The sequence below is a fragment of the Hevea brasiliensis genome, chromosome 7 (genome assembly GCF_030052815.1).
Source record: "Hevea brasiliensis isolate MT/VB/25A 57/8 chromosome 7, ASM3005281v1, whole genome shotgun sequence".
NCBI lineage: Eukaryota > Viridiplantae > Streptophyta > Magnoliopsida > Malpighiales > Euphorbiaceae > Hevea > Hevea brasiliensis.
In genome coordinates, this window is record NC_079499.1 from 10,515,369 (window position 1) to 10,659,547 (window position 144,179).

General features: G+C 29.6%; 3 protein-coding genes across 3 annotated transcripts; all 3 read left to right on the top strand.

Annotated features, from left to right (window-relative positions):
- The first annotated feature begins 42,853 nt into the window (after nt 1-42,853).
- On the top strand, nt 42,854-52,629 carry LOC131181328 (receptor-like protein 7). The gene is made up of 5 exons (XM_058149357.1): nt 42,854-45,470; nt 45,574-45,824; nt 48,504-49,912; nt 50,251-51,370; nt 52,549-52,629. Exons 1-5 carry the CDS (start codon nt 42,854-42,856, stop codon nt 52,627-52,629), a joined length of 5,478 nt encoding a protein of 1,825 aa, XP_058005340.1.
- Nucleotides 52,630-69,605: 16,976 nt separating this feature from the next.
- Nucleotides 69,606-72,596, top strand: LOC131181329 (receptor-like protein 7). Its single transcript, XM_058149358.1, has one exon. The coding sequence runs from the start codon at nt 69,606-69,608 to the stop codon at nt 72,594-72,596; it is 2,991 nt and encodes a 996-aa protein (XP_058005341.1).
- Nucleotides 72,597-110,052: 37,456 nt separating this feature from the next.
- On the top strand, nt 110,053-113,043 carry LOC110650787 (receptor-like protein 7). The gene has a single exon (XM_021805909.2). The coding sequence runs from the start codon at nt 110,053-110,055 to the stop codon at nt 113,041-113,043; it is 2,991 nt and encodes a 996-aa protein (XP_021661601.2).
- Nucleotides 113,044-144,179: the final 31,136 nt, after the last annotated feature.

The window sequence follows — 144,179 nt, forward strand, 5'->3', positions numbered from 1 at the left end:
TGAAACGGCAGGATGGAAGGAAATGTTGCTTTCAAAAGAGGGGAAAAAGAGACTCTATCAAGTCTATTGCTGCTGCAATTCTAGTGTTTGCTATGTCTTGCTTCAAATTCCCTACCACTTTTTGTAAGGAAATTAATTCTATCATTCCAAATTTTTAGTGGCTCATTCGAATGAGGATAGGAAAATTCACTGGATTGGTTGGAACAAGTTATGTGATCCCAAAGTTGAAGGGGGATTATGCTTTAGACACTTGTCATGTTTTAACAGAGGCCTTTTAACAAAGCAAGTTTAGAGGTTAATTGCTGAGCCTAATTCCTTATTATCCCAAGTGCTCAAAGGAAAATATTTTCCTTTTTCTTCCTTTCTCCAAGCTTCCCAAGGTAGTAATTCATTACGGGGTTGGAAAAGTATACTTTGGGGAGGTCAATTATTGAAAAAGGTGTTAGATGGCATATAGAGAATGCGGAGTCAGTTTTATGTAAAGAAGATGGATGAGCTGCTTATGCCTTCCCTCTGAAGGAACGGAAGCGTGAAAAACACAAGTTTATACCATTGAATTCAAAAATTTTCACCTAGGGTCACATGCATCATGCAAGATTTATTTTTATCTATTTGATTTCAATGATAAACAACATATTAAAACTCTTTTAATATGTTTTTGGATCTGTATTTGCCATTTAAGATTTTAAAATTAATCAGATTAATTTTAGAACCCTAGATTAAATCAAGAACGATTACACTAACCTCTTGATGCACTGCAGCGTGTCTGCGCCTTTGAGATTCGTCTTCAGGACACCAGATGTTGTCCCTCTAGCTTGTCCACACCAAGAACACCTATGGTAGCCCTTGAACAGCTTCTAAAGCCTTTTCTATTAATTAGAAATTCAAGTTCTGCCCTTTAAGAGATTAGAGATGTAAACAGGACACTAGAAACAATTTCTAGTGTTCTTAATTCAAGAGATTGATGGCTAATCTCTTTGAATTGATGAGAGATAAAGAAGAATAGAGGGAGGGCTGCAAAATGGCGTGACAAAGGAGTGTGGCTGCTGGTTGTATTTTATTTTCTCATAACAACTGTAACACCCTAGGCAAATCCCACATCGACAAAACACGGGAGAGATGCTGGGTTCATAAGATGGAGGTTCCTAACCCCTAGTGACGCGTTTTAAAACCGTGAGGGCTTCAGCCCAGAGCGGACAATATCACTAGTGGGCCGGGCCGTTACATTTGTGGTATCAGAGCCGCTCCGCGTGCAACCTTGAACGATGGTGGGGCAAACCTCAGCGAGGACGCTGAGTCCCATAAGGGGGGTGGATTGTAACACCCTAGGCAAATCCCACATCGACAAAACACGGGAGAGATGCTGGGTTCATAAGATGGAGGTTCCTAACCCCTAGTGACGCGTTTTAAAACCGTGAGGGCTTCAGCCTAGAGCGGACAATATCACTAGTGGGTCGGGCCATTACATTTGTGGTATCAGAGCTGCTCCGCGTGCAACCTTGAATGATGGTGGGGCAAACCTCAGCGAGGACGCTGAGTCCCATAAGGGGGTGGATTGTAACACCCTAGGCAAATCCCACATCGACAAAATACGGGAGAGATGCTGGGTTCATAAGTTGATAGTTCGTAACCCCTATTGACGCGTTTTAAAACCGTGCGGGCTTCGGCCCAGAGCGGACAATATCACTAGTGGGCCGGGCCATTACATTTGTGGTATCAGAGCTGCTCCGCGTGCAACCTTGAACGATGGTGGGGCAAACCTCGGAGGACGAGTCCCATAAGGGGGGTGGATTGTAACACCCTAGGCAAATCCCACATCGACAAAACACGGGAGAGATGCTGGGTTCATAAGTTGACAGTTCGTAACCCCTATTGACGCGTTTTAAAACCGTGAGGGCTTCAGCCTAGAGCGGACAATATCACTAGTGGGTCGGGCCATCACATTTAGTGGTATCAGAGCAGAGGTTTAGGCGATCCTAGACCTAGATAGATAGAAAGAAATAGTTGCATCACATGCATGGGCCTTTAGATAGAGTCGAGGTGACACTAATGCAGATCTGTTCTTTATGCATTTTTATAGGATCGATGACATCTGATCCTTCAGAGCACGGACCTCCAAGACCGATAGAGGAGGAAGTAGAGAGTCACGCACCTGCACCTGTGTTTAATCAGGGGCGCAGTAGCAATAGAGCAGAACCATCATTGGGTACTTTAGTAAGGACACAACAGGCCTTCCTAGAGCAAATGACTCAATTGCTCCGTCAGGTCACTGGAGCTATGCCACCACCTCCCCAGCTAGTATATAGGACCCCAGTAGAGAGAGTTAGAAATGATGAGCGCTTTAGGAGAGACAGCGGTGCAAGAGAGGGTCTGGACTGCCATCCAGTAGCAAATGCATAGAGAGCAAAAGACCCAGGGGGTCTCAGGGTTAGATTCAGAGTAGAGAAAAGAGGCAGAGGTTCCGATTTACCCGAGGAGAGGAGGTCAGATGAGTGTATCAATTGACAATTCTGTGGGTCCTATAGCAAGGAGATCAATCCCGATGCCAGTTTGTACACATTGTAGGAAGAACCACAGAGAAAAGTGTAGATTACTAATGGGTGGATGTTTCAGATGTGGGTCCATAGAGCATTTTTTTTTAGAGATTGCCCATGGAGGAGTGCTCCCACAGCTCCACCACAGACTCAGAAGTCTGCCCTGACAGTACAGAGGGGTAGAAGACCGATGAGACCAGAGGTAGCTGGTACATCACAAAGAGCTTTTAAGACTATAAAACACCCCGAGGCTGAAGTAGCATCCCGCGTGTACGCTATGGCTCGAGAAGAGCCAAATCCGGTAGATGTTATCAGAGGTACATTTCCTAATTATAATACCTTTAAGTATGTATTGATAGACCCTAACTATGTTCACCCCTATATATGCATTGTACCTCCTGTTAAAAGAGGATACCGATAGATGGGTCAGAAGATGACATACTTGTCACCAACCTTTTAGGTCACCAGGTGATTGCAGATTATCAACCGAAAAGGATCGTGTTAAAGATAATAGATGAAAATGAGAAGGAGGTCATATGAGATGAAAGAAGATGAGTAGTAACTAGTTGAAAAAAAAAAAGAGAGTTAGTTTATTGGGATATACCGTAGTAACTATGCAATGCTCTTGATGTTTGTCTTTAAGTCGCAGATTCTGATCGACATGGGACTATTGTGTAGAGCTACGTATTTTCAATAGTAAATCGAGATAAGGATAAGATTGTAGAATAAAGATTAATAAGACAGACTAAAAAAAAAAAAAGTAAAGTATTATAACACAAAATGGTGAAAAGACAAGGAAATAGCGGTCGCTCGATTAATTATACTGTGTAAATTTCGAGGACGAAATTTTATTTAGAGGGGAAGAATTGTAACGCCCTCACCGTAGGTAGTCCGTACATTTTACTGTTCCGACGACTAATGTCTGTTCGGACAGTCAGGATGTCTGGAACTACACTTAAACTATAGTGAGGAGGCATAAATTAATGAAATAAATATTAAAAAAATATAGGAAAAATTTTGAGAAATAAAATAAAATTTAGAGAATTTATTTATTTGGTACAAAAATAATAAAAATAACCCGATATGCACCATGAAAGGCATTTTGGTCATTTCACCCCTAGATGTGAATTTTGACTTAAATGTCAAATTAAAATTTGGAAATAGAATAATTAACATAAATTAATTTTATGAATTTGAAATTGAAAAATGAGAAGAGAAAGAAGAAGAAAAGAAAAGAAAAGAAAAGGAAAGAAAAGAAAAGAAAGGAAAGAAAAGAAAAGAAAGGAAATAGATTTATGAAATTTAAAAACAATAAAGTACACATAAATATATATATAAATACCCACAAGAGACAAAACCCACCAACCCTCTTCTTCTTCCTCTTCTCTCTCCCTCCTTGCCGTCTCCCTTAGTGTCTCCCTCCCTCCATTTTTGTTCTTCTTAAAGCTTGATTTTCCAAGCTTTCTCCTCCCCAAAACCCATAGACCCCTTCACAAAAAATTTAGCCCACACCATAAGGAAGCTTTAGATACCCATTAGAAGAAGAAAGATTAAAGTTTGAAGTGGGTCACAAGAGGTTAGTGCACTAATCCATCTTCTTCTCTTTATTAAACATGAAAAGCATGTTTAGCTAAGCATAAATACCATTAAAACAAAAAGAAAATCTAGAGGAAAGAACCCTTGAATTTTTGGCAGCCATGGAACTTGAAATTTATTGCTTTTAAGTGATGAAAAATGGTTCCATGAGAATGTGTAATTAGTTTAAATGTTTGGGTGTTTGATTGTGTAGTGTTTGTGTAAATTTGAAACTTTGAAAACTAGGGTTTGTGTAAATGTTGAGGACTTTGTGTAAAATGTTGAAATTGACCTATTGGGATGAGATTGTTGCTTATAGAAGTGTATTGCATGCAAATTGAAGTAAGGAAGTTGGAGGAGATTGAGTTTTGGAAGTGTTAATTTTCTGCAGGTTGTGTTTGTTGAGGGCAGTGTACATTTTAGGCCATAAAAAAAATTGTGTGACCCCAATTGGTATGAGGCCAATTGGAGGTGAAACTAGACCCAAAATAGCCCATTTTCCATGAAGAAACCATGCCCAAATTCTGTCCAAAACTTGAGCCAAATACTGCCCAAATTCGGATTTCCCTGCAACCCAACCCAGAAAATGACCAAATGAACAATACGTGTTCATTTGGTCATAACTCTCTCTATACTGGTCCAAATTACCTAAAATTTTACCCATGGAAAGTTTAGACATAGGGCTACACTTTTCATGGAGACCACTTAACCCAGTTTTGCCTTTAACCAATTCAAATTGTTAACACAAGTTGGGTCACTGAAACTGCCAACCCAGAAAATGTCCCAAAATACTGTTCCTTTGGTATGCTTGACCAGTTTTGGCAAAAATGCCATAACTTGGTCTCCAAATCTGCAAATTGAGTGAAACTAGTGCCAAAAGTTTTATAAGACATAGCAAAACAATTTTTATGTTTTAACCAAGCTCTAGAAACCACTGCATCCTAGGGAAAATATTAGCTAAAGTTAGGAATTGAAATCTAGAAAATGTTAAGTTGAACCCAGAATGCCATTTGATACCTGTGTGTTCATTTGGCCATAACTCCCACTAGGAAATTCCATTTGAGATTTGCCAATATGATCTAGAAACATGATCCTTAGGGATACAATATTGATTTAGACACCTTTGCCAAATTCTAAGTGTAAAGACCCTAAAAAGAGGGTCAAACATACTGCCCTGAAGTTGATTTTTGCCCTTATAGGACTGAGAGTCCAGGTTAATACATTGACCATAACTCACTATACCAAGCTTGAAAAATTATGAAATTGTACCTGGGAGTCCCTAAGACATAGAGGAACATATCTTGTGAAGGAACCTAAGTCTAAAAATGACAATAAAATGATCAAATGACTGGTCAAAGTTTATTGACTAGAAATTGTAAATTCTGGACAGCTTAGAGACAAAGGGACCAGTTATGGTATTTTGACCATAACTTGAGTTCTATAACTCCAAATTCAGTGATTCAAAAACTGAAATTCAAGTTTAAACATAGAGGAACAATTGTTATGAAGGAAGTGTGACTAAATAGACATCCTAACCTAGTCAAATTCCTAGATAAAGATAACACATCAACATGAACCTAAAGAAAGGTTCATGGGAAAAATGCTATATATAATAATTAAAATACTCATAAGGATAATTAAATATTAAAAATGATATGAATATGTAAATTGGGACTAATGTCCCATTAATATGAAATTAATGGTACCAATGAACAGTACTAGAAAATAGTAACAGTGAATAGTGCTAAAATAATTAAAAATGTTTAATTGCCCATAGTATATCTAGACTTATTTATTTAGTTTGGATAAATTGGTATACCAATTAGGGACCACAGATAGCAGTACTGCTTATAGAGCAAATCATGAACTGACAATATATGTCTGATATGATTGTTCTACAGGTTATATGCCTACTTACTGGCCATTGTGCCGACTTTATTTCTGGCTTTACAAGCCTGACAGCGGGTCCGTGCCCGACAGCTGGCCTCGTGCCTGACAGATGTATACAGGGTAGACATATGGCTGTCTAACCCGTATACTCCCGTGTATCCAGCTTTTATAATTTGTTATAGGTTTCTTGGGCATTGATAATAATTAATTAATACTGAATATACAATAAGTAAACAGGAAAGACCCCAATAATTTTAATTGATTCCAAAGTGTAAAAAAATGTAAAAGACCCAGAATTTATGATTTGTAAATATTATTTCAATTGTTTAATTATTATTATTATAAATTATGCACCACTAAGCGTTATGCTTAGCGCGTTGGTTTTCCATCGCGTAGGTACTGAAGATCAGCAGCCGCCACAGTAGTATTCGGACAGTGTTCCGACCAGATCTGCCACCGATAAGAGTCACCTCATCAGTCTTTTGTATTTTGATAGGGCCCATGTGTAGACTAGTATTTTGGTTCATTATGTCTAGTCATGATGTAATTACTAGTTTATGATGTATTTCATTTTGGACTTGTAATTAAACTTTGAGATTGAAATGAAAACTTGTAATTTATTATCTATGAATTTCTATATGAATGCAATAGATAATACTTCATTTTGAGATCTCATAAATAATTGTAAATGATATGATACATGAGAATATGATATGGAAATGTGTGAAATGAATATGGACATGTTAACAGGTGATTAGTGGAACTCGCCAAATGCTAATAAAATAAGGGAGGCTCTGTTTGGGTCTCCACAGAAATAAGATATAAAAAAAGAAAAAAAAAATTTCTACACATAGAATACATGTTTTAAATGACATCAAAAGTTATGTAATGGCCCGGCCCACTAGTGATATTGTCCGCTCTGGGCCGAAGCCCTCACGGTTTTATAACGCGTCAATAGGGGTTAGGAACCTCCATCTTATGAACCCAGCATCTCTCCCGTGTTTTGTCGATGTGGGATTTGCCTAGGGTGTTACAATCCACCCCCCTTATGGGACTCAGCGTCCTCGCTGAGGTTTGCCCCACCATCGTTCAAGGTTGCACGCGAGCGACTCCGATACCACAAATGTAATGGCCCGGCCCACTAGTGATATTGTCCGCTCTGGGCCGAAGCCCGCACGGTTTTAAAACGCGTCAATAGGGGTTACGAACTATCAACTTATGAACCCAGCATCTCTCCCGTGTTTTGTCGATGTGGGATTTGCCTAGGGTGTTACAATCCACCCCCCTTATGGGACTCAGCGTCCTCGCTGAGGTTTGCCCCACCATCGTTCAAGGTTGCACGCGGAGCAGCTCTGATACAACAAATGTAATGGCCCGGCCCACTAGTGATATTGTCCGCTCTAGGCTGAAGCCCTCACGGTTTTAAAACGCGTCAATAGGGGTTAGGAACCTCCATCTTATGAACCCAGCATCTCTCCCGTGTTTTGTCGATGTGGGATTTGCCTAGGGTGTTACAATCCAACCCCCTTCTGGGACTCAGCGTCCTCGCTGAGGTTTGCCCCACCATCGTTCAAGGTTGCACGCGGAGCGGCTCTGATACCACAAATGTAATGGCCTGGCCCACTAGTGATATTGTCCGCTCTGGGCCGAAGCCCTCACGGTTTTAAAACGCGTCAATAGGGGTTAGGAACCTCCATCTTATGAACCCAGCATCTCTCCCGTGTTTTGTCGATGTGGGATTTGCCTAGGGTGTTACAATCCATCCCCTTCTGGGACTCAGCGTCCTCGCTGAGGTTTGCCCCACCATCGTTCAAGGTTGCACGCGGAGCGGCTCTGATACCACAAATGTAATGGCCCGGCCCACTAGTGATATTGTCCGCTCTGGGCCGAAGCCCGCACGGTTTTAAAACGCGTCAATAGGGGTTACGAACTATCAACTTATGAACCCAGCATCTCTCCCGTGTTTTGTCGATGTGGGATTTGCCTAGGGTGTTACAACAACACTTAAATAGCTAGGTTAACACATTAAACCCTTGCCACATGTCACCCTTTGATTAGCTCTAGGTTTAAGTGACCCAATCACATTGTGCCAAGTGTCAAACCTATATTTAATCTTGATTTTAATCATCTTACATGATTAAAAAAAAACATTTGGCAAGCTTATGTGTAATCCCATGTGTCACCATCTCATGGTGCCACGTGTCACACTGCAAAATGACCAAAATGCCCCTGTGTCTTAATTTTGAGTTCTCAACCCAAAATAATTATTTTTCTTCTTCTAATTAATTTATATCAAATATAAATTAATTAATTAATCTCTATTAATTAATTTCTCATTAATTAAATTCATATTTAAACACTTTAAATATAAATTTAACTTATATTATACATCAAATAATCTAGATTTGGTTTCAAGTCATGCTAGGGACTTTGCAATTTAATTGCAAACCAAACCTATTTAATTAATCAATTAAACTCTTTAATTAATTAATTAAATCATATTTAATTAGGTGATAACTTGTGTATGTGTGTGACTTACTAGGCTCATCACTAATTGGCAATGAGACATGATATCAACTCTTAATATCATCAGAACTCTTTCTTACCATAATGATTTCTCTAAATCATTTTATGAACCTCATAGACCATGGTTAACACCTAGCATAGCATGCCATGGCCACCCAATTAGTAATAAGGTTTATCTTAAATGAACCTATAATCATAAGTTACCATGCACTAGAATCTCTCTGTTACAAAATCCCAACTCAAGCTGGAGTCATGGTTTATGTCAAACTCCATTTGCTATGAATATTATGTTCTCTTTTAATTCCAGTTCTTGATTAAAAAGATTTTCTCATCAGAAACTCTTTTCTGAATAAATCTATCTGTCTGGCAGAACTTGAAACATCAAGAACAATTAAATGAACATAGGATTTTATCTCTATTTACTTAGAGGAACAGATTCCATCTTGATCAACACCTACCTCCATATATAACTAGTAGGAGCCAACACATGCCCATATACCCATACACAGTACAAGTATGAACGCAGTATCAAACTCAAACTACCTATATACAAGATAACTGTGCTATCTCAGGTCTAAAGATTATATGCACTGATATGATTTATGACCAAACATTGACAAGAGTAAACTCCATGTGCTTGTCATAAGTGTCACTGGTTCGGCCTACTTATCATTTATAAGTGCCTATCATGTTTGTTATATGGCATGAGACTCACCATTCCATCTTATTTATATCTCATATAAATAACTTGGGAACAAACATGAATACAATCTTTCTGGATAAGTCATGTCCTTATTATGAAGTATCCTCAATTGTGAACCTATTTATGATACTTCGTGCTAGAAATATTGTCACTCATATTCTTAACAACTTAAGAATAATATTTCTAACAAAATATCAATGGACCTTTTCTATTACACATAAATATATTATGTAAATGGAAAAGTGGAAATGCCTTTTATTAATAAAAATATGTACAAGATACATACTAAATGATATGCTTTAGGGCATACTACTAACACCCTCATCCTCCTTCTTTAAAACCGAATCATGATCAAGTGATAGTTTGGGTTTCTCAACTAATTGACTCTCATTCTAGATCCTGGAATATCAAAAAGCTTAAGGAGAATTTTCAAGACATAGATGTAAAATGGATTCAAGCTATTCCCATTAGCTTGGTTTCAAGAGAAAAAAGACAATTATGGCATTATGATAAAAAGGGTGTTTACTAGCGCGAGCTTTACAACAAGCAGACATTAATGGGAATTTAGTGGGTCCAAGTCCTTCTACCCAGATGAGCTCTTCTTTGTTTTGGAAAACCTATGGAAGCTTCATCTTCCCCCTAAAATAGCTGTTTTATCTAGAAGTTTCTCAAAGAACGCCTTCTATTGAATGATCTTGTGCATAGGAGAGTTCCTAATATTTCACCAGACTGCTATCACTGTGGTGAAATAGAATCCTTCAAGCATATTTTCTTCGATTGTCCGAGTGGTGGAAATTTGGCTTCATTCTCCCTTGCGGATGTGTTCTTCTATGTTTGGAGGATTGTCCATGATTGACTGTTGGGAAGAAATCATTCAACCTCTCAAAAGTCAGCAAAAGGATAAATAATTCATTCCCATGGTTTTTTTTTCTTCTTTGGCACATCTGAAAAAGTAGGAATTCCATTAATTTTTAGAATCAATCCTTAAGCTACCAACAAGTTATTGATATTGCTTTAAATCATCAGGAAGATTTTAATACTGTCAACTCTATTTTGGATCATACAAGTGAAGAGATAGTTCATCCTTCCCCTGTAGGGTTGCCTCCTCCAGTAGGAGCAATCAACATAAATTTTGATGCAGCTATTTCTAGCCGTGATAACAGAGCTGCCATTGCTGGTATAGGTCGATATCATTTGGATAATGCAGTTGGTTGGTTTTGCAAATTTATGCCTTTGCATTCAAATCCTTTTTTAGTTGAATGTTTAGCTTGCCAAAAAGCGGTTCTTTGAGCCATAAGCATTTGCTTTTCAAAAGTCATTTTTGAGAGAGATTCTATCTCAGTCATCTAGTCAATTAATGGTCAGTTCCTAGCTATGAAAATCTCTAGTTTGATTGCTGATATTCAATGGTTTGCTGGTAGCTTTGTGAATGTTGATTTTTTTTCCTTTGTTAAAAGGAATTGTAATAGGATTGCTCACTATATTGCTCAAAAAACACTACATGATACTTCTTTTACTTTCAATCCCATGATGCAAATCAACTTTGCATCAGGTTCGTTGCCTTCTTTCTCCTCTTAATGAAATCATCCTTTAGAGAGAAAAAAAAAAAAAACTTCAAAATCATTCACATATTGGGAAAAATATTTTATTATTATAATGTATGTAATTTAATACAAATGCACATAGAATAAGTTTTAAAAATTTAAAATTAAAATTGTATTAAAATTAGAATTATAAAATAACACTAATACCATGGATATAAACCCCGATTAATCAATGGTACTACCAATCCTGACCTGGTTTTTTGGACCAAGAGATTTGTTGAAGGAACTGTGCTATAAACCAACTCAACTACATCAAGAAAAATGCCTTCTACTGGTAAATTCTGATTTAACCTGGAGTTCTGCTTTACCTATCTTCTAACCATTAATTTATTTAGTTTATGCTTATCTACTGTTATAAATAGGACCATTAATATTTAATTTATTATATTTAATTTATTGATATATTAAAATTAATTCTTTCTTGTCATTATAGTAAACTTCCATAAATATTTTTGAAAATTTCAATATCTCCTTCTTTCATATATTTATATATATTATAAAAAAATAATTAGATATGTTTGGAAACATTAGGATTTTAGATTAAAGTAGGAAGCAAGACCAGTCCTACAAGGAATTGGAAGAAATCGGGAAGCAAATTCAAGTGTTTTAAGTCAAGATCTTAATATTGGAGTCATTGTAGATTTTATATATATATATATATATATATTCTCAAAACGTGTAATCCGGTAAGAATATTAATCAAAATGTGACATGGTGGAAAGTTTGTGGTAAATGACACAAAATTAGTAGTTGAAAGCTCAAGCGAAAGTGAAAGATAAAGCTTGACTTGATAAGCAAAATGAATTTAGACAAATGACTTAATTAGTATCATAGATTTGAGGTCTTAGATATGCGATTAAGTCTAGGTCATTTAGTAACGTTTAAGTAAGACTTGGCAGAATGAGAAGTTTCTGGGGAGTAATCTAATACAAAAATGAATTTTATAATTATTAAATTAAATATTTATATCTAAATTTATATAAAATTAATTAAAATCTATAAAATTTATGCATAATTTTAAATATAAATATTTAATTTAATATTTGTTAAATTTATTCTCATATAAATGAGAATGACATCCTTTTAGAGATATTAAAATACCTATAGATTATAATTTTTTCTTTTTTTTTTTAAAAAAAAAAACAACAGATTATATTGCCTCTTGCAAATATAAAAAAACCGACGGAGATATTAGATATAAAATTTTTTTAAATGGTATATAAATTAGTTGTCTCTTGTAATAATAATAATAATAATAATAATAATAATAATAATAATAATAATAATAATAATAATAATAATAATAATAACAATAAAAATTTAAAACATTGATTATATATGCACACTCGTATAATACTTATGTTATGTGTAGATAATTTATAATTTATAATTTTTAATTTAATTTTAATTATATTTTAAATAAAGATCTACTATTAAATTGACTTTCAACTAAAATTTTTTTCTCATTTAATTTAATTTAGATAAATTTTTACCTATTATAATAATAAATTTTCATTAATTTACTGTGTAAGTAATTAAAATATTTATTTTATAAATATATTAATAATAATTTCCATAGTTATTTTGTTTAAAATGTTAAATTACTTTATTAAAAGAATAATTTAGATTTTATGAAATTTTTATATTTTATCTCATAATTTATGTAAATTAATATTTATCCTTTTTAAATTATAAAAAATATATTATAATATTATTTCAAAAATATGTAAATATAATTTTTTTATTATTAATATAATAAAAAAATATTAAATTACTAGTAATGAATTAAATTATTTAATTTTAATATTAATGAAAATGTATAACAGTATTATTAATTAAAAATAACATTTTATTATATTATTTTTAAAAATATATTTTTTTAAAATTTTTGTAAAATGTAAATTTTTTTTTATTAATCTTACATATATATTTTTTTATAAAATAACTATTTTACGAAAATGATTATCGCTTTACATAAGTTTATAATATAAAATAAATCCGTTTTAAAAAAATTAAAATTTAAAAATATCATCATTTTTTTATTAATGTAATATGTGTTAGAAATACATACTTTTTTCTAGTAACTTCATTTTTTTTAAATCATTTTACTTGTACCTAAAATTTCGATGTAAAAATAATAATATTTTTATTTTATGTTATATAAAATATACAATTTCTTTAATTTTATTAGATTTTCTTTATTTTTCATTTATTAGTTTTTCAATTGTTTTAAATTATGATTAAGTTATTAATTTTTCAATTATATATATATAATACAAATTATTTAATAGTTATTCTCTTAATATTATAATAAGTAGTCATTATTATAAAGTAAGTTACAATATATTTTAATTGACAAACGGTAGTAAAGCATTCAAATTCAATTTTTATAACAGTAAAATATTTCTTATTTACTCAACTGTCTCAATTAATAGCCATAAGTTAATAATAATAATAAATTAATCTTAAAGAAATGAAACAAAAAGAATATTAAATTATTAACATAAAAAAATACATACTGATTATAAATAAGTTAAATTTCTATTATTTATTTTTATAACTTTTTGTATAAATTACACTTTTAATAAAGATTTCATAATAAAAATAATAAAAAACATGACAATATAATAAAAATATTTATTAAAGATGTAAAATAATTTAAAATTGATTAAATTATGTAATAGTTAATTATGAGATTATAATTTAATGATAATTTTTCTATAAATTAATGGCTATCAGTGAAATTTATTATTATTATTGTTATTATTATTATTATTATTATAAAGGGTGACATGTGAAATTTATTTAAAAAATAATATAAATAATTATATATATGTGTATTGTATACACGTAAGTATGGGTTGAATTTTCTCAAAACGTGTAAATTTGATAAAAATATCTATCTTTTCTAAAGAAAACGTCTAAAGTTTGTTGTGTGGTTAAAACTAGTATTGTAATTAGTCTTGACACTAACAACTGTTGTCTTTACCCCAAAATTTTAATTTAATATGCACTTTTTTTATTTAAAAAATATGACATGATGGAAAGTTTGTTGTAAACGCCACAAAAATAGTAGTTGAAAGCTCAAGCGAAAGTGAAAACTAGAGCTTGACTTGGTAAGTCAAATGAATTTAGAAAGATGACTTAATTAGTATCGTATATTCGAGGTCTTAGATATGGGTGTGATTAAGTCTAGATCATTTAGTAATGTTTAAGTATATTTGACAGAATGAGATGTTTTGAAGAGTAATCTGATATAAAAAAATAATTTTATAAATATTAAATTAAATATTTATATAAAATTAATTAATATATATATATAATTAATAATTATTAAATTGATTCTCATATAAATGAGAATTACATCCTTTTAGAGATATTAAAACACCAAAATATTTTAATTTTTTTTTTTATATTGCCTCTTGTAAATATAAAAAGCCAACAGAGATATTAAATATAAAATTTTTTTTGAATGGTATTTAAATTATTTGTCTCTTGTAAATTAAATAATAATAATAATAATAATAATAATAATAATAATAATTTAAAACATTGATTATATATGTAGATGTGGATATTTTATAAGATATACTAAATATGATATTTTAAATGCTAAAAAATTTATTAATCAACAGTGCTTTAACATATCTGGAGATCGAAGGTGGCATTATAAATACAATGGAAACCAATTGAACATATTTGGAAACCAGCAGTGTGATCAGTCTTGACATTAACAACAGTTGTCTGCGTGATCAGTCTTGACATTAACGATAGTTGTCTTTATCTCAAAACTTCAATTTAGTATGCATATTTTTTTTATAAAAATAAAATGAAAATGTGACATGATTGAAAGTTTATGGTAAACGCTACAACATTAGTAGTTGAAAGCTTAAATGAGAGTGAAAGATAGAGCTTGACTTGGTAAGCGAAATGGATGGATTTAGAAAGACGACTTAATTAGCATCGCAGGTTCGAGGTCTTCGGTATGGGTGCAATTAAGTTAAGGTCATTTAGTAACATTTAAGTAGGGTTTTTCAGAATGAGATGTTTCTCGAAAGCAGATTTAATATAATTTCAATCTGATATGAAGGAGGAGGGTTGCGGTAGGTGACAACCAGCATAAAAATTTCGTCACACCCTATGATATGGATTCAAAAGATATAAACGTTGGGGCGTCCTCTACTAACGACGCGCTACATCGGAGCCCGGGTGTAGTGATAAGTATGCAAGAGTGTAGGGCGTTCACCGAAAGCGACGCTCCATGTCGGCGCCCGGGTGTGGTGTTAAGTGAGCAAGGGTTCCCACATCATGGACGGGTGTGGGTAAAGAAGTTAGTCCATAGGACAGATAGTAGAACAAATAGTGAAACACAACACAAGATAGACATAGAAAACAATAGAAGATATCATAGAAGGAGACCAATTAGGAAGAAGCAGGATAGGAGGAGGATCAGGGTTGGTACTTGGAATGTTGGATCACTTACAGGAAAATTAATGGAGCTTGTGGATACCTTGGAAAGGAGAAGGGTGAATATTGCTTGCATTCAGGAGACTAAATGGGTAGGAGAGAAAAGTAAGGAAGTGGGTAATTCAGGGTACAAACTGTGGTTTATCGGAAAGGAGAGAAATAAGAACGGAGTGGCTATAATCATAGACAGAACATTGAAAGACGCAGTAGTAACTGTGAAAAGAGTAGGAGATAGAATTATACTAGTAAAGCTAGTACTAGAAGGAGAAACAATAAATATAGTTAGTGCTTATGCCCCTCAAATAGGACTAGACAGTGAGAGTAAACAAAGGTTTTGGGAAGATATGGATGATTTAATGCAAAGCATACCGAATGAAGAGAATATTTTTATTGGTGGAGATTTGAATGGACATGTAGGAAGTGATAGGCAAGGTTATGAGAATGTTCATGGAGGTTTTGGTTTTGGCAGTCGAAATGAGGAGGGAAAAAGCATCCTGGATTTTGCTATGGCATACGACCTAATACTAGCAAATACCTACTTTATAAAAAGAGAGTCACATTTAGTGACTTTCAAAAGTGGGCAACATAGAAGCCAAATCGACTTCCTCTTAACCAGGAAGACAAATAGAGCTCTATGTAAGGATTGCAAGGTCATTCCAGGAGAGGCTTTAATAAGTCAACATAGGTTGGTGGTCTTGGATGTCAAGTTTAGGAACAATTCAAGTAAGGTCAGAAGAAATAGTGTAGCTTAAACAAAGTGGTGGGAGTTCAAAGGAATAAAGCAAGTGAAGTTCAAAAATGAGCTTCTCGAGTCCGAAGTATGGAAGCTAGATATGGAGGCCAATGATATATGGATACAGATGGCATCAAAGATTAGAGAAGTAGCTAGAAAAGTACTTGGAGAGTCTAAAGGACATGGACCACTCTCAAAAGAGAGATGGTGGTGGAATGAGGAAGTACAAAAGGCAGTGAAGAGAAAAAGGGAATGGTATAAGAAATTACCTAAATGTGATAATAATGAGGCATATGAACAGTACAAGATAGCAAAGAAAGAGGCAAAAAAGGCAGTTAGTCAAGCAAGAGCACAGGCCTTTGAAAAGTTATATGAGAAACTTGGAACTAAAGAAGGGGAGAAAGATATTTATAGATTAGCAAGGAGTAGAGAAAGGAAATGTCAAGATCTCAATCAAGTTAGGTGCATTAAGGATAAAGAAGGAAAAGTGTTGGTGAAAGATGAGGATATTAAAGAAAGATGGAGAAATTATTTTAATGATCTCTTTAATAATAGTCAAAATGGAAATAGCGTGAATATAGATTATAGAACAATAGAAAAGAATGTAAATTATACTAGAAGGATTAGATCTTTAGAAGTAAAGGAAGCACTTAAGAGAATGAAAGTGGGTAAAGCCTGTGGACCCGATGAAATACCAATTGAAGTGTGAAAGTATTTGGGAGATATGGGAGTGGCATGGTTAACTAAATTATTTAATAAGATTCTAAACTCAAAGAAAATGCCTGATGAATGGAGGAAGAGTATTTTAGTACCTATTTTTAAAAATAAGGGAGACATACAGAGTTGCTTAAACTATAGGGGAATTAAACTCATGAGCCATACTATGAAGTTGTGGGAGAGAGTTGTGGAGCATCGACTACGTCATGATACTTCTATCTCTCTCAATCAATTTGGTTTCATGCCCGGTCGTTCAACTATGGAAGCGATCTTTCTCATTAGAAGCTTGATGGAGAAATATAGAGATGTGAAGAAAGATCTACACATGGTTTTTATTGATTTGGAGAAGGCTTATGATAGTGTACCAAGAGAGGTCTTATGGAATGTGTTAGAACAAAAGAGGGTATCTATTAGGTACATACAAGTATTGAAAGACATGTATGAAGGAGCAACTACTATTGTGCGCACAGTGGGAGGGGACACAAGAGATTTTCCGATCTCAATTGGATTACACCAAGGATCAGCCATAAGCCCTTACCTTTTTACATTAGTTTTAGATGAACTGACGAAACATATACAAGAGAGTATTCCTTGGTGCATGATGTTTGCGGATGATATTGTTCTGATAGATGAGACAAGAGAAGGAGTCAATAGGAAGCTAGAACTTTGGAGAAGTACTCTAGAGTCAAAGGGTTTTAAGTTAAGTAGAACGAAGACAGAATACATGCATTGCAAGTTCAGTGAAGGCCAAACTGGTGATAGGGAAGGAGTTAGTTTGAATGGAGTGGTACTGTTCCAAAGTAATCACTTTAAATATCTAGGCTCAGTCCTTCAAGTAGATGGGGGATGTGAGGAGGATGTTAGTCATAGAATTAAAGCCGGATGGTTGAAGTGGAGAAGTGCCACAGGAGTTTTATGTGATCGTAAGATTCCCAATAAATTAAAAGGAAAATTTTACCGTACAGCCATACGACCGGCTATGTTATATGGTAGTGAGTGTTGGGCACTGAAAGAGTCGTATGCATCTAAGATAAGAGTTGCAGAGATGAGAATGTTAAGGTGGATGAGTGACCATACTAGACTAGATAAAGTCCGTAATGAAAGTATTAGAGAAAAGGTAGGAGTGGTGCCAATTGAAGATAAGTTGAGAGAAGGGAGATTAAGGTGGTTTGGTCATGTGAAGCGTAGACATACGGAGGCTCCAGTTAGACAAGTAGAGCACATTAGGTTAGAGGATAGAAAGAAAAAAAGGGGTAGACCTAAATTGACTTGGAGGAGAGTAGTACAACATGACTTAGAAACATTACACATTTCTGAGGATTTAACCCAAAATCGTTCAGAGTGGAAAAAGCGAATCCATATAGCCGACCCCAAATTTTTGGGATAAAGGCTTAGTTGAGTTGAGTTTATGAAAATGAATTTTATAATTATTAAATTAAATATTTTTATTAAAATTTATAAAAAAAATAATTAAAAAATATATAACTAATATATAAATTTAAATATAAATATTTGATTTAATGATGATGATTATAATTTTCTTTGTAATATAATTATGCTTTCCTTATAATATTCTTTTTATAATTTTTAAGAATCTTTATTGAGAACTTTTTTAGCTTTAAGTTTTTTATTATTATAAGTTTATTTTAATATTTTTCTAATTATATAAGAGTTAATTTAAAAAAATAAGAATTTTCTTTATATTTTAATGTCTTATTGCAACTTATTTTATATAATATAATATTATCATTATATATTATTTTCAATAATCAATTAAATTTAATTATTTATTAATATAATTATATTTTATTTTTAATTAAAATAATAATATTAATAAATTATATTATTTTAATCAATTAAAATATTATTAATATCTTTCGCTTTAATTTTACTATTTATATAATTTAGAATTTCTTTGATTTTAATATATATACATATATCAACTATTTTGATTTTAATAAGCTATTAAATGAAAAAAGAATGTGCTCTATTCACAATTACCACAAGTATAATCTATATATGGAAAAAGAAGAGCTATAATTACTAATGTTAATATTAAAAATTTATAATTTAATCTTACAAATAAAGTAAATCCCTTAAAATACTACTTAATGCTTCTTTCCTAATGCTCTTAATTATTTGGATGTTTCAATTTTTTTTTAATAGAGCTCTTTATTGTAATTATTTTAGTTTTTGAGATATAACATTTATTCAACAGATTAAATAATAATTTTAAACTGATAAACACCTTTCAATAGAAATTGTAAAAATAATATTTCTAAAAGGGAAAAACACTAATATATGGAGAATTTAATTCCATATAAATGAAGAAACAAGAATAATAAAATAATTTCATCGAATAAAAAAAACATTAAATTTATTATTAAAAATAAATTTAAATTTATTAAAAGTAAATAAGAAAAAGGAGACAACAATAGTTTCTTAAAATTAAGACACTAAAAAAAATTAAATTGATAACCAACTGAATTAGTTGCTAATCCATTAAAATTGGTTGCAAATTAATTTATCAACTGATTTAGTCGGTTACAATGAAGTTAGTTGTAAATCAAATAGATTACTAAATTAATTAAATTTTAAAAAATAAAATTTTTAATAAGAAACTGCTACAATTACAAAAATTAATGGTGTTGATGGCAAATGTTTAAATGTGGATGATGATAAGGAAAAGACAAAAGATCCATGATAAGATGAGTGGTTAACAGATTTTACTTGCCTATTTAATATATGCTCAAAGAATGAGTGGTTTGATGTGATTGAAGAAAAGAGATGAAAGAAAGTGAAGCTAGCTAATGGGAACAAGATAGAAGTTAAAGTTGTTGGAAGTGTGAAGATCAAGCTGCATGGTGATCGAGTAAAAGTGTTTGATGAAATCAGATATACTCTTAAATTTGAAAGAAACTTAATTTCCTTGGTAAATTGGATTCTTTGGGTTATGGTTGTTCAATTCATAGTGGAGTCATGAGAGTTAGTCGAGATACTCTTGTGATTATGAAGGGTGAGAAGATTGGTGTAAAAATCTTTATAAATTGGAAGGAAGCACATGGATTAGAAGAATTTAAGTTGAGGCAAGAGGCAGCATTAACAATCAAGAGTGTAAGAAAATATCTTAGAGAAAATTAATTTTACATAAGTTGTGAAGACTAATTCTATTTGCCTTGGAGTTAGAGGTTGATAGAGTTCAAGTTTAATTAGAATTAGGAATTTAAAATAAATTAGAAAGTTTTGGTAGACTTAATTTAGGAAGAATAATAAAAAAAAGAGGAAATTTAGATTTAAATTCAATGATGACCGAATCATGTTTGAAGAAGGATTTAAAATCCAACGTAGGACTTGTTTTCTTTGTCCATGAGCATATCATAGGTGGCCATGGTGAATAGTAGTGGTAGAAATGTGTGCCAAGAGAGAGCAACACATTAAGAGTTGTAGTGACAAAGGTACTGTGAGTATTTTTTTTTAGTGATTTATGTAATTTGTATGGGTAAGAAAAATAATTAATAATTGTATAATTTTTTTTTTTAATAGTAGATTTGTTTGTGAAGTAGACTTATACCGAATTATATTAAATTTTACGTTCTTTAATTTATGTAAGTGTGATTTTCACAACACGACCAAACATTGACAACGTGTGCAATATGTTTCATTAATGAACGAGGTCCAGGTATAAAAACACTCACATTCAAATTTTAGTAGGTGGAGATTGTAGAGTATATTACATAAACCATAACATAACACGATAAATATTCCAATTCTTCATACACCATAAAAAAAAAAAATCATAAATAACAGATTAGGTTAAAGGCTAGTACCCTCTAAGTGTCTGATTAGGCATGGAATTACCAAATTTGATTTTAAGAACATGAATAAAAAGAAAATCATGAATTAGTAATAATAAAGGTTTTGAACAGAAATTTTTTCTTGGAATAAAGACTTTATAAAATATTCATATTAATGCTAAGAAAGTAAAGATCCATAAAAAAAAAAAATACCTGGGGTTAGTTTGTCAACCACAACGAGGGATGTGAAAACAGGAGTAGTAGTAAATTTAGACTGCACAACATTGCTATCCAAATAGCCTACCATTTTATATTTGTAAATTATTCAATTCCATTAACTTCAAAATCATTCCAAGATCTAGTTAATCTAACTGATGATGATGAAAACCAAAAAGTTTCAAGGATATGCTGAAGATAACCCCACCCCACACATTTGTAAGCTTTACTGACATCAAGCTTTACAGCCATCCCATAATTACTTCCCCTCTTTCTCAACTCAGAGTGTGCATGAGTTCATTGTTAGTAAGAATGTTGTCTATAATTAAATTTTTAAATAATAAATAAATAATATTTTAAAAAATTATTAAAACAATAAATTATTAATAAAAAATTGAAATTAAAAAAAATAATATAAAAATATTATTAAAAAATTACTAATAATAAATATTATAAAAAATGTTAATAAAAAATAAAATATAAAAAAATTTATAAGAGAGGGAGTAAGAGCTTCTCCACCTTGTTTCTCTGAAACATGAAGGAGTGCATTGAAATCTCCTGTAAAAATCGCTACTGAATTGATAGAATTTCTATAATTTAGCAAAAAGGAGAATCATTCAAATCTCATCTCATCATTAGGACTCACATAAACAAAAATTGTATCCCATTGGCATTTTAATTTAGCATCAGAATAAAGTACATGGATATAGAAATTTTTAGAGGATACAATGGAAATGTCATATTAGTCTTTCCACGCTAAACATAGACCTCCAGTTAAACCTCCAGGGTCAATAAAAAAGAAGTCATAAAACCATATCTCTGCATTCTTTTCTTCACAAAAGATGCCTTCTTTTTAGTCTCCATAAGAAACACCAAGGCTGGCGAATGGGAGTTACAAATCCCTTTAAGAATGTGGAATGTCAAGGGGTTTCCCACTCCTTAACAATTCCAAGAGAGCATCTTCATTGATCAATTTAAGGCCATTTGAGGCTCGCTTCCTCTACCTTATCTGAAGATGACGATTCCAAGCAAAGCTTTTTTGCTTCTGTCTAAGTAAAAATAGTCTCTTTGGTCCTCTTTCCATATTTTCTAGTCTCTATCCTTTTTCCTTGGACAATTTGAGCTTGATTAGATTTTTCAATTTCATGTATAGTGACCCTTGAATTTGCAGTGGCATTTCCCCTATCAAGTCACTTCCAATTTCGCTTGGTTACATTCTTTCCCCCATTGTTATTTCCTTGATCGGTAGGGTCCTGCATTTAATTGTAAGCACGCTTTTGCATTGGAGGGAAAAGTTTTGCTGTAATTTTAATCAAATCCTGAAAAGGAATTGCTCTAGGCCAAGAGTGTTTGCTGGGATACTCAAATGAGGTTCTTTGGGCTTAACCTCCTCTTTCTGATTGCCAACCCAAAGTAACATTGGCTTCCATTGTTGGATGAGAGTAATTTGGGCCTTGATTCTGAGTGGGGAGAGATGGACTGGCCTTTTTTATATGGGTATTATTTTTGGGCTCATTTGTTTCAATCTCATTTCGACCTACCAATGAGAGATATTGTTCAATAGTTGTACCTTAAAAGGTGATCTTTCTTCTTGATAAGGGTTAGATTATTGGATATCCTCAACCACTGTATCAGACTTGAGATCTTTATCATTAAAACTTGCCAAAAGACTTGCAATAGCTGTTCAAAAATGGCTTACTATGTAAGGAAACATTAAAATAAACTTTCTGTATTGACATGAATATTCCCAATTATAGCCAGGTAGTCCTTTAGAAGCATCAAAATCTATCCCCTGGGGAAAAGTTCCATAACAGATACATTGGGAAAAACACTTGATGGCATAAGAAACGATGACACGTCTAGAGGGGAAGCTGGCTTCGTATGGTCATCTTTCATCAGCGATTGGCCTTTAACGGAACCATTCTTCTCAGACGATGGTTTACCCATATCCCAATTTGTAGAATCAATGGTGATTTTAAAAGTTATTATTTTCATATGTGAAAGAGCAAGAGTTTTTGTTCTGGCTATGGTGTCTATTTTAGGTAAGGATGTGTTCAGAGGTAAATGCAGTAATTAATGGTTTTCAGTTTGTCTGGGAGGGTTATCCTATATATTTTGGATGGACTGGGGAGGTGATGGCTATCTAAGGATGAAGCTTCTGGGATTCTGGGTTTTAAGGGGGTTTGCTTTTAACCAAGGTCCGAACATAGATTTTAATGCCCCCTCTGAATTTGGTTGTTGTTGCCAGGTAGTGCTTGCACAATTCCTTCCCATAAATCCTAGAATGCCATATCCATAACAAATGTCTGGCATCTTTTCAAACATAAAATGCATCTTTTGAATCTTACCATCATGTTTCACCAACTGGAATCCTGTAGGAAAAGGCTGGGTAATAGAAAGGCTTACCTTAATCCTAAGAAAATGGAAGTATCCTGGATGCCTATTTTGAGTAAGATCTGCCTAAATGAAGGTCCCAAGTTGGTTGCTGATAGCTTTAGCATTTTCCATAGTCATTTGATCTAGCGCGAGACTAAACACTTGTATCATGAAAGGTGATTGATCAAAAGAGAGTTCTGCCAAAGTCTTATCCGGTGGCCATTCAGTTAGGGATAAAAATTTATCATGGATTGACCATGAACAATTTTCCATCACCAAACGAGCATCACATTTGTATCAAAAGAGAAAACAAAAATGTTGTTTCTCCTTGATGTTACTTGAAAATTCTGCCCGGTATTCCATGATTTCTCTAATGTTGCTTTCACCATAGCCGCACTTACAGATCTCTCAGAAATTAGTTTACTAGCTATGATTTTGCCTTTCATCTACTGTTCTTGCTCTGTAGAATCTTTTCACTGAATTGTTACCTCTTGACAGTTGAGGTTTTGTGCTTTGTATATAAGTTTTGCCATATTTTCTATTAGATCTAACATGACTGGTGGTTGGGACAACAATAATTGAAACCAAAAAAGCTTGAGTGAAATAAGGATGGGGAATAGAAAGGAGGTATAAATTGAATGATGAAGGAAAAGGATGGTGCGGATGAAAAAATAGGCAAACTAGAGTAAAATCTGAATGGAGGACTAAAATCCCAGAGAGAGGGGCTAAACCCTTAAGGCCAAATTGTCATGATAATGGTGGAGTTAATAGTATCCTATTCAGTTAATATCAATGGGCATCACATGGGACCAATTACTCCATCTAGAGGTTTGTGACAAGGGGATCCCCTTTCCCCTTACCTATTCCTTTTTTGTGCTAAAGTTTTATTCCATATGTTCAAAACATCTGCTATTCAAGGTTTGAATATTTCAAGACATGGTCCTTACATTACATACTTATTTTTTTGTAGATGATTATGTTATTTATGCAAAAGCTAATGGTCATCAAGCTGGCATCATCAAACAATGTTTGGAAGACTATGCAGAAGCTAGTGGAGAATTTTGCTAAATGAGCAATTGTGTTTTAGTGCCAACATGCCTTCACATGTTCAGTTGAATATTGCCAATACTCTAAATATTTCTAATTTTGATGTATAAGATAGATTTTTGGGTTTCCCTTCTGTTATTCCTAAATCTAAGAAACAACCTTTTGTGTTTCCTAAGAGTATAATTCTATATAAAACGGCAGGATGGAAGGAAATGTTGCTTTCAAAAGGGGGCAAAAAGAGACTCTTATCAAGTCTATTGCTGCTGCAATTCTAGTGTTTGCTATGTCTTGCTTCAAATTCCCTACCACTTTTTGCAAGGAAATTAATTCTATCATTCCAAATTTTTAGTGGGTCATTCAAATGAGGATAGGAAAATTCACTGGATTGGTTGGAACAAGTTATGTGATCCCAAAGTTGAAGGGGGATTATGCTTTATTCACTTGTCATGTTTTAACAGAGGCCTTTTAACAAAGCAAGTTTAGAGGTTAATTGCTAAGCCTAATTCCTTATTATCTCAAGTGCTCAAAGGAAAATATTTTCCTTTTTCTTCTTTTCTCCAAGCTTCCCAAGGTAGTAATTCATTACAGGGGTTGGCAAAGTATACTTTGGGGGAGATCAATTATTGAAGAAGGTGTTAGATGGCATATAGGGAATCGAGAGTCAGTTTTACGTAAAGAAGATGGATGAGCTGCTTATGCCTTCCCTCATCCTCCTTCTTTAAAACCGAATCATGATCAAGTGATAGTTTGGGTTTCTCAACTAATTGACTCTCATTCTAGATCCTGGAATATCAAAAAGCTTAAGGAGAATTTCCAAGACATAGATGTAAAATGGATTCAAGCTATTCCCATTAGCTTGGTTTCAAGAGAAGAAAGACAATTCTAGCATTATGATAAAAAGGGTGTTTACTAGCGCGAGCTTTACAACAAGCAGACATTAATGGGAATTTAGCGGGTCCAAGTCCTTCTACCCAGAGGAGCTCTTCTTTGTTTTGGAAAAGCCTATGGAAGCTTCATCTTCCCCCTAAAATAGCTGTTTTATCTAGAAGCTTCTCAAAGAACGCCTTTCATTGAATGATCTTGTGCATAGGAGAGTTCCTAATATTCCACCAGACTGCTATCACTGTGGTGAAATAGAATCCTTCAAGCATATTTTCTTCGATTGTCCAAGAGTGGTGGAAATTTGGCTTCATTCTCCCTTGCGGATGCGTTCTTCTATGTTTGGAGGATTGTCCATGATTGACTGCTGGGAAGAAATCATTCAACCTCTCAAAAGTCAGCAAAAGGATAAATAATTCATTCCTATGGTTGTTTTCCTTCTTTGGCACATCTAGAAAAGTAGGAATTCCATTATTTTTTAGAATCAATCCTTAAGCTACCAACAAGTTATTGATATTGCTTTAAATCATCAGGAAGATTTTAATACTGTCAACTCTATTTTGGATCATACAAGTGAAGAGATAGTTCATCCTTCCCCTGTAGGGTTGCCTCCTCCAGTAGGAGCAATCAACATAAATTTTGATGCAGCTATTTCTAGCCGTGATAACAGAGCTGCCATTGATGTAGAGGTCGATATCATTTGGATAATGCTGTTGGTTGGTTTTGCAAATTTGTGCCTTTGCATTCAAATCCTTTTTTTGTTGAATGTTTAGCTTGCCAAAAAGCGGTTCTTTGAGCCATAAGCATTGGCTTTTCAAAAGTCATTTTTGAAAGAGATTCTATCTCAGTCATCTAGTCAATTAATGGTCAGTTCCTAGCTATGGAAATCTATAGCTTGATTGCTGATATTCAATGGTTTGCTGGTAGCTTTGTGAATGTTGATTTTTTCCTTTGTTAAAAGGAATTGTAATAGGATTGCTCACTATATTGCTCAAAAAACACTACATGATACTTCTTTTACTTTCAATCCCATGATGCAAATCAACTTTGCATCAGGTTCGTTGCCTTCTTTCTCCTCTTAATGAAATCATCCTTTAGAGAAAAAAAAAAAAAAAACTTCAAAATCATTCACATATTGGGAAAAATATTTTATTATTATAATGTATGTAATTTAATACAAATGCACATAGAATAAGTTTTAAAAATTTAAAATTAAAATTGTATTAAAATTAGAATTATAAAATAACACTAATACCATGGATATAAACCCCGATTAATCAATGGTACTACCAATCCTGACCTGGTTTTTTGGACCAAGAGATTTGTTGAAGGAACTGTGCTATAAACCAACTCAACTACATCAAGAAAAATGCCTTCTACTGGTAAATTCTGATTTAACCTGGAGTTCTGCTTTACCTATCTTCTAACCATTAATTTATTTAGTTTATGCTTATCTACTGTTATAAATAGGACCATTAATATTTAATTTATTATATTTAATTTATTGATATATTAAAATTAATTCTTTCTTGTCATTATAGTAAACTTCCATAAATATTTTTGAAAATTTCAATATCTCCTTCTTTCATATATTTATTTATATTATAAAAAAATAATTAGATATGTTTGGAAACATTAGGATTTTAGATTAAAGTAGGAAGCAAGACCAGTCCTACAAGGAATTGGAAGAAATCGGGAAGCAAATTCAAGTGTTTTAAGTCAAGAACTTAATACTGGAGTCATTGTAGAATATATATATATATATATATATATATATATATTCTCAAAACGTGTAATCCGGTAAGAATATTAATCAAAATGTGACATGGTGGAAAGTTTGTGGTAAATGACACAAAATTAATAGTTGAAAGCTCAAGCGAAAGTGAAAGATAAAACTTGACTTGGTAAGCAAAATGAATTTAGAAAAATGACTTAATTAGCATCATAGATTCGAGGTCTTAGATATGCGATTAAGTCTAGGTCATTTAGTAACGTTTAAGTAAGACTTGGCAGAATGAGAAGTTTCTGGGGAGTAATCTAATACAAAAATGAATTTTATAATTATTAAATTAAATATTTATATTAAAATTTATATAAAATTAATTAAAATCTATATAATTTATGCATAATTTTAAATATAAATATTTAATTTAATATTTGTTAAATTTATTCTCATATAAATGAGAATGACATCCTTTTAGAGATATTAAAATACCTATAGATTATAATTTTTTCTTTTTTTTAAAAAAAAAACAACAGATTATATTGCCTCTTGCAAATATAAAAAAACCGACGGAGATATTAAATATAAAATTTTTTAAAATGGTATATAAATTAGTTGTCTCTAGTAAATTAAATAATAATAATAATAATAATAATAATAATAATAATAATAATAATAATAATAAGGATAAAAATTTAAAACATTGATTATATATGTACACTCGTATAATACTTATGTTATGTGTAGATAATTTATAATTTATAATTTTTAATTTAATTTTAATTATATTTTAAATAAAGATAAATTACTACTATTAAATTGACTTTCAACTAAAAAATTTTTCTTATTTAATTTAATTTAGATAAATTTTTACCTATTATAATAATAAATTTTCATTAATTTACTGTGTAAGTAATTAAAATATTTATTTATTTATTTTATAAATAAATTAATAATAATTTCCATAGTTATTTTGTTTAAAATGTTAAATTACTTTATTAAAAGAATAATTTAGATTTTACGAAATTTTTATATTTTATCTCATAATTTATGTAAATTAATATTTATCCTTTTTAAATTATAAAAAATATATTATAATATTATTTCAAAAATATGTAAATATAATTTTTTTATTATTCATATAATAAAAAAATATTAAATTACTAGTAATGAATTAAATTATTTAATTTTAATATTAATGAAAATGTATAACAATATTATTAATTAAAAATAACATTTTATTATATTATTTTTAAAAATATATTTTTTAAAAATTTTTGTAAAATGTAAATTTTTTTTATTAATCTTACATATATATTTTTTTTATAAAATAACTATTTTACAAAAATGATTATCGCTTTACATAAGTTTATAATATAAAATAAATACGTTTTAAAAAAATTAAAATTTAAAAATATCATCATTTTTTTATTAATGCAATATATGTTAGAAATACATACTTTTTTCTAGTAACTTCATTTTTTTAAATCATTTTACTTGTACCTAAAATTTCGATGTAAAAATAATAATATTTTTATTTTATGTTATATAAAAAATACAATTTCTTTAATTTTATTAGATTTTCTTTATTTTTCATTTATTAGTCTTTCAATTGTTTTAAATTATGATTAAGTTATTAATTTTTCAATTATATATATAAAATACAAATTATTTAATAATTATTCTCTTAATATTATAATAAATAATCATTATTATAAAGTAAGTTACAATATATTTTAATTGACAAACGATAGTAAAACATTTAAATTCAATTTTTATAACAGTAAAATATTTATTATTTACTTAGCTGTCTCAATTAATGGCCATAAGTTAATAATAATAATAAATTAATATTAAAGAAGTAAAATAAAAAGAAGATTAAATTATTAACATACTGTTATATTAAATTTTATAACAGTAAAAATACATACCAATTATAAATAAGTTAAATTTCTATTATTTATTCTTATAACTTTTTGTATAAATTATACTTTTAACAAAGATTTTATGATAAAAATAATAGAAAATATGACAATATAATATAAATATTTATTAAAGATGTAAAATAATTTAAAGTTGATTAAATTATGTAATAGTTAATTATGAGATTACAAATTAATAATAATTTTTCTTTAAATTAATGGCTATCAGTGAAATTTATTATTATTATTATTATTATTATTATTATTATTATTATTATTATTATAAAGGGTGACATGTGAAATTTATTAAAAAAATAATATAAATAATTATATATATAAGTGTATTGTATACATGTAAGTATGGGTTGAATTTTCTCAAAACGTGTAAATTTGATAAAAATATCTTTCCTAAAGAAAATGTCTAAAGTTTGTTGTGTGGTTGAAACTAGCATTGTAATTTAATATGCACTTTTTTTATTTAAAAAATATGACATGATGGAAAGTTTGTTGTAAACGCCGCAAAAATACTAGTTGAAAGCTCAAGCGAGATTGAAAACTAGAGCTTGACTTGGTAAGCCAAATGGATTTAGAAAGATGACTTAATTAGCATCGTATATTTGAGGTCTTAAATATGGGTGTGATTAAGTCTAGGTCATTTAGTAACGTTTAAGTAGGATTTGACAGAATGAGATGTTTTTGAAGAGTAATCTGATATAAAAAAATAATTTTATAAATATTAAATTAAATATTTATATAAAATTAATTAATATATATATAATTAATAATTATTAAATTGATTCTCATATAAATGAGAATTACATCCTTTTAGGGATATTAAAACACCAAAAGATTATAATTTTTTTTTTTTATATTGCCTCTTGTAAATATAAAAAACCAACAGAGATATTAAATATAAAATTTTTTTAAATGGTATTTAAATTATTTATCTCTTGTAAATTAAATAATAATAATTTAAAACATTGATTATATATGTAGATGTGGATATTTTATAAGATATACAAAATATGATATTTTAAATGCTTAAAAATTTATTAATCAACAGTGCTTTAACATATCTGGAGATCGAAGGTAGCATTGTAAATACAATGGAAACTAATTGAACATATTTGGAAACCAGCAGTGTGATCAGTCTTGACATTAACAACAGTTGTCTTTATCTCAAAACTTCAATTTAGTATGCATATTTTTTTTATAGAAATAAAATGAAAATGTGACATGATGGAAAGTTTATGGTAAACGCTACAAAATTAGTAGTTGAAAGATTAAATGAGAGTGAAAGATAAAGCTTGACTGGTAAGCGAAATGGATGGATTTAGAAAGACGACTTAATTAGCATCGCAGGTTCGAGGTCTTCGGTATGGGTGCAATTAAGTCAATGTCATTTAGTAACGTTTAAGCAGGGTTTTTCAGAATGAGATATTTCTCGAAAGCATATTTAATATAATTTCAATCTGATATAAAAATGAATTTTATAATTATTAAATTAAATATTTATATTAAAATTTATAAAAAAAATAATTAAAAAATATATAACTAATATATAAATTTAAATATAAATATTTGATTTAATGATGATGATTATAATTTTCTTTGTACTATAATTATGCTTTCCTTATAATATTCTTTTTATAATTTTTAAGAATCTTTATTGAGAACTTTTTTAGCTTTAAGTTTTTTATTATTATAAGTTTATTTTAATATTTTTCTAATTATATAAGAGTTAATTTAAAAAAATAAGAATTTTCTTTTTATTTTAATGTCTTATTGCAACTTATTTTATATAATTTTCTTTTAATTATTTTATATAATATAATATTATCATTACATGTTATTTTCAATAATCAATTATATTTAATTATTTATTAATATAATTATATTTTATTTTTAATTAAAATAATAATATTAATAAATTATATTATTTTAATCAATTAAAATATTATTAATATCTTTCGCTTTAATTTTACTATTTATATAATTTAGAATTTCTTTGATTTTAATATATATACATATATCAACTATTTTGATTTTAATAAGCTATTAAATGAAAAAAGAATGTGCTCTATTCACAATTACCACTAAGTATAATCTATATATGGAAAAAGAAGAGCTATAATTACTAATGTTAATATTAAAAATTTATAATTTAATCTTACAAATAAAGTACATCCCTTAAAATACTACTTAATGCTTCTTTCCTAATGCTCTTAATTATTTGGATGTTTCAATTTTTTTTTTAATAGAGCTCTTTATTGTAATTATTTTAGTTTTTGAGATATAACATTTATTCAACAGATTAAATAATAATTTTAAACTGATAAACACCTTTCAATAGAAATTGTAAAAATAATATTTCTAAAAGGGAAAAACACTAATATATGGAGAATTTAATTCCATATAAATGAAGAAACAAGAATAATAAAATAATTTTATAGAATAAAAAAAAACATTAAATTTATTATTAAAAATAAATTTAAATTTATTAAAAGTAAATAAGAAAAAGGAGACAAAAATAGTTTCTTAAAATTAAGACACTAAAAAAAATTAAATTGAAAACCGACTGAATTAGTTGCTAATCCATTGAAATTGGTTACAAATCAATTTATCAACTGATTTAGTCGGTTACAATGAAGCTAACTGTAAATCAAATCGATTACTAAATTAATTAAATTTAAAAAAATAAAATTTTTAATAAGAAACTGCTACAATTATAATGGATGATGGTGTTGATGGCAAATGTTTAAATGTGGATGATGATAAGGAAAAGATAAAAGATCCATGATAAGATGAGTGGTTAATAGATTTTACTTGCTTATTTCATATATGCTCAAAGAATGAGTGGTTTGATGTGATTGAAGAAAAGAGATGGAAGAAAGTGAAGCTAGCTAATGGGATAAGATAGAAGTTAAAGTTATTGGAAGTGTGAAGATCAAGCTGCATGGTGATCGAGTAAAAATGTTTGATGAAATGAGATATACTCTTAAATGGGTGTGATTAAACTTAAAGTCCCTTCCGACTGCCCTGGCCTTGGCAACAACTTTCTTTATAGGCTAATCAATTCCAACCGCAACCTCGTCCGACCTTGTCTCTTGTTCAGCCGCAAAAGCTAATCTCTTTTTTTTTTTTTTTTTTTTAAGAGTAAATTTAGATTTTACAATTATTAAATTATGTATTTATATTAAAATTTATATAAAATTAATTAAAATATATATAATAAATAAATTGATTTAAATACAAATTTAACAATTATTAAATTCAGTCTTATATAAACTTAAGTGTACTAAAACACTAACAGTAACCTCTTCCGGTCTTGTCCATTGTTACTTAAAAAAGCTTAATCTCAAAATTTTAATTTAATACACATATTTGCATTCCAGTTATTTCAATGCTAATATATTTTAATCTATAGATAATTGTCCTAAATTCTAATCTTTCTGGAACGAATTTTGTTGGAGACTTGCCTTTCTCTTTTGGAAACCTTGCCAACTTGGAAGAACTCCACATCAATGGTTGCAATTTCACAGGGCAGATTCCATACTCATTCAGTAACCTTAGCAAGCTTGTTTATATTGACTTATCATATAATCACTTTAGCTTTCATAGCCCAAGTATTTCTTTCTCCTGGGTTGGCAATCTAACCAAGATCACTACTCTGGGACTAGCTGGTCTCAACATGAAAGGTGAGATCCCATCTTGACTCATGAACCTTACTCTAACTATCCATAGTATATGTAGAATTCAGCCAACTCACCGGTTTCTATCCCCATCTAGCCTTGCCAAACATTGCAGACTTAACTCTATATATTTCAGCAACAACCAATTGCCTGGTCCAATCTCATTCCAAATTTACAATTTACCCAATTTAATACTTTCACCAAATGAATTTCAAGGCCCAATTCCAAGCAATGTTTCTCAACTTAAAAATCTTGAAGTTCTTGTTCTTCATTCAAACAACTTGGTTGGCTCAGTTGAGATGAGCGCATTCTTGCAGCTTAAAAAGTAGAGAACATTGACTTCATCATTTAATAGCTTGACGTTGATCACTAAAACCAGCACAAACGCCAGTATTCCCAAATTCGAAGTGTTAGGATTAGCCTTCTGCAATCTGAGTTACCCAGGTTCTTGCACAATCATGATAAGTTGATATTTCTAGGCCTCTCTTCCAACAGCATACGAGGCAAAATTCCATCATGGATGTGTAGCATAAGTACGAATTCCTTGGACTATCTGAATCTTTCTCATAACCATTTAACTGGTTTTGAAAAAGATCCAGCTGTTCTCTAATGGGCTCAAATCCGCATTTTAGACCTTAGGCCTAATAGGCTCCATGGATCTCTTCCACTTCCTCCATCATCCACCTCTTCCTACCTAATTTCACACAATAAATTGGCAGGTGAAGTTTCAGCATTGCTATGCAATTGAATTGCTCTTGAAATTCGTGATTTGTCCTTCAACAATTTGAGTGGCAGGCTTCCCCACTGTTTGGGGCAATTTTAGTGATTCGCTATTATCGTTGGATCTAAGAAGAAACAACTTCAATGGAAATATTCCTTCAATGGAAATATTCCTTCAACATGGAGATCTGGATGCAAATTAAGAATGATTGGCATCGGTTATAATCAATTACAAGGGGAAGTACCAAGATCTTTAGCCTACTATTCATCCTTAGAGTTGATTGATTTTGGTAACAACCATATACTTGATAGCTTTCCTTCACTGCAAGATATTGCCGGAATAGCAACCGAAATTAGAATCAAATTGTGTCCATTTCTAATTTGAAACAGACTTAGAACGAAACAAAAATTAAATTTATTTATTATATATTGCAACAAATTAGAAATGAAATTTAGAAATAAAAAAAAAATTGTCCTATTTCTAGCGCCAAAAAAATGGCACGATATTTGAAAATAGATTAGAAACAAAATAGAAAGAAAGTTAGAAATCGAAAAGTTTCATTTCTAGTTTCAGCACCAAATAGTTTACTTTCAAATATAGAAACAGGCTAAAAATAGAATAAAAACAGATTAGCAACGGACCGAAATCCGATTTGAATCTGTTTCTAATTTAGAAACAGATTCAATTCCATTTTTAATCCATTCCTTTAGAAACAGATTCAATTTCATTTTTAATCCGTTTATAAATTTAGAAATGGATTTTGAAATTCATTTCTAAATTATAATCAATAAAAGGAAGATTAAAAATTTAGAAATATATTCCAAAATTCATTTCTAAATATTAAAATGAATTCCAAATTTCGTTTCTAAATTAGAAAGGGATCCAATTCTGTTTCTAATATGTTTTTAACTCGTATAGAATGAAAATAAAACTTAAAAATTTAGAAATATCTTCCAAATTCTGTTCTAAATTAGGAAGGGATTCAATTCATTTTCTAATTCGTTTATAAATTGTAGTGATTGAAAATTATGGAAGGAAATAACCAACTTAAAAAAAAATATATAGAAATGAGCTCTCTAATCTGTTTCCAAAGTTTGAAACGGATTTTGGAATCCATTTCTAAATTGTGAACTTTAAAATTAATGGTGAAAATTGTTTCGCCCTTTTTAAAATTTAAAAAATAATATAAAAATCTATTTGTATTCCATTTTAAATTTAGAAACGGATATAAGAATCCATTTCTAATTTTTAGAGGGAAAAATCCTACCATTTTTTCAATTAGAAACGGATTTTACAATCTATTTCTAATCCGTTTCTAAATCGCTTATGAAAATAATTTTATTCTTTCTCATTTTACTCATTCTTTTATTTTCTTTTCTCTCATTTTACTCTTTCTTCTACTTCTTTTAATTTCTTTTTCTTCCATTTCATTTCATTTCTTCCCCATTCTCTTCATTTTATCTTTCATATTATTTTTCTCTTTTTTTTTTCCCCTTTCCATTTCATTTTCTCTTATTTCATTCTTTCTTCCATTTTATTTCATTTTCTTCCTTTTATCTTTCATTTCGTTTTTCTTTTTTTTTTATTAATAATTTTTATTTCATTTTTCTCATTTTTTCATTTTCTTTTATTTTCTTTTATTTCATTTTTCTCTTATCTTTTTTTTTTTCATAACTCTTTCTCCCATTTTAATTTTTATTAGTAATTTAATTTTTAGTAATTTTTATTATAATATAGTTATGGTAATTTTCTCTTTAATTTATTTTTATTTGTAATTTTTAGTAGTATTTTTATATTTTGTTTAGTGTTTATGTATTTCTATTAGTAACATATTAATAATTTTTTTAGTAATTTATTTTTTAATATTTTTATTATAACATTCTAATGATAATTTTTTCCATTTGTATTTTTTATTAGTAATTTTCTTTTTAATTTTTTTATATTTATTTTATAATATTAGTAATAGTATTTATATTGTATTTTTTAGTAGTAATTCATTTTTTTTTAATTTTACTTTTAAAATGACTTCAAAATAAATAATTTAACAATAAATTACTTTTTTTATTTTTTGCCTTTATTAATTAGAAATGAAAAAAAAAATGTTTCTAATTTTTTTTTAATTTCTTATTAAAAACAGATTAGAAACGAAATTCCATTTCAAAATAGAAACAGATTAGAAATAAACAAGAATCTATTTCTAATTTGAAATGCTTTAATCTCTTTTTCTTATATAATCCATTGCTAATTAGAAACAAAAAAAAAATACAGACTACAAACAGAATTATTTTCATTTCTAATTAAATTGAAAATGGAATACTATCCGTTTCTAATTTAGAAACGAATAAAATTTTTTATTTTTATAATTATTAGTAATGAGCTAATTAGAAATGGATTTTTTCCATTTCTAATCCGTTTCTAAATCAAGTTAGAAACGGAAATCTTCAATTTAGAAACGGAAGTAGAAGTTGAAAGGTTATGTTGAATGTTCTTTTTGTTAATTTTCTTTCCTTTATTTTTAGTTGTCTTTATTTTTCATTTTTCTCATTTCAATGTTCAATATGCCTCAGACTCCGTTCTTCAATGTAGAAGAAATAAGCTAATGCAATGTGATTTTATATATAAATAACCTTTTTTTATAGTTAGTACTAATAACTTATATAAAAAAAATGTTTTATTTTTAATTCTTTTTTATTCAAAATAAAATATAATTTAATTTAGTAAAACATATAGTTTATTGTTAACTAATTTTTAATATTTTATATTTAAATAGTTAAAATTATAAAAAAAATATTTAATAATTTTATTAAAGATATCATTATTTAAATATAAAATAAAAAAATTAATATGAATTAATTGACTACTTGAGAGTGATAACTATAATTAATATGAATTAATTAAAAATGCATGATTAAATTTATATTTATATTTATATTTATATTTATATTTTAATCTATAATGTATTTATAACATGTATAATATAATATATAATTTAATAAAAATACTTATTAAATATATTAAATAATATGCTAAATAGGTTTTAAAATTATTTGTATTAACAATATTATAATCTAAAATTTCAAAATATCAATATAATGAAAATGAAAATTTTATAATGATAAAACACTAAATTATAAAATACATTTTTTAAATTATCTTATTTTCTAATTTTATAAATAATTTTCTTTTACATTAATTTAGTTACACAACCTTATTATGTAAACTAATATTATTTAAATTATGAAAAAATATAATATAGACAAACTAAATTTAAAAAAAAAATAAAATAACAAAATTTGAATAAATTTAATTCAATAAATAACTTGCAATTTTTATTAATTTATTTTAATTTTTAGACATCATCACCCATTTATATTTTTAAAACTTATTATTACATCATTTTTTATTATATTACATTTAAGTTTATAATTATGTTATTATTATATATAACACATAACTTTAATAAAAAAATAAAAAATAATAAATTTAAATTAATAAATATTAATTTAACTTGTCATTATCTTATTAGTTACATAGGATTACATCAATTATCTAACTTATCATTATCTGGTTGGATACATAGGATTAGGATAGAGTATCCCTTATCATGCCCCCTCAATCCGAACTTGGGGGTGAAATTTGGATTGTTAGTTTGTCCCCATGATAATTATGCCCAGTCCGAGAAACTGCTTTGGTTAAAAAATCAACAAGTTGGTCCCGAGATGAAATAAAGCGAACCTCAAGCTCCTTCTTGCTACTTTATCGCGGACAAAATGATATTCAACTTCTATATGCTTTGTGCATGCATGAAAAACTAGATTGGCGGACAAGTATGTGGCATCGATGTTGTCACACCATAGTGTTGGAGCATGCTTAGACGAGTAAGAGATATCATTAAGTAGAGAAATTATTAGGTGCAACCGGTGCACATGCACTATCTCTCACAATTATGTAGGACTGACTCTTTATATTATAGAGAGAGTCTATTTTTCTGTGAGAGAGGAAGCATTATTTAGTACTCCCAATGTATCTAATAATTAGCCCATTAATTAAGGATTGAAGCCTAGCCTGATATTCCGCTTGGGATTGAAGCCAAGTAACCTCTTTAGTGGCAGTACCAATAGCCTGATATTCCGCTTCAGTAGAGGAACGTGCTACTGTTTTCTGCTTCTTGGTTCCCCGTGAGACCAAATTCCGTCCCATAAAAATAGTGTAGCCTGTCGTGGATTTATGGTCATCGGATTGCTCGCCCAGTCAGCATCTGTGTAGATGTTTATGTGATTGTGCGGTGACTTAGCAAAAAAAAGACCATGATACTAAGTTTGTTTAAGGTATTGGAGTATCCTTTTTACTGCACCCCAATGATCTTCCGAGGGATTGTGCATAAACTGAGAAACCTTGTGAACTGAGTAGGATATATCATGCCGAGTAAATGATAAATACTGTAATCCTCCCATGATACTGTGGTAAAGCGTGGCATCTTTAGCTGGTTCACTACCATGTGTAATAAGCTTGTAAGTAGGAGTAGATGGCGTGGAAATACCTTTACAATCCACCATGTGAGATTTTTGTAACAAATCAGCAATATATTTACTCTGACTTAAAAGCAATCCATCAACCATGTTTGTAGCTTCAATCCATAGAAAATTATCCAAAGGACCAAGGTCCTTCAACATGAACTGTTGCTAAAGCTTTGTGACAACAGAGTTGAGAAATTGTGTATTATTCCTTGTCAACAGAATGTCATCAACATAGACAAGTGCAAAGGCTTAAACATCTCCTTGTTTATAAATAAACAAAGACAAATCAGTAATTGATGGCCAAAATAGTAAGGTAATAAGAGCATCCTTTAGTTTTTGGTACCATTGTCGTGGGGCTTGCCTTAACCCATAAAGAGAAGTTTAAGCCGACAGACATGAGTGGGTTTCTCAGCATCAATATAACCTGGTGGCTGCTCCATGAATACTGAATCAAGAAGATCACCATGCAAGAAAGCGTTGCTCACGTTAAGTTGCTTAATTGGCTAAGAGTAAGAAATGGCAATACATAAAATTACACGTAAAGTGACAGGTTTGAGAACCGGAGAAAAGGTTACTGTGAAGTCGATTCCAGGACGTTGGTGGAATCCCTTGGCCATGAGTCTGGCTTTATAGTGGTCAACATATAACATATCAAAATTTCTGAGCTTCTGAATAGTACTAATTTTGGTATGTGAATAGTATTATTCAAAGCTTGAAGACTAAAAATAAAATGAAAATTAATTGAAATAAGCAGAATAAAAATTGAAGTGACCATCGGGCTATGGATTTAATCGGTATTAATGAAAAAGATAAACTATAACCGGATGAATGGCATTTTGGTTAATTCACTTGAAAAGTTGACTTTTGATCAAAATGTCAATAAAGTAAGTGAGATAAATATATTAGAAAAGAATTTAATTAAGTGAAAGGTGTATGAAAATTTTAAGGGACATAGAAGGAATTATTAAAATTATAATAATAATTATTATAATTAAAAATATATATAAATTGGAATATTTATATATAAGACAAAGGATATTAAAAAAATCATTTTCATCATCTTCCTTCTTCTCCCTTGGCTGCCGTCCTCTCTGTCTTTTCCTTGTCCTATATTTTTGCTTTCTTCAAGCTCTAAAACTCTTGATTTCTCCCACAACTTCTATAGGAAATCAAGAGAAAATCCTAAATTAAGCCCTAAATAGAAGAAATGAAGCAAGAAATTCTAGAAATATGGGTGATTTGTGAAGATAGGAATTGAACCAAGTGAGGTAAGTGAAAATTCATGTTTACTTAATTAAGAACTTATGGATTTCAAGTTTAATTATGGAAATTGTTATGGAAATTGCTTGAAATTATGCATGATATGAAGAAGGGAATTTAGGTCTAGGGTTATGGAATTAGGGGTTTGGTGTTTTGATGCATTCAACTTGGTTTCTAGATTGGAATAAAGTTGTAAACATAGAATATGCACTTGAATTGATTGAAATTGAAAGATGGCAATTAGGATTTTTGGTGCAATTAGGGTTTTCATGGTAGGAAGCATATTTATTGTTAATATGGTTATATTATGAGTATTTGAGATGCATTTGCTAAGAAACATTAAAGATTTGGAGGGGAAATTAAGTGAATTGATGTTATGCCCTAAGGTGAATTCTGGACAGCTTGAGTCCAGTGAGGTTATTTGCTCATAACTTGAGCTATATAACTTCAATTGATGTGAAACCAATGAGAGATGAAACCTAAGGCAATATGATAAAACTTTCATGTAGAACACTTGATCAAAAAATGGCCGAAAGGTACCTTAATTAGGGTTAGAATTTGCCAATGCAAACCTGGAACCTGGAAAACTAATCAAATGAATAGTACGTACTCAATTGAGCATAACTCACTCTACAAGACTCCAAATTGAGTGAATCTTGAACCTGTGTAATTCTGAGACATAAGGAAACAATTCATATGAAGACTATGAAGCTAAATTATTACTAAAATCTATCCAAATTAGCTAGACAAAGTGAGTCCAGAAATCTGACTGAATTCTGGAACAACCCTGGAAACCTGAGAAATTTGCCACCTGAACAGTTTTGGCAAAATGACCATAACTTAAGCCATACAAATGCAAATTGTATGATTCCAAAGTCAAAATACACATAAGACATAGAACTACAATTTTCATATTTTGATCTAGAATTAGATATAAGGGCAAATTGGTTGAAATGCTAGAGTAAATTAGAACATTAAAACTAGAATTTTCTGCAACTTAGCAATTTTGCCTTGTGACCTCCAGGTAGTAAACATAGCATAACTTTTTTTGTACATCTCCAATTAAAGTGCTACAAAATGATTTAGAAACTTAAGACAAAGGCTAAAATTTTGTTATAGAGACCTGGTACAAATTCTGAGCATAAAGTGCTTGGATATGGAATATAAATTTAGGTAAAAATCTAAAAAACCTGAGAATCACAGGGTAAGACACCCAGGAGTAGTACCTAGTATTTTGATCATAACTGATGATCTAGACCTCCAAACTAAGTTGTTTAAAGTGGTAATTAAAGCTAAAACATAGAGGAATAACTTTCATGAAGATCACTTTTACAAATTATGATTGAAACTATGTTGAAATTGAGTTTTAAAGTCATGTTTAATTGCTGCCCTGAATCTGGAAAAGTTAGAATATGTAGTTATTTTAGAAATTTTACTAGGAATTTACTTGATTTGGTATTGGGGACATTATAATCAGTATTGAGAAATTTGAAATTGTATACTTCAGTGGAGAAAAATACTTTGAAGTGAAGGAAAGAATAGACCAAAGAAAAGAGACTAAGACAAGATTTGTGCACAACTTGAATTTCTATTGTGTTTTACATTTGCAAATGAAAGAAGTAACTTTCTATGAACCAAATGTGAATTTACTTTGGCTTTGAGAAATGTTTACATTGTTTTGAGAGTATTTTGAATGTTGAAAAGAATATATTATTGTGTTGAAAAGGTAGATATTGGCCATTAATTTTACTGTAGCATGGGGGTGGCTGGATTGAATGTATTTTAGAAGTGCTTTGAGAATTTGATGTGTTGCCAACCCTATTTGTTGAATTATGATGATTTGAAATATTGTTATTTGAATGGGAATTCTTTTATGTGATGATTTGAAATGTTATGATTTGAATAGAAATTATTTTAAATTGTTTTGAAATCACTGTTGGCATGGCAAACTTTGATTGTTCCCTCATTAATAACGGTTAATGAGATTGAGATTGATTTGTTACTTTCCCTCTCTGGCTTGCCAGTTGAGGTTGAAATTGGATAAATGCATTCATATTTGCTAGCTACGCTTACTTCCCCCAATAGTAACGGCTATAGGGTTGAGATAGCTTTAGCTTTAAGTTTTTTATTATTATAAGTTTATTTTAATATTTTTCTAATTATATAAGAGTTAATTTTAAAAAATAAGCATTTTCTTTTTATTTTAATGTCTTATTGCAACTTATTTTATATAATTTTCTTTTAATTATTTTATATAATATAATATTATCATTATATGTTATTTTTAATAATTAATTAAATTTAATTATTTATTAATATAATTATATTTTATTTTTAATTAAAATAATAATATTAATAAATTATATTATTTTAATTAATTAAAATATTATAAATAAAATCATGAAATAAAATTTTTAATATCATTCCTTTAGTTCTACTATTTATATAATTTAGAATTTCTTTAATTTTAATTTAAACGTAGGATTATCATTTAATTAATAAATAAAAAATTTATTAAATATGAAAATTTTTAAAATTATTGTATTTTAAAATATTAAATTTTATAAAATTCTTAAGGAAAAATTTAAAAATAATATTTAGCTAAAAAATATTAAGTTTATCCTTTGATAATAATAAAAATAATCATTATCTTTATATAATTTTTTTTAAAAAAATATCATAAGTTAATAAACGGTGATCACGATCGCGCAGCATACATTGAATATGCCACTTACAGTATGACACTGTCCTTTCTAGCTGCTAATAAATAAATAAATAAAAGTTCCTTCTTCTGGGTGCCTAGACGTTAGCAACCGTCGTCTCTAAAATTCTTACAGCAACCTCATCCGGACTTGTCCATTGACTTAAAAAAGCTTAATTTTTTTTTAGTTAAATTTTGAATAACTTTTCATGATTCAAATTATGATTTGGCTTAAAAATTTTGCATTGTAATTTAATTAGAATAAAGAGCAATATTTATGATGATAATAAAAGTTACAGATAATATTATACCATTTGCATTAGAATTATGAAATATTGAGAAGATATATTGAAATTAGAATTTAAAAAGTTTTAAGTAAGTGATTGTATTTTTTTTTTTATAGTGAAACTTTATAAATTTTACAGTAGAAGTATATAAATTCTGTTTTATTTTTTTTATATTGTGTGATTATATAATTATATATGTATATTAAATTTAAATATCTGTTGGAATAATTTTTTATATATATGTACACAAAGATTATAGTGAATTTAGTACATCACCCATTAAAAAATAGTTAATAAGATTTGATGCCTCAATCAAATGAGAATGTTTAAATTTTATTAACTGAACCGATTCTTATTAGCAAAATTAATGTATTTTGATCTTTATATAATTGTCCAAAATTATAAGTGCAAGATTTTTAATTTAGAGACCAAACTTTTATTTTTTTTATGGAAATTTAGAGACCAAAGTAAGTGTTTTATAATTTTAAAAATTTAAGGATGAAAAATAAAAAATTAAAATTTTAGGAATCAAAATGGAGTTTGGATTATTTTTTTTCTTGAAATAAAATCAAGATATATATCATGCTTGCTTGAAGAGAAAGTTTGTGGTAATCAGTAAAGTTATTAATTATTGGTTGAAATCTTAAGTAAGAGTTAAAGATTCATTTTGAGTGATGATAAATTTGAAAAGACGACTTAATTAGCATCGTAAATGTAGTTTGTGTATGTGTAGATATTTTATAAGATATACAAAATATTATATTTTTAATTTAAAAATTACTAACCAATAGTGCTTTGCCACATATGGAGATCGAAGGTGGCATCGTAAAAAAAATAGAAAGTAATTGAACAAATTTGGAATTTTATTATAATTTATTATTGATAAAAACAAAGAATTTCTGGCTATAAATTAAAGCCCTCTCTTGTACTGAGGAGTACTAAACTGAGTCGTTGAAAAAATATTTGATTATGGAATCTTCTATTTATGTTTGCTTACTTTCGATTCTCTTGTTCTGCCATATTATACCATTTACTCGCTCTTTTAATTCTTCATTCCAGTCACGCTGCCATGATGATGAGAGCTCTGCGTTGTTCCAATTCAAGGAAAGCTTTATCATCGATAATACCTTTGATGATTGTTATCCAAAGGTTGAATCTTGGAAACTTGTCAAAGGAGAAAGAGGTGATTGCTGCTCATGGGATGGGGTGCAGTGTGATGAGGAAACTAATCATGTTATCAGCCTTAACCTTGCTAATAGTTGTCTCTATGGCTCCATCAACTCCAATAACACCCTCTTCCGACTTGTTCACCTCCATAGCCTTAATCTAGCCTGGAATGACTTCAACTTATCTCAAATACCATCCCAAGTAGGCCGCCTCTCAAGGCTGACTCATCTCAACCTCTCCTTTTCAGGCCTTTCTGGCCAAATCCCACAACAAATTTTTAATCTATCCAGGTTGATTTCCCTTGATCTATCTCTTTGTGGCTATGGATTGAAGCTTCACAATCCTAGTTTCAAAGATCTAGTTCAACACTTCACCAATTTGAAAGTACTTCACCTCTCATCCATGAACATTTCTTCAAAAGTACCTGAACTCTTGGCAAATTTTTCATCTTTGGAATCTCTCCGTCTCAGTGGTTGTGCACTTCAAGGTGAATTCCCAGTTGGCATTTTTCAGCTTCCAAACCTAAAGATACTTGATCTAAGCTACAACCCTGATCTCAAAGGTTATTTGCCCCCTTTCCAATTGAAGAGTGCCCTTAAATCTTTGATCCTTTCTGAATCGAATTTTGTTGGAGAGTTGCCTTCCTCTTTTGGAAACCTTGCCTACTTAGAAGAACTCGACATCTACCGTTGCAATTTCACAGGGAAGATTCCATACTCACTTTGTAACCTTGACAAGCTTGTTTATCTTGACCTCTCATTTAATCACTTTAGCTTTCACAGCCCAAGTATTTCTTCATTCTCTTGGATTGGCAATCTAACAAAGATCACTACTTTGGGACTTGCCGATCTCAACTTGAAAGGTGAGATACCATCTTGGCTCGTGAACCTTACTCAACTTTCCGAAGTAAATTTGGGCTACAACCAACTCACCGGTCCTATCCCATCTAGCCTTGCCAAACTGAGCAAACTGAAATATGTATATTTTTGGAACAACCAATTGTCTGGTCAAATCCCATTCCAAATTTACAATTTCACCTCACTATCCGGGTTAATCCTTTCATCAAATGAATTGCAAGGCTCTATTCGAAGCAATATTTCTCAACTTAAAAATCTTGAAATTCTTGATCTTCGATCAAACAACTTGGTTGGCTCAGTTGAGCTGAGCTCATTCTTGCAGCTCAAAAAGTTGACAATTTTGACATTATCATTTAATAGCTTGACGTTGATCACCAAAACTAGTACAAATGCCAGCACTCCAGATTTCCTAGTGTTAGGATTAGCCTTTTGCAATCTAACTGAGTTCCCCAGGTTCTTGCACAACCAAGATATGTTGGAATCTCTAGACCTCTCTTCCAACAACATAAAGGGCGAAATTCCTTCATGGATGTGTAGCATAAGTACAAATTCCTTGGACTATTTGAACGTTTCTCACAACCTTTTAACTGGCTTTGAAAAAGATCCGGCTGTTCTTCAGTGGGCTAAAATACGCATATTAGACCTCAGGTATAATAGGCTCCATGGATCTTTCCCACTTCCACCACAATCCACCTCTTCCTACCGAATTTCGCACAACAAATTAGTAGGTAAAGTTTCAGCCTTGCTATGCAATTTAAGTGCTCTTGAAACTCTGGATTTGTCCTTCAACAATTTGAGTGGTAGGCTTCCCCATTGTTTGGGCAATTTGGGTGATTCCCTATCATTGTTGGACTTAAGAAGAAACAACTTCAATGGAAGCGTTCCTTCAACATGGAGAAACGGATGCAAATTGAAAATGATTAGCATCAGTTATAATCAATTCCAAGGGCAAGTACCAAGATCTTTAGCCAAGTGTTCATCATTAGAGTTGATTGATTTTGGTAACAACCATATAATTGATAGCTTTCCTTCTTGGTTCAGAAATCTTGAAAAGTTGAGAATTCTCATTCTTCGATCCAATGGTTTTTTTGGTCTGATAGACAGACCACAAACCAAAGGATTCTCAAACCTTCGAGTCATCGATTTATCTCACAACAATTTCACTGGAAAGTTGCCATCAACATACTTTGAAATATGGGATGCCATGAAAGTTATAAATGCAAGCCTCATGACATATATGGAAGATAGTATGTGGTCTGATGACTGGCATTACCCTTTTACAAATTATGGTCAATATGATTATTCAATGCTTATGTATAACAAAGGATTGGAATTGGAATATAGAAAGATCCCAAGTATTTTAACTGCCATTGATTTCTCCTACAACAAATTTGAAGGAGAGATACCAGATATCATTGGGAATCTTCAACAACTTTATTTGCTCAATCTTTCCAACAACTTGTTGAATGGTCATATACCATCATCTTTAGCAAATTTGACAGAATTAGAATGTTTGGACCTATCAAGAAACATGCTCTCAGGAAAGTTACCTCCAGAGCAAAGTAAGCTCACCTTCCTTTCTTCTTTTAATGTTTCTTATAATCAGCTTGAAGGACCCATTCCGCGAGGGAACCAATTTGATACATTTGAGCAATCAATATGAAGGAAATAAGGGATTATGTGGAGCTCCTTTGAAAAAGAAATGTGAAAATTTTGAGGCATCACCACAAGAGCGTTCAAATGTTGTAGAAGATGATGACACAGGTTCTGTATTAAAATTTAAGTGGATGATAGTTTTGATAGGTTATGGGAGTGGATTCATATTTGGTGTGGTTGTTGGGCACAAAATCACCAGAAAGAAACACGATTGGTTTATGAAGACTTTTGGAAGGAAACAACAACACAGAAGTCAAAGGGTGAACAGGAGGAGAAGTAGAAGTTGAAGTTTATTTTGGATGTTCTTTTTGTTATTTTTCTTTGCCTTGCTTTCAGTAGTCTTTATTTTCATTTCAATGTTCAATATGCCTGAGACTCTGTTCTTCAATGTACAAGAAATAAGCTAATGTACTGTGATTATTATCATCTGATCATTATATATATATATATATATTTATATTTGATTTTATTAAAAGAAATTCAAATGTTTATCATATACTCCTTATTTTAAATAGAAAGGGGAAGTTTAAGAAAAAAAACGTTGGAGATATTATCAAAAACATAATTATCAAACATTAAAACATTTATTTAAAAAAAAAAAAGGAATTCACGAAGAGGTGTATTAAATTTTTATATCTACACAATACAAACAAATATATACATACACACGCAAATGAGGAGACAAAAATATCCTATTTTTTCATATTATTTATAATTATATTATTTTTTATTATTTAAATTAACTTTAAAGTTTTAATAAATTTAAAATTCTAATCCTACTTATACTTCATATTATAATAAAAAATAAAATCTTATAAAAAAATTAAAATCATAAATTTTCGTTTCTAAACATAGAAAGTTTTAAAAAAATTAATTTACATCTGTATAATAATAATAATAATAATAATAATAATAAGAAAACTACCTATAATCTATGAATATAAAAGTATAAATGAAGGATAAACTTATGAATGGATAAAAATATCTTTAACTTTTAGATTATTTATAATATTACAAAGTTTAATAAAAAATAAAAATAATAAAATAATATTACAAAGTTTAATAAAAAATAAATTAAATAATTATGATAAAATAAAAAAAAATGAATCATGTTTTTACTTGAAAAACGATAAATTAATAAATTACATGAAAGAAAAAATATGTTATTTTTAATTTTTTATAATCTTATTATAATACTAATAGAATTCCAACATTATTTAATATATTTAAAAAAAATTATAAGATAGTAAATTATATATTTATTTTGATGCAATAAATTATGTATTGAGATCATATTGACATATAAGTGCATTATGAGTAGAAGTTTTATTTCATTTTACATACTCGTTAATCTCTTATAATTCATTAAATAAGAAACTCATATTATCAGTAATGCTACAATTAAATATTATAAAAAATTTTAAAAGTGATAAAACATAATTAAAAAATAAAATAAACTGAACCTTTTATACAACTCAACTCAACTCAACTCAAGCTTTTATTTCAAAAATTTATTAGGGTCGGCTATATGGATGCTTTTTCTCCACTCTAAACGATTTTGGGTTAAATCCTAAGAAATGTGTGATGTTTCTAGGTCATGTTATACTACTCTCCTCCAAGTCAGTTTAAATCTACCCCTTCTTTTCTTTTTATCCTCTAATCCAATGTGCTCTATTTGTCTAACTAGAGCTTCCGTATGTCTACGTTTCACATGACCAAACCATCTCAATCTCCCTTCTCTCAACTTATCCTCAATTGCCATCATTCCTCCCTTTCTCTAATACTTTCATTACGGACTTTATCTAGTCTAGTATGGCCACTCATTCAACTTAACATTTTCATCTCCGCAACTCTTATTTTAGACACATACGACTCCTTCATTGTCCAACACTCACTACCATATAACATGACCGGTCGTATGACTATACGGTAAAATTTTCCTTTCAACTTATTGGGAATCTTGCGATCACATAAAACTCTCGTGTCACGTCTCCACTTCAACCATTCGACTTTTACAGTAGAAGTACATAAATTCTGTTTCATTTTTTTTATATTGTGTGATTATATGATTATATATGTATATTAAATTTACATATCTATTATAATAATTTTTTATATATATGTACACAAAGATTATAGTGAATTTAGTACATCACCCATTAAAAAATAGTTAATAAGATTTGATGCATCAATCAAATGAGAATGTTTAAATTTTATTAACTGAACCGATTCTTATTAGCAAAATTAATGTATTTTGATCTTTATATAATTGTCCAAAATTATAAGTGCAAGATTTTTAATTTAGAGACCAAACTTTTATTTTTTTTATGGAAATTTAGAGACCAAAGTAAGTGTTTTATAATTTTAAAATTTTAAGGATGAAAAATAAAAACTTAAAATTTTAGGAATCAAAATGGAGTTTGGATTATTTTTTTTCTTGAAATAAAATCAAGATATATAACATGCTTGCTTGATGAGAAAGTTTGTGGTAATCAGTAAAGTTATTAATCACTGGTTGAAATCTTAAGCGAGAGTGAAAGATTCACTTTGAGTGATGATAAATTTGAAAAGATGACTTAATTAGCATCATAAATCTAGTTTGTGTATGTGTAGATATTTTATAAGATATATAAAATATTATATTTTTAATTTTAAAAATTACTAACCAATAGTGCTTTGCCACATATGGAGATCGAAGGTAGCATTGTAAAAAAATAAAAAGTAATTGAACAAATTTGAAATTTTATTATAATTTATTATTGATAAAAACAAAGAATTTCTGGCTATAAATTAAAGCCCTCTCTTGTACTTAGGAGTACTAAACTGAGTCGTTGAAAAAATATTTGATTATGGAATCTTCTATTTATGTTTGCTTACTTTCGATTCTCTTGTTCTGCCATATTATACCATTTACTCACTCTTTTAATTCTTCATTCCAGCCACGCTGCCATGATGATGAGAGCTCTGCTTTGTTGCAATTCAAGGAAAGCTTTATCGTCAACAATACCTTTGATGATTGTTATCCAAAGGTTGAATCTTGGAAACTTGTCAAAGGAGAAAGAGGTGATTGCTGCTCATGGGATGGGGTGCAGTGTGATGAGGAAACTAATCATGTTATCAGCCTTGACCTCGCTAATAGTTGTCTCTATGGGTCTATCAACTCCAACAACACCCTCTTCTACCTTGTTCACCTCCATAGCCTTAATCTAGCCTGTAATAACTTCAACTTATCTCAAATACCATCCCAAGTAGGCCGCCTCTCAAGGCTAACTCATCTCAACCTCTCCTTTTCAGGCCTTTCTGGCCAAATCCCCCAACAAATTTTTAATCTATCCAGGTTGATTTCCCTTGATCTATCTCATTATCACCATGGATTGAAGCTCCACAAGCCTAGTTTCAAAGATCTAGTTCAACACTTAACCAATTTGAAAGTACTTCACCTCTCATCCGTGAGCATTTCTTCGAGGGTACCTAAACTCTTGGCGAATTTTTCATCTTTGGAATCTATCCGTCTCATTGATTGTGGACTGCAAGGTGAATTCCCAGTTGGCATTTTTCAACTTCCAAACCTAAAAATACTTGATTTAAGCAAGAACACTGATCTCAAAGGTTATTTGCCCCCTTTCCAGTTAAAGAGTCCCCTTAAATCATTGATCCTTTATCGAACAAATTTTTTTGGAGAGTTACCTTCCTTGTTTGGAAACCTTGCCTGCTTGGAAGAACTCGACATCTCTGATTGCAGTTTCACAGGGCAGATTCCATACTCATTCAGTAACCTTTGCAAGCTTGTTTATCTTGACCTCTCAGATAATCACTTTAGCCCAAGTATTTCTTCATTCTCTTGGATTGGCAATCTAACCAAGATCACTACTTTGCAACTTGTCGGTCTCATCTTGACAGGTGAGATCCCATCTTGGCTCATGAACCTTACTCAACTTTCTTTTGTAAATTTGGGTCGCAACCAACTCACTGGTCCTATCCCATCTAGCCTTGACAAACTGAGCAAACTTGAAAATGTATTTTTCTGGAAAAACCAATTGTCTGGTCAAATCTCATTCCAAATTTACAATTTAACCTCGCTATCTAGTTTAGCACTTTCATCAAATGAATTGCAAGGCTCAATTCCAAGCAATGTTTCTCGACTCAAAAATCTTGAAGGCCTTGACCTTCATTCAAACAACTTGGTTGGCTCTGTTGACGTGAGCACATTCTTGCAGCTCAAAAAGTTGAGTATATTTATTTTATCATTTAATAGCTTAACATTGATCGCCAAAAATAGTACAACTGCCAGCACTCCAAATTTCCAAGTGTTAGGATTAGCCTCCTGCAGTCTAGCCGGGTTCCCCAGGTTCTTACATAACCAAGATCAGTTGAAATTTCTAGACCTCTCGTCCAACAACATACAGGGCAAAATTCCTTCATGGATGTGTAGCATAAGTACAAATTACTTGGACTATTTGAACCTTTCTCCTAACCTTTTAACTGGTTTTGAAAAAGAACCATTCAATGGGCTCAAATACGCATATTAGACCTCAGGTCTAATAGGCTCCATGGATCTCTCCCACTTCCTCCATCATCCACCTTTTCCTACCTAATTTCACACAACAAATTGGTAGGTGAAGTTTCAGCATTGCTATGCAAATTAAGTGCTCTTGAAACTCTGGATTTATCTTTCAACAATTTTAGTTGCAGTCTTCCCCATTGTTTGGGCAATTTAAGTGATTCCTTATCATTGTTGGATCTAAGAAGAAACAACTTCAATGGAAGTATTCCTTCAAAATGGAGAACTGGATGCAAATTGAGAATGATTAGCATCGGTTATAATCAATTACAAGGGAAAGTACCAAGAACTTTAGCCAAGTGTTCATCATTAGAGTTGATTGATTTTGGTAACAACCTTATAATTGATAGATTTCCTTCTTGGCTACGAAATCTTCAAGACTTGAGAATTCTTATTCTGCGATCCAATGGTTTTTATGGTGTGATAGATAAACCACAAGCCAAAGGATTCTCAAATCTTCGAGTCATCGATTTATCTCACAACAGTTTCACTGGAAAGTTGTCATCAATACACTTTGAAATATGGGATGCCATGAAAGTTATAAATGCAAGCCTGATGACATATATGGGAGATAGTATGGGGCCTAACGACTGGTTACCCGCTGGAGCATATTATGGTCGATATGATTACTCGATGATTTTGTATAGCAAAGGGTTAGAATTGGAATATACAAAGATCCCAGATATTTTAACTGCCATTGATTTCTCCTACAACAAATTTGAAGGAGAGATACCAGATATCATTGGAAATCTTCAAAAGCTTTATTTGCTTAACCTTTCCAACAACTTTTTGAATGGTCATATACCATCATCTTTAGCAAATTTGAAAGCATTAGAATGCTTGGACCTATCAAGGAACATGATCTCAGGAAAGTTACCTTCCGAGCTAAGTAAGCTCACCTTCCTTTCTTCTTTTAATGTTTCTTATAATCAGCTTGAAGGACCCATTCCACGAGGGAACCAATTTGATACATTTGAGAGCAATCGATATGAGGGAAATAAGGGATTATGTGGATTTCCTTTGAAAAAGAAATGTGAAAATTTTGAGGCATCACCACAAGAGCGTTCAAATGTTGTAGAAGATGATGATACAGGTTTTGTATTTAAATTTAAGTGGATGATAGTTTTGATAGGTTATGGGAGTGGATTCATATTTGGTGTGGTTGTTGGGCACAAGGTCACCAGAAAGAAACACAATTGGTTTTTGAAGACTTTTGGAAGGAAACAACAGCACAGAAGTCAAAGGGTGAACAGGAGGTGAAGTAGAAGTTGAGAGTTATGTTGGATGTTTTTTTTGTTGTTTTTCTTTGCTTTGCTTTTAGTTGTCTTTATTTTTTCATTTTTCTCATTTGAATGTTCAATATGCCCTATACTTTGTTCTTCAATATACAAGAACTAAGCTAATGTAATGTGATAATTATCATCTGATCATTATATATATGTATATATATATTTGTATATTTGATTTTATTAAAAAAAATTCAAATGTTTATCATATACTCCTTAATTTAACTAGAATGGGGAAAATTTAAAAAAAAAAAAAACGTTGGAGATATTATCAAAAACATAATTATAAAACATTAAAACTTAAAAAAAAAAAAAAATTCAGGAAGAGGTGTATTAAATTTTTATATCTACAACATAGACAAACAATTTTTTAGTTTGTTCCCGACTTTTTTTTTTTTAATGATCAAATCAATTTAATATTAAGGCTCATAAAGTTTCCCAAAACTTAGATCATGGATTTCTAAATTGTAAGTGCTTCACAAAGCATTTGATGCATGAAGAGCAGCTTTTTCTTTTGTCACAGCAAAATTGTTCGTGTGGATTGACAGTTGATACCAATAAGTTTTATAAAGCCAATATTTCTAGTGGTATTTCTAAAACTTTCCAATTCATTTGATGAGAAATCATAGCTGAGAAGAGAGATTTCAACAATCAATATTATTCATTAATTCTTCAGGATTCAATGTGTTAGATCTATTAATTTTTCAGGATTTGATGTTCAGCAGGAGAAGCGGTGACAAATTTCAAAATGCCCAATTCCATGCCTTCAATTTTCTTCATTAGCAGCGAAGGAAACTGACATGTTGGAGCCAATCTTGCCCATTATGTTCTTGTATTATATTCCCTTCATCACTAGCTGTGTTGATTTTGGGTCTTCTGTCGAGAATGGCAAATATTCAAGCTACAAAATCCTTGGCTTTTGCTATTGTTTGGAGCCAAAATAACTAAGAAATCCTGCTCATGCTTACGCTAATTAGAGTTGTTATATTAGTTATTTTGATCATCATACTAATATTAATTTTATAATATAACAATCTATCAAAAGTACAATTAAATTTTATAAAATTGTAATTAAATTTTAACCCAACTCCTATTCCCTGCTTGTGGAGACTGACAGTTCAAAACTGGAATGTCCAGGTGAAGCATGTGTACAGGGAGAGCTACAGCAGTGCTGACTGGATGGCTCATTTTACTCGCTTTCTCTCTGGGAGTTCATAGCTTTGAACATCCGCCGGGGGGATGAACGGCTGGCTGCTGCACTACATTTACAGGGTTTTATGAGTTTCTTTTTTTTTTTTTCAACATCAATGGATTATATTGCAAAAACAATGAATAGTTCAAACAATTTCCAAAAGTCGTCTCTAGATGGAAAACAATTTTGGAGTTACCTCAACATGAACTGAAAATAACCAATAAACTTGTGGCAAGACACTATTATTAATATTTTGCACAAAACTAAAAAAATTAACTAAAACTACAATTTTTAATATATTTAGTAAAATTTAAATTTCAAGATTTTTCTTTGTAATATAATTATTTTTCATACTATTCTTCTTATTATTTGAAAGAATCGTTATTGAGATTTTTTTATTTTTATGTTTATTATTGTAATTTTTATTTTAATTTTTTTAATCATATAAGAATTAATTAAAAGAATGAAGCATTTTCTTTTTAATTAAATTTTTATTTAAATAAAGTATTTTTAAATGATATTTAAATTAGTTTACACTTGTAAATTAAATATAATAATAATAAGGATAAAATTTGAAATTTTGATTATATATGTATGAGTGGATATTTTATAATTAAGATATACTAAATACAGTATTTTAAATTTTAAAAAATTACTAACCAATAGTGTTTTACCACATGAGATCGAAGGTAATATCGTAAAAAAATAGAAAATAATTAAACAAATTTAAAATTTTATTCATAACTATTTTATTTTTAATGTACATTGCACTCATTGTGCGCAATCGTAATTTAATTTTTATAATATAATTTTCTAATAATATTTATACATGGTATAATATTATAATAATATATTTAATTTTAATAACCAATCAAACTTAATTCTTCATTCTTAATATGCCAAATTACCATAACCATATTTTATTTTTAATTAAAATTGATTTGTATTTTTTTAAATATTTAGTTCTTTAGTTTTAAACAAAATTAGACTATATTTTTTTAAAACTTATATAATTTAGAATTTTTATTCTACTATTATGATCAGCAATGCACGTATATATATTACTTTTATAGATAATATTATTTTATATTTTTTTATTTTAAAATACCTCTATTTTACTTGTATCATGTTATATTGCTTTTATAAGTAGTATTAAAAATGCACTGGTTTCTTTATTTTTTTTTTATTTTGGAATATTTTTATTTTACTTAAAATATATTGATTTTTGATATTAAATTAAATTTGATCCTCCATTTATATTTCCAAATTACCATGTATATTTTTTGTCAATCCCATTATTCTCTCCCCTCCCTGTTTTTTAATATATTATAGATTTTTTTTGGAAGATATTCATATTAAAATAATACAAACAATAGTTTTATAATACAAACAATTGTTTTATAATTAATAAATAAAAAATCCATTAAATATGAAAATTTATAAAATTATAGTATTTTAAAATATTAAAAATTATAAAATTCTACATAAAAATTTTAAAATTATTTATAGTTAAAAATTCTAAGTGGATTGATAGTAAATACTTCCAGTGGGATTTCTATAACTTTTCCAATTCATTTGCTGAGAATCATAGCTGAGAAGAGAGATTTCAATAATCAATATGTTAGATTTATCAATTCTTCAGGATTCAATATGTTAGATCTATTAATTTTTCAGGACAAGATATACACCAGAAGAAGCAGAGACAAATTTCAAAATGCCTAATCCCATGCCTTCAATTTTCTTCATTAGCAGCAAAGGAAACTGACATGTTTGAGTCAATCTTGCCCATTAGGTGTTCTTGTATTCATCACTTGAGTTGATTTTGGTTCTTCTGTCGAGAAAAGCAAATATTGAAGCTACAAAATCCTTGACTTTTGCTCCAGTTTGGAGCCAAAATTACCAAGAAATCCTGCTCACGCTTACGCTAATTAGAGTTGTTTTCCCATCATAAATGATTAAAATCGAACTCTATAATTTAATTTTTTTACAAATTAAAATTTAAAATTGAACTGAAATTTATAGTAATTAAATTGAATAATATCAATTCATTTTAATAATTCCATTTTAATTAAATAATACTCTCACGCTGTTGAAGAAGAATTGTGCATTTTATATTGATGTATCCGAATCTGTGCAAGTTTGAGCTTTATGTGTATACTAGCATACAGAGTATAATTAATTCTACTCAGGACTATTTTATTTTATCTTATTTTATTATATTTTGAAATCATGACTATTTTCTTAATCCGATGCAAATTAGTAAAATACAAAGAATTACTTTAAAAAAAAAATCATAGAGAATTAAAAGTCATAGATAATTTCAGTATCATTAAATTAAATCTTATTAATTTTATATTAGTTATTTTAATCATTATTCTAATATTAATTTTATAATATAACAATCTATCAAATGTACAATTAAATTTTATGAAAATATAATTAAATTTTAACCCAACTCCTATTCCCTGCCTGCTTGTGAAGACTGACAGTTCAACATTGGAATGTCCAGGTTAAGCATGTGCATGGGAAGAGCAACCCAACTCCTTTTCCTCCTCTCTCCCTTGCGCGCCCTGACACCCTCCCTTATCCCTTTGATTTGTCTCTCCTCTCTCCTCCCCACGGCCGCCACTCCCTTCCCTAATTACCAGCGCACCTCTCCCAAGCCTCCCTGCTATTGGCCAACGTCCTAGGTAGCAGGAAAAGCAAGCTAAAATCCCTTTCATGCAATGCGACCTTTGAATTTTTTGGCCAAAATTCAATCGATCCGGCCACCAATTGGGCCGAGTCTTGTCCCAAATATCATATATACCTCGAAAGCTTTTCATAGTACCAAAATCACAAATTTTCATCGAGTAAATTATCCAATTTTAGCTCAGGGAATTTTAGCCCATTTTAAATTTTAGGCTAAATTTCTCCCAAACCGGAAACCCCACGAAAATTTCGAAAGAACCGGCGTGCTCCACTCGAGGAGAGCTTCGCGGCAATATAAATTTCAAAATTTTATGATACTGGAAATTCGATAGGTCCCATGAACTTCGCAATGATTTTTTGAGCTTTAAATGAGCTTAATTTATTTCGTAAATATTTTATTCTAACTCCTGATGTTGTGGGCTTCGCGTAGGTGCTTTTATTTTATGAAAATTTGACTGTCATCTGAATCTGCAATTTCGGGCCAAACAAACAGGCTGTTAGAACCGTTTTAGAACCGGATTGGAATTGTGGTCCTGCCCACCATTTGTAGATGTCCCGGACGCATTCCAAGCGTCAGAATTGACATAGGTAAATCCATACTTCAAGTTTCTTCAATTTCATAGTGTTGGGTTTAGAATAAAAATCTATAAAATATTCTTGGGTAGTTAAAAAATTATAATTCCTTTTGCATTAGCTTTATAATATTGTTAAAGGCCTCAGGGCGAAATTTTAGAATTTTTAGAGCTAGTTTGAATTACTTTTGCAAAATGTCCATTCCAAGCCTTATAATTGGATTATGTGAGATTTGCCTGAGTTGGAGGGCCCAGAAGGGGCCATGTGTTGTGTTGAGATGATGTGTGGCTTTAGAAGTGCTATTTGAACCCCTTTGCAGGTTGGGTAGGTCCTAGGTACCAAGAGAACTCTACCGAATTTCTGATATAAATTAGAACGTCTTTTATCTCTTTAAAGCTTTATTTTGAATTTAATATTGATTAGTTTGTAATATAATTGTTTAGGTGAGCCAGGTCAGTCTTCTTCCTCCGCCCAGCCGCTGTAGTGATTTGTGAAGTACTATGAGTAGATATTGATTTTACTTATAATTTCAATATTATTATGTATTTCAAGACATGTTCATGCATCACTTATAAATATATGTACATAGTTATTTGCTAGACACGCCTTGTATTGCATTTGTATTTGATGATGTTATTGTGATTATTGCTTTATGGCTATCTGGAGCTGTGTGTGTGAGTTGGTGTGTATGAGTTGTGTATATGAATATGGATAGGACAGATAGACATGGCTGGAGCTTGACTCACTGGGACCCGTTTCTTATTATGAAAAAGTCAAGGTAGGCATGAGTTTGAGTTAATCTTGCTGGCCTCCACATTTGGACTTTAAGAGAAAGTCTGGCTTTGAGTTGATCTCACTGGCAGAGGTTGGAACTAACAGAGTTGTATAAGGGATCAGCTCTCATATATATATGTGTGAGTATGGATTGACACACGGGTGTGTGAGTGCTCCAGATTGCCTTTGATGTGATTATGGCTTAACTTGTCTGAACTGTGTGAAGGTGTTGCATTCATTTTTAGGGATGCACTAGACTTAGCTAGTTATAGAAATTATTGGTAAAAATCAATATCTTACTCTATTAGTCGAACACTCACTCCTGTTCACCCTTTTTTTTTCCAGGCTATAAGAGGACTCTTACTTGTGTTTAACATGCTTCCTACCTCGCAGGTCTCTTAGTTGCTCTATCTATGTTTTGTGTTGTAAATTTTGAAAGTTCTATAACTCCGCATGTGTTAAAAGATATTTTATTTGACTTGAGACTGTAATAGATTATTATTTGAAATCTGTAACTTATTGATTCTTCATATATGGATTTTGTGGATTAAATGGGTTATGTGGATGAGGGAGCTTAGCTCCCAGTGATCATATTGAGTTGTTGATGATTGTAAGGGTGAGCTTAGCTTCCCAAATGATTTTATTTTGTGATCACAGGTCGGGTGAGCCAAAAACTCTCCGTTAGGTAGTCCAATTATGGCCGAATTCTATCCGGTTGATTTCTTGAAAATGAGCTTGAATATGGGCTTTAAAGTTAGGCTAGAGAATAGTTAGGCTTACTATGGGCTTTAGAAGCTTTATGCCGACTCAAGTTCTAGTGTCAGTCAGGCTCAGAATTTGGGTCATGACATTCGGCGTCCTTTCTTTGAAACAGAAAGTTCCCTTAGATCATGAATTTCTAAATTTTAAGTGCTTAACAAAGCATCTGGTGCATGAAGAGCAGCTTTTTCTTTTTTCACAACTAAATTGTGTGGATTGATACCAATGGGTCCTATAAAGCCAATATTTCCAGTGGGATTTCTAAAACTTTTCATATTCATTTGATGAGAAATCATAGCTGGGAAGAAAGATTTCAAGAATCAATATGGTAGATTCATTAATTCTTCACCATTCAATATGTTAGGTCCATCAATTTTTCAGGATTTGATAGACAAAATTCAAAGTGCCCAATCCCATGCCTTCAATTTTCTTCATTAGCAGCAAAGGAAACTGGCATGTTGGAGCCAATCTTGCCCATTATGTTCTTGTATTATATTCCCTTCATCACTAGTTGAGTTGATTTTGGGTCTTCTGTCGAGAATGGCAACTATTGAAGCTGCAAAATCCTGGGCTTTTGCTACTGTTTGAGCCAAAATTACCATGAAACCCTGCTCATGCTTGCCCTAATTAGAGTTGTTTTCCCATCATAAATGACTAAAATCGAACTCGATAATTTACTTTTTTACAAATTAAAATTTAAAATTCAACTGAAATTTATAGTAATTAAATTGAATAATATCAATTCATTTTAATAATTCCATTTTAATTAAATAATACTCTCACCTATTGAAGAAGAATTGTGCATTTTATATTGATGTATCCGAATCTGTACAATTTTGTGCTTTAGGGATATACAAGCATATAAATTATAATTAATTCTATTGAGGACTATTTTATTAATTTTATCTTGTTTTATTTTTTTTTAAAAGCATGACTATTTTCTTAATCCTATGAAATTAGTAAAATACAAAGAATTATTTTTTATAAAAAAAAATCACAGAGAATTACATATAGTTTTATTATCATTGAGTTAAATCTTACTAATTTTATATTAGTTATTTTAATCATCATACTAATATTAATTTTATAATATAAAAATCTATCAAAAGTACAATTAAATTTTATTAAAATGTAATAAAATTTTTACCCAACTCCTTCTATTCCCTGCTTATGGAGACTGACAATTCAACACCTGGAATGTCCAAGTTAAGCATGTGTATAGGGACAGCAACTGCAGTACTGACTGGATGGCTCATTTTACTTGCTTTCTACCTCTGGGAGTTCATAGTTTTGATTATCCGCCGGTGGGGATGAATGGCTGGCTGCTGCACGACATTTACAGGGTTTCCTACCCCAGGCTTTGCATCCAGTCGTTGTTTTGGTTTTTTTCCTCTTTTTCCCAAAAAAAAAAATAATAAATTTCAAAGATAATTATACAACTCAACTTAACTCAACTAAACTTTTATTCCAAAAATTATTAGGGTCACTATATGGATTCTCTTTGTCTACTCTAAATGAATTTGGGTTAAATCCTCGAAAATGTGTAATGCTTCTAGGTCATGTTGCACTACTCTTCTCCAAGTTAGTTTAGGTTTACTCATTCTTTTCTTTCTATCTTCTAAACCAATGTGCTCTACTTGTCTAACTGGAGCTTCCGTATGTTTACGCTTTACATTACCAAACTATCTCAATCTCCCTTCTTTCAACTTATCCTCAATTGGTATCACTCCTACTTTTTCTCTAATACTATGACTAGCATTAGTATGGCCACTCATCTACCTTAATATTCTCATCTTTGCAACTCTCATCTCAGACACATACGACTTCTTCATTGCCCAATACTCACTACCATATAACATGGCAGGTCGTATGGCTGTACGGTAAAATTTTTCTTTTAACTTATTGGGAATCTTGCGATCACATAAAACTCCCGTGTCATGTCTTCACTAAAACTCCCGTGTCATGTCTTCACTTCAACCATCCGGCTTTAATCCTATGATTAGCATCCTCCTCACATCCCTCGTCTATTTGAAGGATTGAGCCGAGTTATTTAAAGTGATTACTTTGGGGTAATACCACTCTATCCAAACTAACTCCTTCCTTATCACCAGTTCGGCCTTTACTGAACTTGCAGTGCATGTATTCTGTCTTCGTTCTACTTAACTTAAAGCCCTTTGACTATAGAGTACATCTCCAAAGCTCTAGCTTTCTATTTACTCCTTCTCGCGTCTCATCTATCAGAACTATATCATCCGCAAACATTATGTATCAAGGGATACTCTCTTGTATATATTTCGTCAATTCATCTAGAATTAATGTAAAAAGGTAAGGGTCAAACAACGAAAAATATTTTCATAGAAAATATTTTTTTGAAAAATATTTTTTAATATTTTCTATATACAAGTCATTTTCCGCGAAACAAAACGGAGCCTGAATAAATTTGAAATTTTTTTATAACTATTTTTCTAATATGCGTGACATATATTCAAAGTACGTAATTGTAATTTAATTTTTTAATGTAATTTTTAATAATTTTTTTATATAATATAATATTATGATTATATATTTCAATAATTAATTAAATTTAATTTTTCATTCTCATTATTTTACTCTTAATTAAAATTACTTGTATTTTTTTAATTTTTTAAACATTGAGTTTTTTAATTTCAAACAATGTTAGACGGTATGTTTTTAAATATTTCTCTTTGATTTACTGTTTAAAGTTCAGGATTTCTTTGGATTTATTATTTAGGCTCCATTTGTTTTGTGAAAATTATTTGTTTGAAAAATATTTTTGACATTTTTAATGTTTAGCATACTTAGGAATATTAGTCAACGGAAAATATAGTGAATAAAACCATTTTAGAAAATATCATAATAAACACCTTTGGTTTCTCCCATTATTAACAAAGTCATTTATAGCCTAAACCAACAAAAATTAAATCATTTTTAAGGAAAATATTTTCTTTTTATAAAAAACAGTTACTATACACAAGTTATTTTCTAAGAAACAAACGAAGCCTATATATTTATATAGTTTAGGATTTAACCATGTGCTCTTATGTTATTATTAGCGATGCAACTATTATATTGCTTTTATAAATAGTATTAGCATTGCATGTATTAGTTTATAATTTTTTTAATTTATTTTACAATATCCCTATTTTGCTTGTACGTATGATATATATTATTTTTATGAGTATGTATGTGAAATGAACTTATTAGTTTAGGGTTTGTTTATTTTTTTTAATTTTAAAATATTCTTATTTTACTTAAAATGTATTAATTTCGGTGTTTAATTAAATTTATCCTCCATTATCATATTTTTAAATCACCAAGTATATATTTTTCATCTCATTTTTTCTCCCCTCCTTATATATATATAAATATATTAAATTTTGTAAAATTTTAAATAAAATTTTAAAATTATTTTTAGTTAAAAAATTCTAAATTTATCTCTCAATAATAATTAGAATAATTATTATCTTTATACAATTTTTTCTTTAAAAAAAAATCTCAAATCAATAGATGGTGACCAATATATATATATATATATATATATATATATATATATATATATATATATAATAAATTTCAATATATCCTTTACACACTAAACTGTCTTGATGCCTTCGCTTTAATCAGATATTGCCAATCTGAAATCAAATATAAAGTCCGTTCTGGCTGCCTTGACCTTAGCAACTGTTTTCTTTATAGGCTAATCAATTCCGATAGCAACCTCTTCCCGTCTTGTTCCCTTGTTCAGCTAAAAAGGCTAAAAATGGGTTTGGGAAGACGACTTAACGAGCATAGTAGACTTGAGGTCTTAGATATGGGTGCGATTAAGCCTAGGTCTGATTAATACTTGAGTTGGACTTTTTGGAGAGAGTAGATTTAATATAATTTCATAAAAAAAGTGAATTTTATAATCATTGAAATTTTATTTCAATTGTATTGATTAAATAATTTTAATAATTATTAAAACATAATAAATTTATTTATAAGATGTAAATTATTAATTTATATTATTATAAAATAAAATTAATAGAATTGGCTTTTGCTACTGTTTGAAGCCAAAATTACCAAGAAATCCTGCTCATGCGTGCGCTAATTAGAGTTGTTTTCCCATCATAAATGATTAAAATGGAACTCGATAATTTGATTTTTTATGAATTAAAATTTAAAATTGAACTGAAATTTATAGTAATTAAATTGAATAATATCCATTCATTTTAATAATTTCATTTTAATTAATTAATACTCTCACCCCATTGAAGAAGAACTGTGCATTTTATATTGATGTATCCTAATCTGTACAATTTTGAGCTTTATGTATATACAAGCATACAAATTATAATTAATTTAAATGGTATTTAAATTAGTTTACACTTGTAAATTAAATATAATAATAAATGAGAATAAAATTTGAATTTTTTATTGTACATGTATGTACGGATATTTTATAATTAAAATATACTAAATATGATATTTTAATTTTGAAAAATATTATTGGCCAATTGTGCTTTACCACATATAGAGATCGAAGGTAGTATTGTAAAAAAAATAGGAAATAATTGAACAAATTTGGAATTTTTTTTATAGCTATTTTTTTTTTTTAAAATGAGCATTGCACATCTGGGCGTAATCGTAATTTATTTTTTTAATATAATTTTTATACATGATATAATATTATAATAATATATTAAATTTTAAAAGCCCATTAAACTTAATTCTTCATTCGAACTATACTAAATTACCATAACCATACTTCACTTCCAATTGAAATTGACTTATATTTTTTAATTTTTTTAAAAAATTTAGCTTTTTAGTTTTAAACAAAATTAAACTGTTTTTTTTTTTTTTTAAATCATTCCCTTTGATTTTAATATTTATATAATTTAAAATTTTTTTTCTACTATTATTATTAGCAATGCACGTATATATATTACTTTTATAAATAATATTAATTTATAATTTTTTTATTTTAAAATATATCTATTTTACATATATAATATTATATTGCTTTTATAAGTAGTATTAAAAATGCTCTGGTTTCTTCTTTTTTTTTTTTTAATTTAGGAATATTTTTATTTTGTTTAAAATATATTTATTTTCGATATTGAATTAAATTTGGTCCTTCATTTATATTTTCAAATTACCATGTATATTTTTGTCAATCCTATTATTCTCTCCCCTTCTCTTTTTTTTATATATTATAGATTTTTTTTCAAAAGAAATTCATATTTAAATAATACAAACAATTCTTATATATATATATATATATATATATATATATATATATATATATATATATATATATATATATATATATTTCATTTATCATGTCGAATTATCATTAATTAATAAATTAAAAATCCATTAACTATGAAAACTTATAAAATTATAGCATTTTTAAATATTAAAAATTATAAAATTCTAAATAAAAATTTTAAAATTATTTTTAGTTAAAAATTCTAAGTTTATCTCTTAATAATAATTAGAATAATTATCATCTTTATATAATTTTTTCTTACAAAAAAAAAATCTTAAATCATAGATGGTGACCACAATCGCTCATATATAGTATACTTAATTTCAATTACACATTGACCATGTGTTGATGAATCAGTTTCTCATTAAGAACGGATGATGACTTCACATTCACCTAATATTGCTGCTCTGAAATCAAACTTAAAGTCCCTTCTGGCTGCCTTGACCTTAGCAACGGTTTTCTTTATAGGCTAATGAATTCCGACAGCAGTCTCTTTCGGCCTTGTCCCTTCTTCAGCTAATTCTTTTCTTTGGAAAAATAGGCTTGGGAAGATGACTTAATGAGCATAGAAGACTCGAGGTCTTAGATATGGGTGCTGTTAAGTCCAGGTCTGATTAATATATGAGTTGGACTTTTTGGAGAAAGTAGATTTAATATAATTTCATAAAAAAATGAATTTTATAATCATTAAAAATTTATTTCAATTCTATTGATTAAATAATTTTAATAATTATTAAAAAATAATAAATTTATTTATAAGATGTAAATTTATTATTTTATATTATTATAAAATAAAATTAATAAAATTTTTTTAAAAAATAATATTAATATGTTTTAATATAATTTGTTTTTATTTATTCATCATACTAATATAATAATTATAAGAAAATAATTTCCGTAACATCACACTAGTCTTTAAAGCTCGTATGTTATTAAAAGAAAGTCGCCATTTAAAATTAAAATTTTAAATTTTAAAATTTAAGATGGAGTTTGGATTTTTTTTTTTTTTAAATAAAATCAAAATGTGACATGACGGAAAGTTTCTGGTGGTCAATGAAGGAACTAATTAATAGTTGAAACCTTAAGCCAATGTGAAAGGTAAATCTTGACATGGTAAACGCCATGTGTCTGAAACGAAGACTTTTTTAGGGTTTTTATTTTTTTTTTTTTAAAGAAAATTTTAGATTTCATTTTTCATGAAAAATAAAATAATATATATAGAAAATATGTTCAGTTGTCAATAATAAAAAATAATTTTTTAATTCATAAAATTAAAAAAAAATCATTCTTTTCATAATTAGAAAAATATTATAATAAAAGTATTTAAAAAATATTTTATTTTTAAAATTCTTAATGGAGTTATTTATTTATTTTATAATAATATGATTAATTTTTTTTATTATTGTAAATAAATATTTTTTTTTAAAATAATTTTTAAATTTTAATTATAAAAAAATTATAATATAATTTTGGTGATAAAAAATTCATTATTTTCTATTTGAAAATTTGTCAAAAAATAAAACTTTTATTATAAAGAAATATAATAGAAAATAACTTAAAACCGTTTTCTAAATCATAGTTAAATTTTCGAAATTAGAAAAATTAATTTTTCATTTAGAAAATTGATACAAGTAAATAAAAAATATACTTGTCAATTTTTTTAGAATTTTTTTTTTTGAATTACTTAAATTTTCCACAAGTGAGCACACCCTTACATCATAAATTTTTACACATCTTAGATATGGATGTGATTAAGTTTAGATATTTTTTTAGTAATATGTGAGTAGAACTTGATAGAGTGAGATGTTTTTAGAGATATTAAAACATCAACAGATTATATTGCAAAAACAATCAATAGTTGAAACAATTTCCAAAAGTCATCTCTAGGTGGGAAACAATTTTTGAGTTACCTCAACATGGATTGTAAATAAGTTTTTGGGAAAATTATATAAAGTTCCCCAACATATAAACATGCTTTCAATTCCAATCCCAACTAAATTTTCTTGCAATTTTACCTTTAGTCTTCATAAATCATTTGGCAAGACACTATTGTTACTATTTTGCATAAAACTAAAAACTAACTAAAACTACGATTTTTAATATATTTAGTAAAATTTAAATTTCAAGATTTTCTTTGTAATATAATTATTTTTTATAATATTCTTCTTATTATTTTAAAGAATCATTATTCAGATTTTTTTAGTTTTATGTTTATTATTATAATTTTTATTTTAATTTTTTTCTAATCATATAAAGTAGTGTTTAGTATAAATGAATTTCATAAAATTTTGTAAAATTTATTTGTAAATCTAAAATTTTAGTATTTAGTTTAAATGAAAATTCATTTGAAATTTTTAATAATTAATTCTATGGAATTTATTGTAACTAAATCAAATTCCATTAAAATTAATAGAATTTATAAATAAATTTCAAATTTAAAATCATATATATTTCAAGTGATAAAATTATCCTTGTATCATTTTATTTTATTTTATTTATTCCAAATACAAAATTCATTTCATTTGAAATAAATTTCATATTTAATATAAAATATACAAAACAAAAAAATTTATTTGCAAATGAATTTTATTTGCAAATGATATGAATTTTATCACTAATTCACAAATAAAATTAGTATGTTTTAATATAAATAATTTTTTTATTCTTCATATTAATATAATAATTATAAGAAAATAATTCCCGTAACATCACATGAGTCTTTAAAGCTTGTATATTAGGGCTGTGCACGGTTTTTAAGGAAATCGAACTAAATCGAAGAACCGTACCAAACTGATAGAAATTGTATCAAACCGAAATTATTTTATATTTTGGTTCGATTCTGGTTCTTTATTAATAACCGAACTGAAACCGTATCAAAATCGAACCGGAACCATACCAAAACATAACTGAATCAAGAACTGAATTTATATATATGTTTTTCTATGTTTTTTTTTAAATGTATTATATATTTTCAATATAATTATATATACTTATGTATGTATATATAATTATGAACTAAATATAACTTAATATTACATTTTATTTTTCTATATTTTCTTAATAATTTTAGTTATAAATACATTAAATTACTTTATCATTCTTAATTATAAATACACTATTATCTTTTATATATATATATATATATATATATATATATATATATATATATATATATTAATTCTTAATTATATTTGTATCTTATAGTTAAATATTATATGATTAATAAATAGTTAAAATGTATATTATATGTATACTTATATATTATATAATATATTTAATCCTAAGTTATATATGCACCTTATAATTAAAGATTATATAATTTAGGTATAGCTAAAAGATATATTATATGATATATTATGCATTAATAAATTGATTCAAAACTTAAATGCTAATTTAAGTATGACTTTTTAAGGAAATAATTACATAAAATTATTTTAATAACCGATAACCGAACTGGAATCGTATCGAACCGAAGAACCGAGAACTGTACTAAACTGAAACCGAAACAATGAAGAATCAAACCGGAACCGTATCGAAATTTCTAAATTCTAATTCGGTTCCGATTCCTAGGCAAATTCCGAACTGAACTGGAACCGAACACCCCTATTATATATTATTACAAGAAGTGGCCATTTTACTATTTTTAAGAAGAATAAAAGTGTCATTTTACTATTTCTTTTACTTTGATACTTATGTTTCGAGCAACTGATGGATTAGTAAAAGTAATATAAATTATACGTGTAAGTTTTTAATTTGGAGTTCAAAGTAGTTGTTTAATTTTGTAACTGTAAAATTAAGGATTAAAAATAAAAATTTTAAATTTAAAAAAATTAACATGGAGTTTGGTTTTTTTTTTTTTTTAAAAAAAAACAAAATAAAAATGCGACATGATGCAAAGTTTGTGGTCATTTGCAAAGGTGTTAATTAGTGGTTAAAATCTTAAGCCAAAGGGAAAGATAAAGCTTGACTTGGTAAACGCCATAAAATAGATTTGGAAAGAAGACTTATTTAGTGTCTGTTTATATTTTTAGAAAATAATTTTCTTTTTTCATTTTTATTTTTATAAAATTTTTAGATTTTATTTTTTATGAAAAATAAGAAAAAAAAATATAGAAAATGTGTTTACCTATCAACTCAACTTAACTCAACTAAGTTTTTATCTCAAAAATTTGGGATCGGCTATATGGATTCGCTTTCTCCACTCCAAATGATTTTAGGTTAAATCCTCAGAAATGTGTAATACTTCTAGGTCATATTTTACTATTTTACTCCAAGTCAATTTAGGTTGTGTTTACCTATCAATGATAGAAAATAATTTTCTAATTTATAAAATTAAAAAAAAATCATATTTTTCATAATTAGAAAAATATTATAACAAAATGTATTTAAAAATATTTTATTTTTAAAATTTTAGTAGGTGTTATTTATTTATTTATTTTATAATAATATGATTAATTTTTTTTATAATTGTAAATAAATATTTTTAAAATTTTGGTGATAAAAATTTATTATTTTTTGTTTAGAAAATAATAAAAAAATAAAACTTTTATTATAAAAGAAAATAGTAAAAAATAACTTAAAACTGTTTTCAAGTCCTAATTAAATTTTAGGAAATCGAAAAACTAGTTTTCTAGTTTTCCATTTGGAAAACTGACGTATGCAAACAAAAGAACTCTACTTTTCTATTCTTTTTAGAAAACTTTTTCAAAAACTACTCAAATTTTCTACAATCAAGCATATCTTTTAAAAAACATCTTTCCACGGTTTGTCGCGCTATCTACTGTAAAGGTATGTAAATATACGATTTTGAACATAAGGGAGAGTCCTTCCTTAGACTATATCATTTTTTGGGGGAAGAGTCCTCCTCGAATCTAATAATCTAAACTTGCACAATTCGACTCCGTCTCTAAGTTGCGGATTTATCTATCAATATGCATAAAGATTTTATGATTGATATTGTCGATAATGGGACTTTGATTCCTTAACTGAGGGTTCTCATTGATGAAGAAAACTCTTTAAACTTTAATTAACTTATTCCTTTTAAATTGGAGCCCTAACTAAAAGAAATGAAAATATATACATATATTGGTTTGATTAATAAAAATTCACTTCACATATTACACCATCAATTGTTTGAATACCAATGATGAGATTAATGAAGAGTGAGCCGAGAGTCCTCCTCACTCATTATGAATCTCTAAAAACCAAATGATACCTCTTTGGAATTAGAGTTCTAATTTTGCAAAAAGAGGAATTTAATAAAAATCATAATAAAAGTCAGAGTCATAATTCACTATAGGATCATTCCATCTACTTATGTTCTTGGGACGACCCCGAATGGTAATACATCAAACATTCCTATAGTAAATATGGGAACTTACATTATAATTTAAACCCCCCCAAATTATCGATTTTAAGTCACAAAGAGCACATCCTTAAATCCACTTACCCTTATTAAAGGACAATGCGGAGTGCCTAACACCTTCCCCACACATATACGGACCTCAAACCCAAAATCTCTATCTTAGAAGTAGTAAAATTATTTAAAAAAAAAAAAACAATAAATAATTTTTTTAATTTTCCTCAAAATTAAAGTGGCGACTCCTCATTTTCAACTTCAGTGAGAATCGTCCTGCAACCGCAAAACTCTTGCGACAAAAAAGTCATTTGAGTCAGAGTAGGAAAATTAAGTCATTTTTAAAGAAAATGAGTTTCTCTTTTTAAAAAAAGAAAGTTATTTTTTATTTTTTATAATTTAATAATTTTATTAAAATATAAAAACACTTATACGTACATGATATAAATATCTATAATTAGTTTAATATTGCAACCAAATAACAGAAAATATTTTCATAGAAAGTATATTTTTAGAAAACATTTTTCATGAAAAACTTTTACTATATACAAGTTATTTTTCATAAAATAAATGGAATCTTATATATATATATATATATATATATATATATATATATATATATATATATATAGTTTAGGATTTAACCATATCCTCTTATATTATTATTGGCAATGCACGAATTATATTACTTTTATAAAAAGTATTAGCATTGCATGTATTATTTTATGGTTTTTTTCTTTTTTAAATGTCTCTATTTGGCTTGTACATTTTGTATTACTTTTAATAAGGCAATTACTAGTTTAGGGTTTCTTTATTCTTTTTTAATTTCAGAATATATTTGTTTTACTTAAAATATATTGATTTAGATATCTAATTCAATTTAGTCCTTCATTATTATATTTTTAAATTATCATATAATTTTTGTCTATCCCATTGTTCTCTCCCCTCCCCTTTCTATATATATATATATATATATATATATAATTTATCATATCGGATTATCATTTAACTAATCATAAAGAATTCATTAAATATGAAATTTTAAATAAAAATTTTAAAAATATTTTTAGCTAAAAAATTCTAAATTTATCTCTTAATAATAATAGAATAATTATTATCTTTATATAATTTTTTCTTATTAAAAATTCTCTAGTCAATAGATGATGATCACAATCATATATAGTATACTTTTAATTTCAATATATCCCTTACACATGCACTGGCCCTGTTTTGATGAATCATTTTCTTATTAACGGATGATGTCTTCGCTTTCATCAGATATTGCCGATCTGAAATCAAACTTAAAGTCCCTGCTGGCTGCACTGACGTTGGCAATAATTTTCTTTATATATATGTGTGAGGATATTATATAAGATATACAAAATATTATATTTTTAATTTTTAAAAATTATTAACCATAACGCTTGATCGACGGTAGCATTGTAAAAAAATGGAAAAGTAACAGAATTTTTATTGGAATTTATTATTGATAAATACAAACAATTTCTGGCTATAAATTAAAGCCCTCTCTTGTCATTGGGAGTACAAAACCGAGTCGTTGACAAAAATATTTGGTTATGGAGTCTTGTATTTCTATATGCTTGCTTTCGATTTTCTTGTTCTGCCATATTGTACCATTTACTCACTCTTTTAATTCTTCATTCCTGCCACGCTGCCATGATTATGAGAGGTCTGCTTTGTTGCAATTCAAGGAAAGCTTTATCCTCGAGGATACCACTCTTGATGGTTGTTATCCAAGGGTTGAATCTTGGAAACTTGTCAAAGGAGGAAGAGGTGATTGCTGCTCATGGGAAGGTGTAGAGTGTGATGAGGAAACCAATCATGTTATTGGCCTTGATCTTACTGATAGTTGTCTCTATGGGTCTATCAACCCCAACAGCACCCTCTTCCACCTTGTTCACCTACATAGCCTTAATTTAGCCTACAATAACTTCAACTTATCTCAAATACCATCCCAAGTAGGCCTCCTCTCAAGGCTTACTCATCTCAACCTCTCCTTTTCATTCCTTTCTGGCCAAATCCCACATGAAATTTTTAATATGTCCAGGTTGATTTCCCTCGATCTATCTCGTAGTGCCCCTGGATTGAAGCTCCACAAGCCTAGTTTCAAAGATCTAGTTCAACACTTAACCAATTTGAAAGTACTTCACCTTTCATCCATGATCATTTCTTCAAAGGTACCTGAACTCTTGGCAAAATTTTCGTCTTTGGAATCTCTCCGTCTCAATGGTTGTGGATTGCAAGGTGAATTCCCAGTTGGCATTTTTCAGCTTCAAAACTTAAAGATAGTTGATCTAAGCGACAATCCTGATCTCAAAGGTTATTTGCCTCCTTTCCAATTGAAGAGTGCCCTTAAATCTTTGATCCTTCCTAGAACTAATTTTGTTGGAGAGTTGCCTTTCTCTATTGGAAGCCTTGCCTACTTGGAAGAACTCCACATCTCTGATTGCAATTTCACAGGGCAGATTCCATACTCATTCAGTAACCTTAGCAACCTTGTTTATCTTGACCTCTCAAATAATCACTTTAGCTTTCATAGCCCAATTATTTCTTCATTCTCCTGGGTTGGCAATCTAACCAAGATCACTACTTTGGGACTTGCCGGTCTCAACATGAAAGGTGAGATCCCATCTTGGCTGATGAACCTTACCCAACTATCCACCGTATATTTGGAATTCAACCAATTCACCGGTCCTATCCCATCTACCCTTGCCAAATTGAGCAGACTTAAATATTTATATTTGAGCAACAACCTATTGTCTGGTCCAATCCCATTCCAAATTTACAATATGCACGAATTAATACTTTCATCAAATGAATTGCAAGGCTCAATTCCAAGCAATGTTTCTCAACTCAAAAATCTTGAAGTTCTTGTTCTTCATTCAAATAACTTGGTTGGCTCAGTTGAGCTGAGCACATTCTTGCAGCTGAAAAAGTTGAGAACATTGATTTTATCATTTAATAGATTGACGTTGATCACCAAAACTAGCACAAACGCCAGCATTCCAAAATTCGAAGTGTTAGGATTAGCTTTCTGCAATCTAACCGAGTTCCCCAGGTTCTTGCACAACCAAGATCAGTTGATATTTCTAGACCTCTCTTCCAACAACATACAGGAAAAAATTCCTTCATGGATGTGCAGTATAAGTACAAATTCCTTGGACTATCTGAACCTTTCTCATAACCATTTGACTGGTTTTGAAAAAGATCCAGCTATTCTTCAATGGGCTAAAATACGCATTTTAGACCTTCGGTCTAATAGGCTCCATGGATCTTTCCCGCTTCCACCGCCATCCACCTCTTCCTACCTAATTTCACACAACAAATTGGTAGGAGTAGTTTCAGCATTGCTGTGCAATTTAAGTGCTCTTGAAACACTTGATTTGTCCTTCAACAATTTGAGTGGCAGGCTTCCCCACTGTTTGGGCAATTTTAGTGATTCCCTATCATCGTTGGATCTAAGAAGAAACAACTTCAATGGAAATATTCCTTCAACATGGAGAACTGGATGCAAAGTAAGAATGATTAGCATCGGTTATAATCAATTACAAGTCCAAGTACCAAGGTCTTTAGCCAATTGTTCATCCTTAGAGTTGATTGATTTTGGTAACAACCATATAATTGATAGCTTTCCTTCTTGGTTAGGAAATCTTGAAAACTTGAGAATTCTCATTCTGCGATCCAATGGTTTTCATGGTGTGATAGACAAACCACAAACCAAAGGATTCTCAAACCTTCGAATCATCGATTTATCTCACAATAGTTTCACTGGAAAGTTGCCCTCGTTGTATTTTGAAATATGGGATGCCATGAAGGTTACAAATGCAAGCCACATGACATATATGGGAGATAGTATGAAGCCAGAACAGTATCACCGCTTTACCTATTATGGTCAATACGATTACTCAATGATTATGTCTAACAAAGGATTGGAATTGGAATATAGAAAGATCCCAGATATTTTAACTGCCATTGATTTCTCCTACAACAAATTTGAAGGAGAGATACCAGATATCATTGGGCATCTTCAACGACTTTATTTGCTTAACCTTTCCAACAACTTGTTGAATGGTCATATACCATCATCTTTAGCAAATTTGAAAGAATTAGAATGTTTGGACCTATCAAGGAACATGCTCTCAGGAAAGTTACCTCCAGAGCTAAGTAAGCTCACCTTCCTTTCTTCTTTTAATGTTTCTTATAATCAGCTTGAAGGACCCATTCCTCGAGGGAAACAATTTGATACATTTGAGAGCAATCAATATGAGGGAAATAGGGGATTATGTGGAGTTCCTTTGGAAAAGGAATGTGAAAATTTTGAGGCATCACCACAAGAGCGTTCAAATGTTGTAGAAGATGATGACACAGGCTCTGTATTTAAATTTAAGTGGATGATAGTTTTGATAGGTTATGGGACGGGATTCATATTTGGTGTGGTTGTTGGGCACAAAATCACCAAAAAGAAACACGATTGGTTTGTGAAGAGTTTTGGAAGGAAACAGCAACACAGAAGTCAAAGGGTGAAAAGGAGGAGAAGTAGAAGTTGAAAGTTTATGTTGGATGTTCTTTTTGTTATTTTTCTTTGCTTTGCTTTTAGTTGTCTTTATTTTTCTTTTATCTCATTTCAATGTTCAATATGCCTGAGACTCTGTTCCACAATGTACAAGAAATAAGCTAATGCAATGTGATTATTATCAACTGATCATTATATATACATATATATATATATATATATATATATTTGATTTTATATATATATATATATATATATATATATATATATATATATATTTGATTTTATTAAAAAAAATTCAAATGTTTATCATATACTCCTTATTTTAAATAGAAAGAGGAAGTTTAAGAAAAAAACGTTGGAGATATTATCAAAAACATAATTATCAAACATTAAAACATTTTTTTTTGAAAAAAAGGAATTCAGGAAGAGGTGTATTAAATTTTTATATCTACACAATACAAACAAATACACACACACACGCGAATGAGGAGAAAAAACTATCCTATTTTTCATATTATTTATAATTATATTATTTTTTATTATTTAAATTAACTTTAAGATTTTAATAAATTTAAAATTTTAATCCTACTTATACTTCATATTATAATAAAAAATAAAATCTTATAAAAAAATTAAAATCATAAATTTTCATTTTTAAACATAAAAAATTAAACAAAATTAATAATAATAATAATAATAATAATAATAATAATAATAATAATAATAATTGTTATAACAAGCACGCAAATTTAAGGTACACACATAAATTGCACAATTACACAGTATTGAAAAGAGAAGAAGAATAACACAGGATTTAACGCGGTTCAACCGTAAGGTCTACGTTCACGAGCAAGACAAGAGAAAAAGTTCTGCTATGATGAAAAGAGCAAGATACAATTAATCAGAACTCTCAAACCTTAACTCCAGTGTGTTTCCCGAATATCTCACAATTCTACCGCAAATGGTAGAATATTACAAAGGCTTGTGCCCTCCGCTACCACCACAGATCTCACTTTTTATTTCAATCGGGTCGCAGCGCGAAACTTTCGGGCCGGGTCACAATTCAGGTCCATAAAAAATATATCCAAAATTCAAGCCACAAAAATAACAATTCTTCCCTTTGGCTTGAATTTCCTCTATCATCAACAAAAAAATAACCACAATACACTCTGTCTTGCCATATGCCCTCGCAAGGGCATTACTGAGCACTACAAACACCAACCAAGTCTAGGCAATGCCTAAACTTGCTGACTGGGACTCTCTTGGTCATCATATCTGCTGGATTATCATGTGTAGAGACTTTCTGCATAACTACAGTCCCCTGAGATACAATGTCCTTTAATGAAGTGATATCTGACATCAATGTGCTTAGTTCGCTCATGGTACATCTGATTCTTTGTGAGATGTATTGTACTCTGGCTATCACAAAAAAATGTTGCCTTGTTCTGTATCAACCCAAGATCACTCACTAAACCTTGTAACCATAAAACTTCCTTTACTGCCTCTGCTAAGGCCATATATTCAGCTTCTGTGGTAGACAAAGCAACTATAGCTTGTAATGTTGCCTTCCAACTGATAGCACTTCTAGAAAGAGTAAACAAATAACCTGTCAAAGATCTTCTTTTGTCTAAGTCCCCAGTAAAATCTGAATCCACATAGCCAACAATTGAATCACTCATCTTGGCCCTGTCAAATGTCAATCCAACATCTGTAGTACCCTTCAAGTACCTCAAAATGCATTTCACTGCCTGCTAATGCTCTTTCTTAAGACACGCCATGTATCTATTCACAATACTAACTACATGTGAAATGTCAAGTCGGGTGCATACCATAGCATACATGATGCTACCGACAACACTCAAATAGGGAACACTGGACATGTGCTCCATCTCCTCATCTTTTTTTGGTGACATGTCTGCAAATAACTTGAAATGGGCAGTAAATGGAATAGTCACAGGCTTAGCATTGTTCATATTGAAGCACTTAAGTACTTTCTCAACATAGGCCTATTGAGACAAGAAAAGCTTCCCAACACTTATATCCCTGGTAATTTCCATTCCCAATATCTTCTTTGCAGCACCCAAATCCTTCATCTCAAACTCATCACTCAACTGCTTTTTTAGAATGTTAATTTGTGACATGCTTTTAGCAGCAATAAGCATGTCATCCATATACAATAGCAAATAAATAAAGTAATCATCTGAAAGCTTCTTATGATACACACAACTATCATATAAACTACAATTAAAGCCATTACGAACCATGAATGTATCAAATCTTTTCTACCACTGCCTAGGAGACTGTTTCAAACCATATAAAGAGTTTTCCATACCTGGAATGATAAATCCCTTAGGTTGACTCATATAAATTTGCTCCTTCGACTCACCATGCAAAAATACTATCTTCACATCTAGTTGCTCAAGCTCTAGATAATGAAGAGTAACCATAGCAAGTAAGACTCTGATAGAACTGTGCTTCATAACTGGAGAAAACACTTCATTAAAGTCAATCCCCTCCCTCTGAGTAAAGTCATTTGCTACCAACTGTGCCTTATATCAAGGTGCTTCAACCCCTGGAGTGCCTTCCTTTTTCTTGAACACCCATTTGTAACTTATCACTTTTTGTCCCTTAGGCAATGTTACAAGCTCCCAAGTCTGATTCTTGTAAAGAGATTCAATTTCTTCACTCATAGCACCAATCCACTAATCTGCATCTGAATAAGAAATAACTTCTTTATAATTGCTAGGTTCATGCACATTAACTGTTTTAGCAACTGACAAGGTAAAAGCAACTAGATCTGCATATGCATATCTCTGCGGTGGTCTAATCTGTCTTTTCTCTCTACCAGTTGCAATGGTATATGGTTCCTGTTGTTGTTGCTTAGGTGCATCCTTTTGTTAATCAAGATCTTGCACCTCATCCTCTGAATCACTAGACTGAACTACTGAAGTATCAATATCAAGCTCCACCTATTCTCTGACACCGTGATCTGATTCTGCTATTGACTTGTCCCTCTGACTATCCAATGAAGCAGACTCATTAAATGTCACATCCCTGCTGATAATTAATCCTGTAGACTTTGGATTATTGCACCATAACCTGTAGCCTTTCACTCCAGATGCATACCTTAGAAATATGTATTTTCTTACCCTCGGCTCAAGCTTACCATCTCTTAAATTAGCATAAGCAGTGCAACTAAATACTCTCAGCCGAGAGTAAGCAGCAGGTGAACTAGACTAGATCTCAAAAGGAGTTTTGCACTCAATAGCTGTAGGTGGAGATCTATTAAGCAAGAAATAGGTTGTATTAATTACTTCAGCCCAGAAATCCTTTCCCAATCCTGAATGTGAGAGCATGCTTCTTGCTTTATCACAAAGCGTTCTGTTCATGCATTCTGCAATACCATTCTATTGTGGTGTCCTTGTACAAGTGCGATGTCTCACTATACCTTCATTGTTGCAGAATGCATCGAACTCACGATTGCAAAATTCCAACCCGTTATCAGTTCTAAGACGCTTAACCTTCTTTTTTATCTACTTCTCAATCATCGTCTTCCACTTTACAAAGGTTGAAAATGCCTCATCTTTTATTTGACATTTGAGGAGCGACCTGTAGCCATAGTGGACTACCAAGTGAGGCGCAGCTAAGATCAAAACAGATTCCTATGGTTAAGGTTTTGTGGAGGAGTCAGTTAGTGGAAGAATGTACCTAGGAGTCAGAGAGGAACATGCATAGCAAGTACCCTTACTTGTTCAATGTGTAATTCTGTACTTTATTCTACCTTGTGTAAAATTCGAGGACGAACTTTTCGTACGGGGGGAAGAATGTAACACCCCTAATTTTTAAATTTATTATTTTATGGGTAAATATTAATATTTTATTTTATTTGAATTTTAGGAAATTATTTTAAATTTTTGGATTTTAAAAATCGGGTTCGATTTTCCGAAAATATGAACTTTGATGATTTTTAAAAATTAATTTAAAGACCACGTGGTAAAACTAAAAATATATTTGGACTCTACAATTTTTTCTGAGTTTTCTAAAATTTTTTCAAAATTTTTGGGCCTCGTTTTTTGTCCAAAGGCAAAGTAAAAATTCAATTTCGATTATCCTGAATCAAACCGGCTGAATCGAACTAGACTAGATCGGACCGATCGAATCGGACCGGCCTCTTTCTTCCTTTTCTTTCTTCCCTGCGCGCGTCCCATCTCTCTTCCTCTCTCTCTTGTTTTCTCTCTCCTCCCTTCTCCCCACGTCGGCCAACCACCGCCCCAACCTCCCCAGCTCGCCGGCGCACTTCCAGCGACTGTCCCCCTAGCCGGCCATCGCCTGGAATGCTGGGAAAGCGCGCGCAAAAACACGCAACGCGCAGCGCACCGCTTCGTTTTCCCGGCCAAAATCTGACCGATCTGGCCATAGTTTGGGTCGGGTCTTATGTCAAACACCATCTACACCTTGAGAGCTTTCCATAGACACCAAAAACACTAAAATCTTTCGAGCGGTTTGCCCAATTTTTGTCCACAAAGTTTTAGCCCATTTCAATTTTTGGGCTAGATTTCTCGCAAACCGTGAACCCCACAAGAAAACCGAGAGTACCGAAGTGCTCCACCAGTCGAGAGCTTTGCGGCAATATAAATTTCGAAATTTTTCGACACCGTTTTTTGATGTGTCTCACGAAACTTTGTAGTATTTTTTGGAGCATTAAATGAGCTTAGAAAATTTCGTAAAAATTATGTACTAACCCCCGTGTTGTGGGCTTCGTGTAGGTACCTTCAATTCGCGAAAATTCAATGGTTGCCCAGGTCTGTAAATTTCGGGCTAGACAGACCGACTACCGAAAAAGTCTTAGAATTTGATTGAGATTTTGGCTACCCCACTGTTATGAAATGTCCCGAGCGCGTTCCCGGGGTTAGAATTGGTATAGGTAAACCCAAACCTTGCTTTTTCTTAATTATCTAATGCTTAAATTGGATTCAAAATCCATAAAATATTTGTGGTAGCTTAAAAAATTATAATTCCTTTTGCATTAGCTTAGTGATAATGCTAAGGACCGCGGGGCAAAGTTTTAGAATTTTTAGAGCTCATTTGGGTAGTTTTTGCAAAAGGATTAATTATAAGGACTTAACTATAATTTTTTATATTATGATTGTTGATTGTTTGGATGGGCCCAGGAGGGGCTATGTGACATGATTGAGTTGGGGATATATGACTTGTGGCCATAGAAGTGTGTTTTGAACCCTTTTTCAGATTGGGTAGGTCCTAGGTATAGAGGAGACTTTGCCGAATTTTCGGCACGATTTAGGACATCTTTGGTCTTTTCTTAGTTTGTATTGAGTCAAATGTATTAAATAATTATAATAAAAATTGTTAGGTGAGTAGGGACAGCCTTCCTCCTCCGCCCAGTTGCCACAGTGACTTCGGTTGAGTCTGTGAGTAAAATATTAATTTTAATTGTAATTTCGATATTATTATATGTTCAAGCATGCCCATGCATCACTTATAAATATGTATCTATGTAGTTAAACAATAGGCGCATTTTATGTTGCATTCATAATTGTTAAAGTGCCATAGATTTTGTTGTGGTAATTTAGAGCAGTGTGCGTGAGTTGGCGTGTATGTGGTATGGTGTTGGCTATGGACAGGACGGATAGACACGGCTTGAGATCTTCACTGGGACCCGGTCCTTCTGAGTAGACACGGCTTGAGTTCTTCGCTGGGACCCCGTATTTAGTTTATTAAGCGAAAGTCCGGCTTGAGTTCTTCGCTGGCAAAGATTGGATTAAGAGGGCTGTATAGGGGATCAGCTCCCATATATGTATTGCTTGACAGTGTTGGGTGTGTGAGTGCTCCAAATTGCCTTTTTGCTGTTATGATGTGAATTGTATGAAAATTATGATGATGTTGCATTTCATTCCATAGGGTGCATTAGTTTTAGATAACTATAGAGATTATGGTTAAAATTGATATTTTACTCTCCGAGTTGAACGCTCAATCCTGTTCATCTATTTTTTTTAGGATACTGGAGGTTTATTTTTGAGTTTTAACCTGTTTCCTCCCTCGCCGGTTGCCTATTTATGTTATGATGTATAATTTTTATTTACTCCTAGAATTCTGCATGTGTTAGAAATATTTATTTAATTTGGGTCTGTAAAGCAATTGTCATGTTGGACTTGTAAACTATTAATGCATGTATGGTTAGATTGGATGAGGGAGCTGAGCTCCCATTTATTTTTATGGCATCATGATTATGTGGAGGGTGAGCTGAGCTCCCCAGTTGATTTTATATTGTGTTTACAGGTCAGGCAAATCAAAAACTCCCCGTTAAATGGTCCATATTACGGCTGGACTTTGTCTGGTTGAATTCTTAAAATTAGGCCCAAATGGGCCTTAGGATTGGGTTAAGGAATAGTTAGGCTTACTACAGGCCTCGAAGGCTTTAGGCTGGCCCAGGTCCTAGTATCAGTCCGGCCCATAGATTGGGTCGTGACAAAGCCAATATTTCCAGTGGGATTTCTAAAAGTTTCTAATTCATTTGATGAGAAATCATAGCTGAGAAGAAGAGATTTCAATAATCAATATGTTAGATTCATTAATTCTTCAGGGTTCAATGTGCTAGATCTATTAATTTTTCAGGATTTGATATTCACCAGTGAGCAGAGACAATTTTCAAAATGCCCAATCCCATGCCTTCAATTTTCTTCATTAACAGTGAAGGAAACTGACATGTTGGAGCCAAACTTGCCCATTATGTTCTTGTATTACATTCCCTTCATCATTAGTTGAGTTGATTTTGGATCTTCTCTCGAGAAAGGCAAATATTGAAGCTACAAAATCCTTGGCTTTTGCTAATTACCGAGAAATCCTGCTCATGCTTGCGCTAATTAGAGTTGTTTTCCCATCATAAATGATTAAAATGGAACTCGATAATTTAATTTTTTATAAATTAAAATTTAAAATTGAACTGCAATTTATAGTAATTAAATTGAATAATATTTATTCATTTTAATAATTCCATTTTAATTAAATAATACTCTCACCCTATTGAGGAACTGTGCATTTTATATTGATGTATACTAATCTGTACAATTTTGAGCTTTATGTATATACAAGCATACAAATTATAATTAATTCTGCACAGGAATTTATTATTCTTTTTGAAAGGCATTATTATTTTCTTAATCCTATGCAAATTAGTAAAATATAAAGAATTACAGTGACAAATAGTAATTATTTAAAATTTATCATGGCCCAGTGTGTGGCCTGTTCATATCTGCAAGTGAGTGAGGCATGTCCAACAGCTGATCCTTCCGAATTTTATATCGGATGTGAATTGTGCTTATGTGTATATTATATAAAAATAAAAATTTTATTAAAATTATCATGATTTTAATGGCGGTATATTTTTATCATTAATGTGCTTATGTTTTATCTATAAAAAAAAATAAATAAAAATAAACAGCTACTCTGCCTGAATCATGGGCCAGTGCAAACAATCCTTTTATTTTTTTTTAGGATGAAACAATCCTTTTATATTAATATTTTTTTCTTTTAATAACTTTGGAACTCAAAATTTTACGATTCTGGAGATAATTTCAATACCATTAAGTTAAATCCAATTAATTTTATATGAATTAGTTTAATCATCATACAAATTTGAACTTAGTCAATAAATAAATGCAATTAAATTTTAACCCAACTCCTATACTGACAGTTCAGCACTGGAATGTCCAGGTTAAGCATGTGTATAGAGAGAGCAACTGCAGTGCTGACTGGATGGCTCATTTTACTTGCTTTCTGTCTCTAGGAGTTCACGGGTTTGAATTTAGGGGTGTGCAAATGGTTGGTTCGGTTTTGAATCGAACCAAACTGATAAAATCAAATTTTAAAAATTTTAAAAATGGAACCAAATCGATTATTAAGAAAAAATAAAACTAAATCAAATCGATAAATATTGATTCGGTTCGGTTTTAAACGGATCAAATCCAATTTTATAAAATTTCATTTTTTCAACATTAAGTCTCAATAACAAAAATATGAAAAAAAAATTTAGAAATAAAAATTAAAAAATCTTAAGGTTTCCTTGATATATATATATAATTTCGGCTCGGTTTAATTTTTTTATTTTTTTATGAAAATAACCGAATCGAACTGATTAATTGAAATTATTAAAATTATAAATCGAACCAAACTGATTGAATTTTAAAATCAAACTGATTGAATCAAATTGACTCAATTCAATTTGATTTTTCAATTTAAACCGAAATGTGCTCTCGCTTAGCTTTGATCATCCGCCAGTGGGGATGAATGGCTGGCTGCTGCACGACATTTACCGGGTTTCGTACCCCAGGCGTTGCATCCAGTGGGATTTAAATAAGTTTTTGGGGAAATTACATAAATTACCCAACCTATAAACATCTTTTTAATTCAAATCCGAGCCAAATGTTCTTGCAATGTTGCCTTTAATCTTCATAAATCAAGTGGCAAGATTCTATTGCTAACATTTCGCATAAAACTAAAAATTAACTAAAACTACAATTTTTAATATATTTAGTACAATTAAATTTCAAGATTTTTATTTGTAATATAATTATATTTTTTCACAAGATTCTCCTTATTATTTTAAAGAAACTTTATCGTGATTTGGGTCTGTAAAGCAATTGTCATGTTGGACCTATAAACTATTAATGCATGTATGGTTGGATTGGATGAGGGAGCTAAGCTCCCATTTATTTTTATGACATCATGATTATGTGGAGGGTGAGCTGAGCTTCCCAGTTGATTTTATATTGTGTTTACAGGTCGGCCAAGTCAAAAACTCCCCGTTAAATGGTTCATATTACGGCCGGACTCTGTCCGGTTGAATTCTTGAAATTGAGCCCAAATGGGCCTTAGGATTGGGTTAAGGAATAGTTAGGCTTATTACGGGCCTCGGGGCTTTAGGCTGGCCCAGGTCCTAGTGTCGGTCCGGCCCATAGGTTGAATCGTGATAAAGCCAATATTTCCAGTGGGATTTCTAAAAGTTTCTAATTCATTTGATGAGAAATCATAGCTGAGGAGAGAGATTTCAATAATCAATATGTTAGATTCATTAATTCTTCAGGGTTCAATGTGCTAGATCTATTAATTTTTCAGGATTTGATATTCACCAGCAGAAGCAGAGACAATTTTCAAAATGCCCAATCCCATGCCTTCAATTTTCTTCATTAACAGCGAAGGAAACTGACATGTTGGAGCCAAACTTGCCCATTATGTTCTTGTATTACATTCCCTTCATCATTAGTTGAGTTGATTTTGGATCTTCTCTCGAGAATGGCAAATATTGAAGCTACAAAATCCTTGGCTTTTGCTACAGTTTGGAGCCAAAATTACCAAGAAATCCTGCTCATGCTTGCGCTAATTAGAGTTGTTTTCCCATCATAAATGATTAAAATGGAACTCGATAATTTAAATTTTTATAAATTAAAATTTAAAATTTAACTGCAATTTATAGTAATTAAATTGAATAATATCTATTCATTTTAATAATTCCATTTTAATCAAAAATAATACTCTCACCCTATTGAGGAACTGTGCATTTTATAATGATGTATACTAATCTGTACAATTTTGAGCTTTATGTATATACAAGCATACAAATTATAATTAATTCTGCACAGGAATTTATTATTCTTTTTGAAAGGCATTATTATTTTCTTAATCCTATGCAAATTAGTAAAATATAAAGAATCACAGTTACAAATAGTAATTATTTAAAATTTATCATGGCCCAATGTGCAGCCTGTTCATATCTGCGAGTGAGTGAGGCGTATCCAACAGTGATCTTTTGAATTTTATGTCGGATGTGAATTGTGCTTATGTGTATATTATATAAAAATAAAAATTCTATTAAAATTATCATGATTTTAATGGCAGTATATTTTTATCATTAATGTGCTTATGTTTTATCTATAAAAAATAAATAAATAAATAAATAAAAATAAACAGCTACTCTGCCTGCATCATGGGCTAGTGCAAACAATCCTTTTATTTTTTTTTTAGGATGAAACAATCCTTTTATATTAATATTTCTTTTCTTTTAATAACTTTCAAACTCAAAATTTTACGACTCTGAAGATAATTTTAATATCATTAAGTTAAATCCCATTAATTTTATATGAATTAGTTTAATAATCATACAAATTTGAACTTAGTCAATAAATAAATGCAATTAAATTTTAACCCAACTCCTATACTGACAGTTCAGCACTGGAATGTCCAGGTTAAGCATGTGTATAGAGGGAGCAACTGCAGTGCTGACTGGATGGCTCATTTTACTCGCTTTCTGTCTCTAGGAGTTCACAGCTTTGAATTTAGGGGTGTTCAAATGGTTGGTTCAGTTCTGAATCGAATCAAACTGATAAAATTAAAAATTAAAAATTAAAAATTTTAAAAATGGAACCAAATCGATTATTAAGAAAAAATAAAACTAAATCAAATAAATAAATATCGATTCGGTTCGGTTTTAAACCGATCAAATCTAATTTTGTAAAATTTTATATTTTCAACATTAAATCTCAATAACAAAAACATGAAAAAAAAATTTAGAAATCAAAACTCAAAATCTTAGGGTTTCCTTGATATATATATATATATATATATATATATATATATTAGTAATTTCGGTTCGGTTTGATTTTTTTTATTTTTTATGAAAATAATCGAAGCGAACCGACTAATCGAAATTATTAAAATTATAAATCGAACCAAACCGATTGAATTTTAAAATCGAACTGATTGAATTGAATTGACTTAATTCAATTCGATTTTTCAATTCAAATCCGAGCCAAATGTTCTTGCAATGTTGCCTTTAATCTTCATAAATCAAGTGGCAAGATTCTATTGCTAACATTTCGCATAAAACTAAAAATTAACTAAAACTACAATTTTTAATATATTTAGTACAATTAAATTTCAAGATTTTTTATTTGTAATATAATTATATTTTTTCACAAGATTCTCCTTATTATTTTAAAGAAACTTTATCGTGATTTTTTTTAGTTTTAAGTTTATTATTGTAATTTTTATTTTATTTTTTTTTCTAATTATATAAAATTAATTAAAAGAATGGAACATTTTCTTTTAATGAAATATTTATTTAAATAAAATTTTGAAATGGTTTACACTTGTAAATTAAATATAATAATAAATGAGGATAAAATTTGAAATTTGGTTTATACATGTACGTGCGGATATTTTATAATTAAAATTATTTTAAATTTTAAAAAATTACTGACCAATAGTGCTTGACTACATATAGAAAATAATTGAACAAATTTAGAATTTTTTAATAGCTAGTTTTTTTTTTTTTAATGAGCATTGCACATCTGACTCGTAATCGTAATTTATTTTTTTAATATAATTTTATATATAATTTTTATACATGACATAATATTATAATAATATATTCAATTTTAAAAGCCAATTAAACTTAATTCTTCATTAGCAATATACTAAATTACCATAACCATACTTCACTTCTAATTGAAATTGATTTATATTTCTTAATTTTTTTAAATATTTATTTTTTTAGTCTTAAACAAAATTAGACTATATTTTTTAAATCATTCCCTTTGATTCTACTATTTATATAATTTTAAGATTTTTTTCTACCATTATTATTAGCAATGCACGAATATGCGTTACTTTTATAAATAATATTAGTTTACAATTTTTTTATTTTAAAATATATCTATTTTACTTATATAATATTATATTGCTTTAATAAGTAGTATTAAAAATGCACTGGTTTCTTTTTTTTTTTTTTAATTTGGAATATTTTTATTTTGTTTAAAATATATTTATTAAATTTGGTCCTTCATTTATATTTTCAAATTACCATGTATATTTTTGTCAATCCTGTTATTCTCTCCCCCTCTCTTCTTTTTATATATTATAGATTTTTTTTTTCAAAAGGAATTCATATTTAAATAACACAAACAATTCTTATATATATATATATATCATGCATTATAATTATTTCATTTATCATGTCGAATTATCATTAATTAATAAATAAAAAAAAATCCATTAAACATGAAAGCTTTTAAAATTATAGCATTTTAAACTATTACAAGTTATAAAATTCTAAATAAAAATTTTAAAATTATTTTTAGTTAAAAATTCAAAGTTTATCTCTTAATAATAATTAGAATAATTATCATCTTTATAAAATATTTTCTTATAAAAAAAAAAATCTCAAATCATAGATGGTGATCACAATCGCTCATATACAGTATACTTAATTTCAATACGTCCCTTACACATTGACCCTATCTTGATGAATCATTTTCTCATTAATGATGCCTTCACATTCACCTAATATTGCTCTGAAATCCCCTTCAGACTGCCTTGACCTTAGCAACAGTTTCTTTTATAGGCTTATAAATTTCGACAGCAGTCTCTTCCGGCCTTGTCCCTTGTTCAGCTAATTCTTTAGGTAGGAAAATGATTAAATGATTTTAATAATTATTAAAAGGTAATAATTTCATTTATAAGATGTAAATTTATTATTTTATATTATTATAAAATAAAATTTAAAAAATTAAAATTAATATGTTTTAATATAAATATTGTTTTTATTTATTTATTCATCATATTAATATAATAATTATAAGAAAATAATTCTCATAACATCACACGAGTCTTTAAAGCTCGTACATTATGAAAAGAAGTGGCCATTTAAAAATGAAAATTTTAAATTTTAAAAATTAAAATAATATCAAAATGTGGCATGGTGGAAAGTTTCTGGTGGTCAATAAAGATATTTATCAGTAGTTGAAACCTTATGCCAATGTGAAAGGTAAACCTTGAATTGGTAAACGCCATGCATTTGGAAAGAAGAATTTTTTTTAGGTGTTTTTATTCTTATTTTTTAAGAAAATTTTAGATTTCATTTTTCGTGGAAAACAAAAGAAAAATATAGAAAATATTTTCAGTTGTTAATAATAGAAAATAATTTTTTAATTCATAAAATTAAAAAAAAAATCATACTTTTCATAATTAGAAAAATATCACCATAAAATATATTTAAAAATATTTTATTTTTTAAAATTTTTAATGGGATTATTTATTTACTTTATAATAATATGATTAATTCTTTTATTATTATAACAAATATTTTTTAAACAATTATTTAATTTCAATTATGAAAAAATTATAATGTAATTTTGGGAATAAAAAATTCATTATTTTTTATTTAGAAAATAGTTGAAAAGCAAAACTTTTATTATAAAGGAAAATAATTAAAAAAAAACTTAAAACTGTTTTCCAAATCAATTGTTCAAACAATTTCCAAAAGTCATCTCTGGGTGGGAAACAATTTTGGAGTTGCCTCAGCATGGATTGCGAAAAAGTTTTTGGGAAAATTACATAAAATTCCCCAACCTATAAACATCTTTTCAATTCCAATTCCAACCAAATTTTCTTGCAATTTTACCTTTAATCTTCATAAATCAAGTGGCAAGATACTATTGTTAATATTTTGCATAAGCAAAAAAAAAAAATTAAATAAAACTACAATTTTTAATATATTTAGTAAAATTTAAATTGAGATTTTTTTTAATTTTAATTTTATTATTGAAATTTTTATTTTAATTTTTCTATAAAATTAAATTACTTATATATATATATATATATATATATATATATATATATATATATATATATATATATATATATATATATATATAACAAACAAAGAATCCATTAAATATGAAATTTTAATTTTTAAAATTGTATTAGTTAAAAATTTTAAATTTATCCCTTAGATTTCATTTGTTTTACAAAAATAAAAAAATGACTTCTTCTTCCAAATAATGAAAGTTATTTTTTTAAAAAAATTACTTAATTTTTTTTAATAAAAAAATATTTTTTATTAATTAATATTTTTAAAATAAAAAAAATATTTTTCATAAAATAAACAGAATCTTTAATAATAATCAGAATAATTATTATCTTTTTATAATTTTTTTCTTATAAAAAAATCTCAAGTGATCACAATCATATATAGTATACGTAATTTCAATATATTCTGAATCATTTTCTCACGGATGATGCCTTCACTGTCATCTGATATTGCTGGTCTGAAATCAAACTTAAAGTCCCTTCCGACTGCCCTGACCTTAGCAACAACTTTCTTTATAGGCTAATCAATTCCAACAGCAACCTCGTCCGGCCTTGTCTCTTGTTCAGCTACAAAGGCTAATCTCTTTTTTTTTTTTTTTTTGAGAGAGTAAATTTAGATTTTACAATTATTAAATTATATATTTATATTGAAGTTTATATAAAATTAATTAAAATATATATAATAAATACATTGATTTAAATACAAATTTAACAATTATTAAATTCAGTGTTATATAAACTTAAGCATACTAAAACACCAACAGCAACCTCTTTCGGTCTTGTCTATTGTTGCTTAAACAAGCTTAATCTCAAAATTTTAATTTAATACACATATTTGCATTCCAGTTATTTCAATGCTAATATATTTTAATCTATAGATAATTGTCCTAAATTCTAATCTTTCTGGAACGAATTTTGTTGGAGACTTGTCTTTCTCTTTTGGAAACCTTGCCAACTTGGAAGAACTCCACATCAATGGTTGCAATTTCGCAGGGCAGATTCCATACTCATTCAGTAACCTTAGCAAGCTTGTTTATATTGACTTCTCATATAATCACTTTAGCTTTCATAGCCCAAGTATTTCTTTCTCCTGGGTTGGCAATCTAACCAAGGTCACTACTCTGGGACTAGCTGGTCTCAACATGAAAGGTGAGATCCCATCTTGACTCATGAACCTTACTCTAACTATCCATAGTATATGTAGAATTCAGCCAACTCACCGGTTTCTATCCCATCTAGCCTTGCCAAACATTGCAGACTTAACTCTATATATTTCAGCAACAACCAATTGTCTGGTCCAATCTCATTCCAAATTTACAATTTACCCAATTTAATACTTTCACCAAATGAATTGCAAGGCTCAATTCCAAGCAATGTTTCTCAACTTAAAAATCTTGAAGTTCTTGTTCTTCATTCAAACAACTTGGTTGGCTCAGTTGAGATGAGCGCATTCTTGCAGCTTAAAAAGTAGAGAACATTGCCTTTATCATTTAATAGCTTGACGTTGATCACTAAAACCAGCACAAACGCCAGTGTTCCCAAATACGAAGTGTTAGGATTAGCCTTCTGCAATCTGAGTTCCCCAGGTTCTTGCACAATCAAGATAAGTTGATATTTCTAGACCTATCTTCCAACAGCATACGAGGCAAAATTCCATCATGGATGTGTAGCATAAGTACGAAGTCCTTGGACTATCTGAATCTTTCTTATAACCATTTAACTGGTTTTGAAAAAGATCCAGCTGTTCTCCAATGGGCTCAAATCCGCATTTTAGACCTTAGGCCTAATAGGCTCCATGGATCTCTTCCACTTCCTCCATCATCTACCTCTTCCTAACCTAATTTCACACAATAAATTGGCAGGTGAAGTTTCAGCATTGCTATGCAATTGAATTGCTCTTGAAATTCGTGATTTGTCCTTCAACAATTTGAGTGGCAGGCTTCCCCACTGTTTGGGGCAATTTTAGTGATTCGCTATTATCGTTGGATCTAAGAAGAAACAACTTCAATGGAAATATTCCTTCAACATGGAGATCTGGATGCAAATTAAGAATGATTGGCATCGGTTATAATCAATTACAAGGAAGTACCAAGTTCTTTAGCCTACTATCCATCCTTAGAGTTGATTGATTTTGGTAACAACCATATACTTGATAGCTTTCCTTCACTACAAGATATTGTCGGAATAGCAACCGAAATTAGAATCAAATTATGTCCATTTCTAATTTGACAGAAACTAAATTTATTTATTATATATTGCAACGAATTAGAAATGAAATTTAGAAATGAAAAAAATTTTGTTATATTTCTAGCGCCAAAAAAATGGCGCGATATTTGAAAATAGATTAGAAACAGAATAGAAAGAAAGTTAGAAATCGAAAACTTCCATTTCTTATTTCAGCGCTAAATAGTTTACTTTCAAATATAAAAACAGGCTAAAAATAGAATAAAAACAGATTAATAACGGACTGAAATCCGTTTTGAATCTGTTTCTAATTTAGAAATAGATTCAATTCCATTTTTAATCCATTTCTTTATAAACAGATTCAATTTCATTTTTAATCCGTTTATAAATTTAGAAACGGATTTTGAAATTCATTTCTAAATTATAATGAATAAAAGGAAGATTAAAAATTTAGAAATGGATTCCAAAATTCATTTCTAAATTTTAAAACGAATTCCAAATTTCGTTTCTAAATTAGAAAGGAATCCAATTCTGTTTTTAACTCATATAGAATGAAAATAAAACTTAAAAATTTAGAAATATATTCCAAATTCTATTTCTAAATTAGGAAGATATTTAATTCCGTTTCTAATTCGTTTATAAATTGTAGAGATTGAAAATTATGGAGGGAAATAACCCACTTTAAAAAAAATATATAGAAATGAGCTCTCTAATCTGTTTCCAAAGTTTGAAATGGATTTTGGAATCCATTTCTAAATTGTGAACTTTAAAATTAATGGTGGAAATTGTTTCGCCTTTTTTTAAATTTAAAAACGAATATAAAAATCTATTTGTATTCCATTTTAAATTTAGGTTTAGATGTAAAAATCCATTTCTAATTTTTGGAGGGAAAAATCCTACTATTTTTTCAATTAGAAATGAATTTTGCAATCTATTTCTAATCCGTTTCTAAATCGCTTATGAAAATAATTTTCTTCTTTCTCATTTTACTCATTCTTTTATTTTCTTTTCTCTCATTTTACTCTTTCTTCTACTTTTAATTTCTCTTTCTTCCATTTCATTTCCTTTCTTCCCCATTCTCTTCATTTTATCTTTCATATCATTTTTCTCTTTTTTTTCCCCTTTCCATTTCATTTTCTCTTATTTCATCCTTTCTTCCATTTTATTTCATTTTCTTCCTTTTATCTTTCATTTCGTTTTTCTTTTTTTTTAATTAATAATTTTTATTTCATTTTTCTCATTTTTTTCATTTTCTTTTATTTCATTTTTCTCTTATCTTTTTTTTTTCATAACTGTTTCCCCATTTTAATTTTTATTAGTAATTTAATTTTTAGTAATTTTTATTATAATATAGTTATGGTAATTTTCTGTTTAATTTATTTTTATTTGTAATTTTTAGTAGTATTTTTATATTTTGTTTAGTATTAATGTATTTCTATTAGTAATATATTAATAATTTTTTTAGTAATTTATTTTTTAATATTTTTATTATAACATACTAATGATAATTTTTTCCATTTGTATTTTTTATTAGTAATTTTGTTTTTAATTTTTTTATATTTATTTTATAATATTAGTAATAGTATTTATATTGTATTTTTTAGTAGTATTTCATTTTTTTAAAAATTTTACTTTTAAAATGGCTTCAAAATAAATAATTTAACAATAAATTACTTTTTTTATTTTTTGCCTTTATTAATTAGAAATGAAAAAAAAATGTTTCCAATTTTTTTTTAAATTTCTTATTAAAAACAAATTAGAAATGGAATTCCATTTCAAAATAGAAACGGATTAGAAATAAATAAGAATCTATTTCTAATTTGAAATGCTTTAATATCTTTTTCTGATATAATCCATTGCTAACTAGAAACGAACGAAAAAAAATAAATACGGACTACAAACATAATTATTTCCATTTCTAATTAAATTGAAAATGGAATAATATTCGTTTCTAATTTAGAAACGGATAAAATTTTTTATTTTTATAATTATTAGTAACGAACTAATTAGATATGAATTTTTTTCGATTTCTAATCCGTTTCTAAATCAAATTAGAAACGGAAATCTTCAACTGAGACATTTTTATAAGTATTATTGAAATGATTATAGTTAAGTTAGCAAATTGTGACAAAAATAGGATGAGGAAAAATTATTAAAGAAAGCTGAGTAACATGAATTATGCTAAACGAAATAAGCAGAGAGAATTTATTTAATACAGCTAGATGTCGTAAATACAATTTTATATAAGAAAAATTAATACATTTTAATTATAATAATTAGAATTTAATTTTTTGACATGCTTTGATACAACACGCTTCATTTTCTTTGAAGTTGATCCAAGTGCTGCAATGATGTGTTTATATAATTCATTCAACGATTTAAATCGAGCTTCTAACTGAGCAAAGTCTTTCTCTATTGCTTTCTCCCCTGCCTGCACATGCTCAAACATAAGCTTGTATTCATCTAAATTGAAATCTCAAAGTTGTAAATGTTTGCTAATGTTTAGACTACAGCTCGTTTTTTGGCTTCTTCTACAATTGAAGAGGTATCGCTAACTGTCATGGTAAATTTGATTTCGCCAACATCTTAATGATCAAAATCAACCATAACTGAAACTATTTGAGATTTTTGTAACTCTCTAACAAAATAGATATATAGACTTTGAAATATTAAACTTATTTGTTACATATTCTAATGTTGCAACGTGAAACCGTCTTACATGGATTATTTGCAAAATTAAAATAATATAGCAATTAATTTAAAAAATATATATATGAAATGCAAACCAATTGTCTAAATATATCAGTCAGCTGGCTACTGTTGAAACAAACATTTTTAAAATTGGGTTAAAATTGACAAAATTTGAAAAGGTTTGATTTTTTTTTTTATTATTCAGGTTTAGGCCACGTCAGCAAATATATTTAAAATATTTTTATCAAGTAAGACATCCACATCAGCAGCTCCAATTTCAATTTTGACCATGGGCCATAATTAATTGACTACTTGAGAGTAATAACTATAATTAATATGAATTAATTAAAAATGCATGATTAAATTTATATTTATATTTATATTTTAATCTATAATGTATTTATAACATGTATAATATAATTTATAATTTAATAAAAATACTTATTAAATAATATGCTAAATAGGTTTTAAAATTATTTGTATTAACAATATTATAATCTAAAATTTCAAAATATCAATATAATGAAAATGAAAATTTTATAATAATAAAACACTAAACTATAAAATACATTTTTTTAAATTATCTTATTTTCTAATTTTATAAATAATTTTCTTTTACATTAATTTAATTACACAACCTTATTATGTAAACTAATATTATTTAAATTATGAAAAAAATATAATATAGACAAACTAAATTTAAAAAAAAAAATAATAAAATAACAAAATTTGAATAAATTTAATTCAATAAATAACTTGCAATTTTTATTAATTTATTTTAATTTTTAGACATCATCACCCATTTATATTTTTAAAACTTATTATTACATCATTTTTTATTATATTACATTTAAGTTTATAATTATGTTATTATTATATATAACACATAACTTTAATAAAAAAAATAAAAAAAAAATAATTTTAAATTAATAAATATTAATTTAACTTGTCATTATCTGATTAGTTACATAGGATTACATCAATTATCTAACTTATCATTATCTGGTTGGATACATAGGATTAGGATAGAGTATCCCTTATCATGCCCCCTCAATCCGAACTTGGGGGTGAAATTTGGATTGTTTGTTTGTCCCCATGATAATTATGCCCAGTCCGAGAAACTGCTTTGGTTAAAAAATCAACAAGTTGGTCCCGAGATGAAATAAAGCGAACCTCAAGCTCCTTCTTGCTACTTTATCGCAGACAAAATGATATTCAACTTCTATATGTTGGTCCCGGCATCGATGTTGTCACACCATAGTGTTGGAGCATGCTTAGATGAATAAGAGATATCATTAAGTAGAGAAATTATTAGGTGCAACCGGTGCACATGCACTATCTCTCACAATTATGTAGGACTGACTTATATTATAGAGAGAGTCTATTTTTCTATGAGAGAGGAAGCATTATTTAGTGCTCCCAATGTATTTAATAATTAGCCCATTAATTAAGGATTGAAGCCTAGCCTGATATTCCGCTTGGGATTGAAGCCAAGTAACCTCTTTAGTTGCAGTACCAATAGCCTGATATTCCGCTTCAGTGGAGGAACGTGCTACTGTTTTTTGCTTCTTGGTTCCCCTTGAGACCAAATTCCGTCCCATAAAAATAGTGTAGCCTGTCGTGGATTTATGGTCATCGGATTGCTCGCCCAGTCAGCACCTGTGTAGATGTTTATGTGATTGTGCGGTGACTTAGCAAGAAAAAGACCATGATACTAAGTTTGTTTAAGGTATTGGAGTATCCTTTTTACTGCACCCCAATGATCTTCCGAGGGATTGTGCATAAACTGAGAAACCTTGTGAACTGAGTAGGATATATCATGCCGAGTAAATGATAAATACTGTAATCCTCCCATGATACTGCGGTAAAGCGTGGCATCTTTAGGTGGTTCACTACCATGTGTAATAAGCTTGTAAGTAGGAGTAGATGGCGTGGAAATACCTTTACAATCCACCATGTGAGATTTTTGTAACAAATCAGCAATATATTTACTCTGACTTAAAAGCAATCCATCAGCCATGTTTGTAGCTTCAATCCATAGAAAATAATCCAAAGGACCAAGGTCCTTCAACATGAACTGTTGCTAAAGCTTTGTGACAACAGAGTTGAGAAATTGTGTGTTATTCCTTGTCAATAGAATGTCATCAACATAGACAAGTGCAAAGGCTTGAACATCACCTTGTTTATAAATAAACAAAGACAAATCAGTAATTGATGGCCAAAATAGTAAGGTAATAAGAGCATCCTTTAGTTCTTGGTTCCATTGTCGTGGGGCTTGCCTTAACCCATAAAGAGAAGTTTAAGCCGACAGACATGAGTGGGTTTCTCAGCATCAATATAACCTGGTGGCTGCTCCATGAATACTGAATCAGGAAGATCACCATGCAAGAAAGCGTTGCTCACGTCAAGTTGCTTAATTGGCTAAGAGTGAGAAATGGCAATAGACAAAATTACACGTAAAGTGACAGGTTTGAGAACCGGAGAAAAGGTTACTATGAAGTCGATTCCAGGACGCTGGTGGAATCCCTTGGCCATGAGTCTGGCTTTATAGTGGTCAACACATAACATCTCGAAATTTCTGAGCTCTAAATAATACTAATTTTGGTATGTGAATAGTATTTTTCAAAGCTAATTTGAGGACTAAAAATAAGATGAAAATTAATTAAAATAAGCATAATAAAAATTGAAGTGACCATCGGATTATGGACTTAATCGGTGTTAATGAAAAAGATGGACTATAACCCGATGAAATGCATTTTGGTCAATTTACTTGAAGAGTTGACTTTTGACTAAAATGTCAATTAAAGTAAGTGAGATAAATACATTAGAAAGGAATTTAATTAAGTGAAAGGTGTATGAAAATTTTAAGGGACATAAAAGGAATTACTAAAATTATAATAATAATAATTAAAATTATAAATATATATAAATTGGGGTATTTATATATAAGAAAAAGGATATTAAAAAAATCATTTTCATCATCTTCCTTCTTCTCCCTTGGCTGCCGTCCTCTCTCTTTTTTCCTTGTCCTCCATTTTGGCTTTCTTCAAGCTCTAAAACTCTTGATTTCTCCCACAACTTCCATAGGAAATCAAGAGAAAACCCTAAATTAAGCCCTAAATAGAAGAAAGGAAGCAAGAAATTCAAGAAATATGGGTGATTTGTGAAGATAGGAATTGAGCCAAGTGAGGTAAGTGAAAATTCATGTTTACTTAGTTAAGAACTTTGGATTTCAAGTTTAATTATGAAAATTGTTAAGGAAATTGCTTGAAATTATGCATGATATGAAGAAAGGAATTTAGGTCTAGGGTTATGGAATTAGGGGTTTGGTGTTTTGATGCATTCAACTTGGTTTCTAGAGTGGAATAAAGTTGTAAACATAGAATATGCACTTTAATTGATTGAAATTGAAAGATGGCAATTAGAGTTTTTGGTGCAATTAGGGTTTTCATGGTTGGAAGCATATTTAGTGTTAATATGGTTATATTATGACTATTTGAGATGCATTTGCTAAGAAACATTAAAGATTTGGAGGGGAAATTAAGTAAATTGATGTTATGCCCTAATGCCCTAAGGGTGAATTCTGGGCAGCTTGAGTTCAGTGAGGTTATTTGCTCATAACTTGAGCTATATAACTCCAATTGATGTGAAACTAATGAAAGATGAAACCTAAGACAATATGCTAAAACTTTCATGTAGAACACTTGACTAGAAAATGGCTGAAAGGTACCTCAATCAGGGTTAGAATCTGGCAATACAAACCTGAAACTTGGAAAACTAACTAAATGAATAGTACGTACTCAATTGAGCATAACTCATTCTACAAAACTCCAAATTGAGCGAATCTTGAACCTTTGTAATCCTGAGACATAGAGGAACAATTCATATGAAGACTATGAGGCTAAATTATTACTAGAACCTATCCAAATTAGCTAGACAAAGTGAGTTCAGAAATCTGACTGAATTCTGGAACAACCCTAGAAACCTAAGAAATTTGCCACCTGAACAGTTTTGGCAAAATGACCATAACTTAAGTCATACAAATGCAAATTGCATGATTCTAAAGTCAAACACATAAGACATAGAACTACAATTTTCATATTTTGATTTGGAATTAGATGTAAGGGCAAATTGTTTGAAATGCTAGAGTAAGTCAGAACATTAAAACTATAATTTTCTGTAACTCAGCAATTTTGTCCTGTGATCTCCGGATAGTAAACAGAGCATAACTTTTTTTGTACATCTCCAATTAAGGTGCTACAAAATGATTTAGAACCTTACGATAAAGGCTAAAACTTTGTTTTAGAGACCTAGTACAAATTCTGAGTATAAAGTGCTTGGATATGAAATGCAAATTTAGGTAAAAATCTGAAAAATCTGATAATCACAGGGTAAGACACCCAGGAGCAGTACCTAGTATTTTGACCATAACTGATGATCTAAACCTTCAAATTAAGTGATTTAAAACGGTAATTAAAGCTAAGACATAGAGGAATAACTTTCATGAAGATCACTTTTACAAATTATGATTGAAACTAGGTTGAAATTGAGTTTTAAAGTCAATTTCAATTGCTGCCCTAAATCTGGAAAAGTTAGAATATGCAGTTATTTTAGGAATTTACTTGATTTGGTATTGGGGACGTTAGAATCAGTTTTGAGACATTTGATGTAACACTCTCACTTTAGCTAGTCCGTACATTCTACTGTGTGACCGATGTCAGTCCGGTTAGCTAGAACATCTGGAAAAATATTTAGATTAGAGTGAGGAGTCATAAATAACTCATATAATAATAAGAAAAATTTAGGAAAAATTTTAGAAATAAAATACAATCAAGTTAAATGAGTCGGTGCCCTAGCGATGGGTGACCCAGTGGGTAGTTGCGGTCTTCACAGCTATGAGCCCTAAACCCAGGGAAAAATTTATGAAATAATTTTTAAGACTCTAAAGAAGAGTTATTGAGGTTTCTATGGCATTAGAATGCCAAGAAAAGGCTTAGAAAAATTTTAGATCGGTACAGACAATTTTAGTCTATTAAGCCAAACGAAAGGCATTTGGGTCATTTCGTCTTCAGAGATGATTTTTGGCCGACTTGTCCAGTTAAGTAAATAATTATTATAATATAAAATGTAAATAAATATTGCTAAAAATTAAATTAAAAATGAGTAAAAAAGAAAAGAAAAAGAAAAAGAAATAAAACTCAAATTATGACATCATTATGATGTCATTAAAAACTCTCCACCAATCATATTGTAACACACACCTTATAAACTAATTAAAAAGGAATAAAATGAGTTAAAATGAAAAAAAATAATAATCTGCTATCCATCACCTTCTTCCAGCCGAAACACACCTCCCTCTCTCTTCCTCCATTAAAGCTTCACCCAAGCTCCATTTCTCACTCAATTATACCATAAAACCCTACCTTGTCTTTACTAAAATTTCTCCTCACACCTTAAATCATCTCTAGCCAGCAATTAGAAGAAGAAATTAAGGAGATTTATAAGCTTGGGGTTAGCTCTCAAAGAGGTTAGTATTAAATCTCTTACTTCTCTCTTTATATTTTTTATTTGAACTTTGAGTTAAGTTAGAAAATGGAGAAAATTTGAAGAAAATATGCATGTTAGGAACATTCTAAAATTTCCGCAGCCATGAGGAACCTTGAGGAAATTATGATTTTGATGGAATTAAATTTGATTAGTAATGTTCTTGATGAGTTGTATATGGTAGAAATTGAATTATAAGGTCTTATGCATGAATTGAGGTATTGGAAATTAGGGTTTTGAGTTATATTAGGGTTTGGCCATATTGATGGTAAATGGAAGTTCTAATGGTCAATTAGTGACCATTTGGCTGAGTATAATGAGGAATTGAAGTGAATTGTAGCTTGGGATTTGAGGTTGCGTGTGCTACCTTGGGTGACCTGCAGGACTGGATGTGAGTCCAGCAAGCTTGGGCAGCTATAACTTGAGTTGTGTAGGTTCAATTGGTGCAAGGCCAATTGCACATGAAATTAGACACATAATGGCATAGCTTTAATAAAGGAAACCTGTCCAGAAAATAAACTTAGGATATCCTTAAAATTAACCAAATCTGGGTAACCAACCTGATGGTCCTAGAAATTGACTAAATGAACAGTATTTGTCCAAATGGTCATAACTTAGTGTAGAAATGTCCAAATGACCTAAATTTTATATCAATAGAAATATTAGACAATTTAGAACAACTTTCATGAAGAACATAGCTCCAAATTTTAGCCAGAACTTAATGAAATTGTCCACCAAAGTCAAGATACCAAATCTGGCAGAACCAGGATTGCCCAGAAATTCTGAGTACTGGTTAATCCGGCTAGTTATGGTAAAATGACCATAACTTGAGCTAAAAAACTCCAATTGGAGTGATTCAAAAAGAAAATTAAAGAAGACACATAAAGGAATAACTTTGATGAAGAAAATTTTGCTAAATTTCCATTGTAACAATGACCAATAGAACAGTAAACTTAAGGTATGAAATTTGAAAATTTTGAATAACGTAAAATAAGCTTTCAAATGGTATTGGAAATCAATGCCAACAAAAATAAAATGTAAAATGTGGTATATTGGTGAACTTATGTTTAACAAATCTATTATGAATCAAAAAGTCAACCTTTGAATGAAAATGGTCAAATGAATAGTAACCACTAAATTATGTGAAGTAGAAAAATAAACTATAAGAACCATTATAGTTGTTAATATAGGATGTGGTAGGTAAATTATGAATAGTGAAGTTGAGTGACCCCAATGATATAGGAAAGGGTAGAATAAATTAGAAAGCAATTGTAATAGTTAAGATATAGAAAATGTAAATAGTTGATTTAAATTTTTTTAATTTGAGTGACACTAGGATTTAAGAAAAATTTAGCTAAATTTGAAATCCATGAAATATTCATGGACTACTTGGAATATGAATAATAATTTATATAAATAGGGCAATTAATAAATGAATGTATAAATAAGACTTTAGTTCCCTTTATGAGAGAAAGGACAAGAAAAAGTATTTTGAGTACAATGGTGCATGAGAACCATTGTTTTGAATTGTGATAATTATGGATAATATAATGAATATATAAATTACGATGAATGCATAAATTATGTAAATGTTAAACTTAGAGATTTATGTTTCTATTATGAAAAAGATTAAAATACTAAAAATTATAATTAGAACCTATGATGCATACATTTTGCATATCATTTAGGTCTAATTTCATAGCCATTTTATTTTATTATTAGTCATTTTTAGCTAATTTCATTAGTTATTTAGTTAGTTTTTCATAATTGTCAATTTTGGATTAATTTGTAATTTTTACTTTGTTTTGTGGGAAAAATGGTGTTTTTGAAGGACTGAAGAGAAATTTTGCCATTGAGGAGTGACTTCTACAGCCAAAGATGTCAAAAACAAGTTTTCAAGCTGAAATATGCATTGACCAAATTGTGCATAACTTGCCGCATAAGCTATGCAGATCTGCATAAGGAGAAAAATCACTGTTCCAATACCTGCCGAATGGTGCATAAGGAGAGTGCATGGCTTATGTAGATTCACGCCTCCCTTATGCAATCTCACAGAATTGTGCATAACCTATGCGCCAAGTCATGCAGTTTCGCATAAGTGAACCAGAACCAGCCGAAAACTGCATAAGGGACTGCATAACTTATGCAGTCCACTTATGCAGTCCCACAAAGGTTTCATTAATGAGCTGGCAGAAGATTCCCTCAGAAAATTCCTCCTAAAACACACCATTTTAGGGCTCCATGTCAGAAAATGCTATAAATAGCCTTATTTCCCATTTTAGAAGGGAGCAGAAAAGGAAAGGAAGAGGAGAGGCAGCAGCTGAAGGGTCATATTCACCTTCCACACCATTTCCAATCAGATTTGGAGATTTCTTTCTTTTCTTACATTTTTCCTACATTTCTAGTGTTGAGCTTTTTGTTTCTTAGCTTAGATTAAAGCTTTATTTCCATTTAAATTCAGGATATCTTGTAAACATTATGGGTAGTGAGTAGTTTTAATTAGATTCTGGAGTAAGGGTTGTAATATTTGAGATATTTTGTGGATTTTGATTTGGTAATCCATATTTTGTGGTCTTAATGAGTTTTATTCATTTCTTGTGTGCTTAATGACATGCTTAGTGTAGGATCCCATTAAGTGATGTTCTTAATCCATGGTCGAGGCACCGAAAGGAGAAGGCCCTGTGATAGATAATCAAGAAATTGGACTTAATTAACTTAGACCTAAAAATAGGCTAAGGATTAAGAGGATTCACAGATTAATTAAAGAACCTAATGGGTCTTAATTAACTCTAACTCCATGAAAGTAGGATTAGATTGATTAAGGCACTCTTTGTCTCACTCGAAAAGGTATTCGAAGGATTTAAGAATTAATCTCCTTAAAACCCGTAAGTTCCACAAGATTGGATAACCAATTTAAAAATCCCTAAATAGCTCGAATATGAAATCCCGAACTCCGGAATCGCCTTTTATCATTCTTAATTTCTAATCAAATTTAATTGCTTGCCATTTTTAATTTTGCCATATTTCGACTTGCTTATTTCAAATTGATGCAATTTTAGTTTAATTAATACATTGTTAGATAGATTATTAATTTTGCACATATAGATTTCATACTCAAATACCCATCAATTTATTACTTTAATTTCAAGAATAGTTCAATTTAGTCAACTTTTTATATCAAAAATTCAATCATTAACACAACTCCTCGTGGGAACGATATCTTTTCTATATTACTTGTACGACTCATGCACTTGCGGTTGGGCCACATCAACCTATAATAAAATAATTAAACTTATGAACATTTAATGGTACTATGTGCCCATATATCGCCTAGACATGTGTGTCAGATTGGATAGATTGGCATACCAATAGGGCATTATTTTAGCAGTACTGCGAAAGGCTTTATGCCTATATTCATGGCTTTATGCCCGTATTCATGGCTTTATGCCTGCACTCATAGCTATATGCCCGCACTCATGGCTTTTATACCCGATTATATGTTATCATGGCTTTTTAGCCATACTGATTGCATACGTGATTGACGTTCCATGTCCCATGGTATGACGGCCCGAGGCACCGTGGTGTCTAGTGCCAATGACCCGTTATCCAGTTTAGTTAGCCTGTCATTGGTTATTTGGGCAGTGAAATTTATTGAAATAAGTTAAAAATATTAGCAACTGAAAATATTACCAATTAAATAAATGAGTAAGAATATTTAAAATAAATTAGATTAGTTATTTAGCAGAAAGAACTGAAATGAATTGGAACAATATTAAAATTTAATTATTATGAAAGAATTGAGCACTTCTAAAGAGGAATAAATTAGAACAAAGGATAGTTAATACTAAAAGTATTATATGAAATTAGATTAAATTCCAGAGTATTCAAATTTTGATCCATTTCTTTTTTTATTGTATATTATTTTCTTGTTATATTATTGCACCACTAAGCAGCAATGCTTAGCCAGATGGATTTATTTTTTCGCGCAGATACTGAAGGTAAAGCTCGGCGAATACTAAATAGAGATTTTTGAGTTCTGATCAGCAGAGTGTTCAAGGTTGTCACATCCTCAACAATGAATATAGATAGGGCCCATATAGGTCATAATTTGTATGTTGTATAAAATGCCTAGTTATAGTATTGTAATATAAATTATGAAAATATAATTAATAGGTATGTGATGTAAATTAATAAATCGGTTAATTCATATGTGATTAAATTGTATATCATGTAAATTAATGAAGATTGAAAATTTTTATATATGAGTTGAGCATGAATGGGAATGTATGCAATTGGATATGAATGAAATTGTATGGATTTAAATACGGAATTGAAATATATAAATGATGCATGAAATGATGAGATTTTTATTTTAAAATATTATTGAAAATTTCAAGCAGGTGAATAATAAAATACGCTAAATGGTAATAGAAACAAGGAAAACTCCGCTGGTTTCTTCATAGAAAAATAATTAATATTAAAATATAAGGAGAAAAAAAAATTTAAAGGAATAAAGTAAGATAAAATAGGGTACTCCAGCACCAAATGTAGCATGCCTTGCTCGGCTACACTGTAATCGGGTGAGGGGTGTTACATTTGAAATTGTACACTTCAGTGGAGAAAAATACTTTTGAAGTGAAAAATCAGATTCGATTTATAAAATCAGAAAAATTTCAAATAATTTTCTAAAATTTAAATAAAATAAAATATTAATATTTACCCACAAAATAAGAAAGTTAAAAATTAGGGGTGTTAATATTAAATTTTGTAAAATTTTAAATAAAACTCTTAAAATTATTTTTAGTTAAAAAATTCTAAATTTATCTCTCAATAATAATTAGAATAATTATTATCTTTATATAATTTTTTCTTTAAAAAAAATCTCAAATCAATAGATGGTGACCAATATATATATATATATATATATATATATATATTTCAATACACACTAAACTGTCTTGATGCCTTCGCGTTCCTCAGATATTACCAATCTGAAATCAAATATAAAGTCCGTTCTGGCTGCCTTGACCTTAGCAACTGTTTTCTTTATAGGCTAATCAATTCCGATAGCAACCTCTTCCCGTCTTGTTCCCTTGTTCAGCTAAAAAGGCTAAAAATGGGCTTGGGAAGACGACTTAATGAGCATAGTAGACTTGAGGTCTTAGATATGGGTGCTATTAAGCCTAGGTCTGATTAATATTTGAGTTGGACTTTTTGGAGAGAGTAGATTTAATATAATTTCATAAAAAAAATGAATTTTATAATCATTGAAATTTTATTTCAATTGTATTGATTAAATAATTTTAATAATTATTAAAACATAATAAATTTATTTATAAGGTGTAAGTTATTAATTTATATTATTATAAAATAAAATTAATAGAATTGGCTTTTGCTACTGTTTGAAGCCAAAATTACCAAGAAATCCTGCTCATGCATGCGCTAATTAGAGTTGTTTTCCCATCATAAATGATTAAAATGGAACACGATAATTTGATTTTTTATGAATTAAAATTTAAAATTGAACTGAAATTTATAGTAATTAAATTGAATAATATCCATTCATTTTAATAATTTCATTTTAATTAATTAATACTCTCACCCTATTGAAGAAGAACCGTGCATTTTATATTGATGTACCCTAATCTGTACAATTTTGAGCTTTATGTATATACAAGCATACAAATTATAATTAATTTAAATGGTATTTAAATTAGTTTACACTTGTAAATTAAATATAATAATAAATGAGAATAAAATTTGATTTTTTTATTGTACATGTATGTGCGGATATTTTATAATTAAAATAAACTAAATATGATATTTTAAATTTGAAAAAAATTATTGGCCAATTGTGCTTTGCCACATATGGAGATCGAAGGTAGTATTGTAAAAAAAATAGAAAATAATTGAACAAATTTGAAACTTTTTTTATAGCTAATTTTTTTTTTTAAATGAGCATTGCACATCTGGGCGTAATCGTAATTTATTTTTTAAATATAATTTTTATATATGATATAATATTATAATAATATATTCAATTTTAAAAGCCCATTAAACTTAATTCTTCATTCGAACTATACTAAATTACCATAACCATACTTCACTTCCAATTGAAATTGACTTATATTTTTTTAATTTTTTTAAAATTTAGCTTTTTAGTTTTAAACAAAATTAGACTATTTTTTTTTTAAATCATTCCCTTTGATTTTAATATTTATATAATTTAAAATTTTTTTTCTACTATTATTATTAGCAATGCACGTATATATATTTCTTTTATAAATAATATTAATTTATATTTTTTTATTTTAAAATATATCTATTTTACATATATAATATTATATTGCTTTTATAAGTAGTATTAAAAATGCAATGGTTTCTTCTTTTTTTTTTTTAATTTAGGAATATTTTTATTTTGTTTAAAATATATTTATTTTCGATATTGAATTAAATTTGGTCCTTCATTTATATTTTCAAATTACCATGTATATTTTTCTCAATCCTATTATTCTCTCCCCTTCTCTTTTTTTTTTATATATTATAGATTTTTTTTCAAAAGAAATTCATATTTAAATAATACAAACAATTCTTATATATATATATATTTCATTTATAATGTCGAATTATCATTAATTAATAAATAAAAAATCCATTAAATATGAAAATTTATAAAATAATAGCATTTTAAAATATTAAAAATTATAAAATTCTAAATAAAAATTTTAAAATTATTTTTAGTTAAAAATTCTAAGTTTATCTCTTAATAATAATTAGAATAAATATCATCTTTATATAATTTTTTCTTACCAAAAAAAAAAAATCTTAAATCATAGATGGTGATCACAATCGCTCATATATAGTATACTTAATTTCAATTACACATTGACCCTGTGTTGATGAATCATTTTCTCATTAAGAACGGATGATGCCTTCACATTCACCTAATATTGCCGGTCTGAAATCAAACTTAAAGTCCCTTCTGGCTGCCTTGACCTTAGCAACGGTTTTCTTTATAGGCTAATGAATTCCGACAGCAGTCTCTTTCGGCCTTGTCCCTTCTTCAGCTAATTCTTTTCTTTGGAAAAATAGGCTTGGGAAGGTGACTTAATGAGCACAGAAGACTCGAGGTCTTAGATATGGGTGCTGTTAAGTCCAGGTTTGATTAATATATGAGTTGGACTTTTTGGAGAAAGTAGATTTAATATAATTTCATAAAAAAATGAATTTTTTAATCATTCAAAATTTATTTCAATTCTATTGATTAAATAATTTTTAATAATTATTAAAAAATAATAATTTTATTTATAAGATGTAAATTTATTATTTTATATTATTATAAAATAAAATTAATAAAATTTTAAAAAAATAATATTAATATGTTTTAATATAATTTGTTTTTATTTATTCATCATACTAATATAATAATTATAAGAAAATAATTTCCGTAACATCACACTAGTCTTTAAAGCTCGTATGTTATTAAAAGAAAGTCGCCATTTAAAATTAAAATTTTAAATTTTAAAATTTAAGATGGAGTTTGGATTTTTTTTTTTTTTAAATAAAATCAAAATGTGACATGATGGAAAGTTTCTGGTGGTCAATAAAGGAATTAATTAATAATTGAAACCTTAAGCCAATGTGAAAGGTAAATCTTGACATGGTAAACGCCATGTGTCTGAAACGAAGACTTTTTTAGGGTTTTTATTTTTATTTTTTTAAGAAAATTTTATATTTCATTTTTCATGAAAAATAAAAAATATATATAGAAAATATGTTCAGTTGTCAATAATAAAAAATAATTTTTTAATTCATAAAATTAAAAAAAAAATCATTCTTTTCATAATTAGAAAAATATTATAATAAAAGTATTTAAAAAATATTTTATTTTTAAATTTTTAGTGGAGTTATTTATTTATTTTATAATAATATGATTATTTTTTTATTATTGTAAATAAATATTTTTTTAAAATAATCTTTTAATTTTAATTATAAAAAAATTATAATATAATTTTGGTGATAAAAAAATTCATTATTTTCTATTTGAAAAATTGTCAAAAAATAAAACTTTTATTATAAAGAAATATAATAGAAAATAACTTTAAACCGTTTTCTAAATCATAGGTAAATTTTCGAAATTAGAAAAATTAATTTTTCATTTAGAAAATTGATACAAGTAAATAAAAAATATACTTTTCAATTTTTTTAGAATTTTTTTTTAATTACTTAAATTTTCCACAAGTGAGCACACCCTTACATCATAAATTTTTACACATCTTAGATATGGATGTGATTAAGTTTATATATTTTTTTAGTAATATGTAAGTAGAACTTGATAGAGTTAGATGTTTTTAGAGATATTAAAACATCAACTGATTATATTGCAAAAACAATCAATAGTTGAAAAAAATTTCCAAAAGTCATCTCTAGGTGGGAAACAATTTTTGAGTTACCTCAACATGGATTGTAAATAAGTTTTTGGGAAAATTATATAAAGTTCCCCAACATATAAACATGCTTTCAATTCCAATCCCAACTAAATTTTCTTGCAATTTTACCTTTAGTCTTCATAAATCATTTGGCAAGACACTATTGTTACTATTTTGCATAAAACTAAAAACTAACTAAAACTACAATTTTTAATATATTTAGTAAAATTTAAATTTCAAGATTTTCTTTGTAATATAATTATTTTTTATAATATTCTTCTTATTATTTTAAAGAATCATTATTCAGATTTTTTTAGTTTTATGTTTATTATTATAATTTTTATTTTAATTTTTTTCTAATCATATAAAGTAGTGTTTAGTATAAATGAATTTCATAAAATTTTGTAAAATTTATTTGTAAATCTAAAATTTTAGTATTTAGTTTAAATGAAAATTCATTTGAAATTTTTAATAATTAATTCTATGGAATTTATTGTAACTAAATCAAATTCCATTAAAATTAATAGAATTTATAAATAAATTTCAAATTTAAAATCATATATATTTCAAGTGATAAAATTATCCTTGTATCATTTTATTTTATTTTATTTATTCCAAATACAAAATTCATTTCATTTGAAATAAATTTCATATTTAATATAAAATATACAAAACAAAAAAATTTATTTGCAAATGAATTTTATTTGCAAATGATATGAATTTTATCACTAATTCACAAATAAAATTAGTATGTTTTAATATAAATATTTTTTTTATTCTTCATATTAATATAATAATTATAAGAAAATAATTCCCGTAACATCACATGAGTCTTTAAAGCTTGTATATTAGGGCTGTGCACGGTTTTTAAGGAAATCGAACTAAATCGAAGAACTACGATCAAACTGATAGAAATTGTATCAAACCGAAATTATTTTATATTTTTTGATTCTGATTCTTTATTAATAACCGAACTGAAACGAATTTATATATATGTTTTTCTATGTTTTTTTATAAATGTATTATATATTTTCAATTTAATATATATGTTTATATATTTATATGTATTATATATTTTCAATATAATTATATATATTTATGTATGTATATATAATTATGAACTTAATAATTTTAGTTATAAATACATTAAATTATTTTATCATTCTTAATTATAAGTTATAAATACATTAAATTATTTATATATATATATATATATATATATATATATATATATATATATATATATATATATATATATAATTATATTTGTATGTTATAGTAAAATATTATATGATTAATTAAATAGTTATATGTATATTATATGTATATATATATTATATAATATATTTAATCCTAAGTTATATATGCACCTTATAATTAAAGATTATATAATTTAGGTATAGCTAAAAGATATATTATATGATATATTATGCATAAATATATTAAATTTGATTCAAAACTTAAATGCTAATTTAAGTTATTTTAAGGAAATAATTACATAAAATTATTTTAATAACCGATAACGATAACTGGAATGTATTTAAACGAAGAACCGAGAAACAATGAAGAATCAAATAAAAATGAAAAAATCTAAATTCAATGAAGAATCAAACCTAAGCACAAATTCGAACTGAAATCTAACCGAACACGAACCCTATTATATATTATTACAAGAAGTGGCCATTTTACTATTTTTAAGAAGAATAAAAGTGTCATTTTACTATTTCTTTTACTTTGATACTTATGTTTCGAGCAACTGATGGATTAGTAAAAGTAATATAAATTATACGTGTAAGTTTTTAATTTGGAGTTCAAAGTAGTTGTTTAATTTTGTAACTGTAAAATTAAGGATTAAAAATAAAAATTTTAAATTTAAAAAAATTAACATGGAGTTTGGTTTTTTTTTAAAAAAACAAATAAAAATGCGACATGATGCAAAGTTTGTGGTCATTTGCAAAGGTGTTAATTAGTGGTTAAAATCTTAAGCCAAAGGGAAAGATAAAGCTTGACTTGGTAAACGCCATAAAATAGATTTGGAAAGAAGACTTATTTAGTGTCTGTTTATATTTTTAGAAAATAATTTTCTTTTTTCATTTTTATTTTTATAAAATTTTTAGATTTTATTTTTTATGAAAAATAAGAAAAAAAAATAGAAAATGTTTTTACCTATCAACTCAACTTAACTCAACTAAGTTTTTATCTCAAAAATTGGGATCGGCTATATGGATTCGCTTTCTCCACTCCAAATGATTTTAGGTTAAATCCTCAGAAATGTGTAATACTTCTAGGTCATATTTTACTATTTTACTCCAAGTCAATTTAGGTTGTGTTTACCTATCAATGATAGAAAATAATTTTCTAATTTATAAAATTAAAAAAAAATCATATTTTTCATAATTAGAAAAATATTATAACAAAATGTATTTAAAAATATTTTATTTTTAAAATTAGGTGTTATTTATTTATTTATTTTATAATAATATGATTAATTTTTTTATAATTGTAAATAAATATTTTAATTTTGGTGATAAAAATTTATTATTTTTTGTTTAGAAAATAATAAAAAAATAAAACTTTTATTATAAAAGAAAATAGTAAAAAATAACTTAAAACTGTTTTCAAGTCCTAATTAAATTTTAGGAAATCGAAAAACTAGTTTTCTAGTTTTCCATTTGGAAAACTGACAAACAAAAACAAAAGAACTCTACTTTTCTATTCTTTTTAGAAAACTTTTTCAAAAACTACTCAAATTTTCTACAATCAAGCATATCTTTTAAAAAACATCTTTCCACGGTTTGTCGCGCTATCTACTGTAAAGGTATGTAAATATACGATTTTGAACATAAGGGAGAGTCCTTCCTTAGACTATATCATTTTTTGGGGGAAGAGTCCTCCTCGAATCTAATAATCTAAACTTGCACAATTCGACTCCGTCTCTAAGTTGCGGATTTATCTATCAATATGCATAAAGATTTTATGATTGATATTGTCGATAATGGGACTTTGATTCCTTAACTGAGGGTTCTCATTGATGAAGAAAACTCTTTAAACTTTAATTAACTTATTCCTTTTAAATTGGAGCCCTAACTAAAAGAAATGAAAATATATACATATATTGGTTTGATTAATAAAAATTCACTTCACATATTACACCATCAATTGTTTGAATACCAATGATGAGATTAATGAAGAGTGAGCCGAGAGTCCTCCTCACTCATTATGAATCTCTAAAAACCAAATGATACCTCTTTGGAATTAGAGTTCTAATTTTGCAAAAAGAGGAATTTAATAAAAATCATAATAAAAGTCAGAGTCATAATTCACTATAGGATCATTCCATCTACTTATGTTCTTGGGACGACCCCGAATGGTAATACATCAAACATTCCTATAGTAAATATGGGAACTTACATTATAATTTAAACCCCCCCAAATTATCGATTTTAAGTCACAAAGAGCACATCCTTAAATCCACTTACCCTTATTAAAGGACAATGCGGAGTGCCTAACACCTTCCCCACACATATACGGACCTCAAACCCAAAATCTCTATCTTAGAAGTAGTAAAATTATTTAAAAAAAAAAAAACAATAAATAATTTTTTTAATTTTCCTCAAAATTAAAGTGGCGACTCCTCATTTTCAACTTCAGTGAGAATCGTCCTGCAACCGCAAAACTCTTGCGACAAAAAAGTCATTTGAGTCAGAGTAGGAAAATTAAGTCATTTTTAAAGAAAATGAGTTTCTCTTTTTAAAAAAAGAAAGTTATTTTTTATTTTTTATAATTTAATAATTTTATTAAAATATAAAAACACTTATACGTACATGATATAAATATCTATAATTAGTTTAATATTGCAACCAAATAACAGAAAATATTTTCATAGAAAGTATATTTTTAGAAAACATTTTTCATGAAAAACTTTTACTATATACAAGTTATTTTTCATAAAATAAATGGAATCTTATATATATATATATATATATATATATATATATATATATATATATATATATATAGTTTAGGATTTAACCATATCCTCTTATATTATTATTGGCAATGCACGAATTATATTACTTTTATAAAAAGTATTAGCATTGCATGTATTATTTTATGGTTTTTTTCTTTTTTAAATGTCTCTATTTGGCTTGTACATTTTGTATTACTTTTAATAAGGCAATTACTAGTTTAGGGTTTCTTTATTCTTTTTTAATTTCAGAATATATTTGTTTTACTTAAAATATATTGATTTAGATATCTAATTCAATTTAGTCCTTCATTATTATATTTTTAAATTATCATATAATTTTTGTCTATCCCATTGTTCTCTCCCCTCCCCTTTCTATATATATATATATATATATATATATATATATATATATAATTTATCATATCGGATTATCATTTAACTAATCATAAAGAATTCATTAAATATGAAATTTTAAATAAAAATTTTAAAAATATTTTTAGCTAAAAAATTCTAAATTTATCTCTTAATAATAATAGAATAATTATTATCTTTATATAATTTTTTCTTATTAAAAATTCTCTAGTCAATAGATGATGATCACAATCATATATAGTATACTTTTAATTTCAATATATCCCTTACACATGCACTGGCCCTGTTTTGATGAATCATTTTCTTATTAACGGATGATGTCTTCGCTTTCATCAGATATTGCCGATCTGAAATCAAACTTAAAGTCCCTGCTGGCTGCACTGACGTTGGCAATAATTTTCTTTATATATATGTGTGAGGATATTATATAAGATATACAAAATATTATATTTTTAATTTTTAAAAATTATTAACCATAACGCTTGATCGACGGTAGCATTGTAAAAAAATGGAAAAGTAACAGAATTTTTATTGGAATTTATTATTGATAAATACAAACAATTTCTGGCTATAAATTAAAGCCCTCTCTTGTCATTGGGAGTACAAAACCGAGTCGTTGACAAAAATATTTGGTTATGGAGTCTTGTATTTCTATATGCTTGCTTTCGATTTTCTTGTTCTGCCATATTGTACCATTTACTCACTCTTTTAATTCTTCATTCCTGCCACGCTGCCATGATTATGAGAGGTCTGCTTTGTTGCAATTCAAGGAAAGCTTTATCCTCGAGGATACCACTCTTGATGGTTGTTATCCAAGGGTTGAATCTTGGAAACTTGTCAAAGGAGGAAGAGGTGATTGCTGCTCATGGGAAGGTGTAGAGTGTGATGAGGAAACCAATCATGTTATTGGCCTTGATCTTACTGATAGTTGTCTCTATGGGTCTATCAACCCCAACAGCACCCTCTTCCACCTTGTTCACCTACATAGCCTTAATTTAGCCTACAATAACTTCAACTTATCTCAAATACCATCCCAAGTAGGCCTCCTCTCAAGGCTTACTCATCTCAACCTCTCCTTTTCATTCCTTTCTGGCCAAATCCCACATGAAATTTTTAATATGTCCAGGTTGATTTCCCTCGATCTATCTCGTAGTGCCCCTGGATTGAAGCTCCACAAGCCTAGTTTCAAAGATCTAGTTCAACACTTAACCAATTTGAAAGTACTTCACCTTTCATCCATGATCATTTCTTCAAAGGTACCTGAACTCTTGGCAAAATTTTCGTCTTTGGAATCTCTCCGTCTCAATGGTTGTGGATTGCAAGGTGAATTCCCAGTTGGCATTTTTCAGCTTCAAAACTTAAAGATAGTTGATCTAAGCGACAATCCTGATCTCAAAGGTTATTTGCCTCCTTTCCAATTGAAGAGTGCCCTTAAATCTTTGATCCTTCCTAGAACTAATTTTGTTGGAGAGTTGCCTTTCTCTATTGGAAGCCTTGCCTACTTGGAAGAACTCCACATCTCTGATTGCAATTTCACAGGGCAGATTCCATACTCATTCAGTAACCTTAGCAACCTTGTTTATCTTGACCTCTCAAATAATCACTTTAGCTTTCATAGCCCAATTATTTCTTCATTCTCCTGGGTTGGCAATCTAACCAAGATCACTACTTTGGGACTTGCCGGTCTCAACATGAAAGGTGAGATCCCATCTTGGCTGATGAACCTTACCCAACTATCCACCGTATATTTGGAATTCAACCAATTCACCGGTCCTATCCCATCTACCCTTGCCAAATTGAGCAGACTTAAATATTTATATTTGAGCAACAACCTATTGTCTGGTCCAATCCCATTCCAAATTTACAATATGCACGAATTAATACTTTCATCAAATGAATTGCAAGGCTCAATTCCAAGCAATGTTTCTCAACTCAAAAATCTTGAAGTTCTTGTTCTTCATTCAAATAACTTGGTTGGCTCAGTTGAGCTGAGCACATTCTTGCAGCTGAAAAAGTTGAGAACATTGATTTTATCATTTAATAGATTGACGTTGATCACCAAAACTAGCACAAACGCCAGCATTCCAAAATTCGAAGTGTTAGGATTAGCTTTCTGCAATCTAACCGAGTTCCCCAGGTTCTTGCACAACCAAGATCAGTTGATATTTCTAGACCTCTCTTCCAACAACATACAGGAAAAAATTCCTTCATGGATGTGCAGTATAAGTACAAATTCCTTGGACTATCTGAACCTTTCTCATAACCATTTGACTGGTTTTGAAAAAGATCCAGCTATTCTTCAATGGGCTAAAATACGCATTTTAGACCTTCGGTCTAATAGGCTCCATGGATCTTTCCCGCTTCCACCGCCATCCACCTCTTCCTACCTAATTTCACACAACAAATTGGTAGGAGTAGTTTCAGCATTGCTGTGCAATTTAAGTGCTCTTGAAACACTTGATTTGTCCTTCAACAATTTGAGTGGCAGGCTTCCCCACTGTTTGGGCAATTTTAGTGATTCCCTATCATCGTTGGATCTAAGAAGAAACAACTTCAATGGAAATATTCCTTCAACATGGAGAACTGGATGCAAAGTAAGAATGATTAGCATCGGTTATAATCAATTACAAGGGGAAGTACCAAGGTCTTTAGCCAATTGTTCATCCTTAGAGTTGATTGATTTTGGTAACAACCATATAATTGATAGCTTTCCTTCTTGGTTAGGAAATCTTGAAAACTTGAGAATTCTCATTCTGCGATCCAATGGTTTTCATGGTGTGATAGACAAACCACAAACCAAAGGATTCTCAAACCTTCGAATCATCGATTTATCTCACAATAGTTTCACTGGAAAGTTGCCCTCGTTGTATTTTGAAATATGGGATGCCATGAAGGTTACAAATGCAAGCCACATGACATATATGGGAGATAGTATGAAGCCAGAACAGTATCACCGCTTTACCTATTATGGTCAATACGATTACTCAATGATTATGTCTAACAAAGGATTGGAATTGGAATATAGAAAGATCCCAGATATTTTAACTGCCATTGATTTCTCCTACAACAAATTTGAAGGAGAGATACCAGATATCATTGGGCATCTTCAACGACTTTATTTGCTTAACCTTTCCAACAACTTGTTGAATGGTCATATACCATCATCTTTAGCAAATTTGAAAGAATTAGAATGTTTGGACCTATCAAGGAACATGCTCTCAGGAAAGTTACCTCCAGAGCTAAGTAAGCTCACCTTCCTTTCTTCTTTTAATGTTTCTTATAATCAGCTTGAAGGACCCATTCCTCGAGGGAAACAATTTGATACATTTGAGAGCAATCAATATGAGGGAAATAGGGGATTATGTGGAGTTCCTTTGGAAAAGGAATGTGAAAATTTTGAGGCATCACCACAAGAGCGTTCAAATGTTGTAGAAGATGATGACACAGGCTCTGTATTTAAATTTAAGTGGATGATAGTTTTGATAGGTTATGGGACGGGATTCATATTTGGTGTGGTTGTTGGGCACAAAATCACCAAAAAGAAACACGATTGGTTTGTGAAGAGTTTTGGAAGGAAACAGCAACACAGAAGTCAAAGGGTGAAAAGGAGGAGAAGTAGAAGTTGAAAGTTTATGTTGGATGTTCTTTTTGTTATTTTTCTTTGCTTTGCTTTTAGTTGTCTTTATTTTTCTTTTATCTCATTTCAATGTTCAATATGCCTGAGACTCTGTTCCACAATGTACAAGAAATAAGCTAATGCAATGTGATTATTATCAACTGATCATTATATATACATATATATATATATATATATATATATATATATATATATATATATATTTGATTTTATTAAAAAAAATTCAAATGTTTATCATATACTCCTTATTTTAAATAGAAAGAGGAAGTTTAAGAAAAAAACGTTGGAGATATTATCAAAAACATAATTATCAAACATTAAAACATTTTTTTTTTGAAAAAAAGGAATTCAGGAAGAGGTGTATTAAATTTTTATATCTACACAATACAAACAAATACACACACACACGCGAATGAGGAGAAAAAACTATCCTATTTTTCATATTATTTATAATTATATTATTTTTTATTATTTAAATTAACTTTAAGATTTTAATAAATTTAAAATTTTAATCCTACTTATACTTCATATTATAATAAAAAATAAAATCTTATAAAAAAATTAAAATCATAAATTTTCATTTTTAAACATAAAAAATTAAACAAAATTAATAATAATAATAATAATAATAATAATAATAATAATAATAATAATAATTGTTATAACAAGCACGCAAATTTAAGGTACACACATAAATTGCACAATTACACAGTATTGAAAAGAGAAGAAGAATAACACAGGATTTAACGCGGTTCAACCGTAAGGTCTACGTTCACGAGCAAGACAAGAGAAAAAGTTCTGCTATGATGAAAAGAGCAAGATACAATTAATCAGAACTCTCAAACCTTAACTCCAGTGTGTTTCCCGAATATCTCACAATTCTACCGCAAATGGTAGAATATTACAAAGGCTTGTGCCCTCCGCTACCACCACAGATCTCACTTTTTATTTCAATCGGGTCGCAGCGCGAAACTTTCGGGCCGGGTCACAATTCAGGTCCATAAAAAATATATCCAAAATTCAAGCCACAAAAATAACAATTCTTCCCTTTGGCTTGAATTTCCTCTATCATCAACAAAAAAATAACCACAATACACTCGTTTTGCCATATGCCCTCGCAAGGGCATTACTGAGCACTACAAACACCAACCAAGTCTAGGCAATGCCTAAACTTGCTGACTGGGACTCTCTTGGTCATCATATCTGCTGGATTATCATGTGTAGAGACTTTCTGCATAACTACAGTCCCCTGAGATACAATGTCCTTTAATGAAGTGATATCTGACATCAATGTGCTTAGTTCGCTCATGGTACATCTGATTCTTTGTGAGATGTATTGTACTCTGGCTATCACAAAAAAATGTTGCCTTGTTCTGTATCAACCCAAGATCACTCACTAAACCTTGTAACCATAAAACTTCCTTTACTGCCTCTGCTAAGGCCATATATTCAGCTTCTGTGGTAGACAAAGCAACTATAGCTTGTAATGTTGCCTTCCAACTGATAGCACTTCTAGAAAGAGTAAACAAATAACCTGCCAAAAATCTTCTTTTGTCTAAGTCCCCAGTAAAATCTGAATCCACATAGCCAACAATTGAATCACTCATCTTGGCCCTGTCAAATGTCAATCCAACATCTGTAGTACCCTTCAAGTACCTCAAAATGCATTTCACTGCCTGCTAATGCTCTTTCTTAAGACACGCCATGTATCTATTCACAATACTAACTACATGTGAAATGTCAAGTCGGGTGCATACCATAGCATACATGATGCTACCGACAACACTCAAATAGGGAACACTGGACATGTGCTCCATCTCCTCATCTTTTTTTGGTGACATGTCTGCAAATAACTTGAAATGGGCAGTAAATGGAATAGTCACAGGCTTAGCATTGTTCATATTGAAGCACTTAAGTACTTTCTCAACATAGGCCTATTGAGACAAGAAAAGCTTCCCAACACTTATATCCCTGGTAATTTCCATTCCCAATATCTTCTTTGCAGCACCCAAATCCTTCATCTCAAACTCATCACTCAACTGCTTTTTTAGAATGTTAATTTGTGACATGCTTTTAGCAGCAATAAGCATGTCATCCATATACAATAGCAAATAAATAAAGTAATCATCTGAAAGCTTCTTATGATACACACAACTATCATATAAACTACAATTAAAGCCATTACGAACCATGAATGTATCAAATCTTTTCTACCACTGCCTAGGAGACTGTTTCAAACCATATAAAGATTTCTTAAGGAAGCAAACACAGTTTTCCATACCTGGAATGATAAATCCCTTAGGTTGACTCATATAAATTTGCTCCTTCGACTCACCATGCAAAAATACTATCTTCACATCTAGTTGCTCAAGCTCTAGATAATGAAGAGTAACCATAGCAAGTAAGACTCTGATAGAACTGTGCTTCATAACTGGAGAAAACACTTCATTAAAGTCAATCCCCTCCCTCTGAGTAAAGTCATTTGCTACCAACTGTGCCTTATATCAAGGTGCTTCAACCCCTGGAGTGCCTTCCTTTTTCTTGAACACCCATTTGTAACTTATCACTTTTTGTCCCTTAGGCAATGTTACAAGCTCCCAAGTCTGATTCTTGTAAAGAGATTCAATTTCTTCACTCATAGCACCAATCCACTAATCTGCATCTGAATAAGAAATAACTTCTTTATAATTGCTAGGTTCATGCACATTAACTGTTTTAGCAACTGACAAGGTAAAAGCAACTAGATCTGCATATGCATATCTCTGCGGTGGTCTAATCTGTCTTTTCTCTCTACCAGTTGCAATGGTATATGGTTCCTGTTGTTGTTGCTTAGGTGCATCCTTTTGTTAATCAAGATCTTGCACCTCATCCTCTGAATCACTAGACTGAACTACTGAAGTATCAATATCAAGCTCCACCTATTCTCTGACACCGTGATCTGATTCTGCTATTGACTTGTCCCTCTGACTATCCAATGAAGCAGACTCATTAAATGTCACATCCCTGCTGATAATTAATCCTGTAGACTTTGGATCATTGCACCATAACCTGTAGCCTTTCACTCCAGATGCATACCTTAGAAATATGTATTTTCTTACCCTCGGCTCAAGCTTACCATCTCTTAAATTAGCATAAGCAGTGCAACTAAATACTCTCAGCCGAGAGTAAGCAGCAGGTGAACTAGACTAGATCTCAAAAGGAGTTTTGCACTCAATAGCTGTAGGTGGAGATCTATTAAGCAAGAAATAGGTTGTATTAATTACTTCAGCCCAGAAATCCTTTCCCAATCCTGAATGTGAGAGCATGCTTCTTGCTTTATCACAAAGCGTTCTGTTCATGCATTCTGCAATACCATTCTATTGTGGTGTCCTTGTACAAGTGCGATGTCTCACTATACCTTCATTGTTGCAGAATGCATCGAACTCACGATTGCAAAATTCCAACCCGTTATCAGTTCTAAGACGCTTAACCTTCTTTTTTATCTACTTCTCAATCATCGTCTTCCACTTTACAAAGGTTGAAAATGCCTCATCTTTTATTTGACATTTGAGGAGCGACCTGTAGCCATAGTGGACTACCAAGTGAGGCGCAGCTAAGATCAAAACAGATTCCTATGGTTAAGGTTTTGTGGAGGAGTCAGTTAGTGGAAGAATGTACCTAGGAGTCAGAGAGGAACATGCATAGCAAGTACCCTTACTTGTTCAATGTGTAATTCTGTACTTTATTCTACCTTGTGTAAAATTCGAGGACGAACTTTTCGTACGGGGGGAAGAATGTAACACCCCTAATTTTTAAATTTATTATTTTATGGGTAAATATTAATATTTTATTTTATTTGAATTTTAGGAAATTATTTTAAATTTTCGGATTTTAAAAATCGGGTTCGATTTTCCGAAAATATAAACTTTGATGATTTTTAAAAATTAATTTAAAGACCACGTGGCAAAACTAAAAATATATTTGGACTCTACAATTTTTTCTGAGTTTTCTAAAATTTTTTCAAAATTTTTGGGCCTCGTTTTTTGTCCAAAGGCAAAGTAAAAATTCAATTTCGATTATCCTGAATCAAACCGGCTGAATCGAACTAGACTAGATTGGACCGATCGAATCGGACCGGCCTCTTTCTTCATTTTCTTTCTTCCCTGCGCGCGTCCCATCTCTCTTCCTCTCTCTCTTGTTTTCTCTCTCCTCCCTTCTCCCCACGTCGGCCAACCACCGCCCCAACCTCCCCAGCTCGCCGGCGCACTTCCAGCGACTGTCCCCCTAGCCGGCCATCGCCTGGAATGCTGGGAAAGCGCGCGCAAAAACACGCAACGCGCAGCGCACCGCTTCGTTTTCCCGGCCAAAATCTGACCGATCTGGCCATAGTTTGGGTCGGGTCTTATGTCAAACACCATCTACACCTTGAGAGCTTTCCATAGACACCAAAAACACTAAAATCTTTCGAGCGGTTTGCCCAATTTTTGTCCACAAAGTTTTAGCCCATTTCAATTTTTGGGCTAGATTTCTCGCAAACCGTGAACCCCACAAGAAAACCGAGAGTACCGAAGTGCTCCACCAGTTGAGAGCTTTGCGGCAATATAAATTTCGAAATTTTTCGACACCGTTTTTTGATGGGTCTCACGAAACTTTGTAGTATTTTTTGGAGCATTAAATGAGCTTAGAAAATTTCGTAAAAATTATGTACTAACCCCCGTGTTGTGGGCTTCGTGTAGGTACCTTCAATTCGCGAAAATTCAATGGTTGCCCAGGTCTGTAAATTTCGGCCAGATGCACGATCACCAAAAAGTCTTAGAATTTGATCGAGATTTTGGCTACCCCACTGTTGTGAAATGTCCCGAGCGCGTTCCCGGGGTTAGAATTGGTATAGGTAAACCCAAACCTTGCTTTTTCTTAATTATCTAATGCTTAAATTGGATTCAAAATCCATAAAATATTTGTGGTAGCTTAAAAAATTATAATTCCTTTTGTATTAGCTTAGTGATAATGCTAAGGACCGCGGGGCAAAGTTTTAGAATTTTTAGAGCTCATTTGGGTAGTTTTTGCAAAAGGATTAATTATAAGGACTTAACTATAATTTTTTATATTATGATTGTTGATTGTTTGGATGGGCCCAGGAGGGGCTATGTGACATGATTGAGTTGGGGATATATGACTTGTGGCTATAGAAGTGTGTTTTGAACCCTTTTTCAGATTGGGTAGGTCCTAGGTATAGAGGAGACTTTGCCGGATTTTCGGCACGATTTAGGACATCTTTGGTCTTTTCTTAGTTTGTATTGAGTCAAATGTATTAAATAATTATAATAAAAATTGTTAGGTGAGTAGGGACAGCCTTCCTCCTCCGCCCAGTTGCCACAGTGACTTCGGTTGAGTCTGTGAGTAAAATATTAATTTTAATTGTAATTTCGATATTATTATATGTTCAAGCATGCCCATGCATCACTTATAAATATGTATCTATGTAGTTAAACAATAGGCGCATTTTATGTTGCATTCATAATTGTTAAAGTGCCATAGATTTTGTTGTGGTAATTTAGAGCAGTGTGCGTGAGTTGGCGTGTATGTGGTATGGTGTTGGCTATGGACAGGACGGATAGACACGGCTTGAGATCTTCACTGGGACCCGGTCCTTCTGAGTAGACACGGCTTGAGTTCTTCGCTGGGACCCCGTATTTGGTTTATTAAGCGAAAGTCCGGCTTGAGTTCTTCGCTGGCAAAGATTGGATTAAGAGGGCTGTATAGGGGATCAGCTCCCATATATGTATTGCTTGACAGTGTTGGGTGTGTGAGTGCTCCAAATTGCCTTTTTGCTGTTATGATGTGAATTGTATGAAAATTATGATGATGTTGCATTTCATTCCATAGGGTGCATTAGTTTTAGATAACTATAGAGATTATGGTTAAAATTGATATTTTACTCTCCGAGTTGAACGCTCAATCCTGTTCATCTATTTTTTTTAGGATACTGGAGGTTTATTTTTGAGTTTTAACCTGTTTCCTCCCTCGCCGGTTGCCTATTTATGTTATGATGTATAATTTTTATTTACTCCTAGAATTCTGCATGTGTTAGAAATATTTATTTAATTTGGGTCTGTAAAGCAATTGTCATGTTGGACTTGTAAACTATTAATGCATGTATGGTTAGATTGGATGAGGGAGCTGAGCTCCCATTTATTTTTATGGCATCATGATTATGTGGAGGGTGAGCTGAGCTCCCCAGTTGATTTTATATTGTGTTTACAGGTCGGGCAAATCAAAAACTCCCCGTTAAATGGTCCATATTACGGCTGGACTTTGTCTGGTTGAATTCTTAAAATTAGGCCCAAATGGGCCTTAGGATTGGGTTAAGGAATAGTTAGGCTTACTACAGGCCTCGAAGGCTTTAGGCTGGCCCAGGTCCTAGTATCAGTCCGGCCCATAGATTGGGTCGTGACAAAGCCAATATTTCCAGTGGGATTTCTAAAAGTTTCTAATTCATTTGATGAGAAATCATAGCTGAGAAGAAGAGATTTCAATAATCAATATGTTAGATTCATTAATTCTTCAGGGTTCAATGTGCTAGATCTATTAATTTTTCAGGATTTGATATTCACCAGCAGAAGCAGAGACAATTTTCAAAATGCCCAATCCCATGCCTTCAATTTTCTTCATTAACAGCGAAGGAAACTGACATGTTGGAGCCAAACTTGCCCATTATGTTCTTGTATTACATTCCCTTCATCATTAGTTGAGTTGATTTTGGATCTTCTCTCGAGAAAGGCAAATATTGAAGCTACAAAATCCTTGGCTTTTGCTAATTACCGAGAAATCCTGCTCATGCTTGCGCTAATTAGAGTTGTTTTCCCATCATAAATGATTAAAATGGAACTCGATAATTTAATTTTTTATAAATTAAAATTTAAAATTGAACTGCAATTTATAGTAATTAAATTGAATAATATCTATTCATTTTAATAATTCCATTTTAATTAAATAATACCCTCACCCTATTGAGGAACTGTGCATTTTATATTGATGTATACTAATCTGTACAATTTTGAGCTTTATGTATATACAAGCATACAAATTATAATTAATTCTGCACAGGAATTTATTATTCTTTTTGAAAGGCATTATTATTTTCTTAATCCTATGCAAATTAGTAAAATATAAAGAATTACAGTGACAAATAGTAATTATTTAAAATTTATCATGGCCCAGTGTGTGGCCTGTTCATATCTGCAAGTGAGTGAGGCATGTCCAACAGCTGATCCTTCCGAATTTTATATCGGATGTGAATTGTGCTTATGTGTATATTATATAAAAATAAAAATTTTATTAAAATTATCATGATTTTAATGGCGGTATATTTTTATCATTAATGTGCTTATGTTTTATCTATAAAAAAAAATAAATAAAAATAAACAGCTACTCTGCCTGAATCATGGGCCAGTGCAAACAATCCTTTTATTTTTTTTTAGGATGAAACAATCCTTTTATATTAATATTTTTTTCTTTTAATAACTTTGGAACTCAAAATTTTACGATTCTGGAGATAATTTCAATACCATTAAGTTAAATCCAATTAATTTTATATGAATTAGTTTAATCATCATACAAATTTGAACTTAGTCAATAAATAAATGCAATTAAATTTTAACCCAACTCCTATACTGACAGTTCAGCACTGGAATGTCCAGGTTAAGGATGTGTATAGAGAGAGCAACTGCAGTGCTGACTGGATGGCTCATTTTACTTGCTTTCTGTCTCTAGGAGTTCACGGGTTTGAATTTAGGGGTGTGCAAATGGTTGGTTCGGTTTTGAATCGAACCAAACTGATAAAATCAAAATTTAAAAATTTTAAAAATGGAACCAAATCGATTATTAAGAAAAAATAAAACTAAATCAAATCGATAAATATTGATTCGGTTCGGTTTTAAACGGATCAAATCCAATTTTATAAAATTTCATTTTTTCAACATTAAGTCTCAATAACAAAAATATGAAAAAAAAATTTAGAAATAAAAATTAAAAAATCTTAAATTTTCCTTGATATATATATATATAATTTCGGCTCGGTTTAATTTTTTTATTTTTTATGAAAATAACCGAATCGAACTGATTAATTGAAATTATTAAAATTATAAATCGAACCAAACTGATTGAATTTTAAAATCAAACTGATTGAATCAAATTGACTCAATTCAATTTGATTTTTCAATTTAAACCGAAATGTGCTCTCGCTTAGCTTTGATCATCCGCCAGTGGGGATGAATGGCTGGCTGCTGCACGACATTTACCGGGTTTCGTACCCCAGGCGTTGCATCCAGTGGGATTTAAATAAGTTTTTGGGAAAATTACATAAATTACCCAACCTATAAACATCTTTTTAATTCAAATCCGAGCCAAATGTTCTTGCAATGTTGCCTTTAATCTTCATAAATCAAGTGGCAAGATTCTATTGCTAACATTTCGCATAAAACTAAAAATTAACTAAAACTACAATTTTTAATATATTTAGTACAATTAAATTTCAAGATTTTTATTTGTAATATAATTATATTTTTTCACAAGATTCTCCTTATTATTTTAAAGAAACTTTATCGTGATTTGGGTCTGTAAAGCAATTGTCATGTTGGACCTATAAACTATTAATGCATGTATGGTTGGATTGGATGAGGGAGCTAAGCTCCCATTTATTTTTATGACATCATGATTATGTGGAGGGTGAGCTGAGCTTCCCAGTTGATTTTATATTGTGTTTACAGGTCGGCCAAGTCAAAAACTCCCCGTTAAATGGTTCATATTACGGCCGGACTCTGTCCGGTTGAATTCTTGAAATTGAGCCCAAATGGGCCTTAGGATTGGGTTAAGGAATAGTTAGGCTTATTACGGGCCTCGGGGCTTTAGGCTGGCCCAGGTCCTAGTGTCGGTCCGGCCCATAGGTTGAATCGTGATAAAGCCAATATTTCCAGTGGGATTTCTAAAAGTTTCTAATTCATTTGATGAGAAATCATAGCTGAGGAGAGAGATTTCAATAATCAATATGTTAGATTCATTAATTCTTCAGGGTTCAATGTGCTAGATCTATTAATTTTTCAGGATTTGATATTCACCAGCAGAAGCAGAGACAATTTTCAAAATGCCCAATCCCATGCCTTCAATTTTCTTCATTAACAGCGAAGGAAACTGACATGTTGGAGCCAAACTTGCCCATTATGTTCTTGTATTACATTCCCTTCATCATTAGTTGAGTTGATTTTGGATCTTCTCTCGAGAATGGCAAATATTGAAGCTACAAAATCCTTGGCTTTTGCTACAGTTTGGAGCCAAAATTACCAAGAAATCCTGCTCATGCTTGCGCTAATTAGAGTTGTTTTCCCATCATAAATGATTAAAATGGAACTCGATAATTTAAATTTTTATAAATTAAAATTTAAAATTTAACTGCAATTTATAGTAATTAAATTGAATAATATCTATTCATTTTAATAATTCCATTTTAATCAAAAATAATACTCTCACCCTATTGAGGAACTGTGCATTTTATAATGATGTATACTAATCTGTACAATTTTGAGCTTTATGTATATACAAGCATACAAATTATAATTAATTCTGCACAGGAATTTATTATTCTTTTTGAAAGGCATTATTATTTTCTTAATCCTATGCAAATTAGTAAAATATAAAGAATCACAGTTACAAATAGTAATTATTTAAAATTTATCATGGCCCAATGTGCAGCCTGTTCATATCTGCGAGTGAGTGAGGCGTATCCAACAGCTGATCTTTTCGAATTTTATGTCGGATGTGAATTGTGCTTATGTGTATATTATATAAAAATAAAAATTCTATTAAAATTATCATGATTTTAATGGCAGTATATTTTTATCATTAATGTGCTTATGTTTTATCTATAAAAAATAAATAAATAAATAAATAAAAATAAACAGCTACTCTGCCTGCATCATGGGCTAGTGCAAACAATCCTTTTATTTTTTTTTTAGGATGAAACAATCCTTTTATATTAATATTTCTTTTCTTTTAATAACTTTCAAACTCAAAATTTTACGACTCTGAAGATAATTTTAATATCATTAAGTTAAATCCCATTAATTTTATATGAATTAGTTTAATAATCATACAAATTTGAACTTAGTCAATAAATAAATGCAATTAAATTTTAACCCAACTCCTATACTGACAGTTCAGCACTGGAATGTCCAGGTTAAGCATGTGTATAGAGGGAGCAACTGCAGTGCTGACTGGATGGCTCATTTTACTCGCTTTCTGTCTCTAGGAGTTCACAGCTTTGAATTTAGGGGTGTTCAAATGGTTGGTTCAGTTCTGAATCGAATCAAACTGATAAAATTAAAAATTAAAAATTAAAAATTTTAAAAATGGAACCAAATCGATTATTAAGAAAAAATAAAACTAAATCAAATAAATAAATATCGATTCGGTTCGGTTTTAAACCGATCAAATCTAATTTTGTAAAATTTTATATTTTCAACATTAAATCTCAATAACAAAAACATGAAAAAAAAATTTAGAAATCAAAACTCAAAATCTTAGGGTTTCCTTGATATATATATATATATATATATATATATATATATATTAGTAATTTCGGTTCGGTTTGATTTTTTTTATTTTTTATGAAAATAATCGAAGCGAACCGACTAATCGAAATTATTAAAATTATAAATCGAACCAAACCGATTGAATTTTAAAATCGAACTGATTGAATTGAATTGACTTAATTCAATTCGATTTTTCAATTCAAATCCGAGCCAAATGTTCTTGCAATGTTGCCTTTAATCTTCATAAATCAAGTGGCAAGATTCTATTGCTAACATTTCGCATAAAACTAAAAATTAACTAAAACTACAATTTTTAATATATTTAGTACAATTAAATTTCAAGATTTTTTATTTGTAATATAATTATATTTTTTCACAAGATTCTCCTTATTATTTTAAAGAAACTTTATCGTGATTTTTTTTAGTTTTAAGTTTATTATTGTAATTTTTATTTTATTTTTTTTCTAATTATATAAAATTAATTAAAAGAATGGAACATTTTCTTTTAATGAAATATTTATTTAAATAAAATTTTGAAATGGTATTTAAATTAGTTTACACTTGTAAATTAAATATAATAATAAATGAGGATAAAATTTGAAATTTTGTTTATACATGAATGTGCGGATGTTTTATAATTAAAATATACTAAATATGATATTTTAAATTTTAAAAAATTACTGACCAATAGTACTTGACTACGTATAGAGATCGAAGGTAACATTGTAAAAAAAAAAGAAAATAATTGAACAAATTTAGAATTTTTTAATAGCTAGTTTTTTTTTTTTTTAATGAGCATTGCACATCTGACGCGTAATCGTAATTTATTTTTTTATTATAATTTTATATATAATTTTTATACATGATATAATATTATAATAATATATTCAATTTTAAAAGCCAATTAAACTTAATTCTTCATTAGCAATATACTAAATTACCATAACCATACTTCACTTCTAATTGAAATTGATTTATATTTCTTAATTTTTTTTAAATATTTAGTTTTTTAGTCTTAAACAAAATTAGACTATATTTTTTAAATCATTCCCTTTGATTCTATTATTTATATAATTTTAAGATTTTTTTTCTACTATTATTATTAGCAATGCACGAATATATATTACTTTTATAAATAATATTAGTTTACAATTTTTTTATTTTAAAATATATCTATTTTACTTATATAATATTATATTGCTTTAATAAGTAGTATTAAAAATGCACTGGTTTCTTTTTTTTTTTTTTAATTTGGAATATTTTTATTTTGTTTAAAATATATTTATTAAATTTGGTCCTTCATTTATATTTTCAAATTACCATGTATATTTTTGTCAATCCTGTTATTCTCTCCCCCTCTCTTCTTTTTATATATTATAGATTTTTTTTTTCAAAAGGAATTCATATTTAAATAACACAAACAATTCTTATATATATATATATATCATGCATTATAATTATTTCATTTATCATGTCGAATTATCATTAATTAATAAATAAAAAAAAATCCATTAAACATGAAAGCTTTTAAAATTATAGCATTTTAAACTATTACAAGTTATAAAATTCTAAATAAAAATTTTAAAATTATTTTTAGTTAAAAATTCAAAGTTTATCTCTTAATAATAATTAGAATAATTATCATCTTTATATAATATTTTCTTATAAAAAAAAAAATCTCAAATCATAGATGGTGATCACAATCGCTCATATACAGTATACTTAATTTCAATACGTCCCTTACACATTGACCCTAACTTGATGAATCATTTTCTCATTAATGATGCCTTCACATTCACCTAATATTGCTCTGAAATCCCCTTCTGGCTGCCTTGACCTTAGCAACAGTTTCTTTTATAGGCTTATGAATTTCGACAGCAGTCTCTTCCGGCCTTGTCCCTTGTTCAGCTAATTCTTTAGGTAGGAAAATGATTAAATGATTTTAATAATTATTAAAAGGTAATAATTTCATTTATAAGATGTAAATTTATTATTTTATATTATTATAAAATAAAATTTAAAAAATTAAAATTAATATATTTTAATATAAATATTTTATTTATTTATTCATCATATTAATATAACAATTAGAAGAAAATAATTCTCATAACATCACACGAGTTTTTAAAGCTGGTACATTATTAAAAGAAGTGGCCATTTAAAAATGAAAATTTTAAATTTCAAAAATTAAAATAAAATCAAAATGTGACATGGTCAATAAAGATATTTATCAATAGTTGAAACCTTAAGCCAATGGGAAAGGTAAACCTTGAATTGGTAAACGCCATGTATTTGGAAAGAAGACTTTTTTTTTTAGGTGTTTTTATTGTTATTTTTTAAGAAAATTTTGGATTTCATTTTTCGTGGAAAACAAAAGAAAAATATAGAAAATATTTTCAGTTGTTAATAATAAAAAATAATTTTTTAATTCATAAAATTAAAAAAAAAATCATACTTTTCATAATTGGAAAAATATCACCATAAAATATATTTAAAAATATTTTATTTTTTAAAATTTTTAATGGAGTTATTTATTTACTTTATAATAATATGATTAATTCTTTTATTATTATAACAAATATTTTTTAAACAATTATTTAATTTCAATTATTAAAAAATTATAATACAATTTTGGTGATAAAAAAATTCATTATTTTCTATTTAGAAAATAGTTGAAAAGCAAAACTTTTTTTATAAAGGAAAATAATTAAAAAAAAATAACTTAAAACTGTTTTCCAAATCAATTGTTCAAACAATTTCCAAAAGTCATCTCTGGGTGGGAAACAATTTTGGAGTTGCCTCAGCATGGATTGTGAAAAAGTTTTTGGGAAAATTACATAAAATTCCCCAACCTATAAACATCTTTTCAATTCCAATTCCAACCAAATTTTCTTGCAATTTTACCTTTAATCTTCATAAATCAAGTGGCAAGATACTATTGTTAATATTTTGCATAAGCAAAAAAAAAAAAATTAAATAAAACTACAATTTTTAATATATTTAGTAAAATTTAAATTGAGATTTTTTTTAATTTTAATTTTATTATTGTAATTTTTATTTTAATTTTTCTATAAAATTAAATTAGTTATATATATATGTAACAAACAAAGAATCCATTAAATGTGAAATTTTAATTTTTAAAATTGTATTTAGTTAAAAATTTTAAATTTATCCCTTAGATTTCATTTGTTTCACAAAAATAAAAGGTGACTTCTTCGAAAGTTATTTTTTAAAAAATTATTTAATTTTTTTTAATAAAAAAATATTTTTTATTAATTAATATTTTTAAAATAAAAAAAAATATTTTTCATAAAATAAATAGAATCTTTAATAATAATTAGAATAATTATTATCTTTGTATAATTTTTTTTCTTATAAAAAAATCTTAAGTTATCACAATCATATGTAGTATACGTAATTTCAATATATTCTGATATTGCTGGTCTGAAATCAAACTTAAAGTCCCTTCCGACTGCCCTGACCTTAGCAACAACTTTCTTTATAGGCTAATCAATTCCAACAGCAACCTCGTCCGGCCTTGTCTCTTGTTCAGCTACAAAGGCTAATCTCTTTTTTTTTTTTTTTTTGAGAGAGTAAATTTAGATTTTACAATTATTAAATTATATATTTATATTGAAGTTTATATAAAATTAATTAAAATATATATAATAAATACATTGATTTAAATACAAATTTAACAATTATTAAATTCAGTGTTATATAAACTTAAGCATACTAAAACACCAACAGCAACCTCTTTCGGTCTTGTCTATTGTTGCTTAAACAAGCTTAATCTCAAAATTTTAATTTAATACACATATTTGCATTCCAGTTATTTCAATGCTAATATATTTTAATCTATAGATAATTGTCCTAAATTCTAATCTTTCTGGAACGAATTTTGTTGGAGACTTGTCTTTCTCTTTTGGAAACCTTGCCAACTTGGAAGAACTCCACATTAATGGTTGCAATTTCGCGGGGCAGATTCCAAACTCATTCAGTAACCTTAGCAAGCTTGTTTATATTGACTTCTCATATAATCACTTTAGCTTTCATAGCCCAAGTATTTCTTTCTCCTGGGTTGGCAATCTAACCAAGGTCACTACTCTGGGACTAGCTGGTCTCAACATGAAAGGTGAGATCCCATCTTGACTCATGAACCTTACTCTAACTATCCATAGTATATGTAGAATTCAGCCAACTCACCGGTTTCTATCCCATCTAGCCTTGCCAAACATTGCAGACTTAACTCTATATATTTCAGCAACAACCAATTGTCTGGTCCAATCTCATTCCAAATTTACAATTTACCCAATTTAATACTTTCACCAAATGAATTGCAAGGCTCAATTCCAAGCAATGTTTCTCAACTTAAAAATCTTGAAGTTCTTGTTCTTCATTCAAACAACTTGGTTGGCTCAGTTGAGATGAGCGCATTCTTGCAGCTTAAAAAGTAGAGAACATTGCCTTTATCATTTAATAGCTTGACGTTGATCACTAAAACCAGCACAAACGCCAGTGTTCCCAAATACGAAGTGTTAGGATTAGCCTTCTGCAATCTGAGTTCCCCAGGTTCTTGCACAATCAAGATAAGTTGATATTTCTAGACCTATCTTCCAACAGCATACGAGGCAAAATTCCATCATGGATGTGTAGCATAAGTACGAAGTCCTTGGACTATCTGAATCTTTCTTATAACCATTTAACTGGTTTTGAAAAAGATCCAGCTGTTCTCCAATGGGCTCAAATCCGCATTTTAGACCTTAGGCCTAATAGGCTCCATGGATCTCTTCCACTTCCTCCATCATCTACCTCTTCCTAACCTAATTTCACACAATAAATTGGCAGGTGAAGTTTCAGCATTGCTATGCAATTGAATTGCTCTTGAAATTCGTGATTTGTCCTTCAACAATTTGAGTGGCAGGCTTCCCCACTGTTTGGGGCAATTTTAGTGATTCGCTATTATCGTTGGATCTAAGAAGAAACAACTTCAATGGAAATATTCCTTCAACATGGAGATCTGGATGCAAATTAAGAATGATTGGCATCGGTTATAATCAATTACAAGGGGAAGTACCAAGTTCTTTAGCCTACTATCCATCCTTAGAGTTGATTGATTTTGGTAACAACCATATACTTGATAGCTTTCCTTCACTACAAGATATTGTCGGAATAGCAACCGAAATTAGAATCAAATTATGTCCATTTCTAATTTGACAGAAACTAAATTTATTTATTATATATTGCAACGAATTAGAAATGAAATTTAGAAATGAAAAAAATTTTGTTATATTTCTAGCGCCAAAAAAATGGCGCGATATTTGAAAATAGATTAGAAACAGAATAGAAAGAAAGTTAGAAATCGAAAACTTCCATTTCTTATTTCAGCGCTAAATAGTTTACTTTCAAATATAAAAACAGGCTAAAAATAGAATAAAAACAGATTAATAACGGACTGAAATCCGTTTTGAATCTGTTTCTAATTTAGAAATAGATTCAATTCCATTTTTAATCCATTTCTTTATAAACAGATTCAATTTCATTTTTAATCCGTTTATAAATTTAGAAACGGATTTTGAAATTCATTTCTAAATTATAATGAATAAAAGGAAGATTAAAAATTTAGAAATGGATTCCAAAATTCATTTCTAAATTTTAAAACGAATTCCAAATTTCGTTTCTAAATTAGAAAGGAATCCAATTCTGTTTTTAACTCATATAGAATGAAAATAAAACTTAAAAATTTAGAAATATATTCCAAATTCTATTTCTAAATTAGGAAGATATTTAATTCCGTTTCTAATTCGTTTATAAATTGTAGAGATTGAAAATTATGGAGGGAAATAACCCACTTTAAAAAAAATATATAGAAATGAGCTCTCTAATCTGTTTCCAAAGTTTGAAATGGATTTTGGAATCCATTTCTAAATTGTGAACTTTAAAATTAATGGTGGAAATTGTTTCGCCTTTTTTTAAATTTAAAAACGAATATAAAAATCTATTTGTATTCCATTTTAAATTTAGGTTTAGATGTAAAAATCCATTTCTAATTTTTGGAGGGAAAAATCCTACTATTTTTTCAATTAGAAATGAATTTTGCAATCTATTTCTAATCCGTTTCTAAATCGCTTATGAAAATAATTTTCTTCTTTCTCATTTTACTCATTCTTTTATTTTCTTTTCTCTCATTTTACTCTTTCTTCTACTTTTGATTTCTCTTTCTTCCATTTCATTTCATTTCTTCCCCATTCTCTTCATTTTATCTTTCATATCATTTTTCTCTTTTTTTTCCCCTTTCCATTTCATTTTCTCTTATTTCATTCTTTCTTCCATTTTATTTCATTTTCTTCCTTTTATCTTTCATTTCGTTTTTCTTTTTTTTTAATTAATAATTTTTATTTCATTTTTCTCATTTTTTTCATTTTCTTTTATTTCATTTTTCTCTTATCTTTTTTTTTTCATAACTGTTTCCCCATTTTAATTTTTATTAGTAATTTAATTTTTAGTAATTTTTATTATAATATAGTTATGGTAATTTTCTGTTTAATTTATTTTTATTTGTAATTTTTAGTAGTATTTTTATATTTTGTTTAGTATTAATGTATTTCTATTAGTAATATATTAATAATTTTTTTAGTAATTTATTTTTTAATATTTTTATTATAACATACTAATGATAATTTTTTCCATTTGTATTTTTTATTAGTAATTTTGTTTTTAATTTTTTTATATTTATTTTATAATATTAGTAATAGTATTTATATTGTATTTTTTAGTAGTATTTCATTTTTTTAAAAATTTTACTTTTAAAATGGCTTCAAAATAAATAATTTAACAATAAATTACTTTTTTTATTTTTTGCCTTTATTAATTAGAAATGAAAAAAAAATGTTTCCAATTTTTTTTTAAATTTCTTATTAAAAACAAATTAGAAATGGAATTCCATTTCAAAATAGAAACGGATTAGAAATAAATAAGAATCTATTTCTAATTTGAAATGCTTTAATATCTTTTTCTGATATAATCCATTGCTAACTAGAAACGAACGAAAAAAAATAAATACGGACTACAAACATAATTATTTCCATTTCTAATTAAATTGAAAATGGAATAATATTCGTTTCTAATTTAGAAACGGATAAAATTTTTTATTTTTATAATTATTAGTAACGAGCTAATTAGATATGAATTTTTTTCGATTTCTAATCCGTTTCTAAATCAAATTAGAAACGGAAATCTTCAACTGAGACATTTTTATAAGTATTATTGAAATGATTATAGTTAAGTTAGCAAATTGTGACAAAAATAGGATGAGGAAAAATTATTAAAGAAAGCTGAGGAACATGAATTATGCTAAACAAAATAAGCAGAGAGAATTTATTTAATACAGCTAGATGTGGTAAATACAATTTTATATAAGAAAAATTAATACATTTTAATTATAATAATTAGAATTTAAGTTTTTGACATGCTTTGATACAACACGCTTCATTTTCTTTGAAGTTGATCCAAGTGCTGCAATGATGTGTTTATATAATTCATTCAACGATTTAAATCGAGCTTCTAACTGAGCAAATTAAGTCTCTCTCTATTGCCTTCTCCCCTGCCTGCACATGCTCAAACATAAGCTTGTATTCATCTAAATTGAAATCTCAAAGTTGTAAATGTTTGCTAATGTTTAGACTACAGCTCGTTTTTTGGCTTCTTCTACAATTGAAGAGGTATCGCTAACTGTCATGGTAAATTTGATTTCGCCAACATCTTAATGATCAAAATCAACCATAACTGAAACTATTTGAGATTTTTGTAACTCTCTAACAAAATAGATAGACTTTGAAATATTAAACTTATTTGCTACATATTCCAATGTTGCAACGTGAAACCGTCTTACATGGATTATTTGCAAAATTAAAATAATATAGCAATTAATTTAAATAAATAAATAAATAAATATATATATATATATATATATATATATATATATATATATATATATATATAAATAAATATATATATATATATATATATATATATATATATATATATATATATATGAAATGCAAACCAATTGTCTAAATATATCAGTCAGCTGGCTACAGTTGAAACAAACATTTTTAAAATTGGGTTAAAATTGGCAAAATTTGAAAAGGTTTGATTTTTTTTTTATTATCATTCAGGTTTAGGCCACGTCAGCAAATATAGTTAAAATATTTTTATCAAGTAAGACATCCACATCAGCAGCTCCAATTTCAATTTTGACCATGGGCCATAATTAATACAAACTTTTAAAATTACGCAAAAATTGACAAGAAACAAAAAACAAGAACCGGTTATAATTCACAAAACACATAAAGAACTAACCTTTTTCTATAGTTAGTACTAATAACTTATATAAAAAAATGTTTTAATTTTAATTCTTTTTTATTTAAAATAAAATATAATTTAATTTAGTAAAACATATAGTTTATTGTTAACTAATTTTTAATATTTTATATTTAAATAGTTAAAATTATAAAAAAAATATTTAATAATTTTATTAAAGATATCATTATTTAAATATAAAATAAAAAAATTAATATGAATTAATTGACTACTTGAGAGTAATAACTATAATTAATATGAATTTATTAAAAATGCATGATTAAATTTATATTTATATTTATATTTTAATCTATAATGTATTTATAACATGTATAATATAATCTATAATTTAATAAAAATACTTATTAAATATATTAAATAATATGGTAAATAGGTTTTAAAATTATTTGTATTAACAATATTATAATCTAAAATTTCACAATATCAATATAATGAAAATGAAAATTTTATAATGATAAAACACTAAACTATAAAATACATTTTTTAAATTATCTTATTTTCTAATTTTATAAATAATTTTCTTTTACATTAATTTAGTTACACAACCTTATTATGTAAACTAATATTATTTAAATTATGAAAAAATATAATATAGACAAACTAAATTAAAAAAAAATAATAAAATAACAAAATTTGAATAAATTTAATTCAATAAATAACTTGCAATTTTTATTAATTTATTTTAATTTTTAGACATCATCACCCATTTATATTTTTAAAACTTATTATTACATCATTTTTTATTATATTACATTTAAGTTTATAATTATTTTATTATTATATATAACACATAACTTTAATAAAAAAATAAAAATAAAAATTTTAAATTAATAAATATTAATTTAACTTGTCATTATCTGATTAGTTACATAGGATTACATCAATTATCTAACTTATCATTATTTGGTTGGATACATAGGATTAGGATAGAGTATCCCTTATCATGCCCCCTCAATCCGAACTTGGGGGTGAAATTTGGATTGTTAGTTTGTCCCCATGATAATTATGCCCAGTCCGAGAAACTGCTTTGGTTAAAAAATCAACAAGTTGGTCCCGAGATGAAATAAAGCGAACCTCAAGCTCCTTCTTGCTACTTTATCGCGGACAAAATGATATTCAACTTCTATATGCTTTGTGCGGGCATGAAAAACTAGATTGGCGGACAAGTATTTGGCATCGATGTTGTCACACCATAGTGTTGGAGCATGCTTAGACGAGTAAGAGATATCACTAAGTAGAGAAATTATTAGGTGCACCCAGTGCACATGCATCATCTCTCACAATCACGTAGGACTGACTCTTTATATTACAGGGAGAGTCTATTTTTCTGTGAGAGAGGAAGCACTATTTAGTGCTCCCGGTGTATCTAATAATTAACCCATTAATTAAGGATTGAAGCCAAGTAACCTCTTTAGTGGCAGTACCAATAGCCTGATATTCCGCTTCAGTAGAGGAACGTGCTACTGTTTTCTGCTTCTTGGTTCCCCATGAAACCAAATTCCGTCCCATAAAAATAGTGTAGCCTGTCGTGGATTTATGGTCATCCGGATTGCTCGCCCAGTCAGCATCTGTGTAGATGTTTATGTGATTGTGCGGTGACTTAGCAAGAAAAAGGCCATGATACTGAGTTTGTTTAAGGTATTGGAGTATCCTTTTTACTGCACCCCAATGATCTTCCGAGGGATTGTGCATAAACTGAGAAACCTTGTGAACTGAGTAGGATATATCATGCCGAGTAAATGATAAATACTGTAATCCTCCCACGATACTGCGGTAAAGCGTGGCATCTTTAGCTGGTTCACTACCATGTGTAATAAGCTTGTAAGTAGGAGTACGCGTGGAAATACCTTTACAATCCACCATGTGAGATTTTTGTAACAAATCAGCAATATATTTACTGTGACTTAAAAGCAATCCATCAGCCATGTTTGTAGCTTCAATCCATAGAAAATAATCCAAAGGACCAAGGTCCTTCAACATGAACTGTTGCTAAAGCTTTGTGACAACAGAGTTGAGAAATTGTGTATTATTCCTTGTCAATAGAATGTCATCAACATAGACAAGTGCAAAGGCTTGAACATCACCTTGTTTATAAATAAACAAAGACAAATCAGTAATTGATGGCCAAAATAGTAAGGTAATAAGAGCATCCTTTAGTTCTTGGTTCCATTGTCGTGGGGCTTGCCTTAACCCATAAAGAGAAGTTTAAGCCAACAGACATGAGTCGGTTTCTCAGCATCAATATAACCTGGTGGCTGCTCCATGAATACTGAATCAAGAAGATCACCATGCAAGAAAGCGTTGCTCACGTCAAGTTGCTTAATTGGCTAAGAGTGAGAAATGGCAATAGACAAAATTACACGTAAAGTGACAGGTTTGAGAACCGGAGAAAAGGTTACTATGAAGTAGATTCCAGGACGCTGGTGGAATCCCTTGGCCATGAGTCTGGCTTTATAGTGGTCAACACGTAACATCTCGAAATTTCTGAGCTCTAAATAGTACTAATTTTGGTCTGTGAATAGTATTTTTCAAAGCCAATTTGAGGACTAAAAATGAGATGAAAATTAATTGAAATAAGCATAAAAAAAATCGAAGTGACCATCGGGTTATGGACTTAATCGGTGTTAATGAAAAAGATGGACTATAACCCGATGAAAGGCATTTTGGTCAACTCACTTGAAGAGTTGACTTTTGACAAAAATGTCAATTAAAGTAAGTGAGATAAATACATTATAAAGGAATTTAATTAAGTGAAAGGTGTATGAAAATTTTAAGGGACATAGAAGGAATTATTAAAATTATAATAATAATAATTAAATTATAAATATATATAAATTGGGGTATTTATATATAAGAAAAAGGATATTAAAAAAATCATTTTCATCATCTTCCTTCTTCTCCCTTGGCTGCCGTCCTCTCTCTTTTTTCCTTGTCCTCCATTTTTGCTTTCTTCAAGCTCTAAAACTCTTGATTTCTCCCACAACTTCCATAGGAAATCAAGAGAAAACCCTAAATTAAGGCCTAAATAGAAGAAAGGAAGCAAGAAATTCAAGAAATATGAGTGATTTGTGAAGATAGGAATTGAGCCAAGTGAGGTAAGTGAAAATTCATGTTTACTTAGTTAAGAACTTATGGATTTCAAGTTTAATTACGGAAATTGTTATGGAAATTGCTTGAAATTATGCATGATATGAAGAAAGGAATTTAGGTCTAGGGTTATGGAATTAGGGGTTTGGTGTTTTGATGCATTCAACTTGGTTTCTAGATTGGAATAAAGTTGTAAACATAGAATATGCACTTGAATTGATTGAAATTGAAAGATGGCAATTAGAGTTTTTGGTGCAATTAGGGTTTTCATGGTTGGAAGCATATTTAGTGTTAATATGGTTATATTATAACTATTTGAGATGCATTTGCTAAGAAACATTAAAGATTTGGAGGGGAAATTAAGTGAATTGATGTTATGCCCTAATGCCCTAAGGGTGAATTCTGGACAGCTTAAGTCCAGTGAGGTTATTTGCTCATAACTTGAGCTATATAACTCCAATTGATGTGAAACTAATGAAAGATGAAACCTAAGACAATATGCTAAAACTTTCATGTAGAACACTTGACCAGAAAATGGCTAAAAGGTACCTCAATTAGGGTTAGAATCTGGCAATACAAACCTGAAACCTAGAAAACTAACCAAATGAATAGTACATACTCAATTGAGCATAACTCATTCTACAAGACTCCAAATTGAGTGAATCTTAAACCTCTATAATCCTGAGACATAGGGGAACAATTCATATGAAGATTATGAAGCTAAATTATGACTAGAACCTATCCAAATTAGCTAGACAAAGTGAGTCCAGAAATCTAACTGAATTCTGGAACAACCCTAGAAACCTGAGAAATTTGCCACTTGAACAGTTTTGGTAAAATGACCATAATTTAAGTCATACAAATGCAAATTGCATGATTCTAAAGTCAAAATACACATAAGACATAGAACTACAATTTTCATATTTTGATCTGGAATTAGATGAAGGGCAAATTGCTTGAAATGCTAGAGTAAGTCAGAACATTAAAACTAGAATTTTTTGTAACTCAGCAATTTTTTCCTGTGATCTCCGGATAGTAAACAGAGTATAACTTTTTTTATACATCTCCTGTAACAACCTCACTGTAACCATTCTGTACATTCTACTGTTCCGGTGACCGGTGTCGGTCCGGACAGCTAGAATGTCTGGAAAAAATATTTAAACTAAAGTGAAGAACCATAATTAACTCAAATATTAACAAGAAAAATGTAGAAAAAATTTTAGAAATAAAATACAACCAAGTTAAATAAGCTGGTGCCCTAGCGATGGGTAACCCCGTGGGAAGTTGCGGTCTTCGCAGCTAGAAGCCCTAAACCAGGGAGAAAATTCATAAAATAATTTTTGGGACTCCAGAGAAGAGTCATTGAGGGTTCTATGGCATTAGAATACCAAGAAAAGGTTTAGAAAAATTTTTCAATAGGTACAGACAATTTTAGTCTGTTAAGCCAAACGGATGGCATTTTGGTCATTTCGTCTTCAGAGATGATTTTTGGCCGACTTGTCCAGTTAAGTAAATAATTATTATGACATAAAATGTGAATAAATATTGCTAAAAATTAAATTGAAAATGAGTAGAGAAGAAAAGAAAAGAAAATGAAAGAAAATATCAATTATGACATCACATGATGTCACTAAAGCACTCTCACCCAATCACATTGTGACACATGTCCATAAACCACTTAAAAAGCATAAAATGGGCTGAAAAACTGAAGAAACCAATCTGTTTCTTCTCTTTCCCATTTTTAGCCGTGACTCTCATCTTCCCTCTCCCTAACCCATTCCTCCATGAAAGCTTAAGGTAAGCTTGGAACCACCCACCAAATCACCTTGAAACCACTACCTTGCTTCACAAAAAAGTGATCTTGCATCTTGAACAACCTCCAGCCAGCAAAAAGAATAAGAAAGAAGGAAGTTTTTGGAGACTTGGAATAGTTAGCAAAAAGAGGTTAGTGTCCAAATCTTTGATTCTTTCCTTTAATTTTTTGTTAGAATGCAAATTTGAGCTAGGATATGTGTAAGTTCATTGAAGATAAACATGTTAAGGTGTTACCTTATTTTTGGCAGCCATGGATTTGTTGTGGTCTTGATAGTTTCTTTGGATTAAATGAGTGAATGGGCTGCCCTTGATATGATTGTATCACTCAAAACATTAGTTTATGAGTTTAGTGCAAGAAAATGTAACTTTGGAATGTTAGGGTTAGGGTTCAACTCAAATATGTGAGTAGATATAATTGGATACAAAATGATGTTGTAATGGTCAATTAGTGACCATTTGAATGTGTGTGAGGAGGAATTGAAGTGAGTAAGGATAACCAAGTTGACCTTAGGCATGCTGCCCTTGGTGACCTGCAGGATTGGTTATGAGTCTAGCATGTTTGGGCAGCTATAAATGGAGTTGTAGAGGTTCAATTGGTGCAAGGCCAATTGGACATGAAACTAGACACATAATGGCACAACTTTGGTGAAGAAACCCTGCCCAGAAAATCAAACCAAGTTGACCTAAAAATTGCCCTAATCCGGGTGACTTGCATTCTGCCTGGGCAAAATGATCAAATGAATAGCATTTATTCATTTGGTCATAATTCAGTGTAGAAAGGTCCAATTGACCTAAAATTTTACCATCAGAAAGCTTAGACATAGACCTACAACTTTCATGAGGAATATAAATCCAAATTCTGACCATAACCTAGTCAAATTGTCAACCAAACTTAGGTTACCAAATCTGGCAGAACCAGTTTTGCCCAGAATTTTGGATTCTGTCCAATCCGGCCAATTATGGTGTTTAGGCCATAACTTGAGCTACAAAACTCCAAATGGAGTAATTCAAAAAAGGAAATGTAACTAGACAAAATAAGAAACAACTTTCATGGAGACAATTTTGCCAAATTCCTACTGTACAAATGACTAATGGAATAGTAAACATGAGGCTTGAAATCTGAAAATTATGAATAACTAACACTAAGCTTTGAAATGGAATTGGCAACTAATGCCAACAACTTTAGAATGCAAAATGTGGTATGTTGATGATATTTGAACCAATATACCTATTATCTATGAAAAAGTCAACATTTTAGTTGACTAATGAAATGAATAGTGACCTTACACATAAAGTACAAATATTTAAGAAATGACTTTGTAATATGCCCTAGTAGGCCTAATGTGATTGGTTTGGATAGGTTGGCATGCCAATAGGGTTCTGATAGCAGTACTGCGTATGATGTATGGCTTCATTGCCATTCTGTGATGTGATAACCTATGGCTATACTGATTATGATATTTTACTTGGCTTTATGCCTTATTGCTTTTATAGCTCATTAGCCATTCTGTTTGCACACCGGGAGACACATTGTGACCGATGGTGTAACGGCCAGAGGTATCTGGTACCCAGTGCTAGTTTACCCATTTATCTAGCCCGGTCAACTTGTATAGGTTACTTGGGCATGGAAAAGTATAACTGTAATTGAATTGATTATTAAAGAAAATACAGAAATTAAATATCAAGAATGATTACAATAAAATACAAAGAAGCTCAAAATCATCAAGAAAATAATTAACAAAATGCATGAAGAATTAATATCATAAAATGTAATTAGCCCTCGACTAAATAATAAGTTAGTAATTATTCATTTCTTATGAACACAATAACTAGGAAATTATTACTTTTATTTGCATATTATATTTTCTTGTATTATTGACACCACTAAGCTTTATGCATAGCGCGTCGCTTTTGCAACGCGTAGGTACTGAAGATTTGGACAGAGAGCCCAGTAGACCACAAATTAGGTAAGGCCGTTCACAGTTCTGCATAGTATCCGTGTCACCTCATAAGCTACAGTGCATTGGTAGGACACTAGGTCCTATTTTGTATTTTGTGATTTTTGTAAGTTTTATAATTAAACTTTTATTTTATCATGTATATTTGAAACCTATATAATATAATTTTATATTAATGTAAGTATTTGTAACTTTGTGTTTATAAATAACATATGAGAATTTATTTATGATTTGAGCCTAATGATGATGTGAAATGAATGAATGACAAATGGAGGAATTGTTAAGAAATTGTTGTAAATGGATGTAATATAAATGGAGTTTGAGAATGATTGAAAATTTTGGAAGTGTTTTTCACAAGTTCCGAAGAACTGTTTTATCTATTTTTAGCCAGCACTCTGCCGGATTTTCTATAAAATTTGCGGAACCTTAAATAAATTATAATTTTAATAAATGACTTAAATGAATGATATTTCACGAATTATACTTCATAACTATGAAAGAAATAAATTAGGAAGATTAAAAATAGTTGAATTAAAATAAGGTGTTCCGGTACACTGTGTGACATATCTTACTCGGCTATACAGTAGATGAGTAAGGGGTGTCACATCTCCAATTAAGGTGTTACAAAATGATTTAGAACCTTAAGATAAAGGCTAAAACTTTGTTTTAAAGACCTGATACAAATTCTGAGCATAAAGTGCTTGGATATGGAATGCAAATTTAGGTAAAAATCTGAAAAATCTGAGAATCACAGGGTAAGACACCCAGGAGTAGTACCTAGTATTTTGACCATAACTGATGATCTAGACCTTTAAATTAATGATTTAAAATGATAATTAAAGCTAAGACATAGAGGAATAACTTTCATGAAGATCACTTTTACAAATTATAATTGAAACTAGGTTGAAATTGAGTTTTAAAGTCAATTTCAATTACTGGCCTGAATTTGGAAAAGTTAGAATATGTAGTTATTTTAGGAATTTTACTAGGAATTTACTTGATTTGGTATTGGGGACATTAGAATCAGTATTGAGACATTTGAAATTCTACACTTCAGTGGAGAAAAATACTTTGAAGTGAAGGGAAAAATAGATCAAAGAAAAGAGACTAAGACAAGGTTTGTGCACAATTTGAATTTCTATTGTGTTTTACATTTGCAAATGAAAGAAGTAACTTTCTATGAACCAAATGTGAATTTACTTTGGCTTTGAGAAATGTTTACATTGTTTTAAGAGTATTTTGAATGTTGAAAAGAATATATTATTGTGTTAAAAAGGCAGATATTGGCCATTAATTTTACTGTAGCATGGGAGTGGCTGGATTGAATGTATTTTAGAAGTGCTTTGAGAATTTGATATGTTGCCAACCCTATTTATTGAATTGTGATGATTTGAAATGTTCTTATTTGAATGGGAATTCTTTTATGTGATGATTTGAAATGTTGTGATTTGAATAGAAATTGTTTTAAATTATTTTGAAATCATTATTGGCATGGCAAACTTTGATTGTTCCCTCATTAATAACGGGAAGTGAGGTTGAGATTAATTTGTTACTTTCCCTCTCTAGCTCGCTAGTTGAGGTTGAAATCCGATGAATGCATCCATATTTGCTAGCTAGCCTTACTTCCCCCAATAGAAATAGCTATGGGGTTCAGATAGCTTTATCGTGGTGTACAACGTGGCATTGATCTTGAATTTTGTGTCATGGCTTAAACTGTGTGTAGTTGGCAATATAAATGATTTTAATTGTTTTAATAAATGTGTTGTGAAAATAAATGATTTGTGAATAACGATTTGTTGATGTTGAGAATATTTTTACTGTTTTTATATTTATAGAAATTTAAGCATCTTGAATACTTTGTCATGGCGTGATAAATCATGTTTTATGATAATTTTTTAAATTATTAAATTGTGCACCACTGAGTTAAATATTTATCGATAGCTATTTCTATGCTGTCGCATGTAGGGAAAAAGAGAAGGTAACTGAGTGAACACATTAGAAGCTGTACTCCTTGACAGACAGGGTATATTTCTAGGTTACTCTTTGTATTTTTGTTTCAAATGTAATAGTTACTATATACATGTAAACATATTTGAGCAGTTGTATAAACAGTATTATAATATTACTTCTTTTTACTTCAAATGGATGTAAATTTGTAAATATGTATTCTTTTTTGATAATGAATGAAAGAAGTATCTATTTAAATGTTAATTTGAGAAATTACTGCTTTAATGAGTAATTGTGATCTATATTATTGTTACAGGTTTATTTTAACAGGTTCAAATTTTTGGTTAATTGTATTTTTAGCTGTCACCACGCTAATTTTTTAATAAAATTCTTAAAGTTAAAAAAAAAATTGTTTATTTCTTCTCTTAAATAAATTTCATAGTATTTTCTTAATCTTAAAATCACTAATAGCCCTTTTATTGACAATTTTAAATTGGAAAATAAATTTGAATTCGTTTAAAATCCCTTATAGTATGTTTAATGGATTACCAGTAGACGGAGTTCAGTAATTCATTAGACATATTACGTGATCATATCATATCTTATAAAAGGGTAAGGTGTGACATGTTTTGGTGGTATCAGAGCCATATTTTGATGAAAGTTTTGAATTGCAAACTAGCAATACTTCTTGATAAGTATAACTGCTCAAATGTTGTGGATTGATACATATAGTATAATTTACATCATGAAAATGAACTCAAGAGTAGAACTTTCTTGTGTTGGTTGTTCAAGGAGGTAGAAAATCTTGTGAATTAAAATGGAAGAGGGGGATAACTCCACAGAATAATCAGTGGCAACTGAAGTTAGAGGAGAGGCTGACCCTCGAGTCTTGAAGGGCTGGGCAGCTGCACAAACCCCACTTATGCAGTTTCCTGCTCAATTTGCTCAGCAGATAGCTGGCAATGTACAAGTACAAGCCCAACCTCCACAGAGGCAATATGAGAAGCTGATGAAAAATGGGGCTACTGAATTCAAGGGCACGGTAGACCTGCTTGAGGCAGAATAATGGTTGAAAAGGATGGACAGAGTCTTCAAGAAGCTTCAATGTACTGATGCCTTAAAATTTGAATATGTCGTGTCATTACTTCAGGGGAATGCATATTAATGGTGGAAGACTATTCCAAACAGTCTAATGGAGCCTCCTGTGCTGACGTGGGTGACGTTTTTAGGGAGTTCAGGCAAAAGTATATCTCGGATACTTATGTGAATATGAAACTTCAAGAATTTCTAAGCTTAAGACAAGGGGACAGAACAGTAACTGAATATGAGAGAAAATTCTCCCGGCTAAGTCATTATGCAGGGGGCCTACTAAATACCAGCAGAGACAGATGTAAGCGGTTTGAGGCTAGTTTAAGGCCAAGCATCAGAATGCAAGTGGTGGGTTTCCAGTATACGAACTTTTCATATTTGATTTCACAAGCTCTTGAGTTAGAGAGAGTAGAATTGGAGATGACAACTAAGAAGGGTGTGAAAGAGAAAGATAAGAGTGTGAAGACAATTGGTTGGAGTTCAAGCAGTGGATTAGGGAAAAGAAGAGTTTTGGGGGACCCAGTACTCGCAGATCTAGCAGAGGCAGATATTCGGGATAGAGGCCAGCTAAACCTAGTCATCAAATGTCTAGAGGAACCTCATCTGTTCACACCTGTGAGACATGTGGCAAGGTGCATGAGGGAGTCTGTTTTAAGGCCACAGGAGCTTGTTACAACTGTGGAGGAACAAGGCATTTTGCCAGGGATTGCACCAGTGCACGCTGACCTATGCCATATACCACAGTAGAGGGGTTAGCTTAAGGTTCAACCCTTAGAGTGTCACAGACTACTAGTAGAGATAGAGGCAGAGGCTGAGGCTGAAGCAGTACCACCACTAGTCAAGGGATAGTAAATCAGCCTGAGTAGAGTGGTGCACCAACTCGAGTATACACCATGCGACAGAGAGAAGAAGCAGAGACTTCTGATGTGGTAGCTGGTTTATTCTCCTTCCTTGATCAAGATGTTTATGTGTTGTTTGACTCTGGCTCTACTCATTCATATGTTAGTGCTAGAGTTATTTGTTATCATGATATTCCTTGTGTGAAAATGGACTATGATGTGTTGGTAACTAGTCCATTAGGGTAAGAGGTGAAGGTGAATAGGCTATATCGGAATTGTCCATTGGTGATTCAAGGACACACATTTTTGTCTAATTTGATTGAGATTCCCTTCAAAGATTATGATATTATTTTGGGCATGGATTGGCTATCCAAGTACCATGCAATGATTGACTGTAGATTGAAGACAGTCACTTTTAATTTCCCTGAGTATACAGATATGGTGTTACAAGGGGAAAGACAGATGTTACCCACTAATCTCATTACAGCTGCACTAGCTAAGAAGACGATTTAAAAGGGGTGTGAAGCTTATCTGGCTCATGTGGTAGACACACACGTGGGGAGTCTAGATCTTAAGGACATCCCTACAGTGTGTGACTTTCCAGATGTTTTGCCTGATGAATTGTTAGGATTGCCCCCGGTTAGAGAGGTGCAGTTTGAGATTGAGGTTATGCCTGGAGTGGAACCAATATCTATCACTCCATATAGGATGGTGCCTACAGAGTTGAAAGAATTAAAGGTTCAATTGCAGAAATTACTTGATATAGGGTTCATACGCCCTAGTGTGTCACCATGGGGAGTGCCAGTGTTATTTGTTAAGAAGAAAGATGGTACTCTCCATCTATGCATAGATTATAGATAGTTAAATAAGGTGACAGTGAAGAATAGATATCTTTTGCCCAGAATAGATGATTTGTTTGATCAGCTAAAAGATGCAACTGTGTTCTCCAAAATAGATTTGAGATCAGGGTACTATCAACTGAGGGTGTAGGAGCAAAGTATCCCAAAAACTGCTTTCAAGAATCGATATGGCCACTATGAATTTTTGGTGATACCATTTGGGTTGACTAATGCTCTAGTTGCATTTATGAGCCTGATGAACACGATCTTCAGGCATATCTTAATCAGTTTATGGAGGTGTTTATCGATGACATTTTGGTGTATTCGAAGAGTGTGGAGTAGTATGATAACCACTTGAGAATTGTATTGCAGATTTTGATGGAGAAGCAGTTGTATGCCAAATTGTCCAAATTTGAATTTTGGCTAAAGGAGATTGCCTTTTTAGGGCATATTGTGTCGGCAAAGGGAATCAAGGTGGATCCTAGTAAAGTGAAAGCCATCCTTAATTGGAAACCACCAAAGAATGTTACAGAAGTTCTCAGTTTCCTTAGTTTAGCTGGGTATTATCGCAGATTTATGGAAGGATTTTCTATGTTGGCATTTC

Bases quoted from the DNA above. Each gene is read 5' to 3' on its own strand.
- LOC131181328 (XM_058149357.1), top strand. From the start codon at position 42,854: ATGGAATCTTCTATTTATGTTTGCTTACTTTCGATTCTCTTGTTCTGC. The intron at 45,471-45,573 runs GTAAGCTCACCT...ATCAATATGAAG, and splicing joins AAAGTTACCTCCAGAGCAAA to GAAATAAGGGATTATGTGGA. The intron at 45,825-48,503 runs GTGAACAGGAGG...TCTTCATTCCAG, and splicing joins AACAACACAGAAGTCAAAGG to CCACGCTGCCATGATGATGA.
- LOC131181329 (XM_058149358.1), top strand. From the start codon at position 69,606: ATGGAGTCTTGTATTTCTATATGCTTGCTTTCGATTTTCTTGTTCTGC.
- LOC110650787 (XM_021805909.2), top strand. From the start codon at position 110,053: ATGGAGTCTTGTATTTCTATATGCTTGCTTTCGATTTTCTTGTTCTGC.